At 42.0% G+C, this 118,238-nt stretch overlaps 8 protein-coding genes across 13 annotated transcripts; 4 read left to right on the forward strand and 4 right to left on the reverse strand.

Moving 5' to 3' along the window:
- Positions 1-5,893: 5,893 nt before the first annotated feature.
- rnf181 (ring finger protein 181) lies at positions 5,894-11,138 on the forward strand. Its single transcript, XM_030416439.1, has 6 exons — positions 5,894-6,027; positions 7,348-7,475; positions 7,562-7,698; positions 8,376-8,491; positions 8,576-8,650; positions 8,724-11,138. Exons 2-6 carry the CDS (start codon positions 7,390-7,392, stop codon positions 8,781-8,783), a joined length of 474 nt encoding a protein of 157 aa, XP_030272299.1. The 5' UTR covers positions 5,894-6,027; positions 7,348-7,389; the 3' UTR covers positions 8,784-11,138.
- Positions 11,022-24,936, reverse strand: LOC115581373 (transmembrane protein 150A). Of its 3 annotated transcripts, none has more exons than XM_030416408.1 (8): positions 24,842-24,936; positions 19,452-19,720; positions 18,084-18,131; positions 17,897-17,983; positions 17,382-17,449; positions 15,021-15,148; positions 14,750-14,927; positions 11,022-14,174 (listed from the first exon to the last, which is right to left on the reverse strand). In XM_030416408.1, exons 2-8 carry the CDS (start codon positions 19,514-19,516, stop codon positions 13,873-13,875), a joined length of 876 nt encoding a protein of 291 aa, XP_030272268.1. In that variant the 5' UTR covers positions 19,517-19,720; positions 24,842-24,936; the 3' UTR covers positions 11,022-13,872. The 3 variants fall into 3 exon arrangements, with proteins under 3 accessions (XP_030272268.1, XP_030272269.1, XP_030272270.1); XM_030416409.1 differs by having other exon boundaries at positions 19,452-19,746; positions 24,842-24,865; XM_030416410.1 differs by having other exon boundaries at positions 19,452-19,623; positions 24,842-24,857.
- Positions 24,937-34,852: 9,916 nt separating this feature from the next.
- Positions 34,853-39,810, forward strand: LOC115581357 (potassium voltage-gated channel subfamily V member 2-like). Its single transcript, XM_030416381.1, has 2 exons — positions 34,853-36,311; positions 38,199-39,810. Exons 1-2 carry the CDS (start codon positions 34,977-34,979, stop codon positions 38,463-38,465), a joined length of 1,602 nt encoding a protein of 533 aa, XP_030272241.1. The 5' UTR covers positions 34,853-34,976; the 3' UTR covers positions 38,466-39,810.
- A 3,049-nt stretch (positions 39,811-42,859) lies between these two features.
- Positions 42,860-45,009, forward strand: atp5meb (ATP synthase membrane subunit eb). Its single transcript, XM_030416446.1, has 4 exons — positions 42,860-43,013; positions 44,124-44,178; positions 44,384-44,482; positions 44,579-45,009. Exons 1-4 carry the CDS (start codon positions 42,978-42,980, stop codon positions 44,602-44,604), a joined length of 216 nt encoding a protein of 71 aa, XP_030272306.1. The 5' UTR covers positions 42,860-42,977; the 3' UTR covers positions 44,605-45,009.
- Positions 45,010-48,673: 3,664 nt separating this feature from the next.
- On the forward strand, positions 48,674-51,516 carry LOC115581386 (purpurin-like). Its single transcript, XM_030416433.1, has 6 exons — positions 48,674-48,797; positions 48,906-49,020; positions 49,956-50,092; positions 50,211-50,323; positions 50,418-50,630; positions 51,182-51,516. Exons 2-6 carry the CDS (start codon positions 48,907-48,909, stop codon positions 51,190-51,192), a joined length of 588 nt encoding a protein of 195 aa, XP_030272293.1. The 5' UTR covers positions 48,674-48,797; position 48,906; the 3' UTR covers positions 51,193-51,516.
- A 46-nt stretch (positions 51,517-51,562) lies between these two features.
- idua (alpha-L-iduronidase) lies at positions 51,563-58,917 on the reverse strand. Its single transcript, XM_030416368.1, has 14 exons — positions 58,593-58,917; positions 57,760-57,900; positions 57,592-57,674; positions 57,130-57,237; positions 56,466-56,561; positions 55,259-55,461; positions 54,784-54,963; positions 54,480-54,696; positions 54,155-54,364; positions 53,756-53,877; positions 53,540-53,665; positions 53,381-53,457; positions 52,649-52,749; positions 51,563-52,500 (listed from the first exon to the last, which is right to left on the reverse strand). The coding sequence occupies exons 1-14, from the start codon at positions 58,727-58,729 to the stop codon at positions 52,400-52,402; spliced, it is 1,902 nt and encodes a 633-aa protein (XP_030272228.1). The 5' UTR covers positions 58,730-58,917; the 3' UTR covers positions 51,563-52,399.
- A 1,082-nt stretch (positions 58,918-59,999) lies between these two features.
- On the reverse strand, positions 60,000-78,277 carry LOC115581331 (poly [ADP-ribose] polymerase tankyrase-1). Of its 2 annotated transcripts, XM_030416336.1 has the most exons (28): positions 77,788-78,277; positions 76,334-76,558; positions 75,528-75,623; positions 75,264-75,300; positions 74,248-74,323; positions 72,104-72,124; positions 68,989-69,083; positions 68,835-68,901; positions 67,621-67,807; positions 67,375-67,496; positions 66,808-66,899; positions 66,583-66,661; positions 66,325-66,496; positions 65,837-65,916; positions 65,457-65,602; positions 65,170-65,335; positions 64,572-64,791; positions 64,236-64,345; positions 63,923-64,111; positions 63,570-63,816; positions 63,403-63,485; positions 63,118-63,238; positions 62,854-62,951; positions 62,459-62,533; positions 62,246-62,351; positions 61,809-61,995; positions 61,514-61,670; positions 60,000-61,158 (listed from the first exon to the last, which is right to left on the reverse strand). In XM_030416336.1, exons 1-28 carry the CDS (start codon positions 78,236-78,238, stop codon positions 61,072-61,074), a joined length of 3,792 nt encoding a protein of 1,263 aa, XP_030272196.1. In that variant the 5' UTR covers positions 78,239-78,277; the 3' UTR covers positions 60,000-61,071. The 2 variants fall into 2 exon arrangements, with proteins under 2 accessions (XP_030272196.1, XP_030272198.1); XM_030416338.1 differs by lacking the exon at positions 72,104-72,124 and having other exon boundaries at positions 60,885-61,158.
- Positions 78,278-80,355: 2,078 nt separating this feature from the next.
- On the reverse strand, positions 80,356-110,278 carry LOC115581327 (uncharacterized). 3 transcript variants are annotated; one of them, XM_030416329.1, is made up of 10 exons: positions 110,218-110,278; positions 105,662-105,735; positions 105,417-105,472; positions 103,604-103,660; positions 103,160-103,210; positions 102,339-102,977; positions 102,187-102,234; positions 102,041-102,100; positions 83,601-84,818; positions 80,356-83,450 (listed from the first exon to the last, which is right to left on the reverse strand). In XM_030416329.1, the coding sequence occupies exons 3-10, from the start codon at positions 105,433-105,435 to the stop codon at positions 81,316-81,318; spliced, it is 4,227 nt and encodes a 1,408-aa protein (XP_030272189.1). In that variant the 5' UTR covers positions 105,436-105,472; positions 105,662-105,735; positions 110,218-110,278; the 3' UTR covers positions 80,356-81,315. The 3 variants fall into 3 exon arrangements, with proteins under 3 accessions (XP_030272189.1, XP_030272190.1, XP_030272191.1); XM_030416330.1 differs by lacking the exon at positions 103,604-103,660 and having other exon boundaries at positions 103,160-103,216; XM_030416331.1 differs by lacking the exons at positions 105,417-105,472; positions 105,662-105,735; positions 110,218-110,278 and adding an exon at positions 104,789-104,893.
- Between the last annotated feature and the right edge of the window lie 7,960 nt (positions 110,279-118,238).

Raw genomic sequence — 118,238 nt, forward strand, 5'->3', positions numbered from 1 at the left:
ACAGTAAAACAACTGAAGCAGCTGAGACTTGATTTAAAACAGAGAAACAACCAGAAAAAATATGAAATGGTTCCATACAGCTCGTCTGCTGTGATCCCAGAGTCAGCTGGAGCTTTGAAATCTCAAACTGATCTGAGAAGACGTTATTAAAATCAGTTCTTTAAGATGAAATCTTCACTGTCGCTGCTGAGATAAAAGTGTTCGCTGACATCCCGTCAACAAAGGTGTCAAAATGAATAATAAGGAGACGGAGAGCAAGGACAGAGACGTCAGTTTAATGTGAACGCTTTCATAAATATATTTTTATAGAACTTTGGCGATACTTATCAGACTTAAAGGAGCAGTTCAGACAAAAACTGAAAATTCAGTCATCGTCTCCTGATTCTGATGGAAAGTCAGGTGAAGTTTCTAGTTCACAAATCATTTATTTGACTTTGTAAAGAAGTTCTTTAGTCTCTTGACATGCGGTCGAGCTCGTTCTCAGCAGCTACACTGAAGATTTTATCTTAAAGTGTGTCAATAACTTCTTTTCAGATCAGTTTGAGATCCTAAAGTTTTATATTTAGGTGAACTGTTCCTTTAAGAAACAATAAAAGGCGACATTGCAGTTCTTTAAATCATCACTAACATGCAGAGAGCTGAGGATGGTTTTGTGAATCGTCCTGTTGGATGTTTAAAACAGACGCTCTCAGATCCTCTCGTCTCTCCGCGGTGGTGAAGTGTTGCTGAACTCTGTAGAATCATGAAACACTCTGATTGGTTCGACACGTTGCTCACTGGCTGAGCGTCGTCTTACAAACCATAAGAGAAGAAATCTAAAGTGACGAGCTGCAGCAGCGACATGATGTTTCAACATCGCAGGACAAACTTTTCACAGCAGACGAGTGAAGAAAGCTTTTAGGTACTTTCCCCTTAAAGTTGGACAGACGTCTCTGCAGCTTTAACTGCTGATCTCTTTTATTTTATATGTGTGAAATTGATTTTAGTGCCTTCAGACTTTTACAGACTCGATCACTCATCAGAAAAGACCTGAAGTTAAAGACGTTAGAGGTCCAGTGTGAAGGCGTCAGGAGGATCTGTTAGCTGAGGTGAAATATAATATTCATAATGATGTTTTCATTTGTGTTGTTGTTACCTTACGATGAGACTTTATAATCTACAGACGGTTTGCTTCCATCACCGTGTTTCCACAGTAGCTCAGAGTCGAGGCTCAAATGTTTTCACGTACACTCACATTGTGAAAGAATCGGCTGGAAAAAGTTTGGAAAGTTTCGAAGAACCGAATCGTGATTTTGTTTTGTTCCCATTTAAGTTAGCAGAAGTCTCTGGTGCACACGCTTTAAACTGGAAAGCTTTGAGGAGTCGTCGGTGGTTTTACACACAGGAAGTCGAACTTTTTTGGCTTTTTGTTTTTTAGTAGTTTGTATTGAAATGAACAGAGCTGCACCTCCAACTCTGCTTCCACTGGAGACGTTTTTTATTGACGAAGATGTTTTTTGTCGTGAGTATTTGCACACAGAAAGCGAAAGCAAAGTGTTTGTGTTTGTCTTCAGCCTGAATTAAAGGACAAATGACACAATATTATAAAGACATGTGAGATACTGACAGGAAACTGAAGCTGTTTTCATCTGAGCTGATGAAAACACTTCACCTGCAGAACACCAGCTGCTCCGTCGCACTTCGGAGTTTTAACGTTTTTGCACAACATCAACTTCTGCAGGTCGGTAAATTGAGGAAAGAGGAAGTTGGACAGAAACAAGATGGAAATAAAAATGTTGTTATTGGCAGAAGAAAAAAAATCTAAAAAATATCGGCAGAAGTTGAGCAGAAACCAGTCGAAAGTTTCCTGAAAATTACCAGGTTATTTATTAACTACTTATTGGAAAACAGCAGAATATTATTATTTGTTAAATCATGTAAATCTTGAGGTAATTATTGTGGTGATTTTGGGTTAATTTTAATTATGTTACTTGGGAATTAAAACGTACGTAGAGATGTTTACCTGTATAATGAGGTGTTTTTAGGAGTTAGACTCTTCAGACCTTCACACTGGACCTTTTTAAACGTTTCTTCTGTGAATCAATCAAGAATTGAACAAAAAGAGAATCTCAAACACACCTGTTGTTGTTTTTTTTAATCCAAAGTCAAACCGTGTGTGGGTGAAACATGTCGGCGGCGGCTGAACACTCGGAACGTGTTCGTCGTTCAGTCGCGTCGCGTCCTCGTGCTGCCAAATCATTCCTCGTCTTTTCACAGAAGAAAAGAGAAAACTGTGAGGTGGAAGCGCTCGCAGATATCTGGGAGAACACTGTGCATCTCTTACTCTCGCTGTTTCTGAGCATCCGGACTTTGTTGTAAATATCCGACGCAGTGCTGACGCGTGTTTAATAACCACTCATTCAAAGAGAGCGAGGACGCTTCGGGGTCTTCGGTGTCGTTACTGTATCGAGAAGCGAATGAATGTTGAAAAAAATATGAAAGAAGAAGAAGAAGAACATAATGGAAGAATGTGATATTCCAATAACTCTATGCAACTGTGGATTGTAGAGTTTGTGCCTTTTGTCTCCTCACACTGGTGAACACACGGATCACAGCTCACCTGTCCGAGTCCACTGAACATCCTGCTGCTCTGTCAGGATCTACTGAGTCACCAGCGGCCTCACCTGCAGCGGCCTCACCTGCAGCGGCTTCACCTGCTGCGGCTTCACCTGCTGCGGCCTCACCTGCTGCGGCCTCACCTGCAGCGGCTTCACCTGCAGCGGCCTCACCTGCAGCGGCCTCACCTGCAGTGGCTTCACCTGCAGCCTCACCTGCAGCGGCCTCACCTGCAGCGGCTTCACCTGCAGCCTCACCTGCAGCCTCACCTGCAGCGGCTTCACCTGCAGCCTCACCTGCAGCGGCTTCACCTGCAGCCTCACCTGCAGCGGCCTCACCTGCAGCGGCTTCACCTGCAGCGGCTTCACCTGCAGCAGCCTCACCTGCAGCGGCCTCACCTGCGGCAGCACCTGCAGCGGCCTCACCTGCAGCGGCTTCACCTGCAGCCTCACCTGCAGCGGCTTCACCTGCAGCGGCTTCACCTGCAGCGGCTTCACCTGCAGCGGCCTCACCTGCAGCGGCCTCACCTGCAGCGGCTTCACCTGCAGCCTCACCTGCAGCGGCTTCACCTGCAGCGGCTTCACCTGCAGCGGCTTCACCTGCAGCGGCCTCACCTGCAGCGGCTTCACCTGCAGCGGCCTCACCTGCAGCGGCTTCACCTGCAGCCTCACCTGCAGCCTCACCTGCAGCGGCTTCACCTGCAGCGGCTTCACCTGCAGCGGCCTCACCTGCAGCGGCTTCACCTGCAGCGGCTTCACCTGCAGCGGCTTCACCTGCAGCGGCCTCACCTGCAGCGGCTTCACCTGCAGCGGCCTCACCTGCAGCGGCTTCACCTGCAGCCTCACCTGCAGCGGCTTCACCTGCAGCGGCTTCACCTGCAGCGGCTTCACCTGCAGCGGCCTCACCTGCAGCGGCTTCACCTGCAGCGGCTTCACCTGCAGCAGACTGACGTTACCGTTCAGGGAATCTAGAGCCTTAAATCTTTTCTCCTTCTATTTAATGTTTCTGTTCCAGTCGGTGTAGTCGAGCGTTACCTAACCAAAGCATCCCTTCTCTGACTTCCTCTGTCTGTTCACTTTGTTTTTCCTTCTCACCTGGAATGTCGATAGTTCTGAAGAGTCCTCACCTCTCATCTGATCACGCAAATAAATTCTGTTTTGGTATCAAAGTGTTTTCTTCATCAGCTTCTACTCAAACAGTTTGTTTCAGACTGATGAACAACAAAGACATGTTAGTAAGAACTCTGATCCAGTGTTTATAGGTGGAGTAATCCAAGTGGTGGAAAGTAACTAAGTACATTTACTCAAGAACTGAAGTACAAATTTAGAGGTACCTTATTTTTTTCTGTCAAGCTGGTAAAGTAACTAGTAACTAATGCTGACAAATAAATGTAGTGGAGTACAAAGTTCTGTGTTCCTCTCTGAAATGCGGTGGAATCAAAGTGTGAAGTAGAAAATAAATCAAATGTGTACTCAGGTACAGTACTTGAGTAAATGTACTCAGTTACATTCCAGTACTGTCTACATCAGTGCAGTGTATTTTGTCAGGTCAGCATATATTTTGTGCAAATCCCTAACAGGTAAAGTAACTAGTAACTACAGTTGTCATAGATGTAGTGGAGTAAAAAGTACAGTATTCCCTCTGAAATGTAGCGATGTACGGAAGCCCGGAGGGACAAGTGAGGATCCGTTTTCTACATTTAACCCACAAACATTCAGACCAGCAGCTTCTACTGAAGTGTGAGAATTATTCCATGAACACCTTTCAGCTGTAAAAATACCAGCCAACACAAACCTTTCAATGTTCTTAATATTGGTGTAAAATATAATATTATAAATCAATATTTCCTCAGTGAGCGCTGTGCCATCATCACATCATAATCCAAGATTAAATAAATAAATAATCATCGTAGAATGAACAACCTACTGTTCATGTTTCACCAAATAAGATTTTAGTTTCCATGTAGTTGTGTGAAATCGCTGCAGTGGACACACCTGTGCTGTCACACACACACACACACACACACACACACACACACCTTCTCCTGTCAGCTCACCTGGATCATACAACTAACAAACTTCCATTCTGAAGGATATCGGAGGCTGAGGGAGACCGCTGATGGTCACACATGACGTGGGCAGGTGAAGCAGTCGGTCTGATCGTTCAGTCCAGAGAGTTTGTTTGAAAAATTTAATTGGCTGACAAAATAAAATCCCCATTTTTATTTTTTTTTATTCTCCTGAAAGAACAAATCTGAGAAAACAAAGAATCTGAAAAGGAAAAATAAATCTCCCGTAAAATGAATATTATATTATTTTCTGATTATCCCGGGTATTTGTTATTTCTTTTATATATCTTTTTTTTTTTTTTTTTTTTTTTTCAGAAGATATTTGTTGAATCAGGTATTTTTCCCCCATGAGATTCTTCTTTTCCTTTTCTTTTTTTCATTTCCCAGGAGATTCCTCTGCTGGAGATTTTTTTTTTTTTTTTTTTTTTTCAGAAGGTTTTTTTGTTTATCAGGAGTTTTTTTTTTACCCCTTATTTTTAGATTTGTTTCAGGGGATTTCTTTTCCCAGAATTTTTTTTTAATTGAATATTCTTTTTCCCAGAAACGTATTTCTTGTCCTGTAGATGTTTTTTCAGGAGAATTATTTTCTATTTTCTGGAGACTGTTTTCCCCACAGGGTTAGGGTTATTCTTTCTTTTCTTTTTTTTCCCCGGGGATTCTTTTTCCTTTTTTTATTTCTAAGGAAATTATTTTTTTTTTCCTGGAGACCTATCTTCTGAAAAAAATATTCTGAACAAAAAAAACAAATTTCATGGAAAAAAAAAAAATCTCCTGAAGTAAAGAAAAAATATGAATAGTAAAATTTCCTTAAAAGCAAAGAGAGTATCCTGGAAAAAAAGATTCTCCTGGAATTTAAAAGAAGAAAAGAGATTTTCCTGGAAAACAAAAATCTCCTGAAAAAACATTCTCCTGGGGAAAACACTCAGGAGAAAATATCATCTCCTGCAAGAAGAAAAAGATCTGGACAAAAAAATCTGCCTGAAAGAAAAAAAAACATGAATCTCCTGGTGAAAGAAATTCTCCTGAAAAATATTTGAAAAAAATCTCCTGTTAAATAAAAGTGTGTCACACATCGTAATGACCTTTAGTTGTTGTTGTTTAGGTTCTTCGGTTTTAAATTAAAAACATATTTATTCAGTTTTGAGTTTTTTGGTTTCTGGACTCACTTCTGCAGCGCTCTACAGACTCACACGTCACTTCCCGTCCCGCGCCAGGTGGTGGCGGTAATGACGCATCGTTGTGTCACCAACTTTCACACGAAGAAGAAACGGGCGGCGCTTCTCTGCTCTGATTGGACAACGTACCACACGATTGGCAGCGTCATACCCGGAAGAATGACATTTTTATTGTTGCTAACATTTCAGGTAAGTGGAGCTAATTTGTTAAACCGAACAACGAGCCGAGATAAAGTGTTTATTCTGCGGCCGCTCGTGTTTAGTTCATGTTAAAGAGACTCTGAGGTGTTAGCGTCAGACTGCAGCCGAGGCTCTGCCATAAATTCACAAAATCCAGATTTAACCTTAATATTTTAACATGTCCTGTGTTATCAGACACTAAATCTTATTGTAGACAGTTTCTGTATCTTCAGGGTTTATATTCGGCTTTCATGAATTCAGCTTATCGTGAAACGTGAATTTGTTTGAGGGACTTTTTCAGTTTAGCTTCGGCTGCTTGAACTTGTGTTTGCTAGCGAGTAAAACTTTACAGTTAAATGGAAAACCGCGAAACAATTCAGTTGATTAATGATCGAAGGTTAAATGTTTGTATTGATCGAAGGCGGAAGAAGTGCTCAGATCTTTTAGTCAGTTAAAAGTAATGATGTCACATTATAGAGTTACTAGATTACAAGTTAAAGTCTTAGTATCCTAATATATTTTATTTGTAGAGTAGATAATTTAACTATAATAGGAACGTTATATTCATACAACCTAATTATTAAGTTATTTAGCAGGAAATACGCTATATTATGATATGTATTAATATCTGTTTATGACATGACCAATATTAGGATATGAGATCTATTAGAAGGCCTCAATAAAACTTTCAAATATATCAGATGTTTAGCAAACGCTTGTGACAAACATCTGTAATATAATCAGTGTAATGAAGCAGTGAACTTAAGCAGAAATATAAAGATCAAACTGACTCTGATTGTAATTGTTGGCATTAAAGCCAAAAAAGTTTTCCTCTCTGTATCAGACAGCAGATATGTTCATACTGTTGTATTTTCAGTCAGTATGTATCGGCTGATATATCGGTCGGCTGATATATCGGTCAAGTTCTGATTTTATTCACTGATCACAAGTTTCTGTGTGTTGAATCTGAACATGAAAAGTAACTAGTTACTGAAGTTATCAAATGAATGTAGAGAAGTGCAAAGTAAAATATTATGTCACTCAAAATGGAAATACACATTTACAAGTACCTAAAAATTGAGTACACTTGAGTAAATGTTCTTAACAGTGTATTTGATGAATTGTTTCTGGACGGTAAATAAAAGTCTTCTATTATAGAGCAGAACCCTGTGATCAATATCATCTGTAGTCTATTGATTTCATATCAGTCACTGTAGTGTCTCCAGGATGTGACTGTTTTAAGAATATTTGTCAGTATGTGTGTCTGTAGCTTCTCTTTGTGGTCCTCACAGACACCAAACTCTTCTTCTTCTTCTTCTTGTCTTCCAGGTCTCTTAATGCGAAGAGGACACAAACGTCAACGGGACCAAAATGGCTTCCTACTTTGATGAACACGACTGTGAGCCCACGAACGCTGAGGAGCAGTATCGACAGAACGCTCTCCTCGAGCTGGCCAGGTGAAGCAGCTGATCACACCTCCGACTCTCTGTGAGGCTTCAGGTTGACTCTGTGCAGCTCTGACTGACTGCTGGTCTGTGTTCAGGTCTCTGATGCAGGGCCTGGACCTGCTGGACTCGGGCACGTTCGACCTCTCGGACTGGGACCAGCGACTTCCTCCTCCGGCTGCCAAAACTGCAGTTCAGACTCTGACTGTGGTCGTCATTTCTCCAGAACAAGCAGGTGACAACGTTTAGTCAGAACAGCTCAGTGTGTTTCACAGTCAGAGCATTTTTTACTCACATTCAGCAAATGTTGAGGAAGAAACTGATGACGGCAGAGAGAGAAAATCAGCTTACAGACATTTAAACAACAGTGAGAACTTTTCTGAAAATAAACTGAAACTCAGAAAATGAGTCATTCATTATTTTGAGATACTAACACATATTTTGGGAAATTCTCTAATTTTGAGCTCTTGGCTCTGATTTGAGAAAGTTTTTCATTATTTTGATAACATTTGTCGTGTTTTCAATTTGTTTGAGCATTAACAAAATAATTTAGCAATAATTTTGAGCTGCTAAGTTGTTATTTTGAAAAGGTTTCCATATTTGTTGTGTGAAACTAAACTGTTTTACACACATTATTTGGGGAAATGTTTTTTCCAAATGTCATTTTGAGATATTAACCAAGTTATTAAGTTATGATACTGAGTCTGATGAAGAGTTGATGAACCCCAGACGTCATTTGTCTCCTGAGGAGACATTTCTGTCCTTCAGTTGCTTCAGTGAAACCTGTAGTAAGATAAAATAACAGCTTCAGGGTTTGTTAGTGCGAAATGTGAATCTGCTGCAGGAAAAGACTTCTGCAGACGTGTCCTGGATTATTGACACGGGATTTATTCTGGTGTTCTGTTCTCCCAGATAAAGGTCTCAAGTGTCCCGTGTGTTTGCTGGAGTTCGAGGAACAGGAGACGGTTCGAGAGATGCCTTGTAAACACCTTTTCCATGCAGGATGTATTCTGCCCTGGCTGGGGAAGGTAACGCTCAGATCCATAGTGCAGATTTTAATTTTGGCTGCTGGGAATTCTTTTATTAAATCTCTTGCATGTTTGTAATCGTAGACGAACTCCTGTCCGCTCTGCCGACTTGAATTACCGACCGACAATCCAGAATATGAGGAGTTTAAAAAAGACAAGGTGAGACTGATCCTCGTCCTCTAACAACGCTCAGTGTGTCGTCAGTCCTTCACTTTGTCTTTCTGTCCTGCAGGAGAGAAGAAAACAGCGGGAGCACCGGCTGGAAGACCTCCATGGAGCCATGTACACATGACCCGACTGCACTGTGGTACAACAGCCTCAGGAAATGCAGAATGCTGCATTCATGCCATTTCAGACAGAATGTAACTTAATGCTTGTTGATGAGAAATGACGTCCATCAGCATCACGTCTGTAGCTACGAGTCAGAAATCTCCCAAGAATAATGAAGAAATCTCCGTCACTGGAAACTCCAGCTAAAAAAATTCAACATTACAAACATGCAACACAGTAAAAACAGATAAGTTAGGCTTAATTTCTTTTTCTCCGATGTGACTCTTTGGATAACATCTCAGACTCACATGTGACCGCTCTGGTCTGCACATCACGTGTTCTCCTGTTCTCTCATGACATGGTGTGAATGCAGCGTGACGCAGCAGGCTCATTGAAAATGTCAACGGCTTGTTTTAAGTTGGATAAATGCTGTTTTCTCACTAGTTAGGATGAATATATTTAAAAGAAGAATATGCTGTCGAAGCATTTCCCTTCAGATTCTTTATTCCTTTGTTGTACAAATACGAGCTTTAAACGCACAAACAGATCTTTTGTCTAATCGAGAGAATTATTTAAAAACAGACGTTTATTTTAATCAGCACCTCCTTTTTTTGTTATGGAGTTTTTCCACCAGAGTAATGTTTAAAACAGAGAATTTTAAAGTGCATTACAGCAGTGTAGTATAAGTAGTGTAAACACTTGTCTAAAGTGTTGGTGCTCATTAAAGACAGAGTAAAATCGAAGAAACAGACTTTTAGTTCGTAGTTTGGCTCAAACCGTCCCCGCTGCATTATTCTGGATCCCGCTGGTTTTCTTGCAGGACCCTTCCTACTCCGCCTCTGATTGGTTCAGACTCAAACTGTTAACTCATCACGTAGCTCTGGTCAGATCTTGTTCTTTAAAGGTTCTGAAACTGTGGTTTTGAGCTGTAGTTTCCCCGTAAACACATCGACCTCTTCAGCCTCCTTCCTGAGCTGCTGCTGCTGCTGTTCGGGTCACTCATTGAGTGTCTCTGGGCTCGTTGGGCTGAGCGAACAGGCCGAGTGTCTGCCAGCTAGTCCAGAGACTCTGCAGCAGAGATGGCTGAAGAGGTCGGTGTGTTAACCGGGGAAAGTACATCTCACACTGGCTGTTTTGTTTTCCAGACTGCAAGAAAGACAAAACCCATTAAAACCAGACAACCAGTGAACATGTAGTCATGTTCTCGTAACAAGTCTTGCCACTTGACAGCCATCTTTGCATCGCGTCAGGGCGGTCGTTTCAGACTAACAAGACCAGAAGCACAAAAATCATTCCGATTTAACAGTTGAAAAACTTGTTGGGTGTATTTAGGACGGAGCACCAGGACCAGAAGGCCATCGAGGCGTTCGCGGTACAGAAACATGGCTGCCACTGATCCAGAGTGAGGCAGGAAGGCTCCTGTTAGCTGCAGGATTCATAATAACGCGTCCCTGCCTGGTAAATACACACATCTGTTAAACTCCGATGTTCAGTCTAACACAGACTTTCTGCAAGCCAAAGCAGTGGGAATTTATTTTTCTAGACCCAACTGAAGACGTTACACAACTGTTTCCACCAGCTGAGTAAACTGACCTTTATGTGTTAAATTGGTGGCGTTCCCCTTTAACGTGTCCCATGATGTTGTTTTGATGTTTGAGAGTCTGTTCTCTCTCCTGGCTGAGACGGAGGAACAATCTGATTTGGTTTTGATGCTTTTATATCATGTGACGCTCGCTAATTATAACCGCAGCAGTAATCTGTGGAAGATATTAGTCATAAACACAAAATACTGGAGCTCTTCAACCGGCAGCGAGTAGAAACTGTCTGCATGTTCGTCACTCTTTATGTCGTCTGCTCAAAAGTTGTTTCTGCTTGCAAATAAAAAAGATTTTTATGGAAAGAAACGACCATTCCAAAGACTCTGTTAACCACAGCTTCACACTGTCACTGTGTTTTAAAGGAACAGTTCACACAAGAATGAAATTAATTAATTAATTATCTCAGGTGAAGTGTCGTCGTCCACGAAACAATTCTGGAGCATCACAGCAAAACAGTGTTGCAGCATTCAGCTGAACAGCTGAAGATCTGATTTAAAACAAACAAATGAAACAAAATATCTCCATACAGCTCAGCCGGCGTGAGATCCCAAATTAATTTGAAAAGACATCATTGCACGTCTTTGGTGAACTGTTCCTTTAAGCAGCTCCCATCTATAAGAAAACAAATGTCTGTGTCTAAAGAACAGCCGATGCAAAACGTCTGCTAATAATTTATCATTTTTATTTCATATTTGAATATAAATCTCTGTCAAATGAAAATACCTAAATGATAGACAAATCATACATATTTACAGAATTTATAAAAGGAAACAAAATCATCTGTGTCGACTTGTTTTTGGGGACTCCTCTGTAACCGTCTCTTACTCATGTTTCAAATGCAGGAAATAAGATTTAATACGTTTTTATAAACTCTTGTTTCTGTTTCTGTGTTGCTGTTGTTGTTGCTAGAGTTCAAGACATGTACAAGTCAGGCAGCCCAACCAACAAACATACCAGATTAGACAGCTTAGTGAGGTGAACATTTGGACAGAAAGGAAAGAAAATCCACCGTAGAGTTTTGGCCTGTGGAAGATGGCGTTGTGTCGATGCGTTACAGAAGTAATCCGGCCCTGATGTGAGGGCTCATACAAGCTGCCATTAGTAGTCACGCCTTGTGACTGAGTTACAGTATGGTGAAAATCGGCTACAGCTGAACACGAGATTTAAAAAAAAAGAAGAAGAAACAATCCGAACATGTTCCCCTGGCACAGTACGAGGGATAAGGCTAAAACAGTGCACTCATACACCTTCTGCCCACACACAGAAAACAACCAAGACTCCAGTCGTTTTTGGCAAGATCAGGATTGCTGCTGTCCCAGAAAGAAAGCTAAATAATTTGCACAAAAAAAAGTAATGAAACAGATGAAAAAGAAGAACATGTTGGAACTCTAGCTGTTACCTCCGAACATCAAACCCACAAAAGATAAAAGAGGTAGGTGATGTGACCTTTTACAACACGTGTATTGCTGGCATCCAGTGGTTACAGGTACGATGACGGGCAGAATACTGAGTCATGTGAAACAAACAGGAAGTTCGTCTGAGTGAAACCTCCATCAGGTGGCGTATCAGCTTCAGTCTGAGCAGTGGTAGTTTGTGGCAGTCTGGTGTTCAGTTAATGATCACTGTGAGAGAAATTGGCAACAGGAAATGAAACAAAAACAACAACATATGACACGTTTTCACTTCTGTGGGAGACTTTTTCTGTCAGTGTTCACAAACAATCCTGTAATTCATCACGCTGACAAAGTTTATCTCAAAATAACTGAAACTCATTATTTTGAGAACGTTTCACGTTATTTTGAGAGTTTTTCAAACTTTCTTAAAACAAGTTTTCTCTTAGAATTAGTTAGAATGTCAATAAAGAGAAATATTTCAAAATAATGAGTTAGTGATTCAAAATTAGTCTCATTATTTGAATCGTTATAACAGACTAGTATCTGATAACGAGTAACTTACTTGGAGATTTTAACTCCGTTTTCTCAATTTTTATAAACCGTTTCAAAAGTGAGTCACTTGTTTAGATACTAACCTTTTATTTTGATAGTATTTAACTCCTTTTGAGTTACTCACATTATTTCGAGAAGTTTCTTCTTTAAAATACTGAGAGACGAGTTACAATCTTAAAATACTGAAACTTTCTTGAAACTGAGTTAATAATCACAAAAGTATGGAGAAAGTTTTTCATTATTTTGCAAAACTTGCTCCATGTTTTAGTAAATCTTCTCGTTGTTCTGCATTAAGTCATTATTTTGAAAAGGTTAATCTTCATTTACAGGATCTTTGTTCATCACACTGACAGAAACACGTCTGTCGGCTCCTAACACTGTTCTGACTCCATGAGGCTTATGGCACAAAGTCTACAAGCATCATATTCACCTCTCAATTATCACATCGCTTCGTATTTTAACAGAAAAATCATTCTCAGAACTCAAATAAGGCTTCCAAAGGTCCAGCCTGGAATTAAATCAGTGTGTGGACGAGAACTGGGACTCTGTGAACGCGTCAGATTCAGAGTTTTACGAGCAGATTCAGACCCAACAAACGTCTGGGTGTCACTTTTTCCTCAAAAACAAAAAGAGCCCTGTGTTCAAATCCAACACACTGACAAAAGGCATTATTCACTCCAGTGGAGCGTAAATGAACACATGATTGATGGCGATTATTGCACCGGACAGGACAGTCGATGAAATGTAAAATGTTAGAAAGAAATCATCTGATCATGTAACGATAACCCAACGGCAACTTCAGAGATTCTCAGTTCGAACTGACCAGTAGCTTCCTGTGCAGCAGTCCTGCACTCACATGTCAGTGAAATCCATTATGACCTCAAGAATGAAGGCGGCTCCAGATACACGTATACATAATCATATAAAAAATACAGTTAAAATCGTCTGAGAGACCGAATGACACTGTCGGGTGAAGTGACTGATTTTTGCAGATCGTTTGACGGATCGTTTACGCTTGATTGACTAAAAGAGGGCTGAACGCTTCCAGCCTGAAACACATACGTAACTGTTAACTACTCACTTCTCAAACATTCAGTATTTTCTACTCACTACACAAACTCAAACGGTAATTGTTATTCTCTCATTCAAAAAGTGTGCCGTGCAGAGATAAGCAAAAGGCCAAAACAGGTGGGCGTGCCAAGCGTCGGGTCGGTGGGGAGAGAAATTTTTTAAAAAACGTTGTGGGCACACCAGTGATGCACAGTTATTAAAAAAACTGGTTCAGAAACAAGTGACTCGAGTGAAGAAATCAACAGCCATCTCTGAAAACATTCACGGCTCCAGAGCTCAGAGCGGCTCCACACATTCAGCCCTCCTCTCAACTTCGCTACAGAAAACGTGACATTTGGCTGAAGTGGTTTGCACCAATGCTGGAAAAGAAAGAAAAGATAGTAGAGCAGTACAGATGGGACAACCTGGTGTTGGTTATCAGAACGTCCTGCCTTCCTGTGGGGCCCATGAAGCGCCTCCGCAGTAACATTTGAGAGCTTTGGACTGCGACGCACAGCTACAACATGGCTATACTCTCCGGGGTACAGTTGAGATGTGTCGATGTGCTGCTTCCTCCGGGGGACTTGAGGCCCTTCGTCGCCCCGCCCATCGTCGAGCCTCGGGCCCGGGGGCCTATGATCACCCCTGAGCCGTGGTGGTGACTCTGCTGCAGGCCCGCCATCATGGTCTCACTGGTGACGGTGCCGAACTCGTACGTGAAGGTGCCGTAGAAGACCAGGATGTCCACCGTGAAGACCCACTCGCAGATGGCGGCAGCGTGCTGCAGGATGAAGCTCTCGTGGATGAAGAAGATGCCGCCTGGGAGGAGGAGAGAGTTAAGGAGCACAGACATCTCCGAGACACGAGCAGAACAAAAGAGCTTCGTCTGAAATAAATCAGTTATATTAAAGGTGAAAACGATTGGGAGTAGCTTTAAGTTTTCATAATCAAAGGCAGAACAGACGATTCTCACAGGATTTAGTTTTTCTCTCCACTTGCAAACTCACGAGCATCCAAAGGAAAGAAAACAAGAAAACACAAACACGTCAACAACAACACAGTTAGCTTAGCGTTAGCCTGCAGCGGCACTTCTAGACACTAATCCTGTTTTTGCATGAAGACGATCAGCTGACTGTCACTTGAGGAAATCTGAAGGACATCTGGCTGCAGTTTGTGACTGCCGCCTGTCTTTGCCTTCAAAAAGAGGGTTTAGTCTCAGTTACTCACTTCCTGGTTTAAATAAAGGTTAGTTTCAAAATAAAAAAGAAGGTAAAAATAACCATTTCATTCGAAAATTAAAAAATAAATAGGAAAAAACTCCAAAATCATCATCATCGTGTTCAGATGTAACTAAAAACAATACGGAGGATTTCGCAGCAGTAAGTTGAGGATACTGAGGACGAGGGAGACCATAGCTCCCAGTGCCAGAGCCACTCTGAAGTGGGCCATCCAGTAGTCGAGGGCGGTCACGGCCACCCGGTAGGTGAGCACACACTGCAGGCACACGAACAGCAGCCCTGCTGGAAACGCCACTCCGGCTCCCACGTAGTGCAGAGATTTGGCGTGATCGACCTGACAAACAGAGCGGTGCAGTTAGACGGTCGTCTGCACACATCTGAGGTCCAAAGAAGAAGAAAAGAGTGTTTTCATGTCAGGACGGTTTACCTGGAAGTTTCCCACCATGACCAGACCCACAGCGTTGGTGCAGCCCGACACCAGAGCGCTGGTGTTGACCCAGCAGCGGTGGCTGTGTTCGATCACCTGGGCGTAGCGCAGAAGGCACACCATCACCACTGCAGGGACACCAGGAGACACACACACTCAGTCTGATACACAACACAGAGCTGATGCTGCACAACACAACTGTGCAGTCAGAGCAAACATTCAGCACCGCACCAGCTCACACAGAACCTCTGTGAGCCGGTACCGACCGACCCGGATGTCAGAGGGTTGGATCAATTCAGAGGGTGAACAAGAAAGTCGATTTTGATCATGGTTGAGTTTATTCTGTTGTTTCAGGGATTAAAATGTACATTTTGTTCTGATTTCTGATTTCAGATTTTGTTCTGGAAACGTGATGCTCCTGCTCGTCCAGCCGAGCGTCATGTGACTGCACTCGTTCTGCTGATCTGATCTGTTTTTACTGCCGTCTCAGAGAGGACGTCTTCTCTGAACTACTGACTTCATTGGTTACATAAGAGGGCACTTTCCCTGGCAGGCTGACCATCTCGGTTAGGAAACTATCCACCTGCAGGTTCAGTCTGATACGGAACAACCAGTGAAACACAGAACATGAAGTCAACAGCAGGAATCAAAGGTGGAAATCAAAGCTTCCAGACAGCCTCTCTGCAGGGAGGACAGGATGAAAAGAGACGTTCAGAGATTCAACTGATGAAACACGAGGAGGGAAAACATTTAAATAATATAAGAGGAAATGTTGACGTGAATGATGGATCGATAGTAAAAACAGCGAGAGAGAAGCGATTAAGGGCAGAGAGGGAAAATTGGGGCACAGCTGAGTGGTGATAAAACACGACAGGAGGAGGAGGAGGAGGAGGAAGGCCACTGAGGGAGGACGGAGGGAGGACGGAGGGAGGACGGAGGGGGAAGTGGAAGGAAAGCCACATTCATTATTGATCAGAGAGCACGGGCTATTTCCAGCCCTGCACGTCTCCTGAGGCTGACGGCTGTGGGCACCGTGGAGGATTAACACAACACAGACATTTAACACGTTTAACCTCAACTGGACTCATTAATTATTGTAGCGTTACAGAGCAAAGTGCTCTGAACGAAATATAATTCACAGCTTATCAGACGTTTAACTAACTTTACTTAAATATTCAGTTTTTCATAACGATTCTTTGACAACAAAGAACAAAATCTGTTTACTACATCATGCTACAAAAACTGAAGAATATTTTAGAAACACTGTTGGATTTTACACCACACAGGTTGATTAAGGATAATCCACAAGGAAATGATGTTTAAAGTAGAGCTGTCAAAGTTAACGCGTTAATAACTTGTTAACGCAACTTCCTCTTAACGCCGTTAATTTTTTTAACACGCGATTAACGCTCGGTATTAAAAAAAAAAAAGAAACACGCATTGTTTGATTTATGGCCGTCAGTGGCACCTGTAGTCTTGATCCAGAGGGCGGCAGAAGAAGAAGAAAGAGAATCAGAAGAAGAAGAAGCAGGGTTGGCGCTCGGGAAAAACACGGTGGACTGAAAAGCGAAAGTGAAAGTAAACGGAGAAAAGACTTATGAACGGCAAATTCACTTTCAGAACACGGCCAGATGGTTCGGTCGATAGCACAAAAGTTATCTGCACGTACTGTCGACATGAAGTGAGTTACCACTGAAGTACGTCGAGTCTCAGATATCATGTGCAGCCAAACACACGACAGATGCAGAGAGCCCACCGCCCCTTGCCAAAAGCTGACATCACCATGTTCTGATCCCATTTAGTGTGAGGGGATATTTACTGAGCCTTTTATTTTCCTGCATGATTTCAAGTGTTGAATAAACATTTTCATAAAGCAAGCATATTTGCCCTTTCTTATGTTGTGAAAAGTATTAAGAACATGAAAAAATACATTAAGGTACATTTAGAACAGAAAGAAATGTGCCAAAAAAACTGCGATTAATTTGCGATTAATCGCGAGTTAACTATGGACAAAATGCGATTAATCACGATTAAAAAAATTAATCATTTGACAGCCCTAGTTTAAAGGAATAATTCCACATTTTGAGAAATGTAGGGAGGGTGATTCTGGAGAAAGAGTCGGTTCTCCCTCCGAGCTTCTCAAATACTGACTGAGTTAGAATTTCAGGCCAATGAGGAGCTGGATGTTCGTGTTCAGACAGAAGCCCGGAGAGAAGGCTTTGTGAGACCACGTACAAACATAAGAGTGAATTAAATCCTCTCACCTAAAACTATTGCTACAGAAGGAACTCTTGCACTTTCTGTTTGTAATGACACAACTGTGTTTGTGTGTTTGTGTGTTTGTGCGTTTGTGTGTTTTACCCATGAAGGCTCCGACGTTGCCGATCAGGCTGAACAGGCAACTTTCGGGAGGGAAGGAGCCACATTTACTGCAGAACATGGAGAGAAAAACAGCTCTCAGTATTTTATCTTCTTATATCACAGCGTGCCCGGCTACAGTCTGTTTACCTCACATCAAGATTTATATCATGTCTCGTCAGAAAGTGCAGGAACAAACAAAGTGACTACTATCACACATGTGTGGGCTGAGAGAATGTAAAACACGCGCTCTGATGTCATATCGAGATGTAAAATTTAGATGAGGACTTTCCTCTGCGAGTCTCATGATGCCTTTTTACAAGAGAGCTCTTGTTCCGCTGGCGGTTAGAAGCTTATTTGCAGATTAAACAAATGCAATTTATGCAAAGTGAGAGTTAATGACTGTCACAGAGCCACAACATAACAAGGTGCTAATTCATGCCTCGGGGCTTTTTTCTGACACAAAATTGCTTCTGTTCTGTGCAGAAGAATCACAGTGAGGTGCAGACGGAGCGGACCTGATGAGGGGGATGTCCTGGATGGTGCAGCAGGTCTTGGGGAAGCCGGGTCGAGGCAGCTCCTCTGTGCATGTCACGTTGTACGACCTGCAGCAGAGACACAGAGTTCAGTGTCCACGATTTAATAAACAAAAAATGTTGGCTGACGACGAGTTTTTCCTCTGATTGAAGGAGAGAAATCACTCACCAGTTCTCCACAGGACAAACGTGGTGATTCATCACAGCCATGGCATACCTGTGGGCCGGAACACATCATTTACAGAGAGGAATCACTCGTGTGTCAGACAGCTTCTACTTCTGAACTACAGTCCTTAAAAACAAAGGTGTCAGATCTGCACATAAACTAATGAAGTGAACAAGTTGATCTTTTTTCTACGTGTGATCTGAATTGTTTTCTCTCCAGTGTTCATGACCTGGAAACAAATTACTAGTTTGTTTGTTATTTTGCCTGATTGCTTTCAAGCACAACCAAAGAAACAATCAAACATTTAAACTGCATATTGACTTTGTTACAAACAGTGAATATGTAGTTAGAATATATATTAAAAAAAAATTGCCGACTTTGTTTCACAAATGAAGAAAAAGTCTCTAGAGAAATGTTTCGACACATTGAATTTTCTTCTCTCTCGTGTCACAAACTAAAATGTGTTTCACTTCATCAAACATGAAAAGAAATAAAAAAGGTCACGAGGGATTTTTCTTCCGCTTCACGTTCATCTTTTTAACGTAGTTCGACACATTTGATCTTTTTTCACACTTGATCAAATATATACAAAAAATACAAAATAAGAAAATCTTCCTCCTGAATTGTTTTTGTTCACTCTGTTTCACATAAAAAGGAGGAAATAAATTCAAACATTTTTATTTTGCAAACTAGTTTTTACACATGACAAAAAAATATATCTATATATTTATATAATATATAATGTCTTCTTGTTTTTGTCTTTTAATACAAATTTTACATGTTTTGCCTTCAATTTTGTGGGAATTGTTTGAATATGATGTTAATTTTTTTCGATATGTTTATTTGTATCTACAAGTCTATTCAGATTCTATTTCTGTTTCTTACCTTTTTAATTATATTGTTTATTTTTGATATTGGTTTTGTCTTTTGTAATTTTCTGTCCTTTGGCTGCTGAAACAAACAATTTTCCCCGTTTGTGGGACATTAAAGGATTTCTGATTCTGATTCAGATTTTTAAGTGTATTGTATCAAAGTTACAGTATCATGACAACATTAGTGTCTAATTAAGTGTCGTGTTTTCATCACAGCCGATCTGAACTGGAGCCTGCAGAGTCATTTGTACCCGGCAGTGGAGACTGATTTTACACATTCACATTAAAGGCAGAAGACAAATATCAGCAGGTTAACAGCGTTTTAAACCCTGCTGAAGATTATAAACATTAATCAATGTTCCTGTTTGAAACGTCCATCTTTAATGTGATCATGTAACCAGCCTGTGATGTCCACAGACACATAACTCTGCACCATCAGCCCCATCAGCGCGCTGGATAACATGACGTCATTGTGTTTGACTGTGCTGCTGTAACTCACACGATCCATATTCCCGTGATGGAGAAGGCAGACAGGCTGACAGGCAGGACGATCCAGGCAGTCATTGGGCTGGCAGTGAGCTGGCTTTGGCCCGAGCATGGGGTGAGAGGGGGGCTTCGGGCGGGAGCGGCGACACGACGGGAGGGATCAGGTGGGGGGTGGGTGGGGGTCACTAACACACAGGGAAACACACAGGGGGAGACATGAGAGGAAAAAAGGGGGAATGGCACAGCTCTTCTGCTCCACACGGCCCTGCAACCAGCAGCAACCTGACGGGACACACAGCGAACACAAACTACGCTTATTAATGATATTAATGTTCCTCAAATGAATCTCTGCTCATGGCTGTTGTTGCAAAGTTGTTCTGTGACTTACATGTCCTTCTTGTGTTTGCTTGTTATTCTGTTTTTTGTCTGTTCTGCACTCTGTAACGTCTGACTGTCGTTTCAAACATGTTTCTTGATTTTTGGTTGCCAACTTCACACCTGGCCAGATCAAAACCAGCCTCTTGGCTAATTCTAGCAAAGTTACACTGATGAAACCTGAGAAATAAAACTGGATACAATTCTTTCAAGGCTTCCGGTTCAGCGGCCACCAACATGGCAGGTTGAGAGAGAATCTCCCCCGACTACTAGGATTTAAGTGCCCAAAAACTTGACGAACTTGATTTAAAACTGAAGGTAAAACATGTATAAGGGCAAGATTTTATTGCAAGATAGGCAGAGCAAAGTCAAACTTAACAAAATTGCACAGAAACACACGGTTGCTAACGGCACACCTGGCCGGAGCAACAGATCAAAACCAGCCTCTTGACTAATTCTTGCATATTAACAGGTATGTTCATTAATATGGACTGAACCTGAGAAATAAAACTGGATAAAATTCTTTCAAACTTTGCAATATTAATTAGTAATATGACTTCCGGAGATACTTTGTATCTTTGAGTTCAGATGGACACCAGATGAAGTCATCTGACATGAGTGTGTTTGCACACACTGAAGATTTTAATCAGACTTTAATTAATATTTCTGGATGTGCTTAAAGAGGTTCTGCTCGGGGATGTTAATGATTAAAACTGATTAATCACAGCTCGTTGTGTTGTGCACAAATACATCAGAAGAGTATTGTTTGTGAGTTTACAAACTGAGATTCAGATTGAGGTGTTTGACACTTTTGTTTTCTGATTCTGTGATTATTCAGATGATTAGTGGAATATCAGGGTTCATGTAAACACAGCTGTGGAATGATGTTTATAAAGAAAAACTCTGCTGGTCCAGAAATAAGTAACAGGGTTTTTTCTGCTACCTTTTCTTTACTGTCACAATGTTTCGTGGTGACTTCTCTTTTACTCTGCTGATTACATAAGTACTGTTAGAGAAGAGGAAGATAAAAGCTTCGGTCGAGGACTCAGCCAAGGTCAGCGAGCAACAACACCAGCTGGATCAGTTTACACGGCGTACAGTCACAAGTGTGTCCTTGGCTCAGAGGGAATATACAGTGAACTCGTCTCCAACTAATCCAAAGAAAAATGAGCTCTTGTTCCAGCTCAAAGGTCAAACTCACAAATAAGCCTGTGAAAAAATGCTGCAACAGTTTTTATACAGTGTTTTATAGGGTTGAAGAAAACGTCGACACAAACGTTTTCAGCTTTGACCTTTGCTCTAATTTGAACGTGTTGTTTTGTCATTTGAGATCTGATCATTTTTAAATGTTTTAATCACTTATAGCAGAAACATTTTAACATGCACGTCCTCTAGTTCAACTTTTTAAGATCATCAGTCAGTTACATATCGGGTAACTCGTATGTTTCCATGAACTTCTTTCTAAGGTTTCAGTGTGCAGATGAAGTAAACCGAGGCTGAACAAAACTGGAAGTCTCACTTCTGCCGAGCCAGTGGAGAGACTTTGACTCTATAGGAGTACATTAAGATTTTAGACTATTACTGATAATCTACTGGTTGTTTGAAGCCATTTTATAACTTCCAAAAGGTTTCTTGCGTCCTTTGTGATAGCAAACTGATTTTCTTTGGGTTTCTGACTGTTGATGAGACAAGACGAGCCATTCGAAGATGTCAGCTTGTCTAAGAAACGGTAATGGCCATTTTTAACCTCCAATTGCTAAAATAACCAACAGATCAACTAAAAATGAAAGATAATTGTGACTTCCAGCCCTGTAGGCAACGTTAACGTACAGGCTGGCAGTGTACTTGTGCTCAATGAACCTACAAATTAAATTAATGACAAATTCCATGAATTCCGTTCGAGCAGGAATTCAGAAGGTTTCAACAACATACATTTAAGATGTTTAAAGTCCATTATAAATTCACTTTAAGGCCAGTTTCACATCCATACTGGCAAAAGATATAAAAGAATTACTTGCAAAAAACCTGAATGTATTCGCCTTTAATGCCACGTTGGCACAGGCGCGTCGTGTTGGTGTGCATGAGGTTATTTTTGTTGTCTAACCCCTAATTTAAGGAGGGAGTGTCGATGGTCTGAGGAGGGTCTGGTGTGGTTAAAGGTTGGGGCAAAGACTTCGTGGACAGCATGCACATTGATACCCCCCCTTCTTATACTCTACTGAAAGACAATGCGTCATGCGGCCCAATGACCATCTGCCACACAGGCTCGTCCATCTGTACAGACGTCATTAAACAAACAGACGTCCACTCACACTGAGTTTATGATCGTTTGACTGCAGTTCACCAGCTTTGGTTAATCAGTTTTGTTTGGAATACGCTGCTGAACAAACACTCATCAATCAAACTTTGGTTTTCCTCTGCGTTTAAATTACAGTGTTTAAGTTTGAGTCTTTGCAGGTTTTTCAAAATAAAATGTGTAGCCCAGCTGGACTGATTTTCAATCCAAAAACTGTAGCAGCTAATTTTTTTCTTATGTCTCTTTGTTCTTGGTTCACATTAAAAGGTAACAGATCTGGAAAAACACTGAGCTAGATTTTGTACATTATGATCACACACTAGTTCTCCTGCACTCGGCGTTCAAGTGGAGCCGGTTCCTCTTATGGTTTGTTCCCTGCAGTCCGTCCCTCCTCTCAATGTATAAAGACAGTATAGATAATCAGCAGCAGAGTGTTTGTAAAGCCTTTTGAAGTGCTGTCATGTACGGCGCTCTGAGGCCCGAACACTCGCTGCAAATAAAGGTCGTTGTAATATTCACACTAGATAATGAAGCTCGCAAACCACAGAAGACATAAAGGAAACTATAAAATCATGCAGTCTGCAGGACACGCGTTAAAATCACCTGACACTGTTGAACCGGAGGAAGAGCAGGAGTCTCTGCTTCACACTACCACAGATTTATTAAATTACTTTACGACTCTACTATAATTAAAATCAAGGCTCTCATGTTCATTGCTCTGCGTGCATTCATGTCTATACTGCTTGTGACAACACGCAGAGAGATCGTTCACTTCTAGAAGAAAACCATAAAGACCGACCTCCACTCAACCTTTAGGCTGATACTGATATTAGGGATTTTAAAAAATCAGGCACAAATAAATTGGCACATGTTGCGATGATACTAAAAATGTAGTTTCTATTCATATATCGAGCAGCCGTGTTTGACGTTCTTCTTCTCTGTTTTTATTGGCTGCTCTTTTAAACACCACCTGCTGTGAGTAAATGCTGCACTTATTAAGTCAACAAACACTTTCTGGCTTTGTGTTACCAGCTGGATTTACTGGCTATAATTTCTTTATCTGCTGATAACAGATATTGTAAATGTTCTATTATTGGGCTGATCATTTTCCCATCCAATATATATCATGCATATCAAGCCAAAACTGTAATCATCTTTTCAAACTCACAGTAGACATGTTTTTTTAAATTCTGCAAAATTATTTAAATCTGGATAATTTCCATAAACTGTGTTGGATTAATGAACTCGACTACGTAAAGCGTAATTTGGCCAGAGGATGGTGCAGCGTAGGCTACATCACCCATGTATGTGGATGTAAACAGAGGTTGAAGACAAACTAACTAGGAGACAAAATGCGGAGAGTTCTTTAGGAACCACTTTCGATAAGCCATGCAAAGTGGCTGCGATGTTTCTTTCGTGGACGAGGCCGAGGAACTGTTTGGTCCACATGTGCCGACTGCTAACAGACGTGTTTTTGCAGAGAGCTACGTCAGAGTTTATTCAGCAAATCTGTTTCCATCAAACATTTTGAACACTGACTCTTGATTCACAGAACACAAAAAAACCTCAAGCAGGCGTTACATTTTAAGCATATTAGAGGACGTTTTCCAAATTTGAATTTCCCTAAAATTTCTAATAAGAGTTCTTCAATGGGCTTTTTGGGAAAGCCCAAAATTGGAAACCAAAATGTAACGTTAAAGTGTTGATCTGCAGGTGTATTTGTGGACCTCACTGCTTCCCAGAGATCCAGTGTCACCTGTGTGACGTCAGTCAGCTGCCAGTTGGAAAACGGTTTACACCTTTAATTTAAAGATTCATCGTCCGCTGTTATCTTTTCTTTCTCTGTTGAGCCACGACCATCAACAGTAACTGTTTACTCCCAAGGCTAGCAGAAACCAGGACAAACAAAATAGTTATGTCGCATGCAAACCACCTACTCTCTGTAACCGACAGAACACTGCTGGGCGGACGCGTCACTAACTCCACGCCATCGTGATGTTTTTCGGGAAAGTGGCTTAAAGACGCCAGCAGTGTTCATCTTTAGTATTACAGCAAATGAAAGGGCTTTAATCCGGGGGGTGAAGCAGAGGCTCAACCATCACTGTGGTACCTCAATAGATGGTGACCTAACAGATATTTATATACACAAAAAACGTCCAAATTATTACTTCAAACTCATCAACATTATATAAAAGAGAAGAAGATACACTGATGAATAACTGGTTAAAGTTCATACATCTCAAACTATTCCTACCAGGCCTCTCAGACACAGCTGATTAAAGCAGGATACTGAGTTAATTAAAGGAAATACTCGGTGTGTGTGTGTGTGTGTGTGTTCAGGGGGGCCATGACACCCCCACCCCCCGCAGCCATTCACAGGAAATACTCGCCTCTGCACTTGTAAGACTCGATACAACAGTGACAGTATATTCTAATAAACACACTCATATTATCCACCACTTAAATTCGAGCAGCGCACCGAAACAGAACACCCGGAGCGACATCACCGAGCCCGGCATCTTTGCTCTCATGAACCGGGAAACGGCTGCGTTAGCCTGTTAGCTTCCTCCTAGCTAGCTGTTAGCTCGCACTTTAGTTGTCTTGACTTGACTCTTGCCCGCATCTTGATTTCCGCTAACATAAGCGATAAGCGGCTAAAAGAGAGACAGTTCGCGGACACGAACAGCGACGCGACAGAGACAGACAGGTGACACAGACGAGCGGACACCTACCTTCAACCTGCTCTGCCCACCACAGACCTCAACAACCTTGGTTTCCCTTTAAAAACAGCGTTTTCTTAGCAGATGATGCTAGCCGCCAAAACAACGTCCGGTTGGGATTTTCAAAATAAGACGTCGTGATAATGGATTTTTTATTTTATTTTATTTTTAAGGAAACGATGAATTATAAAAGCACGATTCTTTATTTCTGTCCTTTCTTTCTCCACAAACACACACATTTGTTTTAATATGAGTTTAGTAATTTAGAAGTTGCTCACAGAACAACATGTTGGAGGGATGCAGCTGAGTTTCTCCTCCAGCCAATAAATAGAGACACCTGCAGAATAAATCACCTTAATGTCACATTTATTTACATACATTTCACTACGTTGTTTATCTAGATATGATTATTTTTTCTGAGGTATATGACGCTTTTATTTTTGCGTATTCTCTGGTCTGCTGGTGGTTGGACAGTAACTTGACAGCTCTCAGTGTGGTCAGGCTGTGAAGTTTGATTTGAATCTGTTAGGAGGAAATGTGCAACACAAAAAATAAAATGATTAATCATTCATTTTGGGTCTACAAAACTCATGGCAGGCAGGCTGGTGGTAATAATAAAATTACACATTTAAAATGTCTTTGAATCTCCAAATACCCAAAACAACATCCTTGAATGTGTTGAATATTACCCCAAATGATCTAATAGTAATATTCTGCTATTTTTCCAACAAGCAGTACATATAATAAACACCCAACAGGCTTCCTGTCTAACTTCTGGAGTTCAGGAGTTCAAGTTTGAAAAGTATTTACTTTTTCTAATAACAGAGTTCCTGAAATAACAGAAGGATACAAAAGTCTGGACATGAATAAAATAAAATGTTTGCTTTGTGTTTGTACTCCACATCATGATGTAGTGTTCAAATCTGAAATCATTTAACAAAGTTTCATTTCGTAATTGCCTATCAAAGCCTATTAATAATTCCTTCATGGAAGTCGAGTTAATGTCACACATTTTGACAACAATACATCGGTAAATAAATCAATAACAGGAAAAATGTTAATATTTATAAAGTTTGAATGCCTGCAGATAATATCTGTGTGTGTGTGTGTGTTTGAGAGAAAGGCAGAGAGAGAACAGGTTATTGATTGTTCAATTGGTGAAAATGCAAATGGTTAAATAAAAAATGGAATTCAATTTACTGACCTGCAGAAGTTGGACAGAAACTAGTTGGACATTTTTCTCAGAAATGCATTAAAGAAATTATCAACTGTTTGTTGAAAATAGCAAAAATAGCAGAAAACTATTCATAAATCATGTTGGGCTCATTGTTAATATATTTTGTGGTTATTAATGTGGTGATTTTGGTCTCATTTTGAAGATTACTTGGTAATTTCTACATAATTTGCTTTGGTTTTATTGTCAACTGTAGTTTAAAACTTGGAGACACCTCAACAGACTCTGACTCAGTGTGTGTGTGTGTGTGTGTGTGTGTGTGTGTGTGTGTGTGTGTGTGTGTGGAGGCTCATGAGGACAGTTCTCACTGTGACGTCACCCTCTGCTGGACAGAGCAGACATTACACGCTACACAACAACACTTAAATATACACATGTCCACTGATTTCATACAGAATGTTGATGTGACACATTTACCAAACCTGAAATCAAAGCTGTGAACTGCTGACCAAATATTCAGATATACAATAACACATGTTTTAACATGAGACACACGTACTTTGGTCCAAGACTCAAAAACAGGTCTCAAAGACAAAAGACAAAGTATTAATATTTGCCTGATATTTGATTTATTATTGGCCAATTAATCTAACGTTTTCAAACAGTATGACAATGAAGCTAATTTTCATTTGTAATTATAAATATCCAGTGAAATGAATGTCTTCAAACAATAACAAATAACTTCCCAGTTTCTACTCAATCAAACAATCAAATAATTTCATTTGTTGACATAAAAGAGTTTTTACAAACTGTATAAATGAGAAAATAGTACAAAGTTTGGTTTAAGTGTGACGTGACTGAGAACAAAATCATTATAGAGATGACGGCCTTTAAAGATCTGAAATGCAATATGCATTTTTAGATAAAGCTGGTGAATAAGGTTTAAAAAAACGCAATGACCATGAAATTATCATGTTAATTACTTTAAATTGACACACTATTTTTTGTATATCATAATGTATTATTTAATGTTATGTTTAAATATGCAAATTAGAACATTTCTAATTAAAAATACACACATTTACAGAACATAAATCTGAACTTTGGATAAATCCAGGTTCAAAATTTTCGTTTTGAACCAGGATCTTCTTTCACTTGTTGACATATTACAGTCTAAGGTTTCATGCAGAGGGATTTTCTCTTTTTATCACTCAGAAAAGGACGTTTCTAAGTTGTCAGACCAGGTTTATGTTTTTCGGCCTTCACCTACTGACATTTATTGACAGAACATTGATATCAAACAGGCGCCACCTACTGGACATCCGGGTCGCTGCACTTTCCTATGTTAGTGCAATTTAGGATGTGCCGGTCAGAAACACAAACATAATGTGATAAAATATTTGAAACATTTTCTTATTTATGGCTGATCAGAATATTACGTCACTGACCTCCTCATGTGATTCCCAGGGATCGTGACTGACTCAGAATCAGAATCAGAATCGGAACTCCTCCTGCAAACAGGGACATCTGTGTGTCACAGCAGCCTAAGGACATTTTAATCTAACAATAAACAATCATAATAATACAAAATAAACAATATATTCAAAAGGTAAGAAATAGATTCCTACATAATATGTACAAGTGCCCCGCCCCTTTCTGTGACATCACCCCCATTAAGTCATCATTCACATTTAATTTAATAAATGTTATGATAAAAGTACAGAACATAAATCAATAACACTTGAGCTGTGATGTCCAAGTTATCTGAATTCACCCAATTACAATATGAAATTAAATTAAATTCTGTTAGTATTGGAATAATAACAAATAAAGACCAGAGAAATTAAATATCAATAAAGAAAGTGATCTATTCTACTGACAGTTGTTTATCTGAGTTGGTTCTATTAGTATTTGTTTTATTTTTATTTTAGCCTCTTTTGACAAGACAGTTAAAGAGTTTACAGGAAACAGGATGAAGCAAAGGAGACCGGATCTGGACTCGAACCCAGGAAAAAGGAAAGGTGTTCTTACATGGGTCACCTGCTTTACCAACTGAGTAAGTTCCGCCCACAGATCTTCTGACGAATCCAAGTGGTGCGTGCCCTAAAGGGGCGGTTTCCCGCGCGAAGTTAGCGCATTTCCCTCCAAAACTTACAATGCCTATAATAATCACTGACAGACCTGCACTCTGGTCCCATCGGCTCTTCTCTGAGGACACGAACACGGTCAGTAAACTGCAATGTACGAATCTGCTTTATATGTCCAGTTACCTGCTCAGTACAGGTGTATTCATGTCTGTGTGTGCGGGTTAAAAGGGAGCCAGCCTCCCTTTCATGTCTGTGAGATTTGTGTTTGCCTCAAATGTTTCTGAAATAACTCTGAACAGGAAGCTGAAGACGTCTCATTTAACTGTTAAGTGTTGAGGTAAATTCGGCTGGAACATAGTCCTGTAATTATATCCAATTAAATCCGCCACTGACGTTATGTTTTGCTCAGTGCACCAAACTCCATTGTGATTTTGGGTGTTTTTTCTCTGCCGTGTTTATTACATTAATAATGCACAGTTAACTAAATTTAGGTCGCTATCTCAAAGCAAGTCGCTAGTTTTGGTAAAGTCGGCATAGTTTTTATTTATTATTTTGAACGCACGAAAGCTGTTTAGCTAACGTTTGCTAGTCAGTTTAAATGAGTGGTTACCTTATGTTATGTTAGCTAGCTGACTTTAAAGTTGTTGCAGATGCACTGCACGGTTTGGAAACACGTTAGTAGCGGCTCAGCCGCCTTTATTAACGGGTAAGGACACATGAACCGAGTACTGACACTATAACGAGCTTATAAAGACATCTGAGTCATTTAATCGTCGTGTTTTTACAGACAGGTTTGCATGTTAGCTAACGTGTGTGTCTGTTGGAGAGTGTTAGCATGACGCCATTATCGTGCTGTGTAATGTTAGCTTGTTAATACAGTCGAATATCAGAGTACAGCACAGTTAGCTAACAGGCTCCACATTAATAATGTCTCAGTATGTTAGTATGTCAGCATCTAGAAGGTCATTTTGAGCAGGTAAACTAGTTTAACACACAGTATGCAGCCTCATTGTAGCTGCACAGAATGTTTTCAGTGTGTTTGTCTCAGTTCTGGGTTAATGTGTTATTTAAACGACTGCACTGACTCCCTGTGTGTCACAAGATGTACTTTAAAGTCATATTACTCGTGTATAAAGCACTAAATGTTCTCAGGACTGAATACATTTGGTTTACCTTTAAAAACACATTCATTAAATCAGATTATTGTAGGTTTTTACAGTACAGAGTGATGTGAGACTCCTGAAGTGAACTCCCCTTTTGCCGAATGTGTCTGTACTCTGATTACATCTCCTTTTTTCCTGTTATAATCAGTATGTGTGTATATATATATACACACACATACACACACATATATGTATGTAGTCATTATGTTATATTAAAGAACTTCCTCCTCTCTCCAGGTGAACAGTGGGACTTGTCTTCAGCTTCAGGTGGAACAGCTCTGACCTGTATGGTGATCAGACCCAGAGAGGAGAGACACCTGGTCCAACAAGGTCAGTGCAGTGGAGGTGCAAAACTTAAAGGCAGAAAGTGTGAGATGTGTCAGCTGCTGTTCATTAATACTCTAAAATCAGTAAATGATTCTAGGATAGTCGAGTCTCATTCACAGGTCGTTCAATACCGACAGTTTGGGTTGGCAGAAGCCACGACAGTGTCTCTGTTAGGACACGGCTCTTTAAATTTAGTAGTATTTTAAATGTTTTTTGTTAACTGAGAGGAAATATAAACAGTCTGTCTGTTTAGAACGCCTGCATTTATTTGATCTCTTTTATATATAATATAAATGATATGATTATATTTTATTTAACATGTATATCTCCACTGTTCAGCCAAGTGGGCATTGATCATCTTGTTACAATCAAATGTTCTGCTGGGAAACTTTGAGTTCTGTCATTTCTGTGGATCCTCTTTGACAAACACCACCCACCCAAACACCGTTCAGACCAACTACACCTCCTCATGGCAAAGAACCCAAGGTGTCAAAATGGCCTCCTCATTCTCCAGATCCCAATCCAGCTGACCATCTATTGGATGCGCCAGAACCAAATCCCATCCATGTTGGGGCCCCCGTGGATCGTTCTTGGCTCAGACTGCATCCAGTGGAAGCTCAGGTGGATTGAGATCTGGGGGATCTGGAGGCCAGGGTGACACCTTGAGCTCTTTCCCACGTCCCTCGGGTCGTTCCTGAGCAGTTTTTGCAGCGTTGCAGGCGCGTTGTCCTGCTGGGGGGGCACTGCCATCCAGGAGTGCTGCTGCCATGAGGGGGTGTACTCGGTCTGCAGCTGTGTTTGGGTGACTGGTGTTTGTCAAAGAGACATCCACATGAATGCTAGGACTCCTGGTTTCACAGCCGAACATGGCATTGGAACACAATGATCCATGTTATTTATTTCACCTGTCACTGGTTCTAATGTTGTCGCTCTCAGTGTATACACATGTTGTACTTTTTTATAGATTAACAGAAAACCTCCACAAATACACTCAAAACCTCCCAAAAAAGACTAAAGATCTTCACAATGACAGACAAAATAACCATAAATACAGACAAAAATATAAAAACTCCACAAAACTTCACAAATTCGTAAAATACACAAAAACCTACACAAAGATACCAAAACCTCCACAATGACACACAAAATCTCCACAAATACACAAAAACCTCCACAATGACACACAAAATACTTACAAATACACGCAAAACCTCCACAAATACACAAAAACCTACACAAATATACTAAAACCTCCACAAATTCACAATAAAACATATACACAAATACACTCAGATTCTCCACAATGACACACAAAACCTCCACAATTACACAAAAACCTCCACAATGACACACAAAACCTCCACAAAGAGACTCAAAACCTCCACAATGACACAAAAAATCTCCAGAAATACACTAAATTTTGGCAAATACACAAACACTTCCACAATGACACAGAAAACCTCCAATCACAAAACCTCCACAAACACACAAAACCTCTACAAACAATAACAAAACCTCCACAAACAAACAAACAAACAAACACAAAACCTCCCACAAATGGACACAAAACCTCCACAAACACACAAAACCTCCACAAACACACAAAACCTCCACAAACTGACATCAAAACCTCTACAAACAAACAAACACAAAACCTCCACAAACACACAAACCTCCACAAACACAAAACCTCAACAAACACACAAAACCTCCACAAATGGACATCAAAACCTCTACAAACAAACAAACAAAAAGACACAAAACCTCCACAAAGAGACATCAAACTACCACTGCTCCTCTTTATCTTCCTGCAGGTGACGGATGAGCAGCTGAGACCAACATGTCGAGCCGTATCAGGAGACTGAAGAAGCAGGAAAACGGAGTAATGATGACAACTCCTTCAGGTCGTGCAGTTGTTTGTTGACTACAGTCTCACCTGATCAGACAGTGAGTGCTGTTGTCTTTACTGGCTTTTTATGTAATAAACCTTTTTTCTTTTAAAATTACACTCTGTTGTGGTTTTAATCCTGCTCACCCCTGATTTTTAAAGAACGTGTTGAATGTTTTGATGGAGTCCAATGTCTCCTCTAGGTGGCATTGTCAAAGCTTTAACTACATTTGATATATCAATTTATTTGTGACCAGGGCTTCCCTTCATAATCTATTCCTATTTTGGGAATGATTGATTTAGAAACAGGGCCATGTGCTGTTTAATAATGTCTGATCAGGTTAGCCTCTCTCCATGTCTTAACACAGTTATAAAGCTAACAGTAGCTCAGTGAGAGATTATAACGTTTTACCAGCAGTTGATATGAAATATACCTGAAGTGCTGCCTGTAATATCAGAAGGCAGGCAGAAACAAGGTCATTTTGAGGAGCTAATGTAGTTTATATGCTCATTATGCAGCCTGATTGTAGTCTGCACACAATGGTTTCTGTGTGTTTGAATTGCTGGTTTAATGTGTTTTTGAAGTTGCTGCACTTGAACTGACTCCCTGTGAGTCAAAAGATAGACTTTAAAATCCTATTACTGGTAAAGGACTGAATATATTTGGTTTACTTGTGCGGGGGTTTGGGAGGGTTTTTTAAAACGTTGTTCCAATATAGTTACTTATTAAAAAAAGTAGGTAAAACTGTCAGCTCATCTAATCAGTGAATAAAACATAACTACCACTTTGGCTTTCAAATAAGTAAATTAATGCATGTCTTTTATCTGTAGCTAATTATATTTGCTTTTTATCTCTTCTGTCTTTCAGTTGCTGTTTTAATGTCTTAATGTTCTAGTTCTGATTAATTTGTCTCTGAATGGCTCTACATAAATAAACTTGCCTAAGTGAGGTTTTATTTGACTGACGATTTATAGATCTCAACCTTTAGATCTCTAAACATTGTTTTAAACTGAGTACTTACTAACATGAAATAGAAAACGAAACCTGAAATAAATCCAAAAGGCATTTTAGTCAAGATATTTTACAGGCTCCTCCTCAGCTTGCACTAGTCATTGTCAAGCTTTATAAACCTACATGAGGGATTAAAACCTACATTCTTGTCTACTAAGCAGCTTTGAAACGACTGCATTTGATCCGTAAATCTTGTGGACAATAGAGACTGACAAGTAAAAAGCGTAGAGTCCAAGAGAGCAGACTATTAATCCTACCACGTACGCAGATCCATTAATGCTTTTGTTTTGTTCTCCTGCCTCCACTTTAATTGGATCAATCAGGAAAAAAAGGTTGAATAGAATTGAAATAATAACGAGTGTTCCTGACTAGTTATACACCAGAAGTTGGCTGGTGGGGTTTGTAATACATTATGACCACCTACACTCACCTTAACAATTATCCTTGAGGTCTTATTCTGTGATATAATCGTCCATTTACTATCATAAGTCATCATGATAATGATCATGACGTTTCACTGTTGGCGGTAAGGTTACAGGATACTATGAGTGTTAAACTTTGATTTATTTTAAGTCACATCTTTAATCTTTTATGACTTAAGTGGATCAGAATGGATCATGTTTAAGAAGGAAGTCAGAAATAATGAATGCATTACAATTCAGATGAATGCCCTCAAAACAAGCTCTAGATGTGGTCTTTATAGAAAATGTTACCAAAACATCTTTAATTGATGTCTGTAAAATTCCTTTTAGGACTCTTTTAATCTACTGTGAACAACATTTAATTATAATCTAAGGAGTTCCAACATCTAAAGTGAGACACAGTGAAATATTTACCTTTGACATGTTAAATGAAGCACACATAGAAAAGAGTTTGAATGCTAATATTTCAAATGTATTAATGAATTTTAATGTTTGAGATGGTTTTGGGCCTGGTTGTCATATAAACGATGGCAGGCTTTGACCACACTCTCACACATAGTTCATAGATTTCCTTAATGTGTTTTGTGTTTATGTGTATGATCAATAAGTAAACGTCTCAGCTGTGATGAGAGAAATGTTTATAAGTCAGAAAACTGAGACAATAATGTCAGTTGTTGTCCACAACAACATCTAATGAGTACAGTTAACGAGTACTGAGCTGAGTAAGGGGGAGTTTTGTTGCTGATAAAACATATTTCCTCATTCAAAAGTTACATAGTTTCACTTTAAAGACAAATTAGCAGCACAACCCTTAACAAATACTGCATATGATGTAGTTTATCAAATCTAATAAAGATGAACGTTTCCTTTTAAACCGCGGCCTCTTGCTTCTGGTGTGATCTCGGTGGTTTGCATGACAAATCCAGTTTATCTCTGGTTCTTTAGACACACTACACTAACGAGACTATCTTAAGTCTGGCTGCTCTATTTAAATGTCAATGCTTTAACAACTTAAAACCTTAATTGTTTTAACAAGTCATCGGTGGCTGGTACCAGGGATGTAAATAATAATAGGGTTTGTATAGGTGTGTAGTTTCTTAACGTCATCAGCGTGTTGCTTCACAAAAAGGCCATCTGTTAATCAGCAGGACAATAATCTAATTTCCAAGAAGAGTCAATCTGCAAGGAAAGTTAGGTTAGATTCTTGTTTTGAGTTAAATCACTAATGCCGATGTTTGTTCAGATAAGGTCACAACTTTATTGATGTTTAAATAAAAAATAAATTGTTTCTCAGATTCCGCAGCCTCAACGCACCTCAGGTCCTGAGGACACCTGCACCCCCTCCAAATCAGGAAGTAGGCTAATGCTTAAAGCCTTTATCCTCCTTTATGCCTCCAACAGCCTTCCTTTGTTCCCCTTCAGTATGGGACTCTTCAATCAAGCATTGCAGAAAAATACACATCATAAATGATTCATTGCGAATTTGAAAAAGACACTTCACCCAAAAAAAGAGAGAAAAAAATGTTTGATTTTTGTAATTTATCTGCAAAGAAAATCAGGACGAAGAGTTTTATTTTCCCTCAATGAACGAGAAAGAAACAAGACACATGGATGACATGTTCCAATCACAGCCGTCCTATATGACTTCCTCAAGTAATCTGTAGGGATTTCATAAAGATTAATGCATGGCACAGCGCTTATGATTTCATAAATAAAACTGAGGTAAACAGCACAGATTTTTGCTTATTATTTTTCTTGAAATCGTCCAAATCAGCTGCAGGGACTTTGAAGTTGATATCGTACAACATTTACAAACTAAAAGGAGGGTGAAGTCATTATGGGTATGTGGTGAGATGTGCCACACAGCCAACGTCATGTGAGCCAGGCAGCTCAGCAAGGGATAATAGTATTTAGATGTCCTGTAAGCATGCGGATCCTCTCAGTCAGCAACATTAATGGGGCCATGAGGCATCCTGCTCATGTCCTCCATGCTTAGGTAAAGGGGTATTAGACAGCAGTAATGCGGGCTGGTCTGAGCGCTCTGTCTGCTGTGTAGTCTGGGGGGTGGATAGACATGGGGACCTCCAGCAAGGTGGCAAACTTCTGGAACAGGAGGCAGAGTCTGTTCCCCAACTACAAAGTCACCGATTCGGACATTAATCGAAGACCCTCGGAGATCGCTTATCCACTCGCCAAAGAAAGCTGCGTGAAGACATGGAACTCTATGCAGGAGCTGAGCAGAGACATCTACGACATCTATGCCGAGTACGAGGATGAAGTGGACGATGGTGGTCCATGCGGCTACTCGAAACAGGTCTCACCGTCCAAGAAGAACTACATGATCAACATCAATGTCGGAGGGAAGCCCTATCAGATAGCCTACAAGACGGCTGCAAAGTATCCAAAGACCAGGATAGGACGACTGGCCACCTACACGGACCACAACATGAAGCTGGATCTGTGCGATGACTACACTGTGATCAACAACGAGTACTTCTTTGACAGGGACCCAGACGTTTTCCACAGTATCTTCAACTTCTACAGGACAGGAGTGCTCTGGATCAAGGACGAGTTGTGTCCCCGCAACTTCCTGGAGGAGATCAACTACTGGGGTGTGAGGATCAAGAACACCCACCGCTGCTGTCGCATCTCCTTCGAGGAGAGGCAGGACGATCTGAACGAGCAGCTGAAGATCCAGAGGGAGCTGGAGGCGGAGGTGGAGATTGAGGAGAACGAAGAGCTCTTCCATGACATGTTCTTGGGCCAGAAGCGCCGAGCGATCTGGAACTTGATGGAGAAACCGTTTTCATCCATCAAGGCCAAGCTGATGGCGGTGGCCTCCAGTGTGTTTGTCCTGATCTCCCTGGTAGCCATGACTCTCAACACGGTGGAGGAGATGCAGTACAGAACTGCCACAGGTCAGCTCAGTGGTAAGACATACTGGGAACATGTGGAGTCCATGTGCATCGCCTTCTTCACCATGGAGTACCTGCTTCGTCTGGTGTCCACGCCTGAGCTCAAAGCCTTCAGCAGGAGCGTGCTCAACACTGTGGACCTGATCGCCATCCTGCCTCAGTACGTGCAGGCCATCCTGGAGTTCTTCGACAACGAGGAGAACTACATGAAGCACGAAGCCGACATGCAGGCGGTGGGGCAGGTGGGGAAGCTCGGACAAGTGCTGCGGATCATGAGACTGATGCGAATCTTTCGGATCTTGAAGCTGGCCCGACACTCCACAGGCCTGCGAGCGTTTGGCTTCACTCTGCGTCAGTGCTACCAGCAAGTGGGCTGCCTCTTCCTCTTCATTGCTATGGGCATCTTCAGCTTCTCTGCCATGGTTTACACTGTGGAGCATGACATGCCACAGACAAATTTCACCAGCATCCCTCATGCATGGTGGTGGGCAGCTGTAAGTATATCTATTTAAAGGACCCAGCAGGGAAGATTCTTAAAGATCCTATTTGTAGAAGTCCCCATCTCGTCAAATACTGATGTTTTGGATCGGCTCCCAAAGTGCCAGTATTTAAAAAGTTGGATTGAGACTCAAAAATCAACTTTCGTTCAAATTAGACCTTTAAAGCAACAGTTTATTCAGTCTCTGTCTACTGATGTTAATGCGAATAGAAAGACTGTAGTCCATGAAATGTAGTCTAGATCTGGAGTTTCTCCTAAACAACTGAAGTAGCTGGATTTTAAAATGTAAAAAAATAACCAAAAGAACAAACAGAAAATGGTTCCATACAGCTCGACCAGCATAATCCAATTCTCCAGAAGCCTGAGATCCTAAATTGAATTTTAAAGATGTTTATGAAGCTGAACTGTAGTTGCTAAGCTAAAAGGGTTCAAATGCAACCCATCTGAAGTAGATGCATAAGCTTCTCCACAACTGATGGATAAATCGATAAAATTATAGAAAGAATAATCTAAAAGTGAAAAATGTATCGTTAGTGACAGCACAACAATGCTGTGTTTCATTGTACGCTCATGATGTTCTGTTGTGCTTGGAGGTTGCTGAAATTTGGGATCTCAGGGCTTCTGGGGAGTTGGATTACATTAGACGTGCTGCGTTGAGGGATTTTATATATTTTGTTTTGGTTCTTTTTAATATTTTAAATCAAGTTTTGGGTGAAATGTATTTCTGGACTACGATTAACTCGGGGGTGAGAAGATGATGACTGAATTTTCATTTTTGGCTGAACCATTAAAATCACCTCGCTATGTAAAAGACCTGAGCTAACCTCTTTACATAAGTCAAACAAAGTGTCCTGCTATCGAATTAGTTTAATGCTGACACAGTCCCTGATTGGTGTGTGAACTATTTAATGTTATTAGATTACTGTGCAGCCCTGCCTGGCCTAATAAACACAATGAGGTCAACGCTCCTACAGGACGTGCCAGCTCAGGCTTCTCTGTGTGTTGCTTGTTTGGTCAATAGGAAGTTCAAACTATAGATTTATACAGTTTTTTTTATAACTGATTTGTTAATATCAGTTTGATTCACTGCCTGTTGCCATTTATAAACCCGTGCACGGATCATTCCCCTCCCTCTCAGTCCGAGTGGTAGAATCTTTTAATCCAGTGGAAGGAAATGATAATCCTCTTAATCATAGTAATGTTTATGGTGAAGGAAACTGAGTGCTGCAGATTTCTCTCTTAAAACACTCACTGCAGTCTGTTATTAACTATGAATGGATTCTCACTAAGAGATAAAAGCAACATATGTACATTTAAAGAGACAGTTCACAAAGAAATCAAACACTTTGTCATTGACATTGTTGTTACTCTCCAGAAATCAGGACCTGGTATTCAAGATAATCCACAGACCTTGTTATGAGCAGTTTGACGAAGGAACTAATTTCTTTACTCCTTCAGTGCTTCTTTATCACAGCACTGAAGGAGTAATGTGTCGACTCATGAGGAGTCGCGAGGTTAAACATTAACGGCGTTCTCCTCAGATGAGCTGTAATGTTTGGTGTATTTAAATGTTACTATATTTTTCATTTAAAATGTAATGGCACAGTTATTTTTACTTTTATTTTTACAGAGTAGTGTTTGATAACTTAACTACACATTACTCAGAATTGTACAGTACTTAGTATCAAGAACAGCAGTCACTGAGTCTAAGAGAAGACAAACATGTATTCGCAGTGTCTCCAGTTTAAACCCACTCCTCCTCTGTTTCTTTTAAAGATTCTTTTCTTTTGCCGGCAGATTTGTAGACTACATGTGTCCATGAACGGTCCATTAAACAGAACTCTGTCTGAACCGGTCTGCTGTTCTCCTCCATCCCCTGCAGGTCAGCATCTCCACTGTGGGCTACGGAGACGTCTACCCGGAGACCATCCTGGGTCGTCTCTTCGCTTTCATCTGCATCGCGTTTGGAATCATCCTCAACGGTCTGCCCATATCCATCCTCTTCAACAAGTTCTCAGACTATTACTCCAAACTCAAGTCCAACCAATACACAGCCTCGACGAAGAAGCGAGGGAAGTTCAGAATCGCCAACAGGAGCGCTAACCGGCTCAACCAAATCTTTGGAAGCCCTCAGGGCCACGCACACTGACTTCTCTGGGACTCTTTATGACGAATGAGTGTGCATGCGTGTAAAACTGTGTGAAAGAAAAGTCTGTGACTGGAGTGAATATCTGGAACAGGTACCAGAGAGGAGGTGACACACCTGGCTTAGCTTTTGTTGTTGGGAAGCCAGTGAGGGATCACCCAGGCACATGGCTGTCTCCACCCTCTGTAAGCCAGAATGAAAGGAAATATGCCACAAGGAGGAGAGAGTGACGCTTAAATGTTTGATTTTGTTTACAGAAACGACCCAATCGCCAGAAGAAATGTTGGCAGAGTCTTAAACTTTACATTTCCTTATGTTGCAAATAAGTTTTTAGTCTTATGTTGTGACAACGCTGTGTTGATCTGGTTACGTTAAAGCACAGGCAACACTTGGTACTGATGGGAAAAGATCTTTTTTTTTGCTTAAAATTCCTGCGTCTGTCGCTCACAATGTCCTGCCTTCTTATCACAACTATCTGATGTCTGTCCCCACAAAACCTCTCGCAGTCTTGTCACACTTAATATTAATGTTAAAACACTGTTGTCTCTCATCACATCCATCCAACAACATCCCGATCTGCTGCCTCGCTGAACTCCACCACCATCTCCTCCACCTCCAACACATGCATCTGTTGTTTTCCAGGAACACAAACTGCCAACATTTGATCCATGTGACTGGGCCGACATGACATGACACCACACTGTTGTTACTAAATAGTCAAAGGCATCACAGGAAACACTCAATATCACCATGTAACATCAGGAAGTATTGGGAGGAAATGTAAACTGATGCACAACATGGCTGAAATGTTTCCATGTGACGGTGCAGCTGCACAAACATGCCGTGTTGGAACAATATAGAGCTTATGCTTACATCAAGTGATGAAATGTAACTAAGTACATTTACTCAAATGAGTAATTTACTGCTATTTTATACTTCCACTCTGCTACATTCTGGAGGCAAGTATTGTACTTTTTACTCCACCACATGCATTTAGTTACTTTACATCAGAGCCAAAGTAGTGCAATTTTAAATGGATTCATTTTAGCAGCAATCAAGAAACTAAGATTCCGATAATCAGAGAAATGCAGGTCGACCAGCAGTAAACAGAAATACAACAAGCGATTATGTATAATTTACTTTTACTTGTTCTTTTTATACCAAAGTACATTAAATGCCAGAAAATTACTTTGACTTTAATACATTTTCTTTCAGATACTGACACACCATTGATATGATATGATCTCACTGAAGTCATATTCTGATACCACATTTTCACTTTAATCTGTTACTGTCGGAATCAGATTCTAAATGTGTGAAAATATATTTTATAAGCAGTCGTTCTGAATGTGAGTCCTGCTGTTCTTCTATTTCCTCGCTTCAGGAACCGAACTGAGGAACAAACATCAGCTTCTGTCTCTGTTGTTGCTGGAATGTTTTGATGTTTGTTTCAGCTGCTTACAGAGTGCTACACCTTCAGACAGGTGCTGCTACACCTTCACTGACAGGTGCTGCTACACCTTCACTGACAGGTGCTGCTACACCTTCACTGACAGGTGCTGCTACACCTTCAGAGACAGGTGCTGCTACACCTTCAGAGAGGTGCTGCTACACCTTCAGAGACAGGTGCTGCTACACCTTCAGACAGGTGCTGCTACACCTTCAGAGAGGTGCTGCTACACCTTCACTGACAGGTGCTGCTACACCTTCACTGACAGGTGCTGCTACACCTTCAGTGACGGGTGCTGCTACACCTTCAGACAGGTGCTGCTACACCTTCTCTGACGGGTGCTGCTACACCTTCCGTGACGGGTGCTGCTACACCTTCACTGACGGGTGCTGCTACACCTTCAGTGACGGGTGCTGCTACACCTTCACTGACGGGTGCTGCTACACCTTCACTGACAGGTGCTGCTACACCTTTCAGTGACGGGTGCTGCTACACCTTCACTGACAGGTGCTGCTACACCTTCAGTGACGGGTGCTGCTACACCTTCAGTGACGGGTGCTGCTACACCTTCAGACGGGTGCTGCTACACCTTCAGAGACAGGTGCTGCTACACCTTCACTGACAGGTGCTGCTACACCTTCAGACAGGTGCTGCTACACCTTCACTGACAGGTGCTGCTACACCTTCAGACAGGTGCTGCTACACCTTCAGTGACGGGTGCTGCTACACCTTCACTGACAGGTGCTGCTACACCTTCAGACAGGTGCTGCTACACCTTCAGTGACGGGTGCTGCTACACCTTCAGACAGGTGCTGCTACACCTTCAGACAGGTGCTGCTACACCTTCACTGACGGGTGCTGCTACACCTTCAGTGACGGGTGCTGCTACACCTTCAGACAGGTGCTGCTACACCTTCACTGACGGTGCTGCTACACCTTCAGTGACAGGTGCTGCTACACCTTCACTGACAGGTGCTGCTACACCTTCAGTGACGGGTGCTGCTACACCTTCAGACAGGTGCTGCTACACCTTCAGACAGGTGCTGCTACACCTTCACTGACGGGTGCTGCTACACCTTCAGTGACGGGTGCTGCTACACCTTCAGACAGGTGCTGCTACACCTTCACTGACAGGTGCTGCTACACCTTCAGACAGGTGCTGCTACAACCTTCAGAGACAGGTGCTGCTACACCTTCACTGACAGGTGCTGCTACACCTTCACTGACGGGTGCTGCTACACCTTCACTGATGGGTGCTGCTACACCTTCACTGACGGGTGCTGCTATCACATGTGCGATAGTTTTGCCTACAGGTGATGCAGTATGATTTCATGATGCAGTGTGACGCTCTGCTCCAATAAACATTTTACTGCTTATTTAACTCTTGTCGTGATTGACTGTAAACATCTCTACTGACCTCTGCTGGATCACATCTGCTATTGCAACAAACCTTTTTTGGGTGTATGATGAGCTGAATGTTTTAGTTCAGTAATAATTACTGGTGGTGTATGATATGGATCTTTTCAGCTGATCCAATGAAATAACTTATTTCATTTTTATATTGTAAAAATAACCTGTGTTTTATGCACAACTGACGGTAACAATAACTGACATATAAGAATGATGATTTAATTGTTCTTCTTTATATACTCCTCCTCCTCCGTCTTTTCCCTCTGCTTGTTCTTCTGTTATTGGTGGATCATAAACCAACTTTCAAGGTTTAAACAGAGTTTGTAAATGCTGCTCTCGTTAAGTCAGTTGGCTCTACTGATCTGCGCCATTCCCAATAAAAAGCCTTTTCTAAATATTTCACAATATCAAGCTGATAATTTATTGGTCTGGTGTATCATGCATCCTTACATATAGAAAAGAGGAGCTCAACATTTTCTCACAGCTGCTGATTTGAGGCAGATGCATTAAAGCAACAACATCAACAAAACATGACACAAGAAAATGATCGCAAGAGGTAAGATTTGTCGAGACTGTTGGAGATATCAGGGAAGGTGTGACCGGTCTCTGATCCAATCATACTGGTTTGAGTAATAAAACCTGATATGACAAGCAAATGACATTTTCTCCAAGGAGACCATAAAGGTCTTGACTGGATAATAGATAATTTTCTAACAGAACTATGCATCTTAAAAAAAAAAGATCTTAAACATTACACAAGTTTCTTCTTGAAAATACAAAGATATATTAAATTTTTCTATATGATTTATGTATCTATAGCTATTATATCATTATTAATCAATCTAACTAGTCAATTCAATTTAAAGGAGCACTCTGTATTTTTGGTGAAAAAATATTAAATCAGGAGAGAAAGATCTTTATTGTCTTTTTAATTAAACAACATAAATAAACTGAATAAACAAACTGACCTTAAAGGACAGAAACAATTTATACGGTTTCACTGTTTATATATGGCGGACCCTGCCACCTTTCTAGCTTCAAACAGTGTTCTGGAGCTTATTTTCCACTGAGAACAGCTCGTTTATTTAATTATGGATAAAGGTTTGTATCATTACCTCGTTAATATTAGGTAAATATGCAAATTTTAAAATTCAAGAGTTTGAATTTCTTCTCCAAAATTACACAGCGCCCGTGTCAAGGTGCTTTATTGGCATGAGACATAACTAAAGCAAAGTTAAAATTAAACAATAACAATACAGACAGAATAAAGGTGATTTTCACTGTTAGGAAATTATATAAACATGTGCACAAAATAAATTACAAACATGTAGACTCGCAGTTTATACAAATAAATCTATATGTAAAAAACAGTGATGACTATATAATACATATAAAAATCATATTAATAATATAATATATAATGTAATAATAATATAATAATATAAATATATAATAAAGAAATACACTTTTACAATCTATAAATCGCCACTGAGGTGATTTTAATTTACTCCAGCAGGTGGCAGCAGCAGCTCCACAATGACGACATCGTCTCATGAGCCGCAGTGATAAAAACACAGCGAAGAAGAATACTCTCTTCCCAGAATCCTGTGCGGTGATAAAGTGACCTCTGCTAGCTGTTAGCCTGACAGGAAACTATGGCTCCTCCAGTTGCAGTGTCGCCTCTGATTAAGGTTCGTGTCGCAGAATATAGAACATAAAATGTTTTATTCTGGTTTTGATGTGAAATTAAATCTGAGCTCGTGCTTCAGTCTGTTCGCTGCACGGAGCACGCGAACCTGCTAACCGCTAGCAGAGGAGCATGCTAGCTAAGAGCTAGTTGTATCGTTGCAGCGGTAATGAAGCTTGTTGTCAATCCGAGACCTGATCAGTAAATATAGTAGTTTTTAAGTGGTCCATGGTGCACTTGTTGAATGTTAACATGCAGTGACGGAACATTGTGTTACATTTGACTTTACTGAAAGCTCCGACGATCGGCTCCATTGAAACTACTGACCGTTATAAATAGACACGTCCTTGGATAAAATACAAGACATTAAATCTATCAGAGGGTAATATATAAACGACATCTCCTCCTTTTATTTCTGCAAAACCTCACTTACAGTAAAGTATTTAATTCACCTGTATCTCCTCATGTTTTAGACTCAGTTCGTCGCCCAGTGCTGGTACTGTTCATCTTACAGGCTGTAAACAGCAGATGGACAGGATGTTCAAGTTCGGATTTTAATGAAACGCATGCTTCTTGGTGGATTCTGTTTTTGCCGAATTCAAGACATGTTTCCCACCTTTCTGCAAACCTATAATTTAACTATTTTAGATGTTTAGTTTGTGCCCACGACAAATGTATCATTAAACTGTTAGAGTGATATATGGAGTTCAGTGGGGGAAACAAGGGAATGTCTTAATCTAAGGCTTCTTGTGTTGCTGCATGATTAATTGACTTTTAACCAAAAGCACAACATGTCCAGGTTTAATATTAACATCACAAGAAGCTGCTGTTTTATAGTGAAGGACTGCAGTCCATCCAACAAATGTTATGATGCAAAAATGATTGTTCCCACTAACTTTGAGTCATATCTGTCAGAATAATCACACTATCTTTGACTGTGCAGCTTTAGCGACTAGATATTCTGGATTAGTTGTTTTTGTTCATGTAGAAGTGATGAAGCCTCTGAATGAGTCCAGTTATCTTTGCTTTAATATTATAAAAACATCCTTTCACCTGAATGACTGAGAATATACGGTACGACTCGTATTAATTAGCTTCTTTCACTCCTTCACAGACGGCAAGATATTCAGCTTTGATCGCTGGGATCATCTACGGCAAAAGGAGATATGGTGAGTTATTCTCAGTCATTGCGCACATGTTAAACACTCAGCAGCATGGTGGTACTGTGGTTAGCACTGTATCCTCACAGTGAGAAGGTCCTGGGTTCATATCCCACTGAGATCTCTGTGAGGAGTTTGCATGTTCCCCCCGTGATGTGTGAGTTTCCTCTCTTTAGTTTCCCCCTACAGTTAATGTGTGTTTCTTTTCTCTCAGATAACCTGAAGCCGATCGCAGCAGAGGAGAGAAGGATCGAGGAGGAGGAGAAAAAGGCTCGTGAGGAGCAGGAGCGCATTGCCAAGCAGCTAGCAGAAGGTAGCCTCATCAGCCTCGTCCATCACGCGTCTACATGTTCAAACATCTGCATGTTGCTCCTGTGAATCATATTTTTATCTTCCTCTCTCCTCACAGCGAGTGAAGACACCATCCTGAAGTAAAGCTGCTGAGCTCTCAGGATTTTCTATGTGCAATCCCAACCTCTGCCTCCTCCCGGAGCTGCGATGGTGAAGTCGTGTCCCGACCTGTCAGACACTCCTGTGTTTGGACGTTTTCACAGTTACCTTGAATATTACAGCTCCTCTCTGGACCACTCAGTGATGTAAACTTAGATACATGATGTAAAATAAAGCTCTTTAAGTCAGCATTTTTAGATTGCAGCCGCACTCCTAAGTTATAAAGCTTGTTTGTAATGAAGCAATCCATAAATACAGAAGTACACGATCACTGAAGTGTTTGTCTTTGTTTACGAGTGTCCGACCTCTGATTCTCCTTCAGTCACTGTTACAGATGTTACATTAAAATGAATTGATCATCACAATAAACGCAGAAGTTTTTAATTTAAATCACGTTCACTTGCTTCCTGTTTCCTCAAACTTTCACGATCACAACAGGATCTTCTTGTTTTTATATATCAGTATCTGAAATGCATTCAATGCTGCAATAATCTATTGCCGAGTATGTAAATCTATGCACCGATTCCAAAATCACTGAGTTCATTAGCCCTGAATCCAAACTGTTCTACTCTTCAGAACTTTTCCTTGTTCATGTCATGGATTTCACCCCCCAAAAACTCATGTTAAAACTTGCGTGTTGCTCGCGTGTTTTCCGGATCACACTGAGGAATCGCTCACTCAGCTGATGTCGTCTGTGAAACAAGAAGTCACAACAGACAGAATGGATTACACTGTCTGATCTGCAGGTGCTTCACTGTAATCTACATGACATGTTTGGTCTGTTAACCTGCCAAAGTGAGCAGCTGATGTCTGTGAACACACCGTCTGTTTCAATTGAACCAGAAACCACAACATCCCCAGACTCCATTCACAAATGTAGTGATTTTAAGAGTTGCTTCATGAGGAGAAACTGAACAAACTTTGTGAAGCTTATTTATGATAAAATCTAACTCATTGTGTCCTTGTTGTAAGTTCAGCATTAAATCTTTCAGCTGAAGTTGTTTGTCTCCTTGTAAAAAGTGTCAGTTTGTGGCAGCATGTCTGTACCAGCCTGTCTGCTTCTGTGTCTGAAGTGCTAAAGTCTTACCTGCCAACATTGATCAGCTGTTTGAACACTGTTTACACTGATTTCACCATTTACACTCCATTTATGAAAGAAGAAACATGTTATTGATCTAAACATGTCACATGTTACAAAGACACTAAACAGTAACAATATAGGCTACTTATTTTTCCCCGTGGAGAAAGTCCCCAGACTCCCTTAACAAATGTGTCAGTTTAGTGAGTTGTTGAGTTGGAGACACTTTATAAACTCTGTGAAACTCTGTCTCTGTCTCATTCTGCATTATTTGGACCTTCTTGTTCATTCAGCAGTTGTTAAACACGAGGTCGTTCAGACGTCACGTGTGAACTGACAGACTTGAAGCTTTCAGCTTGTGATCGGATCACTCAGATCTGATTTCACTCAAGATGTTCCAAATAAGAAACTCTTATAAATGTTTAAAACACAAAGAAAGCCTGTTCTTATATTCGTCTCAGACAATCAGCTGTTCATATCGTCGTGATGTAACCTGCAGCTCTCAGTGACCTAACGTGGCTCCATCATGTCGACCTGGTCTCACCTCCAGTTAAGTCAGTGTGAGTCTACAAGTGGAGCGTTCAAATGTTTGTTTTTGTTCTCAGATTAAAGAGTTAACACTGTCGACGTCGTGTCAGTCGACAGTTTTGACAGAACTGAGCAGCACAGAGAACTTACCTAATGTCCTCAGGTTATTATTGGACCAACAACAATGTCAGCCGACTATAAATACAGCAGAACTGACTGACATGAGTTTCTTCAGCGCTCACCTGCTGTCGGTACTGAAAATACCTGTCAGGAGCATCGAGGGGACACAGTGGAGCCGGTGCATGACCGAGGTTACAGTGTTATTATATCTGCTGACAGCTTCTTATGTGTCATTTTTAAAATTCAATTACAATTTTTCTTTTGCCTCAAACGTTGAATTTAAATGTTTTTAACTACATGTAAGATTTCAATTAAATTCTATTAAATAAGTTTAATTTAAAGTGTCACATTTGTTCTGACGTGTTGAGTCAACATGAATACATTATTATTAAATTACTATTATGTAGAAATGTATCTTTTACATAAATATAATGTGTTTTTTAGAGTTTAATCTAAAAGTGATGAATTCAAAGTGATAAATGAATTCTCTGTAACAAATCTAATCATTTAATTTATTCACATGCGACCGTTCACGCTGAACTTGTGCCATAAATTCAGACAGAAAATCTGCATTTAATTAAAAACCTTAAAGTCACTGTTAAAGGCAAAATGTTTCTGAAGCGAAGCAGGAAATGCTCAGATTAAAAAGAAATGATGAATTAAAACAAAACAAGGTGAGTTTAGAAACATTTGCAAGTCTCTAAATCGGCTTTAAATTGAATCTTCTTTGAGAAAAAACAAACTTTATAAATTCATCTGGTGCAGCAGCATTGTTTTGGTAAAGTGTTGCTGGAGTAAAGCTGCTGTACGGTGGCTGTTTTTAACGGTTGTTGGTGAGAAACTGGTGTAAACTTCCTCCAGCTGTTCCCTCCGTCACCTGTCGACCTGGATTACAGGTGAAGGCTCTGCAGCGCTCAGAGGAGACGTGAACGACGAGTCTTTAAACTGAAAGTTAAACTTCTTTTCTGCTGTTTTTTTGTGGCGTTAACTTCTGAAAATACAAACAAATTTAGGCAACAAAAAGAAAAAGGAATTTTATTTTTATTTGATCATTTTGTCTTTTTTGTAACTCAAAGCCGACATTTCTGCACCTTCCCACAAATAGTGGGGTATTTTATTTGTTTTAGTTAACATAACTAAGTTTCTTCCTCGTGTAGTTCAACTTGTTCCCGTTTGAAGTCACTGGTAGTTTTTAAAGTAGCTTCCTCATCGCTGCATTTAGACGTTGTTACTTAACTGAGCGACCGACAGCCGGCAGAACAGCTGAGCTCTGCTGACATAACATGACTTCATGACTCAGTGCTGCTGTTTGTCTTTCATGAGGACTAAACATCTTATTAATCATTATTCATAAATGTGAAAATGCTCCTTTTTCATTCATTTTCACAACTATTATCTTTAAACTTTGTGGATCTTTTTATGTTTTACACCAAAATAAACAGTTTTGTCTTCAGTCACACTGATGAAAAAATGACTAAAAATCATAGCACATTTTTATATGTATGTTCGATGGCTGATGAGATTATTTAATTAGTAGTTACTCAACAACAAATATTGTACATTTACTCCATTACTTTCAGATAATCTCTCCTCCCATCGTAAACAGTAATTACAATTACTTGTGTTATTTAGTTCACTTACTCAGTTATATTCCATCACTGCCCAAGACAAAACCGGTCATGATCATGACTGATGGGTGACATTTTTTACAGCTTTTTTATACTTCAGTATAAGTACAAACTTCAAAGTACAAATACCTCAAAGTTGTACTGCAGTTCAGTCCTGGACTTATTATTCTACAGCTGTTACATTGTGACATCAACATTTACTTCGTGATGAGACGCTGAAGCAGAAAACTTGTTGACGGAACGTTTAAATACATTTAATATCAGATTTACTCGAGTACTATTATAGCAACATATCTGTACTTTTACTCAAGTATTACGTTTGGGTATTTGTTCTTCTTGGGAATATTTGATCTGAAAATGGAAAATAAAAACACAAGAAGATGTCCTTCATGTCTTAAGTGCAGAAAAACAAGTTGAAATCATGATAAAATCTTCGGATGTCTCAGTGTTTGGATCCCTCAGCAGGTGTTAACAGGTCTTTACAGGTGCACCTGTGTGCTCAGGTAAACACCTTCGCCGTGTGACTTGCGGCTCAGGTGGCGACCGCCTGACCCCGGAGCGTCCGCCATCATGTATCTCGTTATAGAGCCCTCAAACAATTACATAAAGCCTATTCGCTGCTGAAAGCGAGCGATCATCAGCTTACTGCGGGAGATTTCGTTAACTGGATTAACTCTAGATTTAAACTCTGCATTTAGGTTCAAGAAGTGAAATAATCAGTCAGCCGTCTGTGCTGCAGGTATAAAAAGACTCGCCGCCGCCGTCTCACCACATCACAGAAACTCTGCACAGACAACTTCCTGCCGCTTCATTCTACACTCGAGGTAAGGAGGAGTTTTATTTTACTGTGCTGTAAACTGCATGATGTTCTGATGGAAGTGGCCTAAAGAACTGCAGATAAACAATAATCACATCGACTTTGGTTCTGCCAGGATGGACTTCCAACTGTTCGCCCTGGCGCTGCTGGTCCTGGCCTGCGTGGAGCGCAGCCTCGCCTCCTGCGTGGTCGACAGCTTCACGGTCAAAGACGACTTCGATCCCCAGAGAGTGAGTACGCAAAACTCTAACTGTTAGAAATACTTTTAGAAATACTGGTGAATCCACAGGAGGGAGGACGGTTGTATTCAGAACTCCAACGACTCAGAACAACCAACAGCACAAGTTACTGACAGAGTCGTAACAACAGAGTCGTAACAACAGAGTCGTAACAACAGAGTCGTAAAACGCAGCCAAAAGTCATGATCGAGTAAAAGAGAAGATATTGTGTTAATAATACTTTGGTAAAAAGGAAAAGTCACTCAGTGTCAAAGTGAACTAAAGTATCAAAGAACAGTAATAAACCATCAGTGATGAACGTTACAGTTTGTTCCTGAGCAGTGATCGAGTGTCACTCAGTAAATCTACTCTAGTTCTGTAGTTTAGTACAATTTTGAGGTATTTATACTCTAAAACTTTTACTTACACTGAAGTATAAAACAACTTCGTCACATCTCATCAAGAACAAACTAACTTTTAATGAATGAAAATGAAAGTGAGGTTTGACTGATGCGTACAAAACTACAAAGGACAATTACCTCAAAATTGTACTTAAGAACTGTACTTGAGTAAATGTACTTAGTTACATTACAAAACTGCTATTTGGGTTCAGGACAGTGAACGAGGGGGAGATGGACTGAGAGGAACGATCGGAAACCAGAAAGTCATCAGCATAAAATATCATCTGCTGCTGTAGGAACGCAAATAACGACTCTCTTTACGGTGGATTACTCAGATTATATTCTTGATTAATTGATTAGTTGTTCTGTAACATTTGATCTATTAAACTTTCCAGACACAATTAACCCAAAACAGTTTTTTTCCTTCTTTTAGCGATTGTTTTTTGTTATTCTCGTTCATTCCTTCTGCACGTTGTATATTTTGATCAGTGAGCATCCTTTTGCAAGTTTGTGTATCATGTCCATCTCTGCGTTCTCTGCCGGCAGTATGCAGGGAAGTGGTACGCTCTGCAGAAGAAGGATCCTGAGGGTTTGTTCCTGCAGGACAACATCTCTGCTGAGTACACTGTTGGAGACGACGGCTCCATGGTCGCCTCCTCCAGAGGCAGAGTCACTCTGTTCGGGTGGGTGTTTGTCTTTTAAACTAATCTAGTAGCAAAGATAAAGTTACATGTTTGAATACCTGAAGGTTTAAATTACTGCTCAGACGTGTGACTGATTTACTCTCTACGTGACATCCAGGTTTTGGGTCGTGTGCGCCGACATGGCTGCTCAGTACTCCGTGCCCGACCCAGGAACCCCCGGCAAGATGTTCATGAACTACCAGGGACTGGCCAGCTACCTGTCCAGCGGAGGTGAGCCTGCTCAGGTGTACACACACACACACACACACACACACAAATCATCTCTACACAATCCAGACTGACTTCTTCTTCTTGGCTCTGTCAGGTGACAACTACTGGGTCATTGACACCGACTATGACAACTACGCCCTCACCTACGCCTGCCGCAGCGTGAAGGACGACGGGAGCTGCGAGGACGGCTACTCTCTGGTCTTCTCACGTAACCCCCGCGGCCTCCCGCCCGCCATCCAGAAACTCGTCCGCCAAAAGCAAGAGGAGATCTGCATGGCTGGAGATTTCCAGCCCGTGCTGCAGTCCGGTACGTTCTCACTCCATCACATCCAGCTGACAGAGCAGCCGAGGAGCGACAGGATTTAGTTGATGCACATTTTTACATCAAGTCAGTCATCATCTCCTCATTATCACCCCGATGCTGACAGAGAGTCGCGGGAAGTTTTGTAGTTCACAAAACATTTCTGGAGCGTCACAGTGAAACGGTGTTGCAGCATTCTGCTAAACAAACCTTTGTTCCATCTGAAAGGTCAGAATCCTCCAGAACATCATCAGTGTACAAATAAATACATCGTTCTGCGACTGCAACTAACGATTACTGTCACTGTGGATTAATATATCAATTATTTTCCTGATTAACTGTTTAGTTGTTTGGTCAGCTCGTCTCATGTGACTCGAGTCTCCTGAGGTCCAAAAGATCCCAAATTGATTTGATAAAATGTTATTGACACCCTCGGAGCAAGTTGTCCTCGTACAACCACGTCAGACTTGTTTACAACTAATTTTCTTCTCCACGTTTGGAGTGAATGTGACACTGAATCTGATCTAACACGTGTTCCTCTCCTCTACTTTCAACAGGAGCTTGCTAAACTGGTGCTGATCCGGAGTTTGTTCCGCTCTTCATCGGACTGCATTGATCCTCTGACCCAGAGTGAAGATAGAGCACCTCTCAGAAACACAACGAGGAGAATAATCATCTTTTCACCTTTAGATTTGTTCCAACGTCACGTGACAGAATCAGACAAATCCGATTCAACTCTCTTTTTAAAAAATGTCATTAAACAACACCAAGATGAAAATATGTATAAAAGCCAAATCCACTGTAAACTGTGACTGGTTGTACAGAATTGTCACACTGATGGATAAAATCTGCATCATGAAATCAAAATGGTGACAATAAATTTTGTAAAGAATCTTTGTTGTACTTGTTTTTGTAAGAACGACTGTCGGGAACGTTGATGAGTGATCAAAGTTTTACTGATGCAAACAGAAAAACACAATCAAGATCAAGTATGAAAAATAGAATATCAAAATCTAAAATCAGATTACAGATTAAAACGCATCCATTAGATGTGTTTGTCTGACTGTAACACTGAGATCAGTTTATGATGTTTTCTGCACATTTTCACGACTTCTTGGTAGATTTTCAGACTGTATTTAACATTTAAGTACAAAAAGTCAGATATTTACATTCTGTGTTTGTTATTAAGCTGTTAAATATCTGCCAGAAGATTTTAGCATCATAGTTATAAATCATTGAACAGTAAACAAGTGAAATGATGATGAAGGCAGCTCCATGTTTGTTTCCTCACACAGTAAAAACACTGTTTAGTTTCTGATAACGACGTCGCTGCTCAACTCAGACATGAAGTTTAGAAAAGAAGAAGTTTTATGTGTGAATGCAAATGCATCATACACAAATTGTTACTGACATATTATTCTTCTGTGTCAGTGAGCTGTTAAATCATTAAAAACTAAAACATGTTTTACAATCACAGCATCCTGTTAATCTCAGTGCAGAGACGATGATCACGTCTGTGAGCTTCATGCTGTCAGCAGCCACTTCACTCTCTTTATGCTCGAGTTAATAAATCTCCAGCAGCTTCAGAAATGAATGAATTTGATCTGATGATTATTAAATTCAATCACAATATTCTGTTGAAGACGAGCAAAAACAAACGAATGACCCAGCCTGTGAAATGTAACGTCTGCTTCAATCACACAAACAATCAGCACACTGACCTCTAGAAAATATATTCAAGTCGTTCAAAACACCTGATGTGAATATTGATCCGTCTATTGATCCTCTGAGTACCTCTCAGGCAGCGAGTACGACCCGGGACGTCCCCAGTAGTCCACAGCTCGAACTCTGTACTGACCTCCGACCTCCTGGTTCACTGCACAACACAACAAGACACAACACGACACAACACGACACGACACGACACAACACAACACGACACGACACACACACGGTTAATGTAACATGTAGTTTAAATAATGTGAACATAATTCAGTTTTGTTGCTCTTTGGAATCATTCTCACCTGGTGAATGAACATAAGAAGTGAAAATTGTGTCCTGAGGATTAATTCTGCTGAACTCCGTCTGGTCTGAGGAGAATTCCACCTCGAACGTCTTAATGCATCTGCAGACACAAAGAAACTCATCAGAGGCAGCGACACATTCATCTGTCTGCATTCAACAGTCTTCAGACTACTGAGGTTAAATCTGCTGCACTCAATACTACAGGAGCCCTGAAGGGACAGCAAGGAGGAATTCAAATCTGTTGTTCTGATCTGTGAAAACATTAGCAGAGGATTTTTTAACTTTTCTTCTTCTCAGGATTCTTTTTAAGAGGTTGTTTTTGTAGTTCTGATGTCGGCCACATGGCTGCGCTACCTGCATCATGTTTTCTACTAGGAGAGTTTTATTTGATCTCAGTCAGCTGCGGCCAGAACTGGTTCCATCTGACCCAACAGATGATTAATCAATGTTTATCATTTTCAAAGCTTGTTGTTGCCGTGTCAGTCTATGCTGAGATTTATCAGACATAAACTCTAAAAACAGACAGAAAAATGTTTTGTTTTTGCACTTTAAGCCCCTCCAGCGTGCGAAATATATCAGGAAATTTTAAATGCAAGACATGGCACGTCTTTAGCGAAACATTCCACACGAATAAGAACATTTTTACATAAATAAATTGTACCTGCTTTCACTATTTTACATTTTCATGCAGTGAAAAGCTCAAAAATAAAGAAATAATCACGTTGACCTACTTGGAGTCGACACAGCGGTCCGACCAGACGATCAGAACTTGTCCTTTGGTGATCCTGATGAAGCGTAATCCATTCACCTGAAACCAAAGACGAGTACTTTATGATCTTCTCTTCTGGAACACTTGAACACGACCTTGTTCACATTGTGCTGGTTCTGACCTGGTCTGGCGCCGCTTTGGGTCGAGCACACACATGGACGAGGAGGACGGAGGGCAGAGACAGTTCAGCCTTCAGAGTCAGAGTGTCTCCTGCAGGAACCTCCCACGGTCCGTCCACACGAGGCTCCTGAAGAAATGATGTGTTAATTAAAGCTGCACGGAGCGACAAGTTCAGTCCATGAACTCACCTGGACTCAGAACAGGTGCTGTTGTTTACCTGCACGCTCCTGAGGAGTCTGAACTGTTCTGCTGTGGGGAAGTCGGGGCTGCCCATCGAACGCCACAGCCGGTACGGGTTCGTCACGTTGTTGTCCATGTAATACACAACAGACACCAGACCTGGAGACACACACACACACACACACACACACACACACACACACACACACACACACACACACACACACACACACACACTGTAACAGGCAGGACTGACAGAATCAGAATCAGAAATCCTTTAATGTCCCGCAGACGGGGAAATTTGTTTGTCGCAACAGCAGAACATTACAAGACAAAGCAATAGCAAAATAGACAACATAATTAAAAAGGAAAGAAAAAAGGAACAGGACAGGAACCGCTCTCTCGGACCTGAGAGGATTCTGTCCAGCTAACGTACCCTCGTGTGCGGCCAGTCCGCTCAGTGACACGGTGACATCATCGGTGCTGGTGGCGGTGCTGTTGTCGTCACTGTTGTACACCAGCACCGCCGCCTGCCAGCTGTCGGAGCCGCCGGGGGATTTGGGTTTGTGGCTGCTGGCCAGAACTCCCACCGTGCTGTCGTTGGTTCCTGCTGAGCTCTGGACCCGAGCCAGAACCTGAGTCTCTCCTGAAACACGAATCACACACAGCGAATAAAGGATCCATTCAGACCTGGTGTCAACATCCATCCTGAGTGATCCAATCACAAGTGAGAAGAAGAAGAAGACATCAGAGCTCGTCACCTAGCAGAGCCAGCAGGCCCATGACGGTGAGGACGGGCTTCCTGATGAGCTGCACGTGAGGCGGCTCGGTGTTGTTGACCTGGAAGCGGGCGGTCAGTGTGCGCTGGGTGAACTGGTGCGGGTGGAAGCTGAGGAAGGCGTTGTCGTTGCTCAGCAGGGTGTAGTTGATGGTGCTGTTCGGGTCTGCCAGCAGGAGGTCCTGGTGCTGCTGGATCACCTGTTGGAGGGAGCAGGACTGACGATTATTATCTTATTCTGTATTTCCCATATGGACTCTGATCTCTGGTCTTCACCTCCAGCTCACCTTCACCACCATCGCAGCGTAGGTCACATCAGCCCTCCACTCCTGAGGCCGGGACCAGCCCACCAGCGGGTCGGCCTCATCGTTGAACACCGGGAGGCTCCTGAACCGGGGGAACCGCTCCTGGATCTCCTTCATGGTCTGGACCTCCTGCTGGAGGATGGGCAAGGAAAAGCCTCCTCCCTGAAGGACAGAGACAGGAAGTCAGCAACATCGTGTACGTACATACTTCTGCGACATCTTGCAAAAACCTCCTGATGAAAATATTGATTTTCATTCACGTAACATTTGGTTTCATATCACAATTGTCAAGAATATGTCAGATTTGGTGATTTCCCTGAAGAAGAGAACAACATCTGGACACAAACTCTTCACTGGAACAGAAATTACATCATTCTTTCAGTCGTCTGGCAGCTGACGGTGTTTCCTCTGACAGACACAAATCTAAAACTGTGACTCTGTTTCAGTTTGTTCTGACCTTCTTGTGCAGGGCGAGGTAGTCGATCCGGACCCCGGTCTCTCCGGTGAACACGTTGGTTCCGTTGTAGCAGTGCTGCAGCATGGCCCAGCAGTACGGAGAGTGAGGAGGAGAGTGACACGAGTCTCCCGGACCTCCGAACCTCAGGAGGCCGCTGGCAGCACGAAGACCCTCAGAACAGGCGTCATAGTAGTTCAGAAACCCTGAGGAGACGTTTGTGACACCGAGATCAGCACAGATTAATACTGAACATCATCACAGTCTGTCAGTGATGTAAAGAAATATCATTTAATAATTACAGTTCAGTTTATTCAGGTGACAAAAGCCTTTAAATCAGCTGTTAATCAGATTAGTTTTACTTTACAGTATTAATGAAATCTGTACAGGAACAACAATCAATAATCGTTTATCATTTCACGTCTGTTTCAGCATAATTTAGGTTTGAATCAAAAACAAAACATAAACAGTAGCGTGGGATCATGGGAGTTGTAGTCTTCATGACTGTAGATAAAAATCTGTCTTAGTGACTCAGATAAGATGATGTTTAAAGTTTCCTTCACGTTATGTTTCGTCTCGTTCTCTGATTCTCTCCTGGGAGTTACAGCGACAAACGACCGGATGAAACAAACGTCATCTCGAGGAAACTTGCAGATTTCTCTAGTTTGAGTCAAAGTTTCAGGACGCGGCTTCTCAAAGTCTCAGACTCCGTCAATCCAGAACATTTCACTTAATGTTCATAAGGTTTCAAGTGTCATATTTCTACTGATCAATATGAATCCTCAGTGTAGCTGGAGATCTTTTGTTTAAATGTGGCGAGTGCTGCTGAGTTCATACGTTAACATTTTAAAATCAGCTCCGTGCAGAAACATGTTGTGTGTGAATGTAGCTGGAAGAATTTGTGGTACATTTAAAAATATTTTTTTTGGAAAAATCTTGAAATTGTTGTCAGTAAACTCATTATATTGTTTTACTTTTTCAAGTTTTTTACATCAGAACATATCAAATTGAATAAAATATTAAAGATGTGAAATCTGAGAGCTGTGACGTTCATGAACTGATTCAACGGCGTCTGACCTTCAGTAAATACTCTGAGAATCCTGGTCTGCTCATTTTTAGACATTTTGATGAAGAAATCTGAGATAATACATCTTTAAAAATATAAATGATATGACATGAATGCGTGTTGTTGGATGCACAGCAGCTTCACCTTGAATCGACACGCTGACGTTATCGAAGTCGTGGTTGTTCGGCTCGTTCCACGTCTCAAAGTTCCACTGAGAAACACTTCCCAGGCCGAACTTATCTGTAATTTATCATCATTAGTGAGGAACAATTAAAGAAAACAAAACACGACATCACATCATGCAGGAGCACAGTAACACAGAGCAGATTCAGTTTAGTTCACTTATAGTTGTTAGTTTTGTTCTTTTATTCATGAAGATTTCAGGAATCATACAGAAACATAAATATAAATATTGCCTTATTTTTCTGAGTAACATCGAGCAGAGTAAGCTGAAAAGCTGTCAAGTGTTTCGTCCAATCTGTGTGGATTTTTTTATTGATCATGAATATAAGATACAGAGACGATAAATATTCTGACTGAATATCTTAAATGGTTTCCAGGTATCTTTTTGCAGTATTTACACTCCAGCAGTGTTTGTTTGCTCTCCACACAGACCGAAACTTGTTATATTTATCTTTTAATGAACATTAAGGAATCTTATCTCAATCACAATGCTGTGTTGATATTTAACCCGCGGTATCAAATATCAACATTTTTCAAGCTAACGTACCAAAGTAAGAGAATCAAGTATCGTGACAACACAATTATGGTGCACAAACAATAAATACAAACAACATCTCTCACTCACCGATGTTCCTCTTGGCTACCAGATAAACCAGATTTCTCCACTCGATCACTTGAGATTTGTCCTCGAAGTCGGTGAAGTAGTTTGAGACGCTGCCCATCAGTTCAAAACCTGAAAAAAGAAAGAAAAAGATAATTACAGACAACAGAGATCAGCTGATATCAGATCTGACCAGCTGAGCTTTACGATCTGTGAACACATGAGATGCTCTGACCGACGGGAGGAGAGCAGAGACACTTTAACTAGGTGAGTTATTTAAAAAGGTGATTTATCTTCATTCCTGCATAAAAACATGAATGATCCTGCAGTCAAACACTTTATCTTTAGAGTTTCACACGTCCATTTAAATTGTAGTTTGGAGGAAACTGCTGACAGAACTCTACTTTGGATTCTTTATTAAATCATTTGGAACAAAAGTGCCTCATGAATGTTTCACTCAACATGACGTAGAGACACTTTTCATACCTGGTCGGAGGCCGTTAATCCACAGCAGATCGATCAGCTGGTCCAGTTTACTGAAGTCGTACTGAGGTCGTCCACCATCATCTCTACAACAACAACAACAACAACGTCATCATCACACAGCTGTAAACATGTGATGTCATCACTCAGGACAGTCTGGTGTTCACTTACTGTGCAGTGACCAGCTCCAACATCCAGTGGATCCGGACCTGCTGGATCCCTCCGTGGGGGACGGAGCCCACGTAGGCCAGGTTTAGCTGCTGGTCGACACTCAGGTCAAACAGGTGCGCCTGTGTGTGAGGGAGGGGGGGGCTGCACACACACACACACACACACACACACACACACACACACAGCCTCTTAATACACGACTGATGTGGAGGATGTAGTGACATCTAGTGGTGACGTTACAGAAGACAGAACAACTGAATATCCCCCCAAAATCTTCTAATTTTATATTTATTTATGTCTTATTTTGATTAAAAATATTCCAATATAAAGAGGTTTGTCTCATTCAACTAGTACAGGAAGACAATTCTGCATTGATTCTGAGTCAATAAGTCACATGACCTGGAATCTATTTAAAAAACGCTAATTTTCCATTATTAATATCGATATAAAATATAACAAGCACTCAAATTATTTTTTTTAAAAGTAGTGTGTCCTAATCATCCTGAGTAGTTTTACAATTCGGCTTAAATTGTAAGTCAATAAGTCACATGACCTGAAATCTATTGAAAAAACCGCAAATTTTACATTATAAATATCGATATAAAATATAACGAGCAGCTAAATATTTAATAAAGTCATGTGTCCTGATCATCCTGAGTAGTTTTACAATTCGGCATTGATTCTGAGCCAATAGGTCACATGACCTGGAAGATATTTATTTTAATAACCTTATAAACTAGAACCAAACACACAGTGACGTTGTTTGATGACGTCAGTGTTTCTGCTTGACTTCAGGATGAGTTGAGAACAAACCCAGTTCGTATCTGACCCACCAGAACCCGGTGCTCCTCCAGAACTGCCTCAGCTCTCCCGCTGCTCTCTGCACGTCCACGCTGACGACATGTGAAGCTGCGGAAGTTTCGCTCAAGTTGAGCAGAAACAACAAAACAGAGAAACTAGTGCGCCGCATGTCTGCGGCTCAACATGGCGGCTGACCGCGGATAAAGAGAGGTGACGTCACTCCTGGTCAGCCCTCACGTGCTCACACATCAGGTGAGAATGAAATAGAATCAGAGCTGAAACATTTTCTAACGTTTCTGCTTCTGTTCCGACATGTTCGGTAGACTCATGGACGCGGGGAGCGGTCAGCTGAGCGTGATGACGTATAATTCGTGCGACGCTGTTGTTTACGGAAGTGAAATTTGTTTTGATGAAAAATAGCAAATTAAAAGTTTTAATTAAAAAAATCAAAAAACACTAAATTAAAATGAGATATACGTGTGTTTGATTCAAGTTTTGGTTGCACGTCAGTAATAACAGACACGATCAATAAGTCGAGAAGAAGTCAAACGAGTTATAAATTATTTTAGATTGTTTTTATCCCTGAAATAGTCCAGACAGATGTGGACATTTATCTATTTTTGCTCCATATTTTAAACCTTTGATTTCTTTTCTCCACTTTGTGTTTTTCGTTTTTGTGCCTCATCACAGGAAACATTTCACTGCAACAACACTTATTTTACTTTTTATACTTCAACAACATTTTCCTGAGTTTACTCACACTTTTACTGAAATAAGATGTTGAATGGAGTATTTTCACACAAGGATCATTGCACCTTCACTTCAGTAAAGGATCTGAATGCTTCTCCCTCCACTGATCTTTGTGAACATATATCAATATATCAGAGACAACTTCACTTTGACTTCCACCAAATTAAATTCTTCTTCTGTTTGACTCTAAACTGTGAAACAACCTCCACTTTGATTTCACAACTCCAACAAGAAATTAAAGACTTTTATTGTATTTGTGTTTTCGTTTTATTTTTTACATATTGTTCTAAGTTTTTGTTTTAACTTTTAATTTTTTTACATCAATATTCATCCTGGTCTGTTTTGCTGTTCCAGCTGCATCTTTGCATGAAACTGCTGCACAAAAGTGGTCAAGAAATACCAAAGAACATGCTCATCAGATTATCATGACGTCACAGTGTAACTGACCTTTGAGACAGAAAATGTCAAAAATGTTTTAAAAGAATTTTCTCAAATTAATCACATGAATTGTTGTTAAATGTGCCAAAATGTGCCAAAATGTGCTTTGTGAGATGTCAGTGATGTTTAACCACCAAAATCTGATCAGTTCATCCTTCAGTCTGATCTGAAGAACCGTCACCAGAACAGGACGGACTGACGGACCATCAGAACACGTTACCTCTGGTGAGGTAAATAAACACGAGACGACGAGCTGTTAATGGGACATTTATTTAAAAAAAAAAGTTGGGAGAATCAAGAAGGCATGAAAGGAAAATTCATGTCATTTACAGTCAAACTCAAAGATACTGTTAAACAGCAACAGTTATACACAACCATTTACACAACCTGTACAAATATTTTTTCCCGCAAATTTTGCATTTTAAATTCAAAATAACTTAAATAGGTTTCTATGTAAAAGTGCAAATCCTTATGATGTGTGTGAGCGAGACCATGGCGACATGAAGGTGCTCTGATGAGTTCACTGACCGTCAGCTGTTCACTCGTAAGGCATCACGAGCACATTTACTGACTCCACTGTAACAACGCGTTTAATGCACAACACCTGCAGGATCGTGTCGTTCTGATGCCTTACAACCGAGTCTCAGCGCTCTCCATCGAGCACGTCCGGCCCTGAATAAAACCACTAAAAACGTTCCAGCTCAGTGTTCGTAGTGTTCTGGGGTGAAAGTTCACAGAGTCAGCATGACGGCACAGCAACAAAGAACTGTTTCCTGTGTGTAGTGTTATAGGTTAGCATTAAAATCACAGTTACCAGAGGCCTTTCTGTACACGGCGGGGCAGTAGTAGTCCACAGGTTTCAGGCTTTGACAGAGAGACAGTGTGTGTGTGTGTGTGTGTGTGTGTGTGTGTGTGTGTGTGTGTGTGTGTGTGAGATGGGTGGTGATTCTGCACAGTCACAAGGCATGAGGCGACAACGAGTGTTAGATAGATCAAAGTGTCTACAAGCATCCTCCTGATTGGTGAAGAGGAGGGGGAGGAGGAACTAACCCACGCACGCTATTGGGCCTCACATGCTTCTGTATTAACATGCAGCCGATGCAAAAAAACGAAAAACAAAAAAAACAAAGTGTCATCACGACGAGTAGGAGAGGATTATACAGCATATCTGCTCATGAAGCACTGGTCACCATGGGTTCTACTGGACTGCAGACTGGAAATGTGTTCGGTAAATAAGAGGTGTTCAGGCATTTTTAATACAAAAACGAGCATCCAGTCTTTGTGTGTGTGTGTGTGTTTGTGTGTCCGTGTGTGATAAAGTAACTAGGACTTCTGCTCAGCTCCTGCAGCAGACTGGGCTGCACTCTCCGGTTTAAGGATCTGGTAGGTGATGAGGTACTCGGGGTAGGCCTGAAGGAAACAAACAGACACGTTAGCAGACGTGACGAAGATAAAATCCATGTTCAGGTTTATAATCACGTTTGTATCCAACAACAGCAAACAGGCAGTTTGTTCGTATTCTTGATGGTATTTTAGAAGTTTCTTGTAAAACAATATAATTATGTTGATGACCGAGTGTCACGATTTGGATTCCAGATCACAAATAGATGAAAAGTAGCTTCAGATTCTCCTCGTATATTTTTTTACCATCCCCGCTGACTTCCATGTTTGTTGTGTGTCCGTAGAATTAAAAAAAACTAACCAAACAACACTTCAAGCGTTTCACAGGAACTTTATAATGTCTCAGCTGAAACAGTTTGTTTACCTGCTCTCCTCTGTAGATGACGTACTCGGCGTAGGCCAGGCCGTTGACGCTCGGCCGCCCGATCACCGAGTGGTGTCCTGGGGGGGCGTGGGCCATCTTCATGGCACTGAACTGTAGGAAGGACTTCCCCAGAGTGACTCGACAGAACAGCATCTGTCTGAGAGTCCAGATGAGGAGGAAAAGTCAGACATACGTGTCTAATCCCAGAATATTTCATCTATACTCTTCACTCTGATAAAGAACCGGACCAGAACATATTTTATTGTCGTGGTTTACTCTGAAAGGTTCACGTTACCTGTGGCACAGGTAGCAGGACCGGTCTTTGTGCGTCGGGCAGCCCGTCCCTCCACCGATGCCGTACACGTACTGATTGCTCTTTGATGAGTTCTCTGCGAAGTAGATTCCGGCTCCGAACATCCCTCCGATGTAGGCGTGGCGCTCGTCGAAGCCTTTGTGGATGATGGCGTTGATGAACGGAGAACCTGAAGGAGGACAGCAGCAGAATGACATCACACACAGGGACGGACAGGAAGTGACTTAATGAGCAATCTTCAGTTATTTATTGGTTAGTGTTCACACGCTTCATCTCTGCGTTACAGCTTTTCTTACAGATGTGAACGGAGTTTTAGGTCGCTGAAAAATTAGCTTTCGGAAAAGTCACATTTTGTAATAACACACACACACTCAGGTTGTGTTTGCAGCATCACTGTCAGACGTGAACCCAGAGTTTACCGTGGAACAACATCCGCTCGTTGTGATGGTTGTGGTTCTCATCTGCGATCTCCTTCTGCCGGTGGGTGTATCGCTCCCGCAGCTTCTTGTTCACCACCTTCTGAATCTGTGGACGCACATCATGTAGGTCAGATCACTGTCATCACATTATACTGATACAAAGACAACTGATCATCAGAACAAACGGAACAAGCAGAGACTCGTGGTTCAGACCTTGATGATGTTGTATCTGCTGAACACTCCGCCGGCGTTGCCTCCGTCTCTGTGCTCTCTGATGGTGCTCTGCATCTGAGGGGGAAACAACGAAAACACTTACACACTTAGGACTTATTATCAGGTGAAGGTTTGCTGCTGGTTCTCAGTTTGTCACCTCTCTTTTCTCATTTTGAGCCATCGCTAAATGACCAAGTCAAGCTATTTGTTACCTGTCTGCTGTTTTGGAATATGGCATCATAAATACAAAATAGTGGCACGAAGAGGAGATGCACCTTCAACACCTCTAGATAACCGTTATATTCTCTTATTCTCAGTAAGATGTTAGAAACACATTTCTCTGTGACATCCAGTGGACGCTGTGTGAAGTCAAACAGAGAGTGAAGCGGACTCACCTCCTCCTCCACTGACTGGTACTCCTTGTCGTCAGGAGCCAGGTCGATCAGGATGGTGCCCTGGTTGGCACAGTGGAATGTCAGGTACGGGTTGGCACCTGGGAAACAAAATACAGTTATTCAGAGCATCAGGAGATAACTGCACACAGTCTTCTGTTGTGAAGTGACTGACTTCTGTTTTGGGAACTGACTCCTTGTGGTTTTAAAAACTTCGACCCACCATTCCTCCGTGAATCTGAACAGAGAAGTAAAGTGTCTGTTTACCTTGCTGGCCGCCCAGCAGCCTCTCTACACCTTTGATTAGTTTGTGTCGGTGGCCGTAAGCGTTAATTCCGATCTCCTTCAGCTCCTCGTGACCCATGTCAGCCAGCACATCCAGACTGATCTGGAGGAAGGTAACGATGCAGGAGGAGACGTTAATACCACCACAAACAAACAGAGAAATCGTGACATGTCTAATAAACACAAGGCAACGCGACTGTTTCTGCCGGCTGCATTTGATAATCTTCACTGGGCTTCAGATTTATGACAGTCCTTGAGGTATCTCACCTGCTCCCTCTCAAAGATGTCCCTCAGGTGCTCCAGGCCCAAACTCTTCAGGAACTGACTGATATTCATGTCCAGCATCGCCACTGTGAAAAACAATTCATCGGGTCAAACAGGGTTCAGTGTCAGCGGCTCTGTAACCGATCAGTTCTCAGTGTGATCAAACTTACTCTCTCCTTCCTTGCGGTCGGTGCCTGTGGCTCCATCTGCCACCCCGGAGGACCCGGCAGCAGCGGCAGCAGCCAGCTCGGTGAGCGGGCCGGCCAGGTTGTCTATACTGCTGGCAGCCGACAGACAGGACGGCGTGGAGGCCGGCGAGATGACCGAGGCGCTGACCACCGTGGCCTGAGGCTTAAAGCAGCTGGGCAGGGCGTCTGGAGGCATGGCGTCCATCAGCAGGGCCCGGATATCATCAGCCTGCAGGGACCGAGAAGAGAATCAGTTTGTCAGTGAACAAGAGAACAGAAGTAGCAGTGTGAGGCTTCTGTAGCTACAGAACTACTGAATATAAATCAGCTGTTACCGTTGCCAGGTCCAGCGCAGTCTGACCCTCCTGGTTCTTCATGGTGGGGTCGGCTCCGTGAGCCAGCAGCAGCGCACAGAGCTGCGTCCGTCCCTTCTGGGCCGCCTCGTGGAGCGGCGTGAAGGCCCATTTGTCTGTAGCGTTCACACACGTGTTGTACTTTATCAGCAGGGCTGCGATGTCCACGTGCTGTGAAGAAGCAACAGAGACAAGGTCAGTGTGGAGGACACGTCAAACAACACAGAAACACTTCAGGACAACAACACAACAACACAGGATCTGTATTTGATGTGTTGATGTTGTTGACACTGACCCCGTACGAAGCAGCGTTATGAAGAGGGATGAGGCCTCCTTTGTCCTGGGCGTTGACATCAGCCCCGTGCTCCAGCAGATACTCTGCCACCTCCAGGTTGTTGTAGCCAGCTGAGGAGAACAAACAGGATCAATGTTAACATCCTGCAGCACTTTAAAAACTCTTTACGGAACATCTACTCAACACAGCCAGACTGAATAAAGTGGACAAAGATCCTCGTGTGCAAAAAGCCGTCAGGATCTGACAGAAACAACATCGTCAGAATGAACAGCAGCACAAACAGCATCAGAGACTGAGGTGCACGTTTTAAAACCAAGAGCAGCTCATCCTGATCACCTGCGAGGTGGAGGGGTGTGGAGTTGCGTCCCTGTGTGTCTCTGCAGTTGATGTTCTCTGGCGAGCACAGTTTCTGGACTCGGGCCAGGCAGCCCTTCTTGGCGGCGTCCAGCAGGGCGGCGTCCCCCCTCAGCAGGTCCTGGATGTCTGTGTCTCCGTCTTTCACCATGTCCAGCGGCATGTTGCCGTCGCGGTTCTTCTTTGAAGGGTCGGCACCGTGCTGAAAAGAGGAGTTTGAGTTTTTTCATTGGACCATTTTATAAACATGTTTGGTTTATGTGTGTGAGCAGCTTCTGATCAGATCTCACTTCCTGTTCTATATGCAAATAAACTCGTCCATCACCGGGACGAACACATCTGCTGCTGACACTTAAACAGACCCGAACATGTTACAATAATGTGACCAGATCCTCAGTTTGTCTTTGGTGCATTTACACCTGAACATCTGTCCACCTCTGACCGGATCACTCAGGACAGATGTTGATATCACGTCTGAAGTCTCTAACTGTTCTTTTTGCTCTTATCATAATCATCATCATCATCATCATTGTATCAATAACTAACACAGGACACAAATGTTGTAATGATGGATCCTCACTTTGAGCAGCAGTTTGCAGATCTCATATTTGCCCTTGGCTGCGGCCTCGTGCAGCGGCGTGAACTTCCACAGGTCGGCCACGTTCACCGAAGCTCCGTGTCTGACCAGCAGCTCAGCCACCTCGTAGTGACCGTAGGAGCACGCGTTGTGGAGAGGAACCAGACCGCTGGAGGAGCACAAACACATGTTAAACTCTTCACACAGGAGGAGAATGTGATGATTTGTATTTGTTGAATATTATAAACATGTAGGACATTTCTGGGCCAGACTGCAGTGAAAGAACTGACCCCTTGTCTTTAGCGTGGACGTCTGCTCCGTGGTGTAACAGGTATTCAACCACAGCCACTCGGTTGTAACCAGCTGCGAAGTGGAGAGGAGTGGAGTGACGGCCCTCCAGGTCCCGGCAGTTTACATTCTGGGGGGTGCAAAGTTGCTGTCGTACAAAGAGACAAGATGATGATGAGCAACTCAGCAGTTAAAGGAATTAAAGCAAACTGAATGCTTTTTACTGAAACTTTTTACATAAATTTGAGCACTCATCATAGTTCTCCACAAGTTTCACCAACATCAACGTCTACTAACGTCCTTCCTTCTGGTCGAAAATATACAGACGCAACAAGACATAAATAATGCACTCACCGCTGGAACAAACAGACAGTGAACTTACCTGCACTGTGTCCAGATCGCCCGCTTTGGCCGCCTCCAGAAACCTGTAGTCCACGTCTGAGTTACGCGTGGGAACGTTTTCTGGGGAAATAAAAAGGAAGAAAGAAATTCAAAACAAAGCAAAATGATCAACGCTGGACAGACTGAGTCTGTTTCATTCATTCATCTGAGCAATGAAACTCTCCTGGGAGATATGAACAGGCAGGCTACAGCTATCAGAGACTTACAGTTCATGTTTTCAAGACCTTTTCAAGACAGTTTTACTTCTTATTCTAGTGTTGCAAGGAAGTAGAAAGGTATGTTGTATGGTGGTTTAAATGTAGGAACATGGTTATTAGTTATTATTAGAGTGACGATGTCTTTTTGTCAAAATGAGTCAAGCTCTTCTGAACGCAGCTAAAACTGTCTGAAAGGTGGATACATTAAGTAAATAAAAGCACCTGTAGACTCCATCAAACCTAAAACCAGACCATGTTAAACAGTCCGTACCGTTGAGAATCTGCTGCACGGCCTCGTTCCCCATCTGAGCCGCGGTGAAGCCCTGCAGGGACACGATGGACGGGTCGGCCCCGTAGCTCAGCAGCAGCTTGCAGGTCTGGATGTGACCGGCCAGCGCGGCTCTGTGCAGAGCCGTCTGACCGAGCGTGTCCACAGCGTTCACCTGGAGTCAGACGAGCTGCCGTTAACACAAACCTCACAGGTTACACAACAAGAAGAGACGCGTACGAACAAAACACAACAACAGACCTTCGCTCCGTGTTTCTGCAGCACCTCCAGGATGTCGTTGTGAGCTCTCTCAGCAGCGACGTGCAGCGGAGTCATGAAGCTACAAGACACAACGGACAGGAAGTTATGACCTGCGGACACAATCTGTGTGTTCAGACAGTCATCCCTGCTGGTAGTTAACATCTCACCTTCATTATTAGTGCTGTGAAATCATTAGAATTGAACAATTAAGTGTAGTGGACTCACTCTTTATTCTTCTCATTGATGTTGGCACCTTTACGCAGCAGCAGCTCAGTCACCTGCTTCCTCTTGGGGTGCGGAGAGGCGACGGCACAGTGCTGAAATACAAATATAATGGATTAGTGAGCTGGAGTCAGTCAAACAGACAGCGATCAGCTGTTAATCAGACAGAACTGAGCTGGAAAGATCACTTTAAATTCACCACGCAAACTTTGTCAGTGTTGATTATTTTCTCTATTAGATGTTTGGTTTATAAAATTACAAAAAATGGTGGAAAATGTCCAAGAAGAAGTCCTCAAACGTCTCGCTTTGTTCACAACTCAAACACATTCAGTTTACTGTCACAGAGGAAATATTCACAGAAGCTGGAATCAGAGAATTTAGACTTTTTTTTACTTAAAAACACACGCTACATTATGTGTGTAAAGGGTTAAATATTTCGTCAGTATCAGCTCCAATAATACAGTTCCAGTTTGGGTCCACGGGGACACAAAGAACCGGACCTCAATCAGCTCTGCAGTGGATTTAATCTCCTGCTACAGTCAGTGAGAGAGATCAGTGTTTGTTCCTCACCAGCGCCGTCTCGCTGGTCTGAGGATGTTTGAAGCTGATGATCTCCAGAGCCAGAGTCTTCTTCACTTTGGCCATGTCTGCCTCCCGAGCCGCCTGCAGCAGTGAGTGACCTTTGAACTCGTCTACAAAACAAAGAGAAGGAAACAGAAACGTGTTCAGTGGTCTGACTCTGTAAATGCTTCTTATGTTAGGAAAGAAAAGCCTGTTGTGGGTATGTTGTGTGTGTACGAGTAGGTTTCCACTCACAGGTGAGTCGTTCTTTGAGCTCGGGGGTCGGGGCCATGTCCACGGCGCTCTTGCTGTGACAGTTGAGCAGGGTCGGGTCGGCGCCGTGGCTCAGCAGCAGGGAACACACCTCCACTCGGTTCTTGGACGCCGCCTCGTGGAGAGGAGTGAACTGCCACAAGTCCATCGCATTCACACAGGCTCCGTGCTGCAGAGAGACGCACAGCAGATATTAAGTGGCTGTAAATACTTTTCCATCCTGCAGGAGCATCAAAGACCAGCTGCTAACAGTGTTTCTGTGGTGAACATGTTTCACCGTGACGAGCCGGGTTTCAACTGAGAACTCTTAAAACAACTGAAAGTGAACACGATCAAATTTCAGTATAACTAGACTCCATAAATGCTTCAGTGAGCTCAGTGTGAAAGTCGTTTTTCAATATTTAGACATTTAACCTCATCTATGTACACGGAAGCTGATATTCTGCTCTGTCAGAACGTTTGAGTGGTTTAATGAGACGTTTCCTGCTGGAAAACCTTTTAGAAAAGTTGGTCTTCAGGTGATAAAGTGTAAAAATATTCACTGAGTAACACATGAAACACACGACATGTGTGTGTGATGAGTTTCATTTCATGGCTTTATACTTTCAGACTGAATTCATGATAAATCAGCGTTTGCTTTTGTCTGGATGTCTGATGAGGTTTATGATCTGCTGCTTTCTGCTGTACCTTGTTTTTCAAGCGTGTTCGTGATCTGTGTTTACAAAACCTGCACATAGTTTAATTCTGGTGTGAAAGCGGTAAAACACAACACAACCCTAAACAATATTTTCATTCACTGTCGACTATTTTCTTTGTTAATCAATTAGCTGTCTGATCTATTAAACATCAGAAAAAGAGCCAAAGATATTTAGTTTACCGTCATTGAGAAGGAAAGAAACCAGAATAATAATCACAATTAAGAAGCTGGAATCAGAGAATTTAGACTTCTTCTTTCTTCAAAAATTACTTTAACCAGTAAATCAAAGGTTAAAATAGTTGGTGATTGATTTAACAGTTGACATCTTTTTGATTAGATGCAGGGAAGGTGAGAGAGATCATTTATTACTGACTCTTGAGTCGGTATTCGGCCTGAAATTCTGACCCAAAGTGTCAATATGAGACTCATCAATCAACCTTCAGAATCATCTTCTCTCACTTCAGTCGCTACATGAAGTGAATCTGTTGTGTGTTCTTACTTTAAGCAGAAGCTCGGTGACCTCGAAGTGGCCGTAGGAGCAGGCGTTGTGAAGAGGAACCAGGCCGCTGCAGGAAAACAAGACTCAGGTTAATGTCACAGATTCTGGCCGACGACAGGTGAAGTTTTTGTGGTCTTTTCTGAAAAAGTCTCACCCTTTGTCCTTGGCGTGAACGTCAGCTCCGTGCTGGAGGAGGAGCTGCACGATGCGGACCCGGTTGTAGCCGGCAGCCAGGTGGAGCGGCGTGGACTGTAAGAGAGGAGAGTCTGTTAGCAGACAGACGGCTGGACGGTTTACTGAGAACTGCCTCCGATGGCCACGAGAGCAAGCGGCTGATTAGGGCCAGAAGCAGTGTGCTACGGCAGGCTAGGCTCTGTGAGTTGCAGATGAATGGCAGATATGATGATGATGCAAAGTCAATAAGAGTTTGTGGGCAGATCCAGCAACAAAATTCATTTTCTGTCCATGTTGCGTCTGTCTGACCTGAGCGAGTAACAACAAGCGACCTCGTTACTCATCTAGCTCCACTTCCTTCTGACAGGGTCAGCAAAATAAAACATTCCTCTCCGTCTACGGAGTTTAAAATTAAGTTTTATGTGGTTAGATGACAAGAAGGAATCACTAGTGCATCTGTTAGACTGTTAAACTGAAAGTAGCTGGGAGGGGATTACAGTTGGGTGATGACAGCTGGTTACCTGATGTGTTTTTGTGAGGAGTGAAGTGAGTTCAGGTCATTTAGAAGTGTAACGATTCTGAAACCAGGATTTAAACCAGGATGCAGGAGGTCTCGAGGAGCTTCTAGAAAACTCTGACAATCAGTTTACTGCTTCTGTCAAGTGACTGAACTGAACTCCATCTGGTAAATTCAGGGGCTGCTTGTAATTTACATTTTATGCTGCATTAGCGTGAATGGTATGAAAACGGTGGGCAAACGCAGAACGGCGTTTTCACGAAGTCATTTGATCATCAGCTGCAGTCTTAACTATTGCTGTATTTCTATTTATACTCTGCACGGAGCATTGGAACAAAAACAATTTCCCCCCGGGGATTAATAAAGTATTGCAGCTTTTTTTTTTTCCAATTTTTTTTGGCCTTTTATGGCTTTATTGATTGGTCAGCTGAAGATATGACAGGAAACAGGGAGAGAGAGGGGGAGTGACACGCAGCAAAGGGACCCACCGGGAGTCGAACCTGTGTCCGCTGCAGAGCCTCGGCACACGGGACGCGCACTCTACCAACTGAGCCAAACGGCGCCCCAGAATGCAGCTTTTTGATGAGAGGCGACCCAACGATCTGCCTTCATCGCTGCTAGTTTTCTGATCTTTTATAATCCTCCCCCTACTAACAAAACATGAGCTGAAGGGATTTCCACACCACCCCGACAACAGCCGACCTGCAGGAGGATTCCCAGAGAAAGGAAAGCGTTCTCTAGAAGCTGCTGCTGTCTCTGCAGTCCGAGGCAGCGGTGAACATCAGGGTGTTGGTACAACACACCAAAAGTCCACAACAAGTTCTTCTGTTTCTGCATAACACGCATACTAACTAGTAAATAAAGTTGGGGGTAAAAATCTGGCTCCATAGTTTGGTGGAAATATTGCTCCATGCCCAGTTTTTCTTCTGGCTGGTGCCGACATTATCAGCTCCTCCATGTTTGCGTCTAACCTCTCTTCTCCTATTTTTTTTGGCTAACATACAAATCTGTATATGTTCACGGTGGCGGCAACCTTATTCTTAGTCCAACCACCACTTTCATCACCACTTCCAGTATAAAAGGCTCTTGAAGCGTGGAGTTTGAGAATCGTTACACCCCTGATGTTTAGCCAAAGAGAAATCAGAATATGGCAAAAAATGAGTTCTGTGGTTGTTAATCTGCGAGATTTTGTTCAGAAATATTAAAACAGCAGTTTGTAGTTTTGGGAATAAATGTTAATCAGAAAAAGAAGATCATTGGTGGATGTGTTTCTGCTAAAACAAACTCTTTGTCTTCACGAATGAAATGTTCATGTTTTACTTAGTTTATATGTGGCGGACCCTGCCACCTTTCTAGCTTCAATCAGTGTCCTGGGAGCTTATTTTCCTCTGTTTGTTTATTCATTTATGGAAACTTATTTGTTTTGTTTGCTCAATAATATTGTAAATATTGAAATTATGACTTTTAGCTTCTTCTTCAGAACTACATAGTGCTTTAAATAAACAGTTGTTAATTAACCAAGCTGAACCTGCAGTAAAGAGAGAAACTTGATTCAGTGCTGGACTCAGATTTGATGAAATGCTGTCAAAGCCCAACTGTAACAGGATGGAAAGAAGCTGCGAGAAGCAGGCTGAGTGTTTGAGAAGCGTCTCTGCAAGCTGTTAGCGAATCAAACCAAAAAGGCTTCATGTCAGCCGAAAGAAACGTTAGTCTCAGCAAAGCTGCAAAAATCAACTCCGGTGGTTTTTTTCTCCATTTAAAACTAAAACATTTAGCTCAGGTCAAGCTCACAATCAAAAGGAAGGACATCGATCATTTCAGTTTCCATGCAGCGATGTTAGAAAAAAGCTCAGAACTGTTAGAACTGAAGCCACAGTGACAAAATCAGACAGACGAGAGTCGAATCACGGAGGCATCATTCAGTGTGGGATGACACGACGAGCAGTCACACGTCATTACAGCGGAGGGAGGCATAGCACTACAGACAGGTGACAGATGGAGTCCATTCATTACTGCATACCAACTGATCCAACAGGCCACGGGACACAAAACTCACAGACACATATTCAGGACTCGCTTGACAAAATGCAGAAGGGGCAGGCCGTCAGGCATGCATGAGTGATCATCATCATCAAAAAGAAAAATCAATCAATCAATGAATCAAATACAAGTCAGATCAGACGCTGACTGAAGAGAGCGAGTGATTGGAAGTTGGAGAAGTGTGGGTGAGTGTGCAGAGGAGAGGACAGACGCCGGAGAAAAGCAGGCAGTGGACATTTTGAGTTCCTCTCCAGGTCCAAAGAGACGAGTCGTCACCATGACACCAACCCAACACACTCGCTCACACACACACACACACGCACACACACACACACATGCCACGCACACACACACACAGAGGAGCGTCAGGGTAGGATACATGAGTGACCCGAACACCCAGGTCCATGATGTGCAATTAACAAGTGACAGCCAGCTTATTGGTCAAATAAAAAAACGATGGATTAAAAAAAGGAGTAAAACAAAAATAAAAGATCACAACAGTGCATCAATCAAGTGGCCGTTATCAAGGTCGACTTACCAGCATTTTTTGGGATGTTGACTGATCGACAAATGTTGCCAGAGTCACACGGAAAACAAAACGAAACAAAAATTATAAAATGACAGTATCTTTTTTTTTTTCACAGCAATTCTTTCCTCCCTGCTTTAAATCAATGAAACACAAGTCCAAGTTATAAATCACTGTTTGATCCGTCGTGATGGTCTGAGATTAATGTGACACCAGGTCAGAGAGGGGAAACGATCCCAGATCAGATCTACTCTGACACACTGGATCAGATCATGCAAAGGAGGAGACGTACTGTGGAAGAAGATGTGGTTAGAAAGGATGAAAAGGTCAAAGCTCAGATACCGTTAATGATACAGGATCTGTCTGGCAGAGAGGAGGAGCTGATTACAGTTTGAGAGTTATTAACAAAAACAAGACAGTAAATACACTTCAGTTATATCTAGTAAGTTAAACAAGCACATAGAAAAACAGTTGAAGTGACACATCGGATCAGAATGAAATAAATAAACAGCTCTGATAAATGACGATGTTAGAAAGTAAGTGAAGAAACAAAAATATACTGTATCCCGACGTAAACTCTGCTGACATTAACTCGGCTGGATCTTCTGTTTGGTGAGTAAATCTTTGAATTCTGTCAACAACACTGACCGATAAACATAAATGTGATTAAAACTACACAGAGAGTCTCGACCACTTTTTGATGTTGTTTACAGTCACGCACGACTTTTTCTCTGAACTACAGAACTCTCATCTTTTTCCGATTGTTCCCAATGAGGAGCGTCTGTGGAGGAAAGATGAAACTCTCAGCCTCTTTTTTCTCTGGTGACGTCACCGTGGTTCTGTTTGTGTTTCCTGGTCTAGACGATAATAATCACCGTTGTTTAGTCTCCTATGGATCGTGTCATCACCCTCATCGTCCTTGCTCTGATGTCCCGATGTCAAATCAAAACAAACGGTAAACAAAACACACATGCAGCGGTTTTTGTCTCAGTGTGTGGACACGGGGCCCGATGGTGCATTCAAGTGCACCTTGTAAACTCAGAACTCTTTACTTGAATGGCAACGAAGGTTTTTTTTTCTTATCTTCCTTTTGCAATACTTTTTACTAACATTTATCATCATAATTAGATGCTAAAAATTAAAACAACATCCCGTTAACTTCTTCAAAGTCAGATTTTAAAATGCAAATGTACGATTTCAGAATCTCTTTTATATGCAAACAAACAAGTAGTGCAACTTAAATATCTCTGACTGAATGAAAATTTAATTGAATCTGGGAATCAGAGGCCATTAGCAGTATAAGTTATTTTATTTTGTTGGACTAATAAAATAAATTGATTTAAAATGTGCAGCCTTGGCTCTGACGCAGTTCTAGTAACATAAAAAGTTGTAGAAAAATGCAAATAATCCTGTAAAATACCTAAATGCTAACATTCTATCATTGATTATTCTAAATGTCGACAGTGAGATTTTAATTTTTCCTGCAAATGTATAACGCTGCAAATATCTGATATCAATCTCTGTGACTACTTTCTATTAATCGGTATCGCCTCATAAAGACAGCCAACAATTTCTAATAACAAGGAACGAGTGATGAAACACACAGAAACATAAAACTACAAAAACTTCAAGATCACAAACAGATTAACTCCAGTATCTTGTATAAAGTGATAAACGAGGAAGCAGAGACGATATTAGCGTCAAGACATCGAGACATGATTCACAGAAACACTAAACTGTAAACAGAACGACTGGTTTGTCTACTTTGGTTCAAGAAAACGAACACTTGAATCTAAATCTAAGTGATAAAACACCCGACGACGTCAACAACAGGGGTGTGAAATTAATGTGGTTAGTGAAAGACGAACTGTTACTACTGAAGCAAACAGAAGTCAAGATGATCTGATGAGAGAAAGAAGAAGAACATCTACAATAAATCCTCTTCTTACATCTGCTGCACCAAAATAAACAAACCGTAGTGCTTCTTCTTCTTCTACTCAAAATGTTTGACTCTGAAACCTTCCGGTCGTTTTTTAACAAGAACTTAAATAAACTAACAAAGAACATTTTTCAGCCCTACACATCATGTTGTACTAAATGTGTCCTGACAGATGTCCGTCAGGTGTGATGTGGTGTTTTACTCGTGGCTCATTTACCTTTCGACCGTCGCTGGCGTGGCAGTTGACGTTTAACGGAGTCAGCAGCGCCATCAGCTTTTCTTCGTTTCCACTCCTGTAATTACACGCATGAAACGACCGATGTGATTAAGAATTCAACAGCTTAAATCATCCTGAGGTTTTATAATCTACGTGTCCACAGGCTTTGAATATAATGTTCAGACTGAAGAGTTGTACATTAATTTCTCCTGGATTATTATGTGTTTTACCTCCAGTACAGTTCAAGCAGTCTGCTCCTCACGAGCTGCGTTTACATGGAGCCTAATAATTTGATTAGAAACGGTTTAGGAGCCCGAACACATTAAAAATGCTTAAAAAGGGGCGGCGGCAAACTGGGGGTCCGTTTAGGTCTACACTTATTTCCGCCTCGCCTGCTATCTAAATCCGAGGCGTCAATGTGCCGGCCTCTGCGTGAGGTGGGCGGAGGTGTGGATGACCTGCACTGTTGTGCGACCCACAGCCGGGGAGTTTTAAAACCAGGAAACAGCTGATCACAGCAGTCAGTCCATCACTTCATCCACGGACATTAAGATGAGCAACTGGACAGCTGCTGAGATCCAGGAGATGCTAGCGTCTCCTCGGTCTCTGTAGCTGTTTGGTTGTGTTAGCTTGTTGTTGTAGCGGCAAGCTAGGAACGGTCGCTACTTTCAAATTAAAAGCCCCCCGCTAAGAACCCAGTTCTAAACTCCAATGGGGTGCAATGTAAAGCTCTTATTTTGAAGACAAATTCGTTGTCATTGTTCACAGCCCAACTTTGTGCGTCACATGTTTACGCCTACCTCAGAGGCGGATTTTGGAAAGGGAGGAATATTACGCCCCTCTTACCTTGGAACAAATGTGCCGCCTTTTCTATCTAAAAAGGGCTTCAGATAGTGAGATCAAATTTAAACACACTGAGCAGACGGCTGCACAGTTTGTCTGACTCAAGCCAACAGAAAGTAGAGAGAGAGTGTGTGTGTGTGTGTGTGTGTGATGAACATCACACTGACACTCACCTGGCTGCTTCCAGAAGTTCGTCCTTCTTGTATTCACCTGGGTGAAAACAAACATTCAGATTAGAGCCGGCCGTCACAAACACTGTGGTCTGTGTAGCAGTAGGTGTCGATAAACTTTTTGTCAGGACAGGTGTGTGTTTGTTTCTTCTCTTGTGTGAATGCCGTCTGACTATCTGAAAACTGAAGCATCCTTCAGTCGTGTGTTCATTCGTTTTTTTGCTATAAAAATGCCGGTAAAGTGTAAAATGTAAGAGAGGGACTGACCGGTGAGGACGGCCTTGGCTGAAGGGTCGGCGAGATCCAGAGCAGATTTGCCGTCAGTGTTGCGGATGTTTGGATCAGCGCCGTGTTGGAGTAACACTGAGGGAGAGAGGAGAAGATAAAGAGAATACGTTAATATCTGTTCTTAAATCTTTCACATTCCCACTTCAGACGTCACACTTAAAAACAAATAACTTGGTTACACAACATAAAGTTTGTGACGATACCAAAACTGCTGGTAGAAAAACAACACTCAAGTCAGACGTCTGCATCAACCCGTCAAGCTTTTTAAGAACCTCTTTATCTATGAACATGATGCCGGCTCAGAACTACAGGAGTGTAAACATCCTCATCGATCCCGACATCAGCTTGCATTATTCACTTAAGGAGAAACTTCTGATGTGATCTCAAGTGGAAGCAGATGTAAACAAAATGGAAACTGACGTGTGCTTTAATTTGAAAAAACAAAAGAGGATTAAATGAGTCTGGATACGAGAATGTTTGAGAGACGCAGTCAACACGGATCATCTGTTCCTCTAACGTTAGTCTGCCTCTGGCTATGATGTTTACTGATGCCTGGCAGCACCGTCAGCTGCTCCAGGGCGTCTCTGTCATTAGTTTCAGTATTCATCAAAATTCTAACTATTTAATATCAAACAGGTTTGAAATTATCAAGAGATTCCAGTCCAGACTCCTCCGATTGTCAGGAGGTGAATCTGGGATAGATCAGCTCAACCCTCCTGTAGTCTGAACTCAGTGTAGATTAAAGAGTTGCCCGTGCTTTGAAATAACCAACATTGGATCCTTACCAATACAAACATCAATCTTTCCCTTGATGGCAGCCTCGTGTAATGGAGTGTAGTTCCAGTTGTCTCTGGCGTTTGGGTCGGCGCCCTGACACAACAGGAGGCTGACGACTTCAGCGTGGCCGAAGGAGCAGGCGTTGTGCAGCGGGATGAGTCCTCCGTCGTCCCTGGCGTGAACGTTGGCTCCCGTCTGCAAGAGATGCTCCACCACATCTTTTCTGCCAAAACCTGAAACGGGATTAAAATGCATTTAAAATGAGCTGCTTCTTGATATGACATTAGGAGTGAAGAACATACTGCAGCAAAATAAAATGAATTTGGAGGATGAACACACATGGTTTGTTTTTTTATATTAAAAGATTAGTAACTCAGTAATTTGAGGGTACGTGTGTTTTCATTAAGAGAAACACAGTAATTACACCACCACCAGGATGTAGTTTAAATAATATACGATCAATAGGAACTTCTTATCCTTCCACCCATCAGTTATATGTGGACTAAAGCTCTATTATCAGGGTGCCTATGACAGGGAGTTGATATTGATTATGGCTCATGTGTAGTTAACAACCCCTTAAACAAACTCTAATGAATAACCCTGTAAAATAAATATATTCTTCTAAGATGAGCAGAGCTGCAATTGAAGATTATTTCCAGGTTGATTAATCCATCGATTAATAGATTAACTCTTTGGTCTATAAAACATCATAAAGTGCTTAAAAGATCAATCAGTGTTTCCCAAACCCCAAAATATCTTCCACAAATCTCTCATCTTCAGTTTACTGGAATTACAGCATCTTAACTTCTTTTTATTTACTCTAAGGTGCAAAATGTAGTTTTGTAAAAGTTAATATTTTGGAATATTGATAAGATTATAATGCAAACTCAGAAGTACATGATTTTTCCATAACTTAAAGGAAAATAACAGGATAAAAAGAAAATAATGTCACCAGAACGCTGTCTGAAGCTAGAAAGCTGTCAGGGTCTTTTAATTCTCGTCTCTTTGCTTGTTGTTGTTTTTGTATTCGGACTCAAACAAATTAAATGTTAGACGTCACAAAAACTCTAAAAATGTCCTTATTATGAGGTCATACATGCATATGTATATTTCTGAGTTTGTATTATTGCCTCATTAATATTGTAAATATTAAAATTCTTCTCCAAAACAACATAGTGCTCCCTCAGGACCGTTAGCCTAGAGCAGCTAATTTAGAGGCCGTTTTGTGCTACTTAGCTTAACATTATCAGCCGTTACGTCCTGTAAATATTGACGATACGTCAGTTTAATATCTAATATAAATTAGCTGGTTAGCTCCACTGAGTTATTAAATCCTAACTGATGAACTGTCAGATGAGTGAATGATGATAAATCGTGTTTGGCAGTAAAAACACGTCGACCCAAACACAACAACATTAGCTGTCACAGGATGCTAGCTGCTGCCGTTAGCTTAGCTCGTTACCCGCAGCGAAGTGAAGCGGAGTAGATTTCCGTCCAGCCATGTCCTTCGCGTTTACATTCACCGAGTCCACCAGCCGCTTCACCCGGGACACATCTCCGTTCCGACAGGCCTCGAATAGCTCCCTGAAGGCCCCGCCGATGCCGCTGCTGCCGTCCGTGGGGCTGGCAGCTCCGGATCCCGGGCTGGAGACGCTGCTGCTGCCGCCGCCGGACGCTGTCGTGGTGAAGCTCGCACTGCTGGCGAGCGCCGGGGCGGGCAGGTCCGGGGAGGCCAGAGGCACGTCGATCCCGCCGCTGCACTCCCTCTCACCCTCCGGGGGTCCGACAGCCGAGGTCAGCAGAGCCATCGGCGGGGAGGCCGGAGGAGCGCCCGAAATCGAGCCGTTTCTCGGCGGAGACTGTAAAGTATTCTGCTGTTGTTGCTGCTGCGAGGAGCGACGAGGCACCGCCATTACAGCAGCTCTCGGCGACAATAAAAGCTGCTCCGCCTTTCCGGTGAAAGTGGTCGCGCTTCCTGTCAGCTGTTCTCTCTGCGGGGGGGGGGGGGGGGGGAACACTGCGGTGCTCTTATTTACAGAGACCGTAAACACATCTTCATCTACCAGCTCTCAGAGCTCTGATGTTACTGCAGCACCTGGGTTTAAAGGAGCAGTCTGCAGTTTAATCAGAGGACATTATTTACTTATTATTATAAATAATAATATATACCTCTGGGTTGGTATTATTACCTTATCAATATTGTAAAATGTTACCTCCCAGAATTTCTGAATTTATTCCTTGAACAACATAGAGCAGCTTCAAAGTGAAACTCGCCAAAATGCAACCAAGGCTTTTTTTTGTTAATGTACCAAAGTCAAATATTTGTTTAAAAGCATAATTACGACGAAAGAGGCACTTTTAAGATTGACTGTATTTATGTTTTCAGGTCGAAATCATTTTCAATGGGAGTGCGAGGGGCAATTTTTTATGATAGCTACGTAACATGGAGGACAGTTAAAGGAGAACTTCGGTCGATTTAAACATGCAGCTTCATTGCTCAAGCTACCCTTGACTCGCCAGTACCGAAGACGCAAACAAATTTGGTCTAGCCATTACAGAGCTCCGTGAACGGAGACTTAGCATTGACAGCTAACAGCATGGGGTCAGAACTTTACACTGTGTTTTAAGCATCTTAACATGCTCCACATCTCACACCAAAAGTTATGCAACATCAGCAGACACCTTAGCACACAGCACTGTAGCGTGTATGACTCTAACTGAATAAAAAAGTAGTTAAAATAGTGTGTTTGTGCAAGCAGCTACATACCTGTTTGTTGACATCCGTGTGTTCCGGTAGCTAGACCAAACAAGCATATCCATCGAGTGTGCACTTAACAGGCTTAACAGGCTATTGTAAGGCTCATGGCTCATGACAGGCTGTAACATGGACATGTACATTATGAACATAAACACGAAAATGCTGGAATACGTTTCCGTCTCCGCCAGTGAGGGAGTAAGCGCACGTTCGACGGATTGACTAGTTTGGTCTAGCTACCGGAAGACACGGATGTCAACAAACAGGTAAGTAGCTGCTTGCACAAACACACTGTTTTAACTACTTTTGTATTCATTTTGAGTCATACACGCTACAGTGCTGTGTGCTAAGGTGTCTGCTGATGTTGCATAACTTTTGGTGTGAGATGTGGAGCATGTTAAGACGCTTAAAACACAGTGCAAAGTTCTGACCCCATGCTGTTAGCGTTCAATGCTAAGTCTCCGTTCACGGAGCTCTGTAATGGTTGGACCAAATTTGTTCGTGTCTTCGGTACTGGCAAGTCAAGAGTAGCTTGAGCAATGAAGCTGCATGTTTAAATCGACCGAAGTTCTCCTTTAAGGTAACAGGCAACAATTATCCACGCAATATCTCACGTGACTTTTCTGGCTTTTGATTTTAGTATTGTTTCTTACATGAGGCTCCTTTTTTAACTTCAAAGTCAATATTGTTTTTTGCTAATGACAAAACAACAAATTATCCGTGCATTTACATGTGTGGCCCTTTGCAGGCTACCGTGAGTTCTCTCGTACGAACCACACACACAGTACTGGGATTTTAAGCCTCTTCTATTTACCTGGGAGCTGAACGTGGCTCGCTGAAGTCGTGCTTCTTAGTGATATAAAAATAGAGATTTTGATGCTATCGTAAAAGTGCCCGTAGCACCGCCTTGAAAATGGGAAGTACCGTAAATACGGTAAAAGTACGGTAAAAATAAGGTAAATCTTAAAAGTGCCTCTTTCATTGTAATTATGCTTTTACATGAAGGTTTAACTCATATACATTCACAAAAAAGCCTAGGTTGCATTTTGGTGAGAGTTTCACTTTAAGGGAAAAACAAAGTAAAATGCTCTGAATGTAAATATGTGGCGGACCCTGCCACCTTTCCAGCTTCATACAGTATTCTGGGACCTTATTGTCCCAAGAGCAGCTTGTTTCATTCACTTATCTGGGAATACATATTTCTGAGTTTGTGTTATTACCTCAATAATATTGTAAATACTTTTCATTAAAAACAAAAAATTCAGTCAATGTGTGTCTTTCTTTATCATTTTTATTTATCCGATGAGCAGTTTATATGAAAACATATGATATTTGACTTTCCAACATTAAATTTCACTTACAAACATCATGTTATTTCTCATTTTCTTTCTTTACTGAGCCATTGACCGTTTTTAAACGTAATTAATCACACAAACAATAAAAGGAAAAATACATGAAAACAGTCAGCAAAAATGGAAATTACTCCAAACTCATCCTACAGAAGTAAACAAATAAAACATCATAAAGACTTTCTACAAACTGTAAATGTGTTGACATTGTGCCTTTTTCACACTAACAGAACAGAATGTCTTTATTGTCATTGCACAGCAGTATTGTGGCACCATCTCTGCAATAAAATTTAGATTTTCCAAAAATGTAAATAAAACAAACAGAAACAAGGAAGATCCTGAATGTTACACATTAAAAAGTATTTCCAGTAATACAGATTCACCACGATACAAAACATCCCAATTTTGTGATTCAAACTCAACATACCGTCTCTACTCCCAGATCATCTCAGGATCAAAGTCCGGTTTCACTTTGTGAAGTCTTCAGTCTTTGTTCATGTGATTTTCTCCATCAGACGGGTCATTTTAGTTTTTGTCTGTGAGCAGAATTTCTGAAAAACTTCGGAACTTGTGGTCGATTCTACATGCACAGATTTAATTAGAAGAAATTAAACATTAAAATAAACAGAAAGTTCACATAAATACTGAGTAGAACTTTATCTTCTTCATATTAGAACACCTTAGAGTCCATTTTTTGTCTCTTATACCATGTTGACTTACTGATTCTTGTAATCACTGTAGATTAACTGTGGGCAGAAAACTTTTTATCACAATCTGAGACCAAATTCAACTCAAGTCAGTGAGGAATCCAAATAAAACTGTTAAAAGCAGTTCTTGACTTCAATGAATGATGTTAATTCAAAGTTTACATCTAATTCATCTCTCCTCATAAAATGCTACAGCTTGATGTGTCGACGTCAGTCAAAAGTTTCTGTATCAAGTCACTGATTTCATTTTCCTGTTTTTGCTGCAGATCTTTCTTTTTCTTCTCATTTTTCTCCTTGCTCATTTCCTCTTTATGTTTGTTCAGTAAGTCAGTGATTGTATTCAGATTTGCTTTCTTTTTGGTGACACATTTCACCAAGTCAGAAACTTGACTGAGATGTTTTTTCCTCATTTCTTTTTCTTTGTGGACTCTAAGAGCCTTTAAGATGTCGTATTGCTCATCTTTGTCTTTCATTTGCTCCTCGTGTTCTTTCTTCTGTTCTTCAAACTTCTTGTTGTATTTCTCTTTGAACTCATTGAACTCTTCAGCTTTCTCTCTGGCTTCTTCTTCATACGTCTTCTTCAGATCCTCCATTTTCTGCTTATACTTCTCCTCCATGTCTTTTCTCTCTTTCTCCTCTTGTTCTCTTCTCATTTGATCCTCTTCTTTCTTTTTCTTTTCATTCTTTTCTTTTTCTTGTTTGTATTCTTCTTGCAGTTTTCTGAGTCTTGTTTCTTCCTCCTGTCGTCTCTGTTCTTCTTCTTCACATCGTTTTTCCCATGATTCCTTTAGTTTTTTCTCCCAGTTCTCTCGTTCTCTCCTCATCTCTTCTCTGCTCTCCTTCAGCTTTCTGTCAATGTTTTCCTTTGATTCTGACTCTGATCTGATTTTTTGCTCCAAAGCTTCAACTTTTAGTTTCCACTCCTGTCGTTTGAATTCTTCCTCTTGTTTTCTCTTCCTGTCTTCTTCTTCTCTCATTTCCTGTTCTTTCTTTCTCTCCTCTTGTTCCTTCTTGATCTTTTCCTTCATTTCTTGAAGTTGTTTTTCTCTTAGTTTTCTCTCCTCTTCAGTTTCTGCTCTCAGTTCTTCCTCAATGTCTTTCTTCTCTTTCTCCTCTTGTTCTCTTCTCATTCGATCCTCTTCTTTTCTTTTCTTTTCATCATTTTCTTTTTCTTGTTTGTATTCTTCTTGCAGTTTTCTGAGTCTTGTTTCTTCCTCCTGTCGTCTCTGTTCATCTTCTTGAAGTCGTTTTTTCCACCATTCCTTTTGTTTTTTCTCCCAGTTCTCTCGTTCTCTCCTCATCTCTTCTCTGCTCTCCTCCAACTTTCTGTCATTGTTTTCCTTTGATTCTGACTCTGATCTGATTTTTTGTTCCAAAGCTTCAACTCTTTGTTTCCACTCCTGTTTCTGAATTTCTTCCTCTTGTTTTCTCTTCCTGTCTTCTTCTTCTCTCATTTCCTGTTCTTTCTTTCTCTCCTCACGTTCTCTGTTGATGTTTTCTTCCTTTTCTTTAAGTTGTTTTTCTCTCAGTTTTCTCTCCTCTTCTGTTTCTGCTCTCTGTTCTTCCATTCTTCTTTTCATCTCTTCCATCTCTTCTTCATGTTTTCTTTTTAGCTCCTCCCTCTCTCTCCTCATCTCTTCTTCCTTCTCCTTCAGGATTCTCTCCATCTCTTTCTTTATTGCTGCCTCTGCCTCTTGCAGCATCTCATTAGTGTAGCAGCTGCCTCCATTTGTCTTCACCATGGTGTCGATCTTGGTGATCAGCTCACTGACCTGCATGTGGTTTTCTTTATCATAATTATTAAACACGTGGTATCTTCCTCCACAGTCAGCAACTAGCTTTTTGAAAGAATCATCACCTTGTTCAATGTATTCTTCAACAGACATCTCATCGTTCTTTAGTTTATCTCCTCCAGTAAACAGAATGATGGTGAACCCCTCAGCATTCTTCCCGAAGCCTTCCTCGATACGTTTTAATGTCTCCTTCTCTTCTGGTGTAAATCTGCCAATTTGTATCACCAGCAGGAAGACATGTGGTCCTGGAGCCAGAAGACTGATGCATTTCACCATCTCCTCATTAACCTCTTCATGAGACAGAGTTGTGTCAAACAGACCAGGAGTGTCGACCACAACGACTGGACGACCGTTTACTACAGTCTGTTCTCTCTGACAACGTTTGGTGACTGATGTCGGGCTTGATTTGGCTTTAAACGCCTTCCTTCCTAGAATGGTGTTTCCTGAAGAGCTCTTCCCACTGCCAGTCCTCCCTATCAGAACAATCCTGAGACACTCTGGGCTCTGTTCTTCATCAGCACCTGTTAAATATAAAGACAAGGAGTTTCTTAAATATTCACAGTTGGGACAATAAAGACAGTTTAATGTCCAGTAGATGTTTTGGCATAGGAGAATGTTATAAAGATACATATGAATTATTACTATTTATACTGAAACATTACAGAACTTACAGCTGATGATGCTTTTTGTTCTCAGGTCCTTCAGCTCAGCCTGCAGTGTGGTGATGTTTTCCTCTTGTTGTCTCATCTTTTCTATTTGAGAAAATGCAAATGTTTCTGTTGTGTAGCTGCACAGTTTGTCTTTGTAGATTCTCAGTCTCATTTTATCCACCGTGTCCAGCAGCTCTGGGATCTGCTGCTTGTCCTTGATGTTGAGAACAACAGATCTTCCTCCACAGCTCTGAAGGAACTCCTGGATGTCTCCGTTATTTCTTACAAAGTTAACAACAGCTGGAGCTGTAGGATCTGACTCCACAGTGAACAGAATCATGATGAAGTCATTGACTCGAGAGCTGAATGTGTTCTGGATGGTCTTTAACTCACTCTTGTCTTCATCAGTGAGGGGATCCACAGGTAGGACCAGGATGAAGGCATGGACGCCCTCAGGATCACAGAGGGAGATACACCTGAGTGATTCCTTCATCACTTCCTCCTGAGGTTTTCCACACAAGGCAGGCAGCTCCACCAGGGAAACCCAACGTCCACACACCTCTCCCTGACTCTGAACACACTCTGATGAGTTGGAGACTGAAGGAAACTCTGTCTGACCTAAAATGGCCTCAGCTGCTGAAGTCTTCCCTGCTCCTCTCCTCCCACACAGAACCATGTTTAAAGCTGCTCTGATGTCTTCAGACTTTGGTCTGATGGTCTCTTCACTGCAGGTGAGGAAGGCTCCTCTGTTTTCATGGACAATCTTCTCAATCTTCTGCATTAATGACCAGTGGTTGTATTCAGACATGTTGTAGTGTCTTCCTCCACAGTCTATAAGGAGTTGATTCACAGTGAAACTTGTTTTCTTCCCCTCATGTGTGATGATGACCATTGAGTGTTTAAAAGCATCTTGACCAAACAAACTCAGGATGAACTTCAGAGTTTCTCTGTTCTTCTCTGTGAACTCAGAAGGTTTCACTAACAGCAGGAGAACATTTGGTCCAGGAGGACAAAGACTGATGCAGCTCTTCATCTCTTCTCTCACAGCTTTCTCAGACAGACTGAACATGTCTGGAGTTTTCACTACAGTTAGAGGATTTCCTGTCCACTGTCTCTGGAAGGCCACAACTTGTTTGGAATGTTTGTGTAAATTAAAATATTGATTCTGCAGGATGAAGTTTCCAAGTTTTGTCATTTTGTCTTCACTTTTCCCCACCAGAACAATCCTGAGTGTAGACACTGTAAAAAAAGAGGGAAAGTCACAGTTTAGGGTCGATGGCAACAGGACAAGAGGAAACAGGAGGCAGTGTAATCGCCCAGAGCTGTCATTCTCAAGCTTTCCAGGCCCTGCCCTCACTCATCAATCATCTAGTCTCTTCCTGCCACCCATTTAAAAAAAGTAGGCCAACTGTCTTCTATGAATATTAAAGTTACAACAAGTAACTTAATTTCTTTCTTGATTCAGGCAGTGACTATGATTTTATGATTAAACGACCGTGATGGAAATGTATTTATTTGTTTGTTTATTTATTTTTTTTGGCCTTTATGGCTTTATTGATAGTACAACTGAAGAGGGTGACAGGAAACAGAGTGAGAGAGAGAGGGGGAGTGACATGCAGCAAAGGGACCTGGGCCGGGATACGAACACGGGTCCGCTGCAGCGAGGACAAAGCCTCTACACATGCGACGCTGCTCTACCAACTGAGCTAAACGGCGCCCCATTTATTTGTTTATTTAACAAAAAAATAAGCAACAAAGAGTCACCTCGGGGGGAAATTATGTCAAGAATGATAATGAAATCTGCACTTCAGTGTAAAAGCTCTTCTTCAGCTGAAGGCTCAATCCATTTCATTAACAGAAATCCCTTCTCCCTGTGATCCTGGGAGCTGTGTGGCAATAGCTCCTGGTCGCGTCACCGAAGGCAAATTGTTCCCAGGTGAGGGACCAGACAAAAAACTGATTCGAAAACCTCACAAACTGGTGCCAACAGGGACACAACATGGAGCTGACCTCCTGTGGATTAACTACCCGGGAGAGAAATGGGGTCGGTGCAGTTTAGATGGGTGGCAGGTGAGGGCAGGGACCTGGGCATTATGACCCCCAACTTTGCAGCCTATCCCTTGGTAAATATAATGTCATCTCTCTGGCAGGAAAGGAGCCAAAAGCTGGTGCGGGAGGCAGACATGTACCAAGTAGATATTAGAGGTGGACTGCTAGTGGATGTAGGAACCCAAGCCTTTGTCTCTGCATCTTAAAGTGGTCTAATTTCGGCCATGATTACCTTTAACCCAAATCTACTCCTTTTTGCAGCATATGGGACTGAAAGCCCCCCACCTCCTGACCTGGCAGATCTTCTCCTCTCCACGAAGGGGGGAGGAAGTTGTTTTGTTTTGTTGTTTTGTTGTTTTTCTTGCATAAACAGATCACCAGAGACCTTCTTTTAGTAATTTACAACGACTAAGCACATCTGGTCTGTTCCCCTTCCTCCAAAGAAGATGAACCTCTTTTCCTCAGGTCAAACACGGTCAAGCACGATAGAGTCTTCTTTCTCCACATCAGAAGGAAGGAGGACTGTTTTCTAACACAGATGTTGTGATTTAAGATTTAAGACTAATCTACGTTTCTCTCCCTCTGGAACATTCTCCAGTGGGGGAAGGCTTAATAGGAAACCTAATCTGTGTGTTCTTCTCCTCACATGTCCAACTGTTATTTACGATTGTTGTTGTTCCTTCGTCTGACATTCCAATCCCATGCAGTGCTCTATTCTCACCCAAATTCAAATACGTCATAAATAACTAATAAACTACAATCTCAATTTCTTAATTTTAGCAGATTCCGAAATAGCGTAAGAAGGTCATACAATAGATCTTTCCCATGTTAGTAGTCCGACCGGACTACCGGTCGGCCTCTTAGAAATTCTGGCAAACCATCCAGCGCCTCAGGAGGGGGAAGCAGTCCTCCACCAACACTGTTTACAGTGGAGGTGGGAAGCTGTTGACCTCGACTGGGGATATCGTCGGGCGGTGGAAGGAATACTTCGAGGATCTCCTCAATCCCACTGACATGCCTTCCATAGAGGAAGCAAAGGCTGGGGACTCAGAGGTTGACCCATCCATCACCCAAGCCGAAGTCACTCAGGTAGTCCGGGAGCTCCTCGGTGGCAAAGCACCGGGGGTGGATGAGATCCGCCCTGAGTACCTCAAGTCTCTGGATGTTGTGGGACTGTCTTGGCTGACATGTCTCTGCAGCGTCGCGTGGCAGTCGGGGACAGTGCCTCTGGACTGGCAGACCGGGGTGGTGGTCCCCCTATTTAAAAAGGGGGACCTGGGGGTGTTCCAACTATCGGTGGATCACACTCCTCAGCCTCCCTGGGAAAGTCTATTCCAGGGTACCGGAGAGGAGAATTCGGCTGATAGTCAAACCTCAGATTCAGGAGGAACAATGCGGTTTGCGTCCTGGCCGTGGAACACTGGACCAGCTTTATACTCTCCGCAGGGTGCTCGAGTGTTCATGGGAGTTTGCCCAACCAGTCCACATGTGTTTTGTGGACTTGGAGAAGGCATTCGACCGTGTCCCTCGTGGCATTCTGTGGGAGGTACTCCGGGTCGGAGGCCCTCTGTTAAGGGCTGTACGGTCCCTGTACGACCGGAGCAGGAGCTTGGTTCACATTGCTGGCAGTAAGTCAGACCTGTTCCCAGTGCATGTTGGACTCCGGCAGGGCTGCCCTTTGTCACCGGTTCTGTTCATTATTTTCATGGACAGAATTTCTAGGCACAACCACGGTCCGGAGGGGATCTGGTTCGGGAGCCACTGGATCTCATCTCTGCTTTTCGCGGATGATGTGGTCTTGTTGGCTCCTTCGAGCCAGGACCTCCAGCATGTCCTGGGGCGGTTTGCAGCCGAGTGTGAAGCGGCTGGTATGAGAATCAGCATCTCCAAATCCGAGGCCATGGTTCTCGACCGGAAAAAGGTGGCTTGCTCCCTCCAGGTAGGAGGAGAGTTCCTGCCTCAAGTGGAGGAATTTAAGTATCTTGGGGTGTTGTTCACGAGTGAGGGAAGGATGGAGCGTGAGATTGACAGGCGGATTGGTGCAGCGGCCGCAGTAATGCGGTCGTTGTATCGGTCTGTCGTGGTAAAGAGAGAGCTGAGCCGAAAGGCAAAGCTCTCGATTTATTACCAGTCAATCTAAGTTCCGACCCTCACCTATGGCCATGAACTTTGGGTCATGACCGAAAGAATAAGATCCCGGATACAAGCGGCCGAAATGAGTTTCCTCCGCAGGGTGGCAGGGCGCTCCCTTAGGGATAGGGTGAAGAGCTCTGTCACCCGGGAGGAGCTCGGAGTAGAGCCGCTGCTCCTCCACATCGAGAGGAGCCAGCTGAGGTGGCTCGGGCATCTGTTTCGGATGCCCCCGGGACGCCTCCCTCGGGAGGTGTTCCTGGCATGTCCCGCCGGGAGGAGACCCCGAGGAAGACCCAGGACACGCTGGTGTGACTATGTCACTCAGCTGGCCTAGGAACGCCTTGGGATCCTCCCGGAAGAGCTGGAGGCAGTGTCCGGGGAGAGGGAGGTCTGGGTGTCCCTGCTCAGGCAGCTGCCCCCACGACCCGGCCCCGGATAAGCAGACAATAATGGATGGATGGATCTTTTGTTTTATTTTGGCAACAAGCTCTAAGACAAGCGAATTGAATCCCTACTTGAAGCCTTTTACTTTTATCCAAGTTTTAATAGAAAAAATTATTTACCACTAGTACCACTACTTAAAACAACCAAGAAAAGTCTTTCTCAAGACTGTGATAATTTGATGAAGAACACTGTAGTCATTGACTGCTTCAGAAGCCTTGCCAGGAGTTTCCAACAAAAGAGACTGTGTGTGCTCCCAGCCGAGACCGACTTTGCCCCCAGCGCTCCCAAGGCGGAAACCCTGCTGGGCCTTCGGACCAAGAGTTCCTCAACAGAGTACCGGCCTTCCCTCTGGCTATTGGACCGACGTGTCGTGCCGTAGTCCAATCCAGAACTCTCAAGAACACCAAACTTCAGTGCCTCCTGACTCCCGGACAAAACAGGCAAAACAACGTCTTCATGCAGCTGGATCCACACATGTGAGGATGAGTGGTGTCTAAAGTTCTGACTTCTGTATAGGTTCTGACTTCTGTCTAAGTTCTAACTTCTATCTTATGAATTTAAGAGTATTAAGATTAGGGTCTCATGGTATTAAAAATTACTCCCATAATATTTAATATATATAACCCGCCCTTTAACTTTACCATCTACTGACAGTCACACAACGTTATTACTTTCCTTATTACAGTCTTTACCTTCTCTGTTTTCTGTTGTTCGTCTAAAATGGTCATGTCATTTATTTTACCCCAAATGATTTAGTCAATAAACATATAATCATTTGTCTTTGTCTGGAACTTAATTTTAATGTGGAGACCCGTCGGATACGTGCAAAGAAGTCACTACTTCATAATATTGAGACTGAATAAATTGATTTTGAATGGACTCTAACTGTCCAAGCCAACTGGTACAGCTAGGTGTTTGGAATAACGTCCTCCGGATTATTCCAATAACTAAACACGGAGGTGGTGCCCCATTTACGAGTGTAAAATTAATTACCAGTAATTAATTTTCATATATATATATCAAAGCAGTGTGTGAGCAGTGTCTCCTACATTATATATTTATGGTGCTGCCCATGTGAAGCCCATATAATATCCTACATGGATTTTTAAAAGCTGATATAATAAAGATGCTGGGAGAAGGAAAAAGCTCACTGCTGATTAATTGACCAATATATATAAATATGTTGGAATTGATGGTAGGGCAAAGAAACAGGTCAAAGCAGCATTTTCTGAGGGGAAATCTCCTTCTGCAGGCATGAGAGAGGCTGGTTACGCAGCATCTTTTCTTGACCCAGAACGTGTTTGGTAAACACAGGAACATTTTGGCTCGTCCAGTGAGGTTAACTGCAGCCTACGTGGGTGAAATCCAAACATTTGTGTGCTCCCTTATAGTAACAGCTTCACAGGTGAAAACTGATGCTTCAAACATCACATTACAATGGGACTGCGGTGAAATGGGCGTACAGCTGTTTAATTTTCTCCATGTATCCATGGAGTTTTCAAACCTGGGGGGACTGTGACAATCAGGCGCCACCTACTGGACATCAGTGTTTGTCGCATTTTCCTCTGCTTACCAGGATTTGTTGGTGCCTACACACAGGCCACTCTGTTGTCAGAACTATATGGTTAGGGTCCCAACAAGGGCTGAACAGTCCATGTGGACGGTAACCTGGGGGATACGCAGTTCCCCCGGTTTTGAAAACTCCCATCTCAGAATGTCTGAGAGCGCACCTGACTGCATCGTATGTTCCGCAGCGGCCCTGATACACAGAGATGATAAAAACAGCTATATGCCCGTTTCACCGAACCTTTCACCGCAGGCTATCAAGCTCCACCAATGGCCCGCTTGGTGGACACAAGTGCCCCACCCCAACATAGGGTGCCCCAGTCCATTCTCAGCTGCACCACTGCATGCTGTGACACTGTCACCCCAGCCCATGTCCGGAACAGCATAACTGGTTCTGGAATGCTTTAATCCAGACAGCCTTGAGTCAAACACTCAGTGCGTTTATATGACACTTAAGAAAACCGAATTACTGTGCAAGTCCGACTATGATCGGATCTTTAAGATGCATGTATACACCTTAGTCTGACAAAAATCGTACCGAATCAGATTTCTCATAGTTGAATTAAAGCACCCAGATTATTCGATTGATAGTCGCATTACTCCTGCATGTATACGTTCCATCAGATCGGATCGGATTTTGCGTTCTGCGCAGGCGTGAGATTTTTCCCTGGGGCCGCGAGCCGGAAGTAGACGGACGGCAGTGGCAGCGTCTTTCCTCCGGAATTACCGCAAGAAAGAGCACCATTGTGCACCTAGTTTGTGTAATTATCATGTACACCATATACGAAGTGTACAAAGATGTGGCTTTGTCTCGCTCTTCGTGCGCCATCCTTATTGAATGCCGAGGCAGCTGATGACGTAAAGAGGTCAGCCGAAGGTGATTATGTTACCACTAGTTGAAATGGGCACAGCGCCACCTATCGTACCGGGGTATGACATGCTCCGGACAATAATCCGATTTTCTCACCAGGATGTATACTCGGATAATTGCAGTTGTCTGATTGAGTAGCATAGTTGAACTATGGCTGTAATCCGACTAAGATGTGCAAGTAAATGCACTGATTGTTTCCAGCGACTGGTGGTCAGAACTCCTCATTGGCAACTGCCAGTAACAACATGACGATAGCCGCATGCCAACTCACCACATCTGCATGTACTAACACCATTTCTCCTTCCTAGCACGATAGACCCTGTTTGCATGCCTTAGAGATCCAGTCAGCACTTATGAGAAGATGTAGCTTAAGTGCAAGTACCCTGGAGATCTTCTGTAGGACCCCGTTGGGCAGTGGTTTTCAAACTGGGAGCCTGCCCCCTTGGGGGGCCCAGTGTTATGACAGGAGGGGCACGACGAGGCTAAATATGAATGATGCATCATTGCTATACACTGCTAACAAATCATGAAAAAGTTTGTGAATGGACTGCCAGGTAAACGTAAAGCAGCAGATACCAAAACACAGACAAAAAAATATGATGAGGCATATCTTGCTCTCAGCTTCACCAGTACAACAGTGGGCAATGAGGAGAGACCACACTGTGTTGCGTGTCTCAAAATATTAGCTTCTGATATTATGAAGCTGAACAAGTTAAGACGTCACTTGGATATTTCACATCCAAAACACAAAGAAAAGCCCATCGATTTCTTACTATAGTGTGTAACAGAGTTACTTTAGTAAAACAGCATCTCTACCTTCAAATGCTCAACTCGCGTCCCATGCAGCAGCATACAGAGTTGCTCAGTGTAAAAAGCCACACGCAATAGTGGAAGAATTATTACTACCTTCCGCTTTATATGGTTTCAACTATGATTGATTAAGCAACAGCCAGCAAACTAAAGGCTATTCCACTGTCAGACAATACTATCGCGAGGCGCATTTATGACATGTCAAAAGACATAGGGGAGCAGCTTACTGAGAAGATATGACTTTAAAAAAAAAAAAATGTGATCTACAAAAGGGGGGCCCTGCAGAAAAATTTGGTCACCATTGCCTTAGGGAATACATTATGGTCTCCATTGCCCCCATGGAGCAACCCTTAGATCTGCTACTACCACTATTATGCAATCTTCAGATACATCTGACATCTGGTCTTGGCAGCACATTTTACAAATTCTGAAATGTTCTTAATTAATCCATCTATCATAGAAAGGTAGAAGGTACACAAACTTATAAGTCTGTTAAGTGCTGGTTTGGCTTTTGTTTTGTTTTTGTTTCTTTTAAGGCAGCACGTGTGCACGTCACAATACACAGTCTATACCCATATGTTGGTGGTTTAAGGAAGCAAAGGAATGAACAAAGGTTAATGGTTGATAATGACTGCATGATGTTTGGAACTAGTAGTTATAAATCATCTGCCCAGACGTGCCTCAGTAGGAATGTTCTGGTGCCAAGACAAGGGCGTTTGTCTGTCTGGTCACCGTCAGCCAGGGGGCACTTTTTTCAACGAGTGGTCCACTAACACCCGCTATAAAGTAGAAGCAGCTAACATTGAAAATGAGTTAAGCGGCGCAGCGCCGCTGTTCCACCGTCTGGAGAGAACCCTGAGCTGCCTGGGCACATTAAAGTGCATGAACATTAATAACATGTCTTATGTAAACCAGGACAGTGCTTTCTGATACTGAAAAGTCAGTAGCAACTTGTTTTATGTAAACTTGGGCCCGTTTTAGTTTAACAATAGCTAAACAAGATAAGAATAACATAAAAATGAAATGAAATATTGGGCACATTTCAGTATGCAACCAATTATGTGCAGAGTCATGCTCACCCATCCAGTACCCGGGAAGTGGGAACATAAAAGTGCTTTGGGTCAACCTGGACACATCAAGGCATATTACATTTATAGAAAATAAAATAAAAATAAATAAATAGATGCATAAGACGTTTTTCTTTTTCACTCTTTTTCATATATATGTATATATACACATGTAGCGGACTGAGCGGACATAATTCACCATTTGGTTAGTTCCTTTCTCACTGACAACAGACTCTTAGGCTAAGCACCTAGTAAGCGTCAGTGAGTAACCATGACAACAGAGGCGCCCGGTAACTCAGCTTAAGCGTCAGTGGGTTACCTTGGCAACGGAGGAGATGAGGGGTTTTTTAGCCGTTTTTTCCAGCCGTTTAGTCCTGCCGTTAGTGAGTTTTGAGTTTGGTGGTTGAATAAACGACTGTAAGGCAGTCAAAGAGAGAAGTTGTTCGCTTCCTATTTTCTACAACTTCTTCACTGGTGACCCCGACGTTTGTCAGCTGGACGCCTCCACAGACATCTCTACGAACATGTCGACTAACGCCGTCTCCCTTAAGCTGCCCGACTTCTGGGAATCGTCTGCCTCAGCCTGGTTCGCCCAAACAGAAGCGCAGTTTGCACTCCGGGAGATTACCGCGGATGCCACGAAATATTATTATGTGGTGTCGGCACTGGGAAATTCAACGGCCACGAGAGTGGCGAGTTTTCTCACAAACCCACCTGAGGAGGAGAAATATAAAACATTCAAAACTCACCTGTTGAAAGCTTTTGAGCTTTCCGACGCAGAACGAGCCGGCCGGCTTTTCTCCATCCAAGGCCTCGGCGACAACAAGCCGTCTGAACTCATGGACAGGATGCTGGATCTCATGGGAGCACACAAGCCGGATTTCCTCTTTAACCAACTCTTTCTGCGGCAGCTACCTTCTCAGGTACGAGCAGCGCTGGCCAACACTGCCATTACGGAGTGCCGAGCTTTAGCCGAGGAGGCTGATAAATTCTTCATCGCGGGACAGCAACACGGCGCGGCCGCACCGTTTCCCGTTCACTCTTTTACGCCAGCGACAGGACACGTTACGGCTGCCACAGCGGCAGGGGCTCTCCCACGGCAGCGACCCGCTGGCCTGTGTTTTTACCATGCAAAGTTCAGTCCCAAAGCCAAGCGGTGCCGATCCCCTTGCAGTTTTGACGGGACGGGAAACGCAACGGCCGGCGGTCAGTAGTGGCCATGAGCGCTGGCCATACAGGTAGGCTGCTATTCATCAAAGACAGCATCTCCGGTCGGGGGCTCCTGTGTGACACTGGCGCTCAGCGGAGCATCCTCCTTGCATCTACAGTGGATATCCTGGGTGACGGACACGGCCCCCCCATGGCAGCTGCAAATGGCAGCCCCATCCGCACTTATGGCACGAGATATGTGAGGTTGTGTTTTGATGGACAGACGTTTGGCTGGGATTTCGTCACAGCCAAGATAACTTTCCCCATCCTGGGCGCGGATTTCCTTTGCGCCTATGGCCTGCTGGTGGATGTCAAAAACCGCCGGCTGATCAATGCTGCCACCTTCTGTTCATATCCATGTACCCTTGGTGGAACAAGTTCCATCAGATTATCTAGCATGCTTTCAGCCACGGACGATTTCCTCCGTCTCCTCGCTGAGTTTCCGGACCTCACACAGCCCACCTTCTCATCTTCTGCTACTAAGCACGGAGTAGAGCACCACATCGCCACAACCGGCCCACCAGTTTACGCCCGGGCTCGACGCCTCGATCCAACCAAGCTGACCGTCGCAAGAGCAGAGTTTGAAAACATGGTACGTCTCGGCATCATACGCCGCTCTAACAGCCCATGGGCTTCACCCCTCCACATCGCCCCGAAACCCGGTGGCGGGTGGCGCCCATGCGGCGACTACCGTCGCCTTAATGATGCAACCACACCTGACCGGTACCCAGTCCCACACATACAGGATTTTTCATCCCACCTGGCTGGCAAAGTCATCTTCTCCAAGGTGGACCTCGTCCGCGGTTACCACCAGGTTCCAGTCCATCCGCTGGATGTCCCCAAAACTGCAGTTATCACACCGTTTGGACTTTTTGAATTTTTGCGCATGCCATTCGGCCTAAAGAACGCAGCACAAACCTTCCAGCGCCTAATGGACTCAGTGCTGCGAGACCTGCCTTTCATCTTTATCTACCTTGATGATATCCTCATCGCCAGCACATCCAGAGCGGAACACATGTCCCATCTCAGGACTCTCTTTGAACGACTCAGCCAGCACGGACTGATCATCAACCCGGCCAAGTGCCAGTTTGGGCTGTCCACCATAGACTTCCTCGGACATCGCGTCACCAAAGACGGGGCCGTCCCCCTCCCGTTGAAGGTGGACGCCATCGTGAACTTTCCACGCCCACTCACAGTCAAGTCCCTGCAGGAGTTCCTCGGCATGGTGAACTTTTACCACCGCTTCATCCCTAAGGCTGCCCAACTCATGCGCCCCCTTTATGAAGCTCTGAAAAACAAAGCCCCAAGACACGCTGTGGACTGGTCCGAGGAGAGAGATATGGCCTTTAGGGAGGCGAAGAACGCTTTGGCCAACTCAACGATGCTGGCACACCCAACACCCAATGCTCCCATCGCCATCACCACAGATGCTTCAGACTATGCAGTGGGCGCAGTACACGAGCAGTGGGTGAACGGTGCCTGGCAACCGCTCGCTTTCTTCAGCCGGCAGCTACGCCCAAACGAACGGAAATACAGCACCTTCGACCGCGAACTCCTCGGACTCTACCTCGCCATCCGACACTTTCGTTTCCTGCTGGAGGCACGGCAGTTCACAGCGTTTGTGGACCACAAACCACTGACATTCGCCATGGCCAAAGTGACTGAACCTTGGTCTGCCCGCCAACAGAGACAGCTCTCCTACATTTCAGAGTTTACAACGGACATACAGCACGTTGCCGGAAAACACAACCTGGTCGCGGACTGCCTCTCCAGGGCCGTCGCAGGAACCGTCCACCTGGGGATTGACTATGCCCGCATGGCAGCAGACCAAGCCGCTGATCCGGACGTGCAGGCTTTCAGGACAGCTATCACCGGGTTGCAATTGGAGGACATTGCCTTTGATGAATCCAAAACCTCACTCCTGTGCGATGTTTCCACAGGTCAGCCACGGCCCATCGTCCCCTCCGGGTGGAAACGGCAAGTTTTCGAGGCTGTGCATGGCCTCTCTCACCCAGGAAGGAAACCTTCTCAAAGACTGGTATCGGCTAAATTCGTCTGGCACGGTCTCAAGAAGGATGTCAGGGCCTGGACTGACGCCTGCGTGGACTGCCAACGCGCTAAGGTGCACCGCCACACCAAGGCCCCCCTGGCACAGTTCCCTGTGCCCGAGAGGAGGTTTGACCACGTCAACATAGACCTGGTGGGACCCCTACCCCCCTCCCATGGTTTCACACACCTCCTCACCATGGTTGACCGGACCACACGGTGGCCAGAAGCCGTTCCGCTGTCCTCAACGACGTCCACTGAGGTAGCACGGGCGTTCATTGCCACCTGGGTCGCCCATTTTGGCACCCCGTCTGACCTCTCCTCTGATAGAGGCCCACAGTTCACCTCCGAGCTCCGGAACACAGTAGTAGGGAGCCTAGGAGTCAAACTCCACCGCACCACTGCCTACCACCCACAGGCTAATGGACTGTGCGAGCGCTTTCATCGTTCCATGAAGGCCGCATTGCGAGCCAGCCTCACAGACAACAGCTGGGTCGACAAGCTTCCGTGGGTCATGTTGGGCCTGCGAACTGCACCCAAAGAGGACCTTCAGACCTCATCTGCAGAACTGGTCTATGGACAACCTCTTCGGGTCCCAGGGGATTTCCTCCCCAACACCACAGCTCCTTGGTTGGCAACGCATCAACGGACCTCGCTCCTGGACAATGCCAGAGCCTTCACACCCATCCCCACTTCACAACACGGTCTCCCTCAGTCTCACGTGCCCACTTGCCTGCAGGCAACCAAGTATGTTTTCATCCGCCACGACGCCCACCGTGGGCCTCTGCAACCTCCCTACGATGGACCGTTCCGCGTACTGGAGACCAGGGACAAGCACTTTGTGGTGGACATTGGTGGTAAGCCGGAGTGTGTCTCAATAGACCGCCTCAAACCAGCTCACCTGGACTTGGACCGGCCTGTGGAGCTGGCCCAGCCCCCGCGGAGGGGCCGGCCACCCGCAACACCCCAGCACAGCAACAAGACCTCAGTGGATTCCCCGGCGGGAGCCCTGGCCCCCGCACCTGTTCTCCGGAGCCGTTATGGTCGGACCATCCGCCCTCCAACATGTTGATATTTTCATTTCATTCTTTTTAAGGTGAATTCTGGGGGGGCGTATGTAGCGGACTGAGCGGACATAATTCACCATTTGGTTAGTTCCTTTCTCACTGACAACAGACTCTTAGGCTAAGCACCTAGTAAGCGTCAGTGAGTAACCATGACAACAGAGGCGCCCGGTAACTCAGCTTAAGCGTCAGTGGGTTACCTTGGCAACGGAGGAGATGAGGGGTTTTTTAGCCATTTTTTCCAGCCGTTTAGTCCTGCCGTTAGTGAGTTTTGAGTTTGGTGGTTGAATAAACGACTGTAAGGCAGTCAAAGAGAGAAGTTGTTCGCTTCCTATTTTCTACAACTTCTTCACACATATATATACACACATATATATGTATGTATATATATGTATCTATATATGTATATGTATATATGTGTGTATATATATATTTACACATATATACACACACACACACACACACATATATATACACACACATACACACATACATATATATATATATATATATATATATATATATATATATATATATATATATATATATATACACATATATATATATATAAATATATATATATATAAATATATATATATATATATATATATATATATATGTATATATATATATATATATATATATATATATATATATATATATATATATATATATATATTTATATTAGGGCCGGGACTCGATTAAAAAAATTAATCGAATTAATCAGAGGCTTTGTAATTAATTAATCGAAATTAATCGCATTTTAATCGCATATAAATATTTGACCTGAGAACAGTGAGAATCAATTTTTTTCACATGGATTTTAGTATACCATTGAATAATGACTGAATACAGAAGCTTAAGCAACAAAACATTGTTTTTTCAAGACCAATAGACAGGGAGAGAGAGAGGGGGAGTGACACGCAGAAAACGGACCCAGGCCAGGAGTTGAACCTGGGTCCGCTGCAGAGCCTCGGCACATGGGACGCACGCTCTACCCACTGAGCTAAACACTGCCCCGACCAGTGCAATTTTTGCCATAAAGTGCAGCAATAGCATGCTCTTATCTACGCTGCCATCCGTCCGCTTTTAAAAACAAAATTTCCCATCCACGGGGCCAACCAAAGCAGTCTCATCTGCTTCTTCGTTCATTGTTGTTCTCTGAAGTCATGAACGTTAGTTGGTGCTCCAGTATAATCGGTACCCCTGAAACTCTACCAGTGAGAAACGTTCCGCGGTGCAAAAATAAGTGCGATTAAAATGCATCAATTTTTTAACGCGTTAATTTTTGTGTAATTAATTAATTGTAATTCGGGGAGCGGAGTTTGATCGGGAGATTATTCCATTACACTGCATTAGTATTGACGTCTGCAGTCGGGTGCTCTCATTTCGCTCTGTTTACGTAGCTCTGTTAGCTCGGTAATTTAGACAATAGGCTGTTGACAGAGTAATGTCAACGTTCGGTTAAAAAGGTTAAAACAAGGCTTGTGTAGCTGTGTCGAATTGTGTGTTATTTTCTTTTAAATGACGTGCCTGGTTACACAGGGCTGTAAACTAGCGGTCGCCACTCGCCAAATGCGGCTAAAATATTCCCCTGGCGACTTAATTTTGGAGAGATACATGACACGGGGCGGGTAAATGTTTGTCCTGATGGTCGTGCTCTTGCAATAAATTATGCATGATATAGCAAAACATTGTTGTAGCTGTGTGTAGCTAAGTGATAAATTATGACGGTAGCGAACGTTAGTGCTAAACCGGCTATTTGTTGTGTCTCCAATACAAATACTTTTCCCCCCTCAACAAATACAGATACAAATACCGGCTGCTTTGTATATATATATATATATATATATATATATATATATATATATATATATATACACACATACACACACACACATATACATATATATACATATACATACATATACACACACACATATACATACATATATATATACATAATGAAAATTATTTTTGTTTGTGAAAGCTGGACTATATATTATATTCATATATTCATATCAAACATTGTCTGATATCAAGACACATGATCTGAAAACGTGTCATTTAGTGGATTACATCGTAGGAATCTGTTCTGTTGACAACAGTCAATGTGCTGCTCTGTGGCTGAACTGTCAGCCTCCAGTGAAATCAGCTCTTCAAACTTTTAATGTTAGCCAGGGACCTCAAAGATTTAATGTGACATTAATTAAAGTCTGTTGCACATGTATAGCTGTTGCATGTCTAATGTTAACTTAAAGCATTTACCTGTCTGTGTCAGTTTGTTTACTTTAGATTACGAGGGGGAGGGAGATGAAAAGGGTTTAGATATTCTCAGCAGAAGTGGCCCTCAAATGATGAGGATTGACAGATTGTATCCTCCATGCAAAATGGTGACGTACTCCCCCACGTAGTAGGTGGAGGATGCCCAGCCATTGGAAACTATCATAGCTAAGGTCAGCCAATAACAATAGCTTGTAAAAGGGTCCTTTCACCAATTGCAAAAAGTTCGTATTGGTGGTCAACCTCTCGTAGATAATTTGGGGCTCACCTTCAAGCACAACTCTGGTTCTGGAATCGAACAATATCTTGTGGACTTCTTTTCTGGAGTTACAAAAAGTGAGAGGCACTGTGCAGGTGTGGGGATACTCACAAGCCCCTGACAGTGTGCTGTGGTCTTGGAGTTGACCCCAAGGAACAAGAAGGTTGCCTCGTTGTGACTAGAAGTTGCTGGGCGGAAGGTTCTGAATGAGAACACCTGACCTTATTAGAGATGTTGGGTCGCATCCTGGAAGCTGTTCCATCTGAGGACTCAATAGTTTTTCTGAGGGACTCTCGTGGGCAACAATGGAGAAACCTGGTGTGGGCTGATTGGGATTTGCCAGCCGTTTGCAACAGATATCAAGCTTCCACATTATTATCTCAACTGATGAACTCGTCTTCATTGAGACACACGCAGTGTGCACGAAGGGGAGGGGCTGTGTGTAAAGTGAAAGTAACAGAGGGACAGACGGAGAGCAGGGAAAAGAAATGCAGCTGGGGGCGCCGTTTAGCTCAGTTGGTAGAGCGTGTATCCCATGTGCCGAGGCTCTGCAGCAGACCCGGGTTCGACTCCCGGCCCAGGTCCCTTTACTGCGTGTCACTCCCCCTCTCTCTCTCCCTGTTTCCTGTCATATCTTCAGCTGTTCTATCAATAAAGCCATAAAGGGCCAAAAAAAAAAGTGCTTAAAAGAAGAAAAAAAAAGACTAAATGAAATGCCTGAGGTAGACAAAAAAAAAAATCAACATTGGAGGAAGCAAACTAAAGGTTTGCATGAGAAAAGGCATGTGTGGCATGACATTTGTGTCATGCCACACATGCTCAGTGTGTGAGAGTTGGCAGATGAGACATGTACAAAGAAAAATATGGGTTGAGAAATGTCTGACTGAGGTATGTTGTCTAACGGATATGATATTAAAACAGCCCAGTCATTTCATAGAAATTGTTGACCATAAAAATATAGAGACTAGATAGACTCATGGCCTCCATTAGTGAATACTGATTCACCACCTTTTTCAGCTTGACTCACATAGAGGAGATCTGATCTCTACTGAGTGCACTTTTTGGTTGAAAAAAGTTATCACATTCCAGTATTGCAATACTAGGTAATGAGTCTAACCTGGCTAGACTCATTACCTCCACTGAGGACGCCTTCAACACAGCTGTGAGGATGCTATTTGTGGACTTCAGGTCTGCTTTTAATGCCGTAATCCTTCACAAGCTGGTCAATAAACTTGAGATCTTGGGCTTTGGTTCACAACTGTGTTCTTGGATCATGGACTTTCTCTCACATTGTCCACAGCGAGTGAGAATTGGAAACAACACCTCCTCCACCCTCATCCTAAACACAGGCACCCCACAAAGGCTGTGTGCTGAGTCCAATGCTCTTCACATTTTTCACACATGACTGCACCCCCATCTACACCTCCAACTCCATCATAACATTTCCTGAAGATACAACTATGGAGGGCCTGATTGCAGACAATGAGGAGACAGCAAACAGGTTTGAGGTGAACAATCTTGCGAGTTGGTGTGAGGACAACAACCTGGTCCTTAACAACTCCAAGACAAAGAAGCTGATCACTGACTTCAGGATGACTAAAGTAAGACACACCCTCCCTCTCCACATACATGATAATGAAGTGGAATGCGTCACGTCCTCAAGTTCCTTGGAGGCACTAGCCTCTTTCAAACAGAGAAGACGCGGACGGGAGGGCAGGTTGCAGGACAGACACTTCTCCACGTATATCTGCAGTATTTTTTTCCTCATATAAGTTGCCAAAGACAAAGTTACAATTACTACGTTACTTTTGTTTGGTCCTGTAACGCTGCTTTGTGGGACATTTCTCTTTATTTAGTTGAGTGAAGGACCTGTGTAGTTATCAGACTGTCAGACTGATACACCCTCGATACACGACACCGGCTTTTTTGTTCACACTGGTTCGGTTCGCCAATAATGCGCCGCTGATACTACCTCCAGAGGCGGATCAGCAGCGGAGCGAAATTACACCCCTCGATGCCTCCAAGACATTCACGTGGAGGTGGAGAATTGGTGCAGGATGCCCGCATCCAAACAGCAGTGTGAATGGGGCTACTGTGAGACAGCTGACATCGACCTCTAACATCTCACAGCTTCTCAAAAAGGCCCAACAGAGACTATTTTTCCTCAGGAAGCTGAAACAAGCCCAGCTCCAGCAGAAGCTGTTGGTTAACTTCTACAGGAGTACCATCGAGTGTGTCCTGACCAACTGCACAACAGTGTGGTGTGCCAGCTGCACTGGTGTTGAACACAAACACCTACACCATGTGGTTATAGCAGCCCAGTGCATCATTGGTACAGAGCTTCCTACACTGGACACTGTTTATGCTGCCAGGCTGAAGAAAGAAGCCAACAGCATCTGTAAAGACTGTACACACCTAGGATGGTCTCTCCTCAAACCACTGCATTCAGGCAGACAGTTCAGGACAATTAGATCCACCAGCTTCTACAGAGCTGTGACCTCCATCCCATTAGTTTGCACTATTTGTTTCTACTCGCCTGAAGAGAATGCCATTCACAGTTTCACTATACATGTGTATAGTGACAATAAAGGAATATTCAGTTCTATTCTAATGCATCATGGCCCGGTGCATGCTACACATTCATAGATGTATTAACTTACACTGGTTGCTCGTGTTTTCCACTGACAATGGAGTAGGTGATGTGTACAAAGGTTTGATCACTGTTAAAAGACAAGAGCATTAGTATTAATTACAGTAAATCAACTTAGTCTCTAACTGCATTATAATGATTTGTAAGTGTACTCACAGTTGCTGAATACTGAAGGCACTCTGTTTGACATAATAGATTTCAGCCCTATAAAAATGAAACCACTGTCAACCGCAAAATCTGAACTTGGTACTCAAATCTGATCATGGATAAGATGTTTTCATCACAGTTATAAAAGTTCTGTTACTTACCAGTTTCTCTAGAAGGATCCATTTTGACGAGGACTCCTTCACCTTGTTTCAGGCTTTGATGACCAGCAGGTAAATCAGATGTTACGTCTTTGAAAACCTCACAGCTCAGATGATCTCCATTATTCGTCTTCACCATTGTGTCTATGAGTGTCAACAACTGTTGACGGTCACGGTGCCACAATGAGCTGGATCTACACTTTCTGATCATGTCTCTTAACGGTGGATTTGACATGTATTTGTCCATCAGACCTGGACTCTCCTCTCTGGGTGTTGATACCAGAACCAGTGAATGTTCAAATGATCGATCACTGAGGTTTTCATGGATTGATTGCAGTCTTAGTTTGTGTTCCTCAGTGAAGTCTTCAGGCTGTAGAACCAGCAGTAACAGATGAGGTCCAGGATCAGAGAGTCTCACACAGGTTTCTAAATGTTCTGTCAGTTTGTAATCAGACATGTTAGGATGCAGCAGATCTGGAGTGTTGATCAGAACTATGTGTTTCTCCTTTAATGTTCCACTGACTCTCAGACAGCAGTCTGGTTCTTCCTCAGTGTTGAACACAGTTGTTCCCAGTATGAAGTTCCCCACTGAACTCCTCTGAGACCAGCTGTTCCCCAGCAGAACCACCCTCAGCTCAGACACTGGAGAGACAATTAGTTTAATTATTTAATCTCCTTTATCAAGTAAAATAAAATGATTAATGAACTGCTGCACTAATTACAATTTACAAACACACTAAACTCTGAGAATAATAAAATATTGGCACTGAATTTAAATCTTATTGAACACAAGAATAATTCTGACTCAGTTCAGTTAGACTCACTGTTAGGAGGAAGATGAAGGCTGCCTCTGCGTTCACGAGGTCGAAGTTCATCTGTAACCATAAGACACAGAAACACAAACATTCCTCTTTTTCATGTAATCTCTGATGCACATGATTTGGACACAATGGCATCATTCACATGTGCAGTTATTGTGGGGTTTTGTATTAATAACTTGATTTACCGCTTCTCTACTCTTGAGAATATTCTCAGTTTGATCTTACTGATATTTTATGATATTTTAGTCTGTTTTAATTGTCTACATTCATTTTAACACTTAGAGTAATTGATAAGGATTCTGGGCTGATTCAACTTTATTGGACTGTTTAAGCACACTTTTTACTTCATAAAGTTCATGTCCAAAGAACTTCATCGTTAAACTACTGGAGTATTTTATTAACAATACAGAATATATTGTGGAACAGTTCTCGTTCAGTTTGACTCACAGTTAGGACGTTCAAAATCAGGGCTGCTGCTGCACCTCTTTGTATCTACATCATCATCTATAACAATACAGAAAAACACATATCAACCCTACATACAGAAGAAAAAGTAAGAGAAACAGCAAGAAACAGTGGTGGACTTTACTAAGCCATGGCAACAGCTGCATACATAGTTTTCAGTCGCTCCCTAAAACTTTGCTACCTTTCTGTTTTAATGTGATTTTTTACTGAAGCACACATTGAGAGAAATACACTCATTGAAATCAGAAAAGGAAGTCTGGAGTTTGGATAAAGTGCTGCAGACTGTGAGACGATCCCTGACCAAAGCGATGCAGTCGGTCCAGGAAGAGGAGATAGAGAGCTGAGATCAGAGTTTACATGATGTGCAGAACACATCAGCGCAGTGAGACGTCGGCAACAGAACACAAAGACAAGGACACAAGACACAAGACAAGAGAGTAGAGAGAGAGAGAGAGAGAGAGGAGAGAAGAGAGAAGCGAGAGAGAGAGAACACACAGACACACACAAACAGACACAGACAGAGAGACAGACAGAGAGACAGAAAGACAGGACAGAGAGAGACGATAGGACGAGAGCGAGAGACACGAGAGAGAAGAGAGAGAGAGAGAGATATAATATAGATACATATATGTATATGTAATATATATATAGAGATATATATATATATTATATATAGTATATATATATATATAGATATATATATATGTATGTATATGTATATATATATATATATATATACATATATACCATATATACATATATATATATAATATATATATATATATATATATATATATATATATATATATATATATATATATATATATATATGTGTGTATATATACATACATACATACATACATATACATATAGATATATATATAGATAGATATAGATATATGTAAAGTGCGCAGTAAAGTGGATGTGCCTGAAGAAAGATTTACACAATAAGTAAAACACAGTGAGCTGGATAATTTCGCTTCCCCAGTACACACGAATAGTCTAATACTAGCGCATATAACAATAATAAAATGTATTCATCTCTGCTTTCAAACGTTCGGGCTGCCATGGGTAGGTAGCTAGGCTACTAACATGTTTAAGGTGGTACATCATGTTTGTCATGGAGGAGTGATCGACAAAGTTTTTCTTGCAAAGTTTGCATGTCACCTTCTTGCGGTCATGCTTCATCTTTTCAAAATGATCCCATATTTTAGAGGTCTTTCCCGACATGGTAGGCTTTTAAAAGTGTCTAACCGCGATGTCGGAGGGACCTGCCGTGTCAAAAAAAAACACTGACAGTTGAGTGAGTGTCACGACTTCCTGTATCTGGCCCTTCAAATTAAAAGCCCTCCAGCCTTTTATACACAGGCCAGCCGCCACATAGATTTTGACTTCATTTTGACAACACATGGCTCCAAATGTTTGGGGTTTTTTTCCCTGCGAGCAATCGACCAATGAAATTTTGGTCGGCTAATGAGTTTTTGGTCGACCAGTGCTTGGTCGACTATTTGAGAGCAGCCCTAGATATCTATATTTATCTGATGAGACTTGAAATGAAAAGTGTAAATGGGGTCAAAGACTCAGGTCTCAGTTTCAGGCCTGAGCGCTAGTTTACAAACGTAGTAAATGATTGTTGAAGTGAAACTTTGTTAACAGTATTTACAGTCACATTAAAGACTTGGTCAGAGGCAACATCTCATTCAGATTATAGATCACATCTGAGGACAAAGTTAATATGTTGACAGAGAGAGAAGACAGTGTGTTATCAGGACTAATCAAGTCTGACTGGACTGACCTGATCCTGCTGCCGCCATGATGTCTCTCTGCTGGAAACCTCAGAGACTCGTTCACCTGGAGGGAAGAAGGAACAGAATTTATGTTCTCTGATACTGAACTCTCTGTTTCACCCAGACAGCCATGATTAACTCATGATAGTCAGCTTGATTTATATAAAGTCAAATCACAGTAAAAGTTATCTGGTGACATGTCATCATGAATCTGTGTGAAGTTAATGTCTTTGTACAAACAGTGAACTCTTACTTGTGTCAGTGTTGTTGCACGGTGTGCTCTGACCTCTGAGGAGTGAAGTCAAAAACTCTGTGTCACCAACTGTCCTGTAACATGTCGTCATCATCATCATCATCATCATCATCACAGGAATAAAAACATCAACAAGTTTTGTTCAGGTTGGGTTTTAGTCAAGCAATATGTGTGCGTGTGTGTGTGTTGGGTGTGTTCCAGCAGTGTTAAATCATTTTTAGATAAACATCTTCATATAACATATTTCAACATGTATTCAAATGTAAACACAGAGAAACACTTGTTTCTCACACAAGTGTCTTTAATGTCTGCTGACGTAACTTTAATAAGTTATAACTAGGCCTGTCACGATAACAAATTTTGCTGGATGATAAATTGTCCCAGAAATTATTGCGATAAACGATAATAATATTGTCATTTTGAGACCATTTTTCAACTAATATGATGATAATGGCACAATAAGTACACCCTTTCAAAGATCAATAAACTTTGATTACTAAAGAATATTTAACATTGAAATTGGAATGTGAAGAAGACATTTTAAATATCCAAAATAAATAAACAAAACAACCAGAAACAATAAATAAAAAGGACTCTCAGTATGTTAGCAAAAATTGCACTTGAATTACACACATCTGTAGTGGCAGAGTAAAATGGGAAGTCTTTGATCTCCTTTTAGTATGTCGTCTTTCACGCTGTACAGTTGTGGAATTGCCGTTTGTGACACGTATGTTCTCCCAGGCAATTTGTACTGGCTGTCAAATGTTTGCAGCATTTGTTGAAATGCCGGCTTTTTGACTGCACCTCTTTAGCGATGTAGCGAACTACACTGTCTGTGAGAGCGCGCCATTTTGCACTTTCCTGTTTGTATTTTGTTTGTCGACTAAATGCCCCAGTGAGACTGTTGGGAAGACGGAGGCTGCCCCTCTATAGCTTAAGGCCCCGTCCACACGGACGAAAAACAATCTTTTCTCGGCATCGTTTCAAGAATATTTGCGTCCACATGGATCCACTGAAAACAACTCAAAACGCTGTAGTTCATATTCCAGGCCTCTAGGTGGCGCTTGACATTCACCAAAGGCGGAGAAGAAGAGACGGAGCATGCGCATTAAGCTTGTGCGCTGTAAACAAACAGACTGTAGATGGTGAATCCGAACACAAGAAGAAGACGAAAATGGCTGGTGCAAGAAAACCAGAATCGTTTGTGTGGACTGTTAATGAGGTCGAACTGCTGCTGCGACTCACACTCAACTACAAGGTGAGTAAGTTGCAAGAAACACCAACACAAGCATGTAGTCCGCCATTGTTGTTGTTGTTGTTGTTATGAGATGTCACGGTGTTTAGAGGTCGGAGGCAAGAGGTCGAGGGGTGGGGCGATGGCGTCATCGTTTCTGAAAGTATGCGGATTCGCTGTCCACACGAGAACGGGAGGGCTGCGTTTTCTGATTTTTCCACCCTGAGACCTGGTTTCAAAAAAGTGTGTTTTCAGGATCCGTGTGGACGGTCGGCCAACACAATGCACTACATGTGCGTTTTCGCAAAAGAGTGTTTTCGTGTGGACGGCCTCTTAGTTGTTGTTTTTTCTCTCAGCTGGGAAAACTGCATCAGATGATTATGCTTTAGGTGCAGATACATGTTTGTTGTATTGCCGCTTTTAGTTGCTACTGTTTTACAACCAATTTGACATACCTGCTTGTCCAGGTTAAGTGGTGCACCGCGGTCATTTGGTTTTAATCCAAACTGCTCCCCCACTGCAGCTGTCGCGTTCTATCTTTGTTTTTATTCTGTCAAATCTCAATTAGCGTTACCTCTGGCTTGCTACTCCTCATGGGGCTCTCGTGCTGCACTCTGTTATGTCAGGGGCCCCAGCTCCCCACAGAGACAAAGAGTAGCTGTTTTTATACGGGGCAGCAAGCCGCCAATTTGGCTGTCTTTTTAGCGGCTCGGTCCGCAGTTTTAGACAGAGGGCAGCAAATTGGGGGTCTGTTTTGGTCCGCCAATTTGTGCCTCAGAGGGAACACTTATTTCTGCCTCGCCTGCTATCTAAAAACGAGGCGTCAATGTGCCGGTCTTTGCGTGAGGTGGGCGGAGGTGTGGATGACCCACAGCCGGGGAGTTTTAAAACCAGGAAACAGCTGATCACAGCAGTCAGTCCATCACTTCATCCACGGACATTAAGATGAACAACTGGACAGCCGCTGAGATCCAGGAGATGCTAGCGTCTCCTCGGTCTCTGTAGCTGTCTTCGCTGTCCCCTTGTTGTTGAAGCAGCAAGCTAGGACCGGTCGCTACTTTCAAATTAAAAGCCCCCCACTAAGAACCCAGTTCTAAACTCCAATGGGGTGCAATGTAAAGCTCTTATTTTGAAGACAAATTCGTTGTCTTTCTGACAGAGAATGCAACGTACTTACTGATCTTCCTAAACACATCTGCTAGATGCAAATTGAAAATGAGTTGTAGAGATTTTAGAAAAGTTTTTTTTATTGAATTCAAGGCTCCCCTCAGGAGTGCACATGTTAGCAGTTCATTCTCTGGTATATCTCCATGTCCTGTCCATACAAAAACAATATTTTCTCATCGGATCTACACGATTCATGTAGGTCACCTGTTTTGGTTTCAAAACGGCGAATATGCCGAAAGGTGAGTGATTTTCATGCCTGAACTGACAAGAGGGTTCACGTGAGTTGGGCAAGTTACTTCCAAAATGTAATATATTACATATTAATAGTTACTTGCATTTGACAGTAATACATTTCTTTACAACATTACCTTCTGTGTAGAGTACTCATTACTTTTTAGTTACTTTCACCAAAGTAAACACTTAGGACAAGGCATTACTAAATGAAGGCGCACAATATTTTGTCATGGCTAATAGTCCTCAATTAACTGTAGTTCCTCATAAATATAGTGGGGGAGGCAACATTAAAGTCTAATGAGGTCTTATGGTTGTATTTCTTTTAAATTTAGCTTTTTAATATTTTCACTTGTATTCTTTAATCTACAACAAGTATATGAATTTCATTTTACATTGCATAGTTTTAAAAGTTGTCTTCTGTGAATGATTTTTCCTCAGACACTGAGACACAAATCTCTAGTGACTCATAACTTTATATTTCTATCCATATTTTTTCTTAGTGAGGGCTTTGTTCATTACCACCCACATTCTCATTTATGAGTACTGTAAAACTTGAGATGATGTGACAATAACAACCATGAACATCCCTCTGCAAACCCAACTGACTTAACAAATTAAAACAATTTTTATTCATTGAATCACCTCTCAAACCACCTGTAGTGTCTCATCTTAACTGAACTATCTGTGGAAATGTGTTAATACCTTAACAACAATAGGACTATATCATTAGAGATTTGTTTTTACCTTGTCACTTGATCGACCAGGATTTTGCTGTCAAGCTTTTGAAAGACCGGCGACTCAACTGTACAAAGAGGCAGCGCATCCTCCACAACATACTCAGCCACCAGCCTTCTCACTTCTCCTGGGTCAAGCATCTTTACCTCTGGTCTGGAGAAATCCAGCTTTCGTTGTTTAGATTTGCTCACGCCGTCATCTTCCACCTGTTTGCTAGCAAGAGGTCGTTTAGCCGCTAGCTTAAGGTTGCTGTGCACTCTCTCCAGGTGTTCCTTCAGGTTACTTGTACTATTTTTAGCCGCAGACAGTTCCCTCGGCCTCCCACCAGCACATGAAGTGTACCTTAATGAGAGGTTCTTATCCATTTCTGTGACAAATTCAAAATAGTGCGAGTATAACCACTTATAAAACGTTTAATTATCAGTTGTTGTTGTTGTTGTTGCCATCTCCAAACCAACCCGTCTTTCTTCTTCTCGTGTTGATTTAAACCCGTCTTCTTCTCCTCTTTAAATACGGCTGTTGCGCCTGGGTTGTATTTTTCGAAACCTTCGCCTGTGTGACAGCTCGAATTGTAACGCGTTACCGGACTCACTAACTGTAATAATATTACCAAAATATAGTTAGTAACGCGTTATATTACTCCTTTTACTGCCTAAACCTAAAATATATTACGGTAACGCGTTTTACGTTACCCCCAACACTGAGAGACACGAGGGAAACAAGCATGGAAATGGAAATTATCAAGGCCGGCAAAATTATAGAGCTCATTTTTTTTTTTTTTTTTATCGTACGATTAATGACGATCGTGACAGGCCTAGTTGTAACTCTTCTTCCTGCTCCTGTTGAGCTGCTGATCATCTAAAATGACTGAGTGACTTTAATATTATCTCAACCTACATGAAATAAAACAATAGAAGCTTAAAGAGATTATTCAGTTGAACGTCGACACAACTTCCTCTGACTGCAGTCAAATAACACAATCATCGTTTTCTTACCGACAGTGTGAATTTCCCACATTTATAAAGTGGACTGACAGTTTGTCTGTATTCTGTCAGTGAAGTGAACAAACAGCTGTTAGCAGCTCAGTCAGTGAAGTGACTGTGATGATAACAAGCTGTATCCTCTTTAACAGACAGACTGCACTTAATGATTTATTCTATTATTCTGGTTTTAGTCGTTTACTCACCTGCTGAAATTCGTGCTGCGCCATCACTGTGAGAGGAAGTCGGACTGAAGATGAAAGTGAAAGTAAAGAAAACATGTGACTTAGGAACATGTTCTGATCTGTCTTAAAAATGTGCAGGCCTAAATAAAAAAAAAGGGATGGTTGTTTTAATATACGATCATGTCCTTTCAAGTAGAAGTTTAATCAGGCAGCTTTTTTAAAACTCAAAATAAGATAATATGCTTCCAGGTTACTTTCAATACCCAGTAGTTATCACACAGATATACTGAACACAATTACACTTGGTTTATAATGAAAAGTACACATGAAAGTCCAGGTAGACTTGTAAACAAACCTTCTGATAGAGATATAGGCTTCTTAATATAAATATAAGTATTCTTGCCTTATACTGAAGTTTTCTCTCACTAAAGTCTGTATTCAAGCTGTATGTTATATTTTGAAATTAGATGACTACTCTTTTCAACTTAAAGAGTAATACAAATCACAGCTGTTTGCAATTGAGACACAGAACAGGTGTAAACTTCACACTAATACCTCCAGTGTGTGGAAACATGTCTCAGTGACTGGACTCACTGATAGTGAGTCAGAATAATGATGGAAACATGTTTACAAACCCTGTTGTGGTTTCAAAAGTATTTAACGGCATGAAGAGAAAATGTTAAATCAGTAAATGACGACAGTTAAAAACAAACAGATCAGCAGCAGAAGATCTAACACTGACTTCAGTTTAATGTTAGAGCGCCACCTGCTGGACAGACACAGTCAACACACAGGAGCTGCTGAGGATCACAGTGGATCCACTCTGTATCAGCTGAACCATGCTGTTGTGATTGGAAAGGGGGTGGACACAATAACAGGAACACTCACAGTCTGATGACAGTCTGTCAGACGAGTTTATTCAGCTCAGAGTCTCTTTGGATGCTGCATCTTGTCGCTTTGTCTCCAGTCTGTTGAGGATTGACTCAAACACAGCTGGAGATGCTTTCTGAGGAAAATATCTGATTTTGGTAAAGGACTCAAAAGTGCACACACTGTTTGTACTCAGAGTGTCACAGTAAAAGCTAACTGAAGTTCACGTCATATAAATAGAATTCAAAGACTAAAGTTAAAGGTAGAATCAGTAGGATTTGTCCCAGCTGTTCCTGAACGCACCACAAAGACAGTTGATTGTTGAGTCTCATTCCCAGGACGTCAAATAGACACATGTTGGGTTGGTAAAGCGTCCCGAGCAGCAACAAAGACAGAACATATGAAAAGAAGACTTCTCTTTATACACTATATACGGAAGACCTAAAGGGCCATGCATTCATACATTTAATTTCCTCCGTTTTTCCGTGATAACGATTTAATTTCAATTGTTTTTTCAAGATCTCGAGTCATTATCTCGAAATAACAACTGCCGTTTTCCCGAGATAACGAGACAATTTTCTCAAAACGAGACTTTGTTTTCCCGAGATAACGATATAATTAATTTGAGATCTTATGTGTATATTATCTGTAATAGCAAGGCATAATGCTAGTTCAGCATGTGTCAGGCCAGACATGTGACGCTGTGATCGATACGCTCCTGCTCCTCTGACATTGCTACACTGAATGATGTTTTCTGCAATGATTTAATATACTACACTATCGTTTAGTTTTCTCAAGATCTCAAATTAATTATATCGTTATCTCGGGAAAACAAAGTTTCGTTATCTCGAGATCTCGAGAAAATTATCCTGTTATCTCGGGAAAACTGAGGAAATAAAATGTATGAATGCATGGCCGTTTAGGGCTTCCGTAACTGTATACATGCATCCACATTAAAATATTTAAAACAAAGAGAAGAGATTCGATTTATGTAATGACAAAATATCTGGGAGATTTATTGAGTGTTTAACTCACAGATGGGTCTTTTTCACTGTTTTTACCATGCAACACATTCAATCTGTGTAAGTGGCTAAAATGGACTAATATCAGCCTCTGAGTGCTAAAGTAATCTGTTACTGAGGTTGATTCAGATTTTATGTGTTTCAGCTGCTAAAGTTGTTATATTTGTACATGTGTAGTAAACTGAGAAAGCACTCTTCTGATACTTTGAATACTTTGAGAGTATCTCAGTAACAGTTTTATCTAAAGATGAAGAAAGTACATAAATAACTAGAGAGGTGAATAAAGACGTGTGTCAGACTGAACCCACTTCCTCCCTCAGTGTCTCCTGCAGGTAGAAACAAAGCAGTCACACTGAACTACAGGAAACACTTTGTTCATCTTTTATCATGACAAAGAAACCAAAGATCACAGACAGGACTATTTAAGATTCATCTGGATTGTTTTAAGTTGATGTAATCAGTTACAAAGCATGTATTTGTATTTAACATGTAAGAAAACAAGAAAAATATAAACATTCATTGTCTATAATGTCATTTTCATTTTTATACATCTGATGAGCAGTTTATATGTTAATATAATATTTGACCCTTTAATTTCTCTTACAAATATCAAGTTCTTTCTCATATTCTTTCTTCACTGAGCTGTTGTCTGTTTTTAATCTGTAAATATTTACCGCGGCGTCCATTAATTCCTGTTTATGGACACCTCATCGGGCATTATCCCTTACTTAAGCTTCAACACTACTGTTGCTATGGTTACCTCCAGTTGAATGTTGTACACTTAAATATTTGGACACCTGAAAGCCGATTAGAAGTATTTTCAGTATTAATGTTCTACATTACAGTACAACCCACTGCTCCTCCTGAGGATTTGTTTGACAACACCAGTTCTTGTCTGTTTGTCTGTAACAACGCCATCTATCTCATACTCCACCATTACTTCTGTTCTCTGTTGTACTTTGTGTTTATTATCTTTCTGTGTCTTTACCTTTGTAAGCGACTTTGGGTCATTGAAAAGCGCTATATAAATAAAATGAATAATTATTATTATTATTAAAGATTTCTTCCTTCACAGTTTCACCACCAGGAAGAAAACAATGAACAAAACCAGCTCCACCGTGAGCCCTCTTCACTCAGAAGTTCCTGTATCAAGTCATTCATTTGTTTTTCATGTTGTTCCTGCAGCTCTTTCTTTTCCTCTTCATGCTCCTTCCCGTTTATTTCTTCTTGGTGGTTTTTCAGGAATTTATAGATTTTTTCCAGATTCTTTTCATCTCTGATCACATGTTTCACCAAGTTACAAATTTCACATTTTCACAAGTCAAGTCAACATTTTCACATTTTCACATTTTTTTCATTTTCACATTTAACAATTTATGTTTTTCCTTCATTTCTTCTTTTGTTTTAATCTCTTCTACTTTTTTCCTCATTTCTTTTTCATTGTGGACTTTAAGAGCCTGTAAGAGGTCATATTGCTCCTCTTTTTCTTTCATTTGTTTTCGTGTTCCTTCTTCTGGTCTTCAAACTTCTTGTTGCATTTCCCTTTGAACTCATTGAACTCTTCAGTTTTCTGACTCTTGTTTCTTCCTCCTGTCGTCTCTGTTCTTCTTCTTGAAGTCGTTTTTTCCACCATTCCTTTTGTTTTTTCTCCCAGTTCTCTCGTTCTCTCCTCATCTCTTCTCTGCTCTCCTTCAGCTTTCTGTCAATGTTTTCCTTTGATTTTGACTCTGATCTGATTTTTTGCTCCAAAGTTTTTACTTTTAGTTTCCACTCTTGTTTCTGAATTTCTTCCTCTTGTTTTCTCTTCCTGTCTTCTTCTTCTCTCATTCCTGTTCTTTCTTTCTCTCCTCACATTCTCTCTTGATGTTTTCTTCCTTTTCTTTAAGTTGTTTTTCTCTCAGTTTTCTCTCATTTTCTGTCTGCTCTTTGTTCTTCCATTCTTCTTTTCATCTCTTCCATTTCTTCCTCATGTTTTCTTTGAAGCTCCTCCCTCTCTCTCCTCACCTCTTCTTCCTTCTCCTTCAGGATCCTCTCCATCTCTTTCTGTATCGCTGCCTCGGCCTCTTGCAGCATCTCATTATTGTAGCAGCTGCCTCCATGAGTTTTTGACTTCACTCCTCAGAGATCAGAGGACACCGTGCAGCAACACTGATACAAGTATGAGTTCACTGTTTGTACAAAGACATTAACTTCACACAGATTCATGATGAAGTGTCACCAGATAACTTTTACTGTGATTTGACTTTATATAAATCAAGCTGACTATCATGAGTTAATCATGGCTGTCTGGGTGAAACAGAGAGTTCAGTATCAGAGAACATAAATTCTGTTCCTTCTTCCCTCCAGGTGAACGAGTCTCTGCGGTTTCCAGCAGAGAGACATCATGGCGGCAGCAGGATCAGGTCAGTCCAGTCAGACTTGATTAGTCCTGATAACACTCTGTCTTCTCTCTCTGTCAACATGTTAACTTTGTCCTCAGATGTGATCTATGGGGGGGTGACTACTGGTGAGATTTCAGAATCTAAGACATGTGATAGTGTAGAAGCTGACATTGCTGCCTGACAACACCTCTTGAGCATTAGAGAACTTTTTTTTATCATTATTTATTTAGCATTTTATATTTTTAATGGAAACAATATCTGTTTCAGAAGTCAGTGGGCCACATGACATGGAAGCTATTGAGAAAAAAATAATCTGCATATTAATATTCATATAAAATGGAGGAAGCAATAAAATACAATAAAAAGAACGGTGTCTTATTTATCCAGTTTATTAATATAATCTGCTGCTGGTTTGGAGTCACTTGGTCACATGACATGAAAGATATTGAAAAAACTGCAGTTATTTTGTATTAATATATTTGTGCTAAGTAATTTAATGACGGTCCCTAAATCACTTTCCAGCAGTTCAGCGCGTGGCTCTGGAGGTGAGCTGACCGTCCTCCTGCTGCTGACAATGGGCGAACCTAAGCAAAGTCGTGGCTGGACCCGAGTGAATATCCAACCTGAAACTAACTTCACCTCAGTTCGATGGGTCGCCTGTTGCAGCCTTTGAATAGTATGACGAGGATTTCAGTCACTCAACAAACTTGACTTGTAGAAATTATACAAATAGCAGTAATGACAATACTAATCAATTTCAAGATAACTTAGGGTGTAGTGCTTTCACTGTGTGCAACTTAAATTCGCCATTCGCCCGTAATGTTAAACCGACTAACATCACGTCTTTTTTTTTGCGGCAGCGCTGAAAATCCTGCAGCAGAATGCATGTAGAGGAAACACTGACACATCAGATAACCTTCCGCAATGATTGCAGGCTCTTTGGTGGAGCTCTGCTTTCAGTGAAGTTCCGTCGTGACAAATGAATTAACTACTTGCAGAGTGACATGAAGACATGAATCAGAGGCACAAAAAACGTGTTTGTTCTGTCACTACCAGCTCACCTCCTCTCTCCGTCATCAGTGAGCATCCTCCGGGCTGAAGTGAGTCCCACTCCGCCTCAGTCTGCAGGTTCCATCCGTCTGTCCGTCCTCCTGGAGACACAAACACAATCTGTTAACAACATCTGCTAACGTTCCACTACCAACGGCCATTTAACGGTCACTGACAGCAGACTGACTACACATTTCAACAGCTGAAATAAATCACACAGAAGAAGATATTATCTCCTCCACAACTTCTGTGCTACCAAGATCCAACAAAAATTTTAAAATAATGACAAAATAATGAAGTAACTGGAGTGTTTGCTGGTTAACTGCTGATGTCTGGGTTAGCTAGCTTAAATATAACGAGTCATTGAACATCAAGCTAGGAACCTAAATGAATCCTCACATCTGCAGCAGGCTCTACAACTAAATACACACGACTAATACAGTCACAGAATCATTAATAACAGTCATTAGAAGCCCTGTGAACACAACAGAATAAAGAAAAAACGTTTCTACGTACCAAATGAAGATATTGACGGACTTTGACGGAGTTTGTTACAGACCGACATGTTCCGTCTGACTGCTCATGAACTTTGGGGTTCACCACTCAAGTCTGCAGGGGCTCCACAAGATGGCGCCCGACCCAAAGAAACGGACCCTGATCAGAACAAACAGAAGATCAATGAGTCCGCCTTCAGTTCATTACAGCACAATTAACAGTTTATAGCATGATGGTCAAATATAGCAGCGACTCATAAAACATCACATTAACAGTGGTGATGGTTAATACATTTTAATCTGCTACATATTTAATATTTTATTGAATTCTGAAACGTATCACATGAGTTGAAGGGTGTTAACAGGTGTTGGGGAGGAAAAATGTATAAAATCCACATCCACAAATATATCAAAGAAAGGTAAGAAAGAGAATCGATACCATCTAAAGGTTTTCCAGATCAATTAAAAAAGTACAAAGCTCACAAACACATGTTGCTTTTATGAAGTTTGAAACATTTACATAGCCTACATGTCAGAGGTATAATAGGCTACAGATTAGGACTTCTAAATGTCTGGAGAGGGAAACTGTAAAGTAGGAAACTGGAGTTGGAGGATGTTTAAACCAAATCCTCGAATCAGAAATCTGACGTGCTCAGTGTGTCTCAGGGAGTCCACTGGGTCACACTGGTCCTGGTGTTGGATCAGTGGCGTGCACTGGTAGACACTAGGTGGTGCTACAGCACCTGCCCTTTGCCCTCTGGACCAAGCAAGTGCCCTTTTGAAAGTTCGTTCTTTTTTCTTTTTTTTTATTTACCGGCCCATGCTGACATGATCATCTATAAGTGCTCGTCGATTAAAAGCGTGTGATAATAATGCCCCAGTTAATATTCCCTCCACCCCCCCTGCACACACCTCTGTCAACGTGAACGCGCAGAGCGGACACAAACGGAGGCGCGTTGTAGCAGCAGACAGTGCGCAGCTGCAGCCCGAACACACCTCCTCCCTGCACACCTGCCAGGTTACACATACATGAATGGAGTCGAGTGTGTTGTTTGCCCCCTCAGCCTCAGTTGCTATAACTTGCATTTATGTGTCTCTGTTGTGAAGCAGCCTGTCTCAGCGCCACACAGCTGGGCATAAATTAGCCGACTGCTCACCTGCTTAACAAGCTAGACGCTACCCAGAATCAATAATAGATATGACGTGATGATGACCACCGGTAGAGTTTGTCATTGGTATCCTACAGCATGTGAATCTATCAGTATACTTACTTAAGATGAATATTTAGTAGGCTATTGTGTAGGTTTACATTAGGCTACATAATTAACACTTGCAGGAATTTATTTGCTAAATGACAAACAGGCAATTCCCAGTTACCTGCAGAAAAAGAAATATAACCAAACAGTCTTATTCATATTGTTGGTCTCTTTTTATTTACCAGTTGCAGCATAATGCCTAGAAAGGAGAGGATAAGAGAGGAAACAGAAAGGGAGCTACAGCAGGCAGCCCAGGGGAGCAGCTCTCTGCATCCACCAGCAGCAAGGAGGAAGAGGAAGATGAAAGGTCAGAGTCAAGAGTCATGTTCACTGTTTAGGACATTTTAAAGCTCAGATTTTAAAGTTGAACTGTTCCTCTAATTTTACTGAAATATCTTAAAAGCTGTCCACATTTTATTTTAACTACACAAAGTGGTTTGGCTGTACTAAATTAGGCATTAAGCTATTTTAGCTAATTATATTATTTTGTACCAACAAGTTATTTCTATGTAACAAGACTTGCAGTAATCTTGTATTTACCTTAATATGCTATATTCAACCTAAAAAATAGGCTATTACTAAAACTATTATTATTCTATTCTAGGAAGCTACAGCAGGGAAGCAGTAGGCTTATTCTTTAAATCTCACACTGCTATAATAAGGCAGCCGTCAGTTCTACATGCCGCATGAAGTGCCCTTATTTTTCACTGAGCACCTGCCCCCCAAAATGTCTGTGCACGCCACTGTGTTGGATATTGCTTCTGTGATTCTGGTTTTTGTTGCTCTTTGTGTTTTCCCTACATATGTTAAACCACATGGATGTTAAATAAGATGGATGAAGGTTTTTGTGGAACAAGACGTGGTGCTGTTGACCTTCATGGTTCTACCTGTTATCTGATGGATGTTTGTAGCACAGGTTGATGTAAAACTTCACTGAACACAAGAAGGAGGTAAATCTTTCACTTCCTG

This window comes from Sparus aurata, chromosome 5 (genome assembly GCF_900880675.1).
Source record: "Sparus aurata chromosome 5, fSpaAur1.1, whole genome shotgun sequence".
Taxonomy (NCBI): Eukaryota; Metazoa; Chordata; class Actinopteri; order Spariformes; family Sparidae; genus Sparus; species Sparus aurata.

Coding starts and splice junctions, on each gene's coding strand:
- rnf181 (XM_030416439.1), top strand. CDS start 7,390: ATGGCTTCCTACTTTGATGAACACGACTGTGAGCCCACGAACGCTGAG. Junction 7,699..8,375: donor CATTTCTCCAGAACAAGCAG/GTGACAACGTTT, acceptor CTGTTCTCCCAG/ATAAAGGTCTCAAGTGTCCC. Junction 8,651..8,723: donor AGGAGTTTAAAAAAGACAAG/GTGAGACTGATC, acceptor TCTGTCCTGCAG/GAGAGAAGAAAACAGCGGGA.
- LOC115581373 (XM_030416408.1), bottom strand. CDS start 19,516: ATGACTGCCTGGATCGTCCTGCCTGTCAGCCTGTCTGCCTTCTCCATC. Junction 15,149..17,381: donor CAACGTCGGAGCCTTCATGG/GTAAAACACACA, acceptor GTGTCCCTGCAG/TGGTGATGGTGTGCCTTCTG. Junction 14,928..15,020: donor TCATGGTGGGAAACTTCCAG/GTAAACCGTCCT, acceptor TCTGTTTGTCAG/GTCGATCACGCCAAATCTCT.
- LOC115581357 (XM_030416381.1), top strand. CDS start 34,977: ATGGGGACCTCCAGCAAGGTGGCAAACTTCTGGAACAGGAGGCAGAGT. Junction 36,312..38,198: donor ATGCATGGTGGTGGGCAGCT/GTAAGTATATCT, acceptor CATCCCCTGCAG/GTCAGCATCTCCACTGTGGG.
- atp5meb (XM_030416446.1), top strand. CDS start 42,978: ATGGCTCCTCCAGTTGCAGTGTCGCCTCTGATTAAG. Junction 44,179..44,383: donor CTACGGCAAAAGGAGATATG/GTGAGTTATTCT, acceptor CTTTTCTCTCAG/ATAACCTGAAGCCGATCGCA. Junction 44,483..44,578: donor TGCCAAGCAGCTAGCAGAAG/GTAGCCTCATCA, acceptor CTCTCCTCACAG/CGAGTGAAGACACCATCCTG.
- LOC115581386 (XM_030416433.1), top strand. CDS start 48,907: ATGGACTTCCAACTGTTCGCCCTGGCGCTGCTGGTCCTGGCCTGCGTG. Junction 50,093..50,210: donor GGCAGAGTCACTCTGTTCGG/GTGGGTGTTTGT, acceptor CGTGACATCCAG/GTTTTGGGTCGTGTGCGCCG. Junction 50,324..50,417: donor CAGCTACCTGTCCAGCGGAG/GTGAGCCTGCTC, acceptor TGGCTCTGTCAG/GTGACAACTACTGGGTCATT.
- idua (XM_030416368.1), bottom strand. CDS start 58,729: ATGCGGCGCACTAGTTTCTCTGTTTTGTTGTTTCTGCTCAACTTGAGC. Junction 55,462..56,465: donor CGTCAGCGTGTCGATTCAAG/GTGAAGCTGCTG, acceptor ACGTCTCCTCAG/GGTTTCTGAACTACTATGAC. Junction 52,501..52,648: donor TTCTTATGTTCATTCACCAG/GTGAGAATGATT, acceptor TGTGTTGTGCAG/TGAACCAGGAGGTCGGAGGT.
- LOC115581331 (XM_030416336.1), bottom strand. CDS start 78,238: ATGGCGGTGCCTCGTCGCTCCTCGCAGCAGCAACAACAGCAGAATACT. Junction 67,497..67,620: donor GCTCAAAGAACGACTCACCT/GTGAGTGGAAAC, acceptor TTTGTTTTGTAG/ACGAGTTCAAAGGTCACTCA. Junction 63,817..63,922: donor CTGCGCTGGACCTGGCAACG/GTAACAGCTGAT, acceptor CGGTCCCTGCAG/GCTGATGATATCCGGGCCCT.
- LOC115581327 (XM_030416329.1), bottom strand. Junction 102,101..102,186: donor GCCTTCAGTATTCAGCAACT/GTGAGTACACTT, acceptor GTCTTTTAACAG/TGATCAAACCTTTGTACACA. Junction 83,451..83,600: donor AACAAAAAGCATCATCAGCT/GTAAGTTCTGTA, acceptor TATATTTAACAG/GTGCTGATGAAGAACAGAGC.